The 109,635-nt window shown below is 39.9% G+C and overlaps 2 protein-coding genes across 2 annotated transcripts; one reads left to right on the top strand and one right to left on the bottom strand.

The window, feature by feature from the left end:
• Positions 1–28,076: 28,076 nt before the first annotated feature.
• pdgfc (platelet derived growth factor c) lies at positions 28,077–69,107 on the bottom strand. Its single transcript, XM_076103827.1, has 6 exons — positions 68,996–69,107; positions 43,475–43,667; positions 38,977–39,157; positions 29,295–29,502; positions 28,911–29,131; positions 28,077–28,190 (listed from the first exon to the last, which is right to left on the bottom strand). Exons 1-6 carry the CDS (start codon positions 69,105–69,107, stop codon positions 28,077–28,079), a joined length of 1,029 nt encoding a protein of 342 aa, XP_075959942.1.
• An 11,610-nt stretch (positions 69,108–80,717) lies between these two features.
• On the top strand, positions 80,718–103,806 carry glrbb (glycine receptor, beta b). The gene is made up of 9 exons (XM_076103440.1): positions 80,718–80,839; positions 83,797–83,903; positions 85,258–85,325; positions 91,204–91,430; positions 93,674–93,756; positions 94,182–94,322; positions 97,069–97,221; positions 100,246–100,538; positions 103,510–103,806. Exons 1-9 carry the CDS (start codon positions 80,718–80,720, stop codon positions 103,804–103,806), a joined length of 1,491 nt encoding a protein of 496 aa, XP_075959555.1.
• The last annotated feature ends 5,829 nt before the right edge of the window (positions 103,807–109,635 follow it).

Raw genomic sequence — 109,635 nt, 5'->3', positions numbered from 1 at the left:
CAACAACCCATGAACTTATTTAGCCACAACTATGAGTTAGATATGATGATTATTTTACTCTCAGTGACTAGAGCAAACAATCATTGTTAAAATGATTATTTATTAAATATTTGAATTCATCTTACCTGTTGGAAATAGCTATCAGATTTAGCAATTAAAGATGGCTTATCTCAGAAGACTTTAAATGTCTATTTACGACGTATTTACACCACAATTTTAATTGGAATTTCATAGAAAGGTGTGGCTCAGTTTGAGTTAAATTGTCCGGGTTTAAGTTGGACAAAGTGTATTGTCTGTATTAATGTTTTGGTTATGATTTTATTTGAAAAAAAAGGCCCTGGTCGAGTCCACAGAGTTTACAATTTGCATGCTAATAAATGACCTTTTGTACAAATAAGTACCTATTTCCCTTTAATTAATCAGCCTCCCATCTGACCGTGTGTTTATACTTACACAAAATCACATCTGGCAATCATTCAGTGTGCCCAGTGCAACAACTCTTGCTGGCCAGTGAGCTCTTGAAGTTTGAAAATGATCTGCCAAAAGGAAAAGATGTTTGTGTCCAGAAAACATAAAGTTGATATACCTGATGGGACCTCAGTGCCTTGCTTTGGCCGGGCCGATGATTTTCTTCCAACAGATTACTCATAACTTTAGACTTTTGGTAAAAACTGAATAAAGAGCATACCGGCAATGATACTATTTTTGATACAGCTGTCGATCGATAGCTCAAAGTCAAAGTCTTTTTCAGACCTATACTCTGTGGCACAGAGGAGCACAGATACACACAGATGTAATTTAAATGAAGGTACAAGCTTGCACAGCAACTACAATTCACAAATTTTATTGAACCATTATGAGACTCCTAATGGATGAAGCAAACTGTCTTGAGACTTGCAGAGATCTTCTAACGATCTCCTAATTGTTACATTAAATTAGTAGTAGGCGTGCAGCTGTTACTCTCTTTTTGGTGTAAATACATTTATGTGTCTTTTTGTGCACCTATCTGTGGACACATACTGTACGTGTATATGCCCGTCGCAAATGTGCATGGATACATGATTCATGTGTGTATTTATATTGAGGATATTAAAACACACCATCTAATAAACTGCAGTCTGTGTGATGAATACTTCACGAGTTCTGAAGTAAAATAGGATTTCATTCATTAAACAAGAGTCAAAAGCCCATTTCATTGCTGGGAAGGTGAGCATGAGCTGGCTATTGACTTGCAGTGCATAATTAATTAGTTTAACACTATAAGGAATGTTGAGTCAACTATGTCATTTTACATGTTTCTTATTCTCCTCGTTCTAGCTTAATTTGGGATTCTTTTGGGAGGCGTTTTTGCAAGTTACAAGGCCTTTATTTAAACAAATTTGCCACGGACTGTACGGAATCCGTGGTTGTTAATTACTCAAAATATTTGCTGTTAGACTATAGCTGCAGTATAAAGGGGTGTGAAAATGGCACAAATCCTTTTAAGTATGTAGAAAAATAGGCTCATACTCTTCAAACAGAATAGTGTTTATGTTTTTCTCTGGAAAAGTTGAGCGTATAAAACTGCCTGTAAAGCAAAAATGACAGTTGTTTCTTTGGCAGAGGGAAGCTTAACTGCAGATGGAGATGCGTTGCTATGCAACTGGGATTTCAAAAGTACTTGCCGCACCAGGGTCACATTTCAATGTCTGTCTCTACTAGCCTGGCAGGAACTGATGACTTCTAATAATGCTATTTTTAAAGCTTCTCATTTGCAAACCTCAAAAATTTAAATATTCCATAGCATACACAGTATAATGTGATTGTATATTATTCAGGAAATATGGGGGAACTGCTGCCTTTTTACTCTGGTTCATATCACTTCTAAATCATACTTTATTATTCCAGGGACAAAATGAAGTGGCATGGTACATATTCATATTGCAATTATTAAATGCTATGTTGGCAACCCACACATTTAAGGTTAATCTAATGTTGATCCTGTAAGTAGCAGAGAATAATAGCTCAAATAAAGACCTAAATGAAAATGTAGAATGTGGTGCATAGAAAAGCTAAAGAATCCTACCTTCCTGTTTCTAAACGTCTTACTTTTGACTCATCCTGTTATCTTTACAAATACATCTGTTTCCAAACTACAGTCCATTTTTCCCCCATAAACCCCTTCAACCCAGCTCCCATATTCCCAAATCTAAAGGGTGTATTAAGTTAAATGCACATCACACAATATGTTCATTGTGTCACCTGGAGGATTTTTATTATTGTTCCATCAGTATTTTCACTGGTCAAGGGTTTTGAAATAGCACACATTGGGTTAGGAAAAAAACTGCCTGAACACACGCACTTCAGAAGAAAGTCCCGCTTGTTTGGCCCTCTCAGCTGGAAACATCCTGAAGAGTGCTATTTTAAAGATGTAAATGACAGGTCACGTTACTCACGCGACTCAAAAACTTAAAAAACGACTTGTGAAGATTGGAGTGGAGAGCTGCTTCCCTGGGCTTCCACAGCCCAGCTCACCACATCAAACCACATCCCAGCACTCAGCTCACACACGGCACCTTTGAGACGGGGAGGCCTGCTGGGAGACGGAGAGGTCAGCTGAGCAGGGCGGGTGCCTTCTGAAGTCGTGTACCGAGTCCACCATGGAATGACCTGGAAAACAGGAAACACCTAACACAGTTTCTTTTAATGGGAAGTCAGTCACTGCAACAAAACAACACACAACATCACAGGAACAGCCGTACACACGTTCCAGAGGCTGGGCAAGGGGCAAAATAATGCGGAAAAAGGCTAAAACAGCAGATACAAAGACACCCTGCAGCTCTTTCATTAGCACAACACAAAAGCCAAGTTAGTGGCTTTTGACATGATCGGGATAAATTTATTCAGAACAAAATGGCTGCAGGGATAAGCGACAGTTCAGTATTACAGTAAGCTATTTATCCTCTAGGTGGCAGTGTTCCCTTCTCCATCAGTGATGCTCTCTTCTGGAAGGAATTGGACTAAAAAACACAGATTTCTTCCCTGCCGCTCACACCAGGCTCCACTTGTCACTGGGAGAACTGGTGCAACATCAGGCATCCAAATAACTGCTTGAGTGTAAATCCAGACATCCAGCTCTTTGAGCTCACCCGACCGCTGCTGTCAGGTGGAAAAGGTAAATGTCAGTTTACATCATCAATAATCTCTATTACCCCCATACAGAGCATATACTGTTAGACAAATTTGATAATGGCACATTTAATTAGATGTAAACGATGGCACTTGCGATAATGGACATGAGGCTAGCTCAGTGAGGAAACCTCAGCACAAGACCAGGGCAGGGTTTCTGCTGGAACATGTTCCAAAAAAACATACTTTTTCTTAATATACATGTATTCACCATACTGTCAGAAATTATCTGTTTTAGCACCTGCCCCTTTATTAAGCACCCCCCCCCCCAAAAAAAAATACCCATTGGCTTGTGAGAAAAATATTGCACCTTTGCAAAGGTGAATCTCAAGCGGTGGGTGGAGATTCAATCCACCTGTAATCACACCCAACAGTGATCGGGTCACTGGGTCTCCATGATCTGTGACCAGTTTTGGCCTAATCACAAATAATTGATATTGTAAGTAAGTTAATGAGTACATCTATTTATCACAAAGGGATTCACAATACGTAACCTGTCAACAGACATAACATATAAACTTAAGAAGCTGCTTTTTAAATCTCCACACATGTCCAAAATCTGAAGGGAGACAGTTCCGACGTTTAGGAGCCACAACCTCAAAAGCACAGTCTTCTACAGTTTTAAATCTAGAGCGAGGAACAACCCACAAACCCTGATCAGAGGACCTTAGTGACATACTGTAAGGCTGCAGTAGATCTCTAAGGTAGACAGGAGCCTGACCTTGGAGAGCTCTATAAGTGATCCCAACAGCCTTGAGCTGAAGTCTGAATTTGATGAGGGGCCAGTAGTCTGCTCCCAGTGTCCATTCACTCATTTTCCCAGTGTCTTTACCGTCAACACTATGTCCTTGAATTTATTTTGTTACCAAAGGTGAAGAATGCAATTTCATGCTCAAATATTAGTTTTCGTTTTCATGTTTTGACTCCACCAAGAAAAAAGTGGGTCCTATTTCCATTGTTTAAATTTTTCTTCTTGCTCTTTGTGACACTGAGTAAAGTTAACGTTATGTCTTTATATTTGTTTTAACACTTCGTGTTTCCAAGTTAAAGTCCAGTATATCAGTTATACTTGTGCAATAAAAGTATTGTAATTATAGAGACTGCAAACATTACATGCAATCAATGATTTGATAGCCCTTGCGAGCATAAATTCTGAACATGCCTCCCTCTTGATTTGAGTGAAAATGCCATTTGTAATTACACCGTGCCTTACGGTGAACTTTGCAGAGCTCGCTGTTTCGTAATTCCAAACAAATCAACCCCTGCCGAATTACACTGAATGATTAATTGAACATTTCCTGTGAGTCTGTAGAAATGATTTGGAGATTTGAATACTACAGTCCTGACAGTTTTAAGCCATTTCGGATTTAGAGGGCTAATAGATAAAAAAAAGACGGTTGGACAAAGCCTTACATGGGGCTCATCCACAGGTAGCATGTGATTAAACCAACACAAGTTCACACATGCTGCTCCATGTCTATGTCTCATGTAACAGCTACTTATACTGCATTTTGATGTTACTAAATATATCTTAATTGCACTGCAACACAGTATCATTACAGTCAGTCAAACAGCTGTCTTTAGTATATTATAGTAAACTATACATGCAGGGCAAAATCCAGAACCCACAACTTGAAATAAGCGTTCAAGAAACTCAACTTTCTTGTTTGTGGATTTTTAAATCTCTGTGACAAATTCTGTTTACTGTACTCATCAGAATTGAAATTGATTCATTTGCAGAGTTCAGCCATGCACATCAATCTGTCTTGGTATTCACTGAGCAGTCACATATTCATGTCTTTATTACATGCAGTTTTGGTCTAAATGAACTCACTGACAATTTTCAACTGTTTCATAATTTTGATAAAACAAAAACGCTTTTTTTTCTGTACAGTTGCAGGAGCTCAGGTCAGTGGTTTGGAGCAATTTGTAGACCACTAGGCACTCCGTTTGAAGACGTGAACCTTCCCATTCGACACTCAATCGAACCAGTTCTCAAAACAGGGAGTGATGTTGCACTTGGTATCGATACGTGCATATTTGATGTTTTCCACAGTTATCAGCATGCACAGTGCTCTGGATCATCACTTCATGGAGTTTGTGAAGTAGTTCTTTTGAAGCAAACTCTACAAAAGGAATGTTCCAGTGCATATTTCCTGGCACTTTTTCTCAACTCCAACTCCAATTCAGCTTGGCTGACATTTTGAATGAGCTGATGTTTCAATCTTCAGCCCTTGATAATTCATTATTAATAACAAGAAAGTATGTGTGTGATCGGGGCACAATCCATAAGTGCCTTTCTACAGAGAAATGTTGTTGTTTACTCTCTAGTTGCCAGGCTCAAGGTAATGATCAATGTCTAGCTTCATGGTCAGGTCCAGACATCACAGACTTCAGATGTCCTTCAAAACCAGCTGGAAACCTGCTACCCGATGATATCCTCATACATTTTTCCTTCCATCCTATCTGTCTGTTTACAACAACGATGACTCCTTGCAGCCTGAAACCTTTGTAAGCCCACCTAAGGCCTGAACCCTGTAAGGTTAGAAAAGTCCAACTAAAGTTGAAAACCTAAGTCCAAAAACTGCATTATCCCGACAAGGTGTTAATGGTCAGTGGGAAAGTCAGGCGCTGCAGGTAACCTGTCAGCCCTGCTGTTTCTGTCTTCTTCCAGTGGTCTCCTCCTGTCATGTAAGGTGAAAACATACCCTTAGCCTCCGACTTTAGAAAAGGATGGAAAGCCAGTGTATGTCTACGCAGCTCAAAGTAAAACGAGGCAAATGGAATTTTTTCATGTTTAGTTTTAAATGCCATCTTGATTTAACAGCAAGAAACACGTATAACTTCATATACTGTATGTATATTATCACAATATGGTTAGAAAACTTGTTTTCCTCACAGTCCACGAAGTATCTGAGTTGATACTAGAAAGACTTAAAAAACAAAACAGCCAAAAGTTAAAAAGAACATAAAAACATAAAATAAATCACATAAAAGAGACAAACCAAGCTGAAAAACAAACCACCAAATTGCATCAATCAAAGAATTGTGTATATATATATATATTAAAAAAAACATCACCATAATCAATTTCTAATGGAAGTGTCCGTACCCAAAAAAACACATTGAAAAAAAAAAAAGGGTAAAGGTTTCCAGGGTTATGGTAATAATCCCTTAACAGACCTCTCCACCACTACCACCACATGCGTCACACAAACTCCTGCCTCCTAGCACGCAGATGACAGTCATGCATGCATATTATCATCCTGCATTGTTTAAAGGAAATATGATTACAGGTCACACTCACAATGAAATCGGTCGTGACTCAATCAGTGCGACAGGTACTCCGACCATTTGCCATTTTAATTCTATCTGTGTGTGTGTCTCTCTCGCTCACACATACACAGTTCTGAGATAATCACACACCCACACGGACACACAGCCGAAGCACACGGTCGTTACTTTGCCCGGTGCACAAATTTCCACAGCTAATCCTTTGATCTGAGGCCTTGATTTTAGGGGAGCGGTTGCTTCCTCAGGCTGCATTTGAGCTCTATTATTTATCACCGAGTGTCACGGGGCCCAGAAGGGAAGGGAAGACGAGGGAAAACAAGTCTCATCTTCTATTATTCTTTGATACACCTCCTCCCACTGTGCTCAGTGTCAGTGTGAGTTTTAATTGGTCTGTTTCAGTGAGCAGCATTGCTTTGGCAGTAACGTCTCTCTCTGTCCATTGTTTCAGCAATAATAATTTGCATTATGTTTTAAGAGTCCTTAAGTTTGCTCGCAGCTTATCTACAACCATTTTTTAAATGTATTTAATGGTGCATTGTGTTACCTTGAATTGGCTATAATCACTATTTTGTATCAAACTATAAAGCAAAGTATCTTTGTCTGTATGGGTGTATGTGTATTAAGAACCGTTCATCTAATCTACTTCACATATGGCGGGTGTATTGCTGGGGACCCAAGAGAGTGCCGCGTCAAATTGGTTGCAATTTGGACATGCAACATGTTTAATATTAATAAACTTTGAATAAACAAGCGAGCAGCGCTCTGTGCAGCAGTAGGGGCGGGGCGTCAAGGTTCTGCAGACCTAGTTAAGCATGTGGTCGACAGCGGCCGACCATGAGGCCGCGGCTCATTGACTGCAGTTCACTTCTGCTGCAAGATGCCGGATAAACTATTGTTACAACCAAACTCTTCTTCACCTCCTCGGAGACTATAAGAGCATGGGCGATTCTCGACAATGCTCCAAGCTACACCTCCTTGGGGACAGGCAATTGGCTCGCTCCAAACGGGCCCCTGCTCCTTACGGCCATGCCTCACATGGACACTGGACTACTAATACTGTATCATATGTTAGTGTGAAAATAATGTGACAATGTGAAAGGCCTCCCTCGTAGTAATAAACCCACGCAGAATAATCCCTCAACTCTGCAATCCAAGATATGCATGTGTGACTTAAAATTGCCCATGAGTGTGAATGGTCATGTTAGCCCTGTGACAGACGGTGAACTGTCTACTGCTTTTGCATAGGTTATGGGTAAGTGTAAACTACTACATTCATTATTAAAAGGTAATCAAAATTGACTTTTACTTTTGCAGAAATGGAACAAGAAGTCCAAATGTCTCAGGCTGACCAACCACCACCCTGAGCACCATACCCAGGTCATTTCCTCCTTTGGCCCTTAATGTAAACATACTGTAAACATACTGTAAACATACTGTAAACATACTGTAACATATATTTAAAGAAAAAGTAGCCTACTTCGAGATAACAACACAAACTAAAGTAAATAACAGAGAGGTTGTGCTTGAAATTAAGAGTAATTTAGTTCCACAAATGTCCAGGACCCAGATGCATTCAGACATAATTATTCTCCACAGTCTGCAGTAATAATGACTTGGGTTAAGAGAGTAAACAAGTCCTGTGGTGTGCTGACAAAGACAAATGACATAGTCCTTTTCTTACCCTTAACCCTCATTTTTTCATGAGTATCCAGCTGGGCCTACATCGGAGACGGTTACAGATTTCATGTTCCAGTTTAAGAATTCCTGTTTTGAGCTAGAGAAAGAGGAGAAGCAGAGGAGAAGACATGGACAAAAAGGATGCTCTAATTATCTAATTGGCCACTTGTGGTCTTCCCTCTATGGAAATGGCCTTGTAACGGCTCTATAATGGGCTTTATATCACACAGGTGCTTTCCCAGCGAGTCCAGACACTAACACAGATGGAGGAACTTCATCTTAGTCTTTCTCCCACAGTCGTTTGCCATTTTTTATTTTAATGTCTATAATTTATTATATCATTTATAATACTTTCCCTCACTATTTTGCCAGTCTTGTTACTGCATGGTCACACTTTTCTTTCCTCTTCTCTAATTTAAATGATATATTGAAATACCTTATATATCTAAAGATTTATATTTCTCGATATAGGACCTTTATATACTAACACTAACTGTTCTTCCAGCTTATTATATTCCCGTGGGACAGTTTATTTTTAAAGCTTGGAGGGAAAGTTTTTACTTAAATAGCCATATATTCTTTATGTCAGTATTTGTAAGAAACCATATGTGAGCCTAATTGGACACAATGATCACGTTCAGCCGACCTGTGTTTTAGCTATTTTTCAATTACAATTGCATTAGGATAATGACTATTTCAACATGAGAATGATCATAGTATGGCAAGTTACTTAAATGCTAGTTTGGCTAGTTGAAAAGCAATATTTTACATCTTGGGCTTTGTTCTTACTTTGTTATTTTACTTACCAATTGTATCGCTGTAATCTGGGAACATTGTGACACTGGCAGCCGGGGGCAAGTAACACAAGCTTTACACAACATTTAACCACGATAACCATTACAAATCCATTTTATTTGGAAGTAAAAACAAAGATGATCACTCCCAAAAGGTCGCTAATGTAGTGACCACAGAGGTTCTACAACAATAGGAAATTAAGAATGTTAGAATTGTATAGTTTGATTCACTAATTTAGAAATACATCATCACTTACTATCACTTCATCAAATGCTGTGTAAATGCAGTCTACAACTTTAATTTAGTCATTTGAAATTGAAAATGAATGGGAGTGTGATGGATGGAATGAAGACAGATAAATAACTGATAGAGTAGGAGCAGGACGACGAGACTACAGACTCTTAAACAAAGGATGGAAATACTGTTACGTCACAATCATAAAGAACTCTGTTTGGTTTTCTTCAGCAGCACCACCTTTGTATTGAAACCTTTGAGAGAGAGCATGATTGCAAAGAGAGAAAGAGGAAAAGAAAAGGAAAGTGTGGGTGGAATTCATCTTCTGAACAGACAGCAGATCTTTAACGAGGCCTAAAATATCTCGTCTAGGCATTTTAATGGGCAGATTTTTCAGGTCTTAACAGTCACCCACAGGCACGATATAATGTCAGAGCCAAGTGCAGGAGAGAAAAAAAACCCAACAACAACCTTGTATTGTAAACTATATTTGAAGCATGATGTCATTATCTCTTAGCAATGGCCTCATATCAAACGAAAAAGTACTGCGTCGTCTATCATAGTAAAAACTTTGAAATAGACTGTTGTGGGTGAACAATCGCGGACAAACTGTCATTTAAAGCAGAGAGATATGTGCAGCAGATGTGTTGCTGTTCAGCGGACATGGAACTGGCCTCAACCAATCATTCACAACTAATGTCATGTCTGAAGCAGAAATTATTCAATTACTGAAATTAGCAACTTAGCGGAAACATTCATTGATGTGATTATCTTAAGACCTTTTTAGAGACAATGATGGGTTTTAAAATCGTACGTTGTTAGCGAGTTACTCTTTTTTAGCATTATTAGACGCTCAGAGCAACTGACGTAGTGTAAATTGTGTGATAGTCCACACCGAGTGGGGAGGAGGGGTGTTGGATGGGTCAAACAAACAGTACCTTCACTCAGGAGTCTGCTGTTTATGTCCAATGTGAAACTACAAGTTTACTTTGACATTTTCTCACATCAGTTGTTAGTCAAGTTAATGTCAACCACGCTCTTTTCCTAAACCAACAAAGTGGTTTAGTTTCCTAAAACGAACTTCCTGTGAAGACGGAAGTTTATTTTGAAAAGACTCTTTGCATGGTAAGAGTGTCTATTGACACGTCCACGTGACAACTGACACAAGAGGGGTACCTAGAGCGTCATAGTTTAAAGCTTAGGGCCACCGACCAAGCAGTGAGTGAGAATGTGTTGGGCATGTCTGTGGACCTGCATTGTATCAGAGTATAGGTCAACAACCAACTACTTACAGTAGTAGTAGTATTTAATACCTAGACCGGAGAGTGTTAATCAGTTAAATGTGTTAGCCTCACATATGAGGCAGCAACAGCTTTGGAGTTACAGTAATAGTGTTTATAATGTTATTTTCTGCTTCTGTATAGCTCACAGGAATGTTACTAATACAGAGTCAATTGTCCCTTTGTAGTAGGTTGATAACACACAGGACAGGATGTTGACCTCATTTTCATTCGGCAAAGACAGGGAATTGCTTCTTATGGCATTTTGGGATTCCAGTTGACGTGGGTGATGTAGGCGTGTGATCTCAAATCTCACCAGGAAATCTAATTCAGTTGTTTTCCTCCAGTTTTTGTTTCTACTCTTTTCTTTTCATTGACTATCTACACAGTCACGGTAACATATCTATATATATATGTGTATATATATATGTGTGTGTTGTCATAGATACATTCCTCTGATTCACTACTACTGGTAATATTGACAATGTACACGTTTGCTGTTGAACCTATACGACACTCTACTGCAAGATCATCACATAATCGGCTAAACGTGTGTGTGTCTGTGTGTGTGTGTATCTGTGTGTGTCTCTTCTTAATTACCGTTTCTAAATCCAGGATGACACCATCTAAGTTGTTTAAATTAAATGCCTGACTTGTGTTTGGAAGGCTTACTGATGAAACCCGCCGTGCAGGAAGGTTTAACTCAAGAGACTTCACTTCCAGGAGCTGGCAGTGTGGTTGCCTAGCAACCGGTTGTGTAGTCGCAGTCTCAAACATACAAACTCAGCTCCTCTTAAATTATCAAGAGCGTTTCCTTTCTGCCAAACTGGCATTCAAGTGTCCCTGTTGCTGTGCTTCATTTTGATTTGCTTCCATGATTGTTGGCAACTCTTTATGGCTTTTCTTCTAATGACTTAACCGCTCTTTTAATCCCTTCACTCATTCATACAGTCACCTCACAGACTGTAAATCAGGAGTGGACGCCGTCACCGTGACGTCATCCACTGGTTTGTGGATATGTCATGTTTATTTACGTACATGACTTGTTAGTATCGTCCCGTGAGTCCCGTCACAGGAGTTGTCACTCTGTGGTCTCGCGTGTTGTTAAGCAGTGAACATTTAAATAAGTTGTACCATGCAATGTTTTGCACCCATTTGCACATTTCTACTGTATCCACAAAATCTGTCATTTGTTTGTATTTATGTATGTGTGTGAGTGAGATTAAATGGTTTCCTATTCACTTCTGTCAGCATTTGAACCATTCTAAATCCTTCCATGTATGATGGCTTTATCACCCATTTTCAACCACAGTGCACCCAACAATTTTTTCAGTCTCATATTTGTGTTTGGAGATGTTTGCATACAGGAACTCTGTTTATAAAGGAAGTCTTTCCTGAGTGTTTCAAGCATTGTTGTTGCATTTAAACTGTTTTTCTATTGAAATTATAGGTGTGAGGGCTTGTCAAGTGGATGAAGAAGGGATTAATAATCAAATTTTTCTGAATATAAGTGAGATTAAATCTGCCAGAAGGATGAGATAATTGCCGATGTTTTGTCTGCAGATTCTGTGGTTTGAATATCTGGTTTATATTTTGACAAATGGCAGCATAGATCATCCCTCAAGTATGTAAAAAATGCCAGTTGATATGCATGAGAAACAAATGTTAGTAATGTTCACTGGAAGAAATTACTTTTCCCATCCTGCCAAATACGTCAATGAGCTGCAGTATTTTATCTACTGCAGTCTAGATGGGATGAACTAAAAGGACACACGAGACTCAACATCTTTGTGCTCATTTTCTCACGATTAGGAAGGCTTTGGTTATTTCCCTCTCGAACCAGCACAGATGTGGACACAGAGTGGTCAGAGCACCAGTGGTCAGGGGTGGGGCCGTTAGCATGGAGGAGTTTGTTTTAATATGTCCACTTGGAAAATCCTCAGGGGAAATATCATGGATTCTCCTGCAGATGTTTCACTGTGTTTGCATGCTTGGAATTGGGGTTGGGCCCTTTGATCTAAATGAAAACGCACCGCAGAGGTTTGATGCACGGGCGAGTCGAAGCTCTGCTCAGAGAGCAAATCAGAAACCGTTCCCACCTCCGGATTTTCCCAGGTTCCCCTGCAGAGCATACCTTCTGTGATCAGAGACAGGGATACCACGGTCCGTCGCGTTGATCCATCTCCCTCTTGGCACAGCTTTTATTTGGCATCTCCAGTGGAAACACTCTGAGTTGGTGCCAGCAGTGGCAGTCCACCAATGCCTACATGCTTCCTCCCACAGAGTTCATTTTTTATATCAACTCTGCTCTATCATTAGTCTGTAGTTTCCCTCTTCATAGCAAAATAGTTAAATGATCAACCAAACAACAGTAGATCTACTATAGGTGCAACATCACCCCAATTGTTGTTAGCTAAAACAAAATATAATCTATAACCATTGTGGGCGTCACCGTACAATCAAACTGCAATTATAATTTCAAGGTTTTTAATCAGATTTACACATATGACTCACAGACTCTCACTCAGATTAATTTAGGATTAGATGAATGCTAACACTGTAGTGTTGCCAAATACAAAACAAGTACGAGTAAGCATGTGTATGTGGTTTTGGGTATACACTTTACTTTAAGTCCCCCTAGCATTTATAGAAACATTAAAAAAATGGTTTATGACACTGTATAATGTGTGTGCACAGCTATAAGGACATGTTTAAGTGTTTATTAATGTACAGTTTTATAACTTCTCCTATGAAGACATTTTTTCATATTTTTAAAGCTGTTTATTATATTGTCATTCAATATACGTCAATAAACACATACATCAGCCTCCATCTACCTTATCAATTATTTTTTAAATGTTGCTTATACTTACGAAATAGAGCGACCAAGAGTAAAGTGGTACTGCCGTTTTTTTTGTCTCCACAAAGATCTGCCCGACTGACCTGAGTGATGGATCAAAAAGACTGGTCCCCCAGCAAGTGACTGTGGTCTGTCTCTGCTCCATTTGACTGTTCAAACACAGCGCTGGCGCTTCCATCGGGATGATCACACTCTCTTTTATTAGGTTATCTTAGGAAACCATTACTTGCAACAAACTTCTATTCCCCAGATGGCAAAGAATGGTCTCATAATCAATATCTTGGAGCATCGTGATCTAAGAATTGATGTCACCTTCTTTCTCCCTGTTGGACACTGAAATCAGGCCTTCTTGAAGAGGACAGTGTTGATTGTCTGTCTGCACTAGATATGTATTGGTTTATTTTTTTGTTGGTGGTTGTTGTTTTTCCTCCTGCTTCAGGTTGTAATGGTTGTTTTATTTATCCAGGAAGTCTCATTAAATCTCCACACAGGCAGATGTACAAATTTGATACCAAATAATAACATACAGCTCCAGTCATGAGAAAGTAACTACAAGTGTTAGCATCTAGGTGTATCTATTAGTAATTCACTGTTGTCGTTTACCACACAAGTATACTTGAGTTTTCTCAATGTTGGTGATGACCATCAGATATTTTCAGACTTGACAACTGTGAGTGCAATAGTGATCCTGATACTAATCCAGTTATCTAAGGCAGCAGCATGAGCATTTATGGTATAGGATATCTCTGTAAAAAAATTAATAAAACCAGCTCTGCTCTCTTGCAAGAATACAATTTAAAGTTTCCTATCAATTTGTTTAACATGACCACAAGATCAAGTTATCTATAGAGTGGCAGGAGACCTAATATAGATCCTTGTGGGACACCATTTTCAACATTTCAGTGGCTTTCTTTGAAATCATCCACATTTTGAGTTAAATCAGCTTCAAGTAGTATGGTCAAAACCTATGAAAGCAACTTATCTTACTAAATGGTGGGATTGACAGTTGCAAATTATTGGACCCATATCCAAACAGTGGAGCACAATGACGTATTCAGACAAAATCTGAGGTCTGTTATTGAATAAGGATGTGGTAGTCTTGATTCTTTTCAATTGCTCTGTATGCAGCAGATTTCCCTCCAGCCCCTTCCTGAGAGTTTGCAGTGTCTGATAGTTATTCTACTAAAAATGTATGATTATATTACACCATTTTAAGTGTATTTTTCCTTTACCCACTGATAATATATGATACTGTTTTTAGACTTTAGATAATACTGTACAGATCTAACAGTTAATTCATGATATCTTCATGAAAAAAACATTTGGCTAGAATAAGCGTTCCCTCAGGGTGAACTTTTCTCTAATGAATTTAACAATTCTGTTATTGAGGCTGGATTCGGTTATATTTCAAGACAGACGCTTATATCAGCAGATGTTTGACATTTATGAGAAAACAAGTTATAAAGCATTTCTATCCATATCCTAAAACACAATTGTTAAAGTAATTTAGGAAATATGTGGTTTGGCTGGGATGTGTCCTCAGCTTTTGTGTGCCAGGCATTTACATTTCAGTCCTAACACAGTTACTATAAATGAATTACATTATCGTTGCACCATGTATTACATTACACCAAAATGTATAACAGTAATAGCCTGTGAGCTCCATGTAATATTGAAAATTGTTTAACACTGTTATGTCTTGTTTCCTAAAATTATAATCTACATTAGTATATTAGTAAAAATGTATCATTTATTCTTATTTTGTATTTTATTTTTTTATGTCTTTTCTTCCATCTTGGTAACTTAAAATAAACCTATTAACTTGTATGTGCCATGGTCTCTTGAACACTTCTATAATAGTGATGGTGACCGTTTTAAGGTTAAAACAAGTCAAGATCAGTATACAAGTCATATGTTTTGCGATGCAAACCTCACTTTGTCAAAAGAGCATACTGTAAAATGCAATAAGCACAGGTATTGTGTTGGTCTTACTGTATCTAAGACATTCACAAAGTGTACAGAGACCTCATTAACCTTCACCCAGATAATCACATAGATAAACCAAGGTGTCATGCAGGACAAGGCGAAAATATCTGATGTTCTTTGCCTTTGTGCAACATCACATTTGAAATGTCTACAGGGGGCTTTTCAATAAGTCTTTCTTTACCGTAAGGCGTGGGATGCTGCATGGTAAATGCACCGCTCACATCCTTTACACATAAAGCAACAGCATCTGACTTACCCTGCCCTGACGTTATTTTCTCATTAAATACAGGCTCCTACCACAGATGCATTTAGTTGTAAATGAGGTAGCTGAGCCAGGGTCTCAAGTCCCAACACATTTGCCACAGTAATATTCAGTAGAACTGTTACGAGGGTTCAGTGGTATGAGCTAGTCGCACCTCATGCATCATTAAGTGTTGTAAAAACCCCAAACACATGTGGAGGTGAAGCTTTTATCAATTAGATGGAATGTAAATAATTGTTTCGCGGTTAAAATAATCACAAAGCGACTCGCTCACTCTCGTGAAGTTGAAAGCAAAGTCAGGACCTCACAAGCTATTTAAGACACTGCTGGCTATGCCTGCTCCAAACTCTCCATGAGCCAAGCACCAAGGAGCCAATAAAAACAGCCTCATTTAAGCTGCAGTTACTTGGCACACTGTACTTTCAGATGAAAACAGTCTCTACGCCCCGTCAACTTCATGTAGTGCTGTGCAAGCTGGGAAAAAAAACTATAGTTATATGTAAAGTGAAGTCAGTGCTTGTTCTTTGAACAGTCAATATAAACTACAGAAGGCCAATACTCTGTTTACAGGATTTGCCAATGCCAAAGGACCACTATTAAGAATATTCAACAACTCTGCCACTGGAAAAAAGTAAATACATACTTCTGTTGCTAGAAAATCCACGTTTTTAAAAATATACCATGCCATTATCCAGAGCTTTATGACAATGTTGATCCCTTGTTGAATGTCTCTGTGGATTGGTGGGTCGCTCAGCACACAGAAAAAGTTGTGTTGCTACAGGAACAAAAGCACCAAAGTGTACATGAACAGATTGCTGTTTAGAGTGGCATTCATTAACCTCAAGCTCTTCAAACTTGTTGAATACTTTCACTGCCATTACTGACAAACTCTTTCCGTTTGTAAAAAGTTGACTTGTTCAAGATGTGTGACTTTTGTCAGAAAAATAAAAAGCGGTATATCACTGATGCACAAGTCCCATCATGCTACTTTAACCGATTCAAGCCAATACCTGAGGGAGTCAGAAGGCTTTGATCCCTTTACAGACAAAGAGCGGGTGCAACACTTTTTTTTTTAATACATTCTTTATTTAATAATTCTGTTACAGTTTTATATACGAATGTTTGATCTTATCTGAGTCTGACTTCAAAGACATTTTTATTAGGAAAACCACAGAAGTTGATCGAGTATAAATCCCATGCAGCACACTAAATGCCAGATAGATAGAGAGAAGAGAACTGGAGAACCAAGGCAGAGTTTTGTACTAAGGGCTGCATTTTTTGTCATCTGACATCAAAGGTTACTCTTTGCAACACATATTGAAACCCTGATTGCAAATTTCACAACAGGTTGTGACAAATGTCTATTTTGGAAAATGTAAGATGACCAGCAACAAAAGATATCATCAACCTACTGTAATTATCAACTGGATAATTACCACAGCTGCACCACTTACTGACAAAAAGATGATGCAATTGTTTAAATAATTGCAATATGATTTGCAGTAACTCAGTTTTGGATTTCATTTTATTTCAGCATTTATAAAAGTTTCCGGAGAAACTTGAAGAGGCAAGAGATTCTTACTCTAAATTTCTTCTGAAAGCAGCTTGAAAACGTAGCAAAGGACTGTCATATATTTCCCCTGTTAAACTAAGTTACAGCATCTTTTGATTTTCAGATTGCAATTATCAATTTGACTATCAATTTCAGTTGATGAATTATTTTGTGCAGCCTTAATGTTCAGATGACAGTATATCCAGAGAGCTGGGGAGCAATTTGGAACCTGGTGGGTTTTCAACACCCATTTTGAGGGAGTGGTTTACTTAGAACAATAGCAAACACCGAGAAGCCTCTGTTGCATTTGAAGGAAAAAGTGTTCACTTAGACAATAGCTGTGTCCCAGTTCAGGGACTGGATCTTCCACAGTCCGCATCTAACAGCTTGATAATCGATCATAGCAGCTTCCATTTCAAGGTAGCCTTTTTTGGCCTCCGGAGCATACAGTCGTAACGGCATGGACTCATATTTACTCATTAAAATGGTAATCAGCCACCGCTCAATCTTTCTCCGTAAAAATCTACTGGAGGGCATAAATCAGTAATATACATTCACGTTTAACCTGCTAAATGTGACTAAATGGATGCAGCTGATTGCAGAAACACTGCATTTTGTAATGATTTGTATTGTGTGTTACATCATGGCCAATTAACAGTGTGTCAAATAAGGTCAGTATCTGCAATCTGGCACGGTGTGTCATGATATGGTACACACTTCATGGCACTTTGGTATGACTTTGAAAATTGTTACCATTGACCCACCTTTTGCATGATGGGTCAAAGGATAAACCAGTAAAAAACTAGAAAAGTGCGCTCAGTAGAGAGCAGATCTCTGCCAGGTGTGTCTGCAACGACCACTGCTGTAATGTTTCACTGAATGAATGCAAACAACAATTGTCTAACCCTTTAATGAGCATAAAAATATTAGGCTGATAGGTCCAGCAGTATGTGAGATTAGCAGTGTACAAACAAACAGACAGACACAGAGATGCACAAGCATGCACGCACGCACACACACTACCGAGCACATAATCTCCTCCGGTGATAATAATAACAAACCATCTACACAAATTTAGATATCAGTCAAAGAACAACTAAAACGATTGACTTTGCTTTAAATAGGAACATGAATGAAGAGAGTGAGGTAAATGAGTTCACTCTACAGACTCCTCACAACCTTCAAATGATCACAGCTGAAGATACGTAACAAGTTCGTCTCCCCTGACAACTGCTTAGAGGAACACAGCTGGGCATCAAAGTCAAGAGCACCCCTCGGGACCAGATTGGGCATTTGTGGATGAAAATGCTACTAGAGAACATGATCTGAACAGGGAAAATGTAAGCAAGCAAGAAGAAATAAGTGGTTGTAGTACTGAGTTTAAAAATGTAAAAACCCGAAAGAGGCTGAGTTAGTTTAATAAGAGATTGGCAGGAGAGCAAAACACTTGGCATCTAATGTTGTATTTGGTCTCCCTTCAAAGTACATGTTGCCCACCATTATGTTTCAGAAATGGTGGTATGTTCAAACAGTGTTCTTTCTTCCTTAAAAGGACACTGGCCGGTTATGTGATGGGAGAGTTTATTTTAGCTTCACTCAGGACTTAATTTGAAATACTTGTCCACATTGTTAACAGAGAGAGGAAACACAGAGAAGCAGCAGCCTTTAATTTCTAGATTGTACAGTGTGCTCGACTGATTTAAGCAGAGACAAACATTTGCTTCAGATTAGTGCTGCGCTGACGCTATCAGCACCGATGTTGGGTGTTCACCGCTACCTCGTATAATTGTGTTGAGATTTTCCAGAAGCTGAATGACTGGAAAGTCTGCAGGAAAGAAGATGCCCCATGTCACCAGCAGCCAAATGCTGGTTTCCTAAATTTGTACACCTTCGCTACCGGACGGAGTGTAAACTGACCCCGTCCGTTGTGTTTTTTTTCCTAGTGACCACATCAGTCGGGTAGATTTTTAAGAACTGGCTCAGCAGTGCCTGGCCATGAATGGGACATTTAGAGGACTGCTGACTGGGACCTCTGTTGTGCCTCACATGTGGTCTGTGACCCTCATTTCAAACAGTGTCGAAAAAAGAAAACAGGATGCGTAAACCATTTGACTCGGCCCATTTCTGTGTGTGACTAAAAGTGAGGCAATGGGGCAAGTCCAGGCGTGTAGAAAAGAAAACAATTCAGTTATGGTCTCCAGTGCCTTCCGCGCTTGATCCATGATCTAACGCTCAGCTCCTGAGTGTCCTGAAATGCAAAGCAAACTTTAAACTCAATCCTTCAAATCCTGTTTCTTTTACGACAAAATGTCCACGCCAGTTTCTCAAAGCCCAAGGTTATGTCTTTAAATGTCTTGTTTTGTCAGTCCAACACTCAAAGATATTCAGTTTACTTGGATATAAAATAAAGAAAAGCAGGACATCTCCACATTTGGATGACTGTAAACAGCATTCTCTGCCATTTTTGCATGAAAAATTGCTTTAACTATTGGTCGATATGTCAAGATAGTTGCAGATTAATCGGTCAACTAATCGATTACGCAACTAATTGTTGCTTCACTTTTGCATAATGAATGTATTGCTTACAAATAAAGGAAAACTGTTACAAATAATCGGAAAAGAAAAACCCAACATTTTCAGGGACAAAGGGTTCTTATTACATCTAAAACTAGAAATTGTACTTATATTATGATATGCTGCAATTATAAACAGTTCCTCCTAATTTAACTTTGTATGTCATCTTTTTATGTAATCATTGTTATGCAAAACTTCAGGGCATTTTCTCACTTTCAAGAACTTTGTAGATAACAGTGAAGATTAGTTCTACTAATGCTTTGTTATATCTGTTTAAAAAAATATGTTATTGTGCATATATTTCTTGATTATCTCCTTTCCCCTCATATCTGTTTTCATGATCAAAATGAAGAAGTCCCCCATGCAATGCAGCTAAAGATACTCTTACACATCTCTAAAACAACACGACCTGGAAAAGTCTTGTTTACACATGCTACCATGTCACCCTTTCACCCTCAGAAAGAAACATAACGTGGCATTAAAAACCATCCATCTATGTCTGGCGTGTGACAGAGAGCCCTTGTGTTTAGCTAATACTCAGATGTAAAAGCCAACACGGAGAAGCAGTCAGTGCTCATGTCCTGACTAGCTGAGTAAAGGAAGCAGTCACCGTGGCTATACCTTAAAAAGACGTGACACTGTTGGAGCAGAACCACTATATGAAACTCGTGGTTTTATTTTTGTGAACTAACTCTATAAAGGAAACTTGTTGGATTAAATTACAAGGCATACATTTTTTTTGCTATTGGGACGGAAGAACGGATATCTAAATATGAACAACAACAGACTCAATGTATTATGCTTGTCAACAGGGTACATCTTTGCCAGGTCAAACCTTGGTACGATGGCAGCTGAATCACACAAAGTGAGATTTGTGCATTGAGTTATGACTTTTTAATTTAGGGTGAAAACAGGTTGAAAATGACTGGACATCAAAAAAGAAAATAAATGTATATATACACTACTTGTATAATGGGATAATTCAGTTGTGGTGTGAACTAAAGCAGAGAACATATATACAGAAATATTCCCAATAACATAATAAGTAACTTGTGCTGATTCTATTAATGTGTGCCTAACAGCCATACCAGTAAATGCATGTGCTCAGCACCAGAGCCTGAGTCTAATTTTACACAATAAGAACTGTCTATTACCTTTATCAATATGCAAAGTCTATTGTAATAACTAATCTAAATCTGCATTTCAGTAATCACAAGATTTCAGTGGACGGAAGTCCTCCCCTCCTCATTCCCACTGCCTTTTGTGGTTGTTAGTATGAATATTTTTGCCATTAACTCCAAGATATTATCTGTAAAACAATACAAATAACAACAACAACAACAAACATTACTATTTAAAAATATTGAAAACCACATTTCAGCCGTTTTGGAGAGGTTGTGGATAGCTTTAGCTATAACTAAATAACTTTCAAATTCAAATTTAAGGAGGTTCACTATAAAAATAATAATGTGTGTGTTTAATAAAAAAAAAGGGTATTCAATGTCTTTTACTTCATGGATATTACTAAATTCAGTGGCTGATGTTAGTTAGTGGTACAAGTCTTATTTACCAGTGTCAGGGGAGAATCCACTCTGATATCTGTCAGTGTCACAGGATTGTTGGGATCCAGGTCCCCTGGCATTCACAGGGAGCTCCAAGTGAGTGATTACCCACAGGCCCCTGGAGACCTCCCTCACATCATGTGACCTCTACCACCTCAGGCCATGTGGAGCACACATGTGTGTCCTATGTGTCAACAACATATCAGTCACCTGCCATGTCCAATTCCAAAAGAGTAATCAGTGAAGAACTCTTATCTGATAAGGTAACTTCTCAATTTTTGAATATGAGGGTAGCTGTATGGACTTTTTTTCCACAGAAGAAGGTTTGACTTATCAGACAAATCAAAGGTGTAATCAATACCATTAACAATGCCTGTTTTCCCAGTAAGCCATGTCAATGGTCCAGCATGCACATAACTTGGGCCCAGGCACTGGCAGCCATAATGATGTTATTAATCTGCCATGGCATCTAAAAATGTCTGCTGTGGCTTGTGCATAGTTGATGACAACTTCACCTTAAATACCACGTGTTAAGCTTTCTACTGCAATGTCAGTGATTCATACTTACTTAACCATGCCCAAACCCTTTCCCATTAGGTTGCAAAGCCTACTGAGGACACAACGATTGCTGAATAGGAGAATCTGTGTTTATCCTAATACATTCTGCTTGAATGCTCAGGTTTGGAGATCAAGCATCTTAAGTTTTACTCCAAAAAACAGCCACATTTCTTTCATTCCCTGGAATTTTATTGAATGCTTTTATTTCTGCCCTTCAGAATATTAAAATAGCAAGCCGAAGACTAAAAAAAGAACGAGCTGTATTCCCCTTCGTTTGAATTCATCATCAGAGACCCACAAAGTGTTCCTCCAGGGTCAGCAAAACACACTGCCAATTAACTGGATGAAACAGGAGTCCGTGACTTTTGACCTCGCTTTCTATTAAAGATGCATTTCCCTTATGGCCGTCGGCGGGGTCAGACGTCTGTGACTAATAGAGTCAGCTGTGAGAGGCTTGTCAGAGCTCATCAGTCCTGTTCCCTCGGCAATCTACAACACTGCCACCATGTCGTGTGCGTGGATTGTAGGAGATATGCTATGACGTGAAAGCAGCTCACACACTATCACTGGCCCAGATGTGCTCGGGGATAAAGTCTCAGTCTGATGGCATTTGCTGAGCGATTTAAGTCAGGGGAGGTGACAACTTCAATCAAGTCATTCAGTCAATAGAATTTACACCTGATGACTTTCCTTTTAAAAATTGTTGATTGTTGCAATAGAATTTAAATGTTGAACCTTCTAGTAGTTTCAATACATACATGTATAGTGCTCTACTTCGCCTGTGGTTTCTCTGTTTGGTAAAATTGCTGTGTACTGTACAGTTTCGTATGTGATTTATTGCAGGATGTGTAATGTATAGTGCATTATAGAGTTCAGAGTAAAAACCTTTCATCTTGGTGTGGTAACATGGAGTGGTTAAACGTTAGACGTAATGAGGAGATGAAGGCTGCAATGAGAGACATCTCTCAAATGATTCAACCTACAGTATATTTAACGTGGAGCTCTCCTCTGTTGGGCTGCGTAAATGATTTCCTGACCCAGGATTTATACTACACTAAAGTCAAGGACCTTACATTCCCAGCAACAACAGCCGCTTCCCCGAAAACCGCTCCTGCAGCACCCTATAATTATCAAAACATAACATGCACTCGTCAATTTGGCCTTTCCCTCCATATACTGTGAACCAATTAGGGATGCTGGAGATGTCATCTCCATGGAGCTGTTATATTTTCCTCATCAGCCAGTGCTCCAAGACCCAGCACTGTTATAAATAACCTCAAGTTGCGATCGATTCCCAGACCGCATGTCGAAATTTATAGTCATTTGCCCGTTACAGGAGATGGATGGTTGCAAATGTGAAGGCTCTGTAAAGGCTGTAGTGAATCTTCTAAGATTTCCCTCTTGTAGGTGCAACAATGTAACTTGTAGGAAAATAGGACGGGAGTGTAACAAATCATTTTCTAGATCACTTCTACTTTTTATCAGGCATAGATGCAGCCCAGTTGCCTGGAAAAATGTTGGCTTTGTACATTTATGCAAACCATGGATGTCTTGAATATGGACGTTTTTGCATTCGGTCAGAGCAAGTGACGTAGTAAAGCGAGCGGTGCGTAAAGTTTCGAACTGATTATGTTTTGTTTGAGGAAAGAAAAGTTTCTTTACCCGTGCTTTATTGATCTTAAAATGTCTAGTTGGCAATATTAGCATTCTACATACAGGCACAGCTAACTATGCACTTGCAGCAAGCTGTGACCCATGGTTGTATTGGGGGCATGCTTACAGCACTTCCAAGTCACTTCAGGGAAAACACTTGGAGATTAGATACAAAGACATACAAATGTCACAATATCCCTCGATTGTTAGTGTGTGAATTGAAATGTCAGTTTTCTTTGAAGGTAAATTTAGATTCATATTTTTGGAGGTAGTGCATAACGCATATTTAGCAACAGAGTCTAGGAACAGTTTGCAGTGATGGGAAATGACAGAGATAAGTGGAAACTGCAAGACCATAAAGTTCTGGTGGCTGAGATTTGAGACAGGGCCAGAATGGGTTTTTTAACTCTTGGGAATAGACAAGTATGACAGATGGAGTTTATTCTCGATATTCTGCAAAACAAGCAGAAAGAAAGCAAGTGAGCAAACTTGAATCTAAAGGGGATGGCCCTCTTATGTCCATTTGCAAGTTCCCTATCAGAAATCACTGACTAGTCTTATGACAACAACTGTATGTGATATAATACCGTCACAGCCTCCTTTCCAACTTTCTTTTTAGCAAAATGATTTATTCTTGAAATAATATTCTTATATTCTTGATCTGAGCAACACTTTTCTATATCTATCATTCATTTTGCAATACAGCAAAACCAATAAATGTATATTATTTGATTTCCAAATTGAGATCTGTTGGATCTGTTGTAGCAATATCATCTTCGAGTTTACTGGAACATTCACGGAAAAAATGTTCATGAGTTTATTGATCACCTCCCCCCAGGATTTCTTAATTTTGTCACACTCCCAAATGTAGTGTATACATGTTTTTTGAGCACACACTGGAATACTCTGTTCAGTTTAAATCATATATTGTTCATGTCTGTAAGGAAACTTCAACATCTTTCATTGAAAAATAAATGTCAGGGACAACTCTTACACCTATGAAGCCTTGTGTTGAGTTTGGATTTATTGTATCAACTGATGTGTATAGAGGTGTAGAAGGCTCTGTCTTTCTGGCTAGTTGGATATGCAGAGGAAAGGTGAAACCTGTAATTTATTAGAGGGTAGCCTTGTGATTTGAGTCTTTGTAGGAGGAGATGTTGGAGCTGAGTGTGTTGCGCCTGTTGTAGAGATGATTCATGCGAAGAGGAGGCAGAAAGAGACTGTCATTGTGCATCAGACTTTGATCAGAGCAAGAGTCAAACTCCAAAAGCATTGACAGACTTCAAACCAGTGAGATTCTGTGCTTTTTGTTGTATTGGCAACATCTGCTGTGCTGAACAACCACTGGCGTATTGTCTCGGCTGTGAGATGTACTGCACAGTGACAGTGCAGGTTGCATTTCTTGTTAGAAAAGCTTGACTTTCTATTCACACTGCCTTTTCGTTGTCTATTCAGCCCACAACTTAACCAACACTTCTATGTTGGGTGCAGGTTAAGAGTTTATTTTTCCTCAGAGACTAAATTAATTAAAATCTAGTTTCTTGTGTAAAGTAAAGACATTTAAATTGCACCATGATGCTGTGGTTTAGTCTGACTGAGGCTGCCTTGGTTTCACAGAGGAAGCAATGAGCAGGGGGTGGGGGTGGTGGATTGGAGTTGTGCACGCACACACCTACACACACACACTCACACTCACACATACACAACCAGACAAACTTCCCATGCTGTGTCACATCTTGTGCCAGAGCAGTGAGGTTTCCTCTGAAAAGAAACACTGCACCCACTGAGGAAGTCAGTCTGTTTAATATTACAAAAACCACACTGGGAACTGGGAGCCGGTGGGTTTATGCAGTGGCATCTGGCGTCACCGCACATGCCTGCCAGGGCGCACACTAGATCAGAATAATTGGCCAGGACAGCAGCGTGAGATGGACAAATGAGAACCTCCTCCTGGGTGACCTGATGGCCGATGGGGAGAAGGAACAACGCTGGTCAGTGTCTGATAAGGAGCTTGTGATATACAGAAACATATATATATATATATATGGTTTAATGGGGAAGTGCTGCCTCTTTAGGTTTTTATTACTTTTAATATCAGACAATAATAGCAGGTGGAGTAATTATCTCAGAATATTGTATCTTCACACACAAACTTTAACTTACAGGTTTACCCATTCATGCATAAATAGATAACTTTGCGTGCCAAGTCTCAACTTCTTCACCAACACACTGAAAAAACACTTTGGCAATCTAAAGGTTTCCTGATTTTTTTTAAAACACTTCCTGGTGGTTATTTTTTTAGCTCATTGTGATAGATGAGCTGAAGGCTTACATTAATCTGTGACTGTATGCGATGATGCAAAATCAGAGTCAAGTGGTTGAAGATTGGCACTTGCCCCTTTGATGAGATCATAGTATACAACTGAAGCATTGAAGAGTCATATCACCATCAGAACAAACCTGGATAATTAATTAAGTGGGATACGCTAAATTGGAAACATCATACATTTTTGATATATTTCTATGCAGATGATACCATTTAAAAAAAATGTACCTGGTGGCTGGTGACACACCGCCGATCAATATGCACCAAGTCGTTTTGCATGTTGTGCTGCTGCACTTACATGAACCAAAATAGAAGTTGCGCATGGAGATGTCCACACACTCCGTACACCTACTACCTAACACTTGGCTATTAATATTACAATTTCAAGTTAGGGTGCAAAATTTTAAACCTTGGGGGCAACGCAATCTTATGCATCCTCGTAGAACCGCACCAGTCTTTTCCTCTCCCTCAGGACACGGTGAAGCATGCGCCCGAGGCGATATTCACCTAAAAGCTCAAAATGAGTTTATGACGTGATGCGAGGATGCATACTTACTAGCCGCAAGTTCATGTGATCATAACAGCTTACCTATCATAAAGAAACAAGTTGTGTTCTTTGCGCAGCAACATAACTTAGCTTAAATATTGTGATGTAATTACTGTTTGGGAAATTGTAATCCCTTACACTAGTGTTGAATCTGGTTCCCCCCCAATTAAACACTGTTTGCTCTCTTAGCACTGTTGCCATTGTTTAGCCGTTGGTAGCTGCCAGCTCAGCCATCATCATGTTGCGTGGAGGCAATTCCTCAATCACAGATATGCTCAGATTTCTTAAATTCAGCACCTTCGAGGCATTGTTGTGGATTTTCTATGAAGTACCTGTAAACTACATTAGGCTATAAAGAGCAAATGTGTTACTGTTACGATATTCACTGTTTTTGTGTTTGTAGAAAATCAGATTTATAATTCAAGGCAACATGCATATGATCATGTTATGCTCTCCCACAGAGGAATACGTTCCACCTTAGTTTCACAGAGAACCCCTCAACCTTCTTTATTTACCAATGTTCAGAGTTTATCCCACATAACTTCCACTAATAGCATGCTAGAAACAATAGTATTTCTTTTCCAAATACAAGCATCATTTCTGTCATTGATGTCTTGAAGCACATATCCATCATTGGGTGTTTTTGCTTTAGGACTCTTGAAAAACAACCATTTGGAAAATGTTTGCAATAGTTTTGGATCATCTATATCTTCTCTGCTGAGCTTAAGTACTGTACCTCCAATTAAAAATGGAAGCATTTATTTTTGATGTTCAGTACAATGATACACACAAACAGTTATTGCAAAGGTAGAGATAAATAACTTTGGCATACAGAAAATTGTAAAACATCCATGACACGATGGCAATGTAAAATAGCAAAGAATGAAAACTGGAGGCTAATACTACTGTACAGTGACACATGTAGCAAACAAGACATCTTGGACCTAAGTTTCCCTTTCATTAAACAAATAAATATTGACTATGAACAATCCCAAACGTAGCAAGAATTGCTTGATGAGAGGCATTCCAGAAGGCATTCCTGAAGCAAGCAGATTTGAGATAGAATAAAGAGTTGTAATGAACAAAACCCAACTGATTCTACATGTGCAACTTGTATCTTCTCTTTGAGAATCTTTGGTAGAAAAGACATGATAGTACAGAATGTAGATGACATATTTACACATAATAGGTCTCATTAGCAAGACATTTCAGCATTACCGTGGCTGCAGATTAAATCTGTAATGAAACAAGAGCAAAAAAAACTGCTGATGAAAAAGCACCTTTCTTTGCCTTGATGGTAATAAAAGAGGAGCAGAGGGAGTAAATCAGCTGGAGCCAGCTCTCGACATAAAAAAGTACTTGAACAAAGAGGCTCCTATTTTCCATGACACTATCAGCCCTCACTGGCTTAAAGAAGAGGCAAAAATACCTATATGTTCTGATCTGTGAGCTCAAGAAAATAGTCTTCAGAGCACATAGGTAGTAGTCCAGATCTTCTCCAGTGCATTTTTGTCTTTCTAAAATGCACTCAGAGCACACTATTGCTATTTCACAGCAGTCAGATCCATTTAGAAGATTTATTAGATTCCAGTCTGTTCTGCTTCATCCAATTAGCGTAAGGACAACAGGATAAAGGGACGATCTAGTTTGCTCTGAAGTGGATGAGATACAGAACGCTGCAACAGCGGCAGCCGTTAATTTCAAACATCCTGTGTGATTCCAGTGGCAGGTATTACGCTTGTCTGAGGTCAGTCCAAGTCATCTTTGCACACACAGGCACACTCCTCATGGTGCTCCAAGGGCACATCCGCCATGGACTTCTGCAAGCCTCTAACACCGCTTCGGTGTTTCAACAGCAGAACCTGTCAAAGAGAAGGAGGCTTTAGTTAACAGCTGTGCTTCCCCTCAAACAGTTCATGTAAAGCATGCTCAGTGGGTACTTTATTCAGAAATGATACCAGTTTATTAACCTATACATTTTTGAAAGTTTCTAAAAAGTCATAACTGACCCAATGCACGGAAATCCAATTTTTCTAAAGAGTATAATATCCGTGACCAAGGCTCACTCTCAATTTCTGAGCCGTACAGTTGACTGCCATTACATTTCATCTGAAGACAAGTATGCAACCGCCGAAGACATTAAAGTACTATAGTATATTGTGGTGTAGTGTGAAGATTGCTTTTCTGAGAGCCTTGCTACCACAGTAGATGTGTGGTTAAAAATGTTAGGTCAGCCTGATTGTGGTTCATGAAGTCACCAAATTGAAGTATGAATGTGCTCAGCAAATGTCATGTTTATTACATTATGCTGTATCTTGTGTACAATTGGAAATACTGTAAAGGGTGGAAATACAATCATAGGATCATAGGATATGCACAGCAAATTCAATGTTTGGTCATGAATACTTATCTCCTATATATAGTTGATCATTTGTCTGAGGTTGGTGCACAGGAAATATATTTAACCATATCATTTTTACTGCTGGTTCATTTCATAATAACTTAAATATTAGATTTTTTAATAATCCAAAGACTATACAGGTTACATGTTCTTCGCACTTCATAATCACATCGATATTTACCTCATGGTATTTCTTCGTCACCCTGGTGGGAACACACTGGCAGTCGTAGCAGCGGTGAGAGCAGCAGGCACAGTTTCCACCACAGCGCTTCACCAGTAGGCAGCTTGGCCAGAAAATGGCATCTGTCCTCTTCAGCTCCTCACGCAAGGATACAGAGAAGTTACGTGGAGTGCAGCTGTACAGTCGAACTTCCTCCCTCAACAGATTGAGATCAGCTCCTCCTCAAAAAGACACAGAGAAGTCATGATCAGAAAGACTTCCTATCGAAACAAACTTTTTACAGTTTGAGTTCATATTCAGTGGCTCTGTTTAAATAAAAAAATTCATGATCACTGTAAATTATCATGTTGTTTTCTAAAATGTACAAGTTTAAAAGTGTCCTACCTCTGGCCTTCTTATTGTGGATAAAGGATTTCCCCAGCAGATGCCATGTAGGTTTGTACAACTCCTCCATATCCAGCTGCCATCGCTCCGGCTCCAGGTACTTCATGACCTCCTCCACGGTGCCCAGCCCTGCCACGGCGTCCGACAGCTCCTCAATACCATGCTGGGATTGGGGCAGAACTGCAGGGACTTCGGTTTCTGATACACTCTGCGGGAAAACCAGCAGATGAGATGGAGAGAGACGGAAAGGAAAGGTCATTTACTCAGTAAATACAGTATTTATCTATAAAGTTACAACAGGACAATGTATCACTTTCATATGCTTCATTTTTTGATGGAGCTGTACACTGGGGAAGTCTTCTTGAACTCTGCCAGAGCAATACAATGCTTGTGTCACAGACACATATTCTAACTTCCACACCCAAAACCGCCTCATTGCACAAACTGCCTCAGGATACTTACAGAGCAGACACTTTACGTGACATTTAAGACCTCTCTTGGTTACGAATACTTAAACAGGAAAACAACACAGAAGGAACAAATTTATCAGCAGTGACAAGATGTGCTTTATTTCTACTGTGTGAAAAAAAAAGTTAAGGTATAGAAAGACGGGGAGTTTGACTCTGCTACGGTGCATTGTATGTCATGGTTAAAATTGGGTTTAAATTGGATCCGGGTCTCATTAAATGTTACAGTGGTTTGGACTTTTGTTAAGTTAAACAGAAACCATGACTGTCCAGGCCAGCTGGAATGTAATTCAAGCACTATGTGTTAGAGCTGATAGTGTAAAGAAGAGTTGTGTAAAGCTCGTGACGATTACAGACACACCGATGTATTTTGCAAAGCATTCCCACACCGGCTTTGGACAAACACTTTCCCACCCAGCTGATTCTGTGAACTGATGGGAAAGTAGAAAACTTACACAGAAATGTGTATCTATAAATAAATATGTATTTGATATATATTAATAATGTTCCATCCTTGATATAAGACAAACACAGTAGGAATGTTGGGTGTGTACCTGCCTCAGCTAAAGTCTTGTCCTGCATATAAAGCTGGGAATCCACTTCTAATCTCTGGTTGCGAAACAATGTGCACTCCAACAAGACACAAATGATAATAACTGTATCCAAACTGTTCAATGCACGGTTCAGTTGAGAAGTAAATGTCAATTGATGGCATCATTTTTTATGTTGTCAAATGTGATCACATCTCCGTCAACTCCTCTGCCCACTTTGCATAACAACATTTGTCCTTTTGGCTCCCGCAGGCGGCAGTAGTATTCGTTTCAAGCTCCCAGGCCTCCAGGCTACAGCGTGCAGTCACAGAGAAGATTGATACCTGGGGTGTTGGTCTTCCCAAGAGAGAAGAGGCTAATCTGTGGAACCTTTCAGTCCTGTGACGCTACGTTTGTCCAACATGTCAGCTCGCTGGTCTCTCTAATCTTTTGTGACTGACAGGTAGAAGGCAACATTGTGACACTTACTAAAAAAAAAAAAAAAAGAAGCTTGTGGAGCATTGAAAACATCGGCTGCTGGCAGCTGCGTCTTTAAGCTTCTTTAGAGGCAGAAATATTTGAAAAGAAAAGAAAATGATTCCAGGAATCTGTAGCTTCCTTTGATGACTTATAGGGCTGAATTAGGAAGGAATTCAGTAAGAAATAGGGCCTAGAGGAGGAAAAGTTGGCACCAACATTGCAAGGATTTGTGGTTTTGATTCTTATTTATTACTTATGCTAAAAGCATTTGCATATTTATGGTGCTGTAAAACCACCAAGACAAAAGTTATCCATCCAGAGGCTTATATAATTTTATTCCAACGGGTTTATTCATACCAACCACCAGAGCCAGCAGAGATATATATATATATATATATATATATATATATATATATATGTAGAGAGATATTTATGCAGTCCTTTTTTTCAGATCGACTACACCAGTGGTTCCTTTTCTATCAACTGACGAACCCCTATTTTCAATTGATAACAATAACAGTACAGAACAACTGATGAACTGTACAATTAATCCAAAAAGTTAAAAAGGAATAACTGCAGGAAGATTATTTCAAATGAGTGATTAGGATGAATTTGGAGCAGAATAATACTTGTAAATATCGTATTAGAGATGATTTCTAATACCACTCTCTGCCTGCACTATGTACTTTTATGAATTTTTAACAATCATGCAGAGTGGGACGCCTCTGTGACTATAGCTATTCAGGTCTTCACCGTGACATTATCCTGTGTGATTACATCTTTAATAATAATCAAAAAACAAAAACAGTTTAGTCTAGTTTTCTTCACAGAAATAAATGAAATGCTGAGGTATAAGTCAACTGTACCGTATTTTCCGCACTATAAAGCGCACCGGATTATAAGGCGCACCTTCAATGAATGGCCTATTTTAGAACTGTTTTTATATATTGGGCGCACCGGATTATAAGGCGCATAGAATAGAATAGCGTCGTAAGCGTGTCTCTTGAAAGGTGCCATTTTGGGGTCTTTATACACACAAGTGGTGTTGGACTAGGAGTAAGCACAGTACCGGTGTTTACCGCGGTGCGGCTTTGTAGTTTACCAGTCGTACTGAAACATTTTGACAGAGCGCCGTGTACAACCAGTATGGATCAACCAATTAACCAATTGATCCATATATAAGGCGCTCCGGATTACAAGGCGCACTGTCGTTTTTTGAGAAAATTAAAGGCTTTTAAGTGCGCCTTATAGTGCGGAAAATACGGTATATTATTCGTTTTCCAACCCCTTAAAATCAAAAAGGCCTTGCGAGCCCCCTTGTGAAGCTTTGGTGACCCCTTTGGGGGGCCGTGACCCCCATGTTGGGAACCAGTGGACACAACAGACAAACAATTAATAAGCTAACCAGACCAGCAAGTGTATTCGTAGTTTTACACTGAATAAAATGTGTAAAACAGGAAAAAACCATAAGATTTGTTGAAAGGGTAAATCTGCGCAATGCACTCAAGACTTCAACTCTGTTTGGCGTAGATTTAAAAATAAGATGCCAGTGGTTTGACATGGCTGCACCACAGGCTACAAAAATACAGCTGATGCACAGCTGTGTTCATGCCACGGATTAGACTCATTCTAATGAGGCTGCCTTCATAACCACGGACCACATCTTTGGGTCATTTGGCACCTATGATAAGCAGACACAAATGTGAAAGGAATGCTTGTGGAGAAAGGACCGGTCAAATAAAGAAAGACTAACTCAAACAGGTCTGTCTCTGAGCAGAACTGTATTTCCAGACAATAGAGGGAAGCTGTGATTCTTATGAGTTAAGCCTTGGCAGTGGCTTTCAGCGAGCACTGGAAGCCATTAACAGCTTGTGAATGTAGATGGTGCAACAATCCCCCAATTAGCGGCTCTCTGCAAGCTCAGCTTCAGATAGAGAAGCCAAGCAATCCTTCAGAGACACATCAAGATGGTGTAAATGAAGCTATAAGTAGCAGATGAGAGCTCCTGTTTAAGACAAAGTAATAAAAAGGACCACCAACTACAGTAGCTGGCATGAATTGCATGCACAGTGTCACGTATCAAATATTATGACTCAATGCCAGTATTGGAGGAGTAATGAATTAAGTCAAATTAATTAGTGAATCTAGATCTATGATGGATGATTTTAACACTATACATTTTTTAGCAGAAAAAATGTTTTCAATCAGCATATCTCAAAAGCTCTTCCCTTTTTTGCCAAACTTGTCAACAGTTTAAAAGAATATATAAACAGCAAGGATTGAAACGAGTGAATGGAATGATGTAAGGCAAAGCTGTGGAATAGCCCGCACATAACATGTTGAGATGACAGATGTCACTGAGGCACCATGTCTGTCCAGGTCCTGTTGCAGGTGTTAGACATTCCAAAGGCATCATAAGCATGTGCAAAAATTCCGGTTTACTAAAAGATGAAACTGTCAAGAGAGGTACATAGTGACGCAAGAAGGTCATGAATCCAATAGTCCTTTATATAAATAAAGGCCATGATGACTCGTTAGTATTGTTAGTCCCGTGAGTCACTAGTCAGTCAATTTAACGTCAACCCTAAGTGATATAGTTGCCTCAACTTTTTGTGAAGACAGAGGTTTATTTTGGAAAGACACGATATATAAATATATATAATAAGCGTACATTGACACGCTGTTTCTGACACGTCCGAAATTTATGCTAGAAGGGTTCCTGAGCATCATAGTTTGAAATTTACGGCTATTGACCAAACCTCAGTATGATAGAGATTATAATCCTTACTAAGATTTTGAACTATCTAGGACTAAACTCAAACAATTTCTTGTATATTTCTGAACAAAACAGGCTCAAAATTAGCTACAATTTGCAATTGTTATGTGAGTCACGGTGCAGCGAGCAGCACAGGCAGATAGGACCCAAATGCAGACTCAGATGGGCTGATCCAAAGAAAATACTTCAAAGTAAAACACAGGCGGAAACAGATAAACAAAAGTATATGTAGCAATGAAGACAAAGAAGACGAGCAGAAAAAAAAACATGGTGAGCACAGAGACTACATGCACAAGAAAAAGAGGGAGATAACGAGCGGCAGGTGACACTATGGCTGACGAGCAACAGGTGAAATTCAAAATCAATCCCAAAGGCGGGAAACAAATAAAGGCAGGAAGTAAAACAAGACAAGACACAAGAGAGGACTTTCAAACTAAAACAGGAAACACTATAACACACAATAGTTAGTTTGTTAGCCTTAAAGAAAATCTGTGTCCTGTTAGTTGCAGTTTATGTCAATGTTCTATGAAAAAAGAGAAGAACCAAAAGACCGAGGATGGAAAAAAGTATAAATTACAGACTCAGTGGGTCTAACTAACATGTTCGAACCAATGTGCATTTGTGAATATTACAATATAAGCAAACATATATATATGTCTACTTGTATTGTATAATATATATATGCACAGGCAGCAGATGGCTATTTAACAAGATTACAATGTACAACTCTATTGAAATAATTGTGTGTTTTGAAAAGAGTCAAAGTGTGAAAGCTTGTATTGTTTCTCTTATCACTGACAAACGGTACACCCCTGCCCCTCAAGAAATAACCTCGTTGTGATTACTTCTTTTCCAGCTTTCTTTGTTCGTACACTGCACAACCACATGCTCACATTTCTGGTGACTAAAATGACAGGTTCAGCTAACTATGTTGAGATGAAACTTCTGAAATAGCATCTTGGGAGAGCTTTGGAAAACAACATCTTCTCTTTCACATGTCGTTGCAAACCACTTCCTTGCACAAGAGAGCTTCGAGTAAGCAACGAGGTCTGTTGTGCGTGAAGAAACTGTTTTTTTCTGTCACTATACGCCACACACTGCAATTGAGGTTGGTGTAAAAACAGACCTCACTTTGTCATGCCAACGGTTAGCATGGCTTTTGACGGTCATTGCCATCTGCTTTAACTTGCATTTTATTCCTTACTTCTTCTGTCCTATCGCCCTTCATTCAAGTCTGTGTGTGTAAAACTCTATTCGATGTTAAATAAAACAAAGCGGGTAGGGCGATCTTCAGTAGCAGTGGGGTTTCATTCTGGATTGGGACCTCACAGAGACAATGATGTTTGTTTGCTCCTTTAACCCACCACTCAACACCCCTCATGCTCCCTTCAACAGACTCCTTCTCTTCTATATTTTAACAACCTCTTTGCCTCGGCCTTTTCGCTTTTCCTAAAATCTCTTCCTGTGAATTACAGACCGGGTCTTATTTTTTTCTCCCATGGAAGTGGTGGGGAGGAATTATTGCTTGTTTAAATATAAACTAAAGTGCTGGCCCGTGCGTGGCACGAGGTTCCAAAAGCTGCTAGCTGACCACAGAGGAAACAGAGTGCTGCTGTTCTAGTTCAAAGGGAAGCCGGTCTGAACGTGAGGAGGCCATAGCTTCCTTTTCCCCCCCTCATGGTTTCCACACCTTCTACTGTTGGAATAAGAGACCGGGACTTTCTTTCATATTCCATCATATACTTAGTGACAGACATTTGAGCACCCCAGCAGAATAGTTTAATTCTACTGCAAAATAATCAAGTTTGACGTTTAAATCCTAAAACATCCATAGTTGATGGTGGTGGTGCGTTTTACTTTAAAATTTAAATATTTCGGAAAATGTCTTATTTTTTTAAGCTAATGCAGGAAAACCACCGGTCAACCTTATCTTCACTAAGATGCTGGAAGTACAAAATGTCCAAACTGATACCTGCACACTTAGATCACTGCAGTGCACACTTTATTTGAGCTTTCCGCTCTGTTATCATATTTCTTAAGATAAAACATACACAGGGGTGTCACACAAAATCGTGGGCCTTCTAAATAAGCCGTTTCTGTGGGCGCCCCTCTCTGTCTTTTGGCATGCACGCAATCTCTCAAAGTGCGTTCTTAGACAGTTCTTAACCTGATTAAACAAAATAATTATATTATATGGTTATGAAACAACACACTTTTTTTCAACACTACGTTTTTTTTAAGATCAAATCTTATTTTTGCAAAGAAAATAATTAAATCTGCAGCCTACTTCAGGCCTATTTCTAACATAATTTAACCTAACAAAAAATGTATAGAACAATCGGGCCTATATTTTAAATTAGACTCTCCCTGCCAGTGAAAATTGGAATTCAAAGATCTTGGTTTACTTGGTATTACCATAATCGAGTTTTCAAGATTGCGCAATGACAGTGGACCTTGAGATGGTAATGAATCAGTTGATACCTAACCCGTAATGCTAGCCTACTGGGAATTAGGCTAAATACTGCTCCGAATTTGATCTCTCTTTACTGTGAGGTCCACAACACTTCAATGTAAAATGTTTGCTTCTGCTTCATTACCTACTCCTTGTAACAGTGTTTTATTGGATTAATCCCTCGCTATTTGACAGAGCAAGGCCTTGGCTGCGGCTCTAACGTCACAATCTACTGCAGTCTATTGGTGTTAAATATACTGTAAAATGTGATGCAATTCATTCCCAAGATGAGTGAGTTATCATTACTGGAGATTAACCTGGTTTTCAGTGATTTAAGTGATCTTATTTGACTCAACAAAATGTATTGGCTCTACCACAGGGAGCTAGTACACATAATGACTGACTCTTCCCTCTTAACATCTCCGTTTCTTTTCTGAGAAATACAGCTCTGATACTCTTGACACTCAGTGTGTTTTCAGCATGTCAGTTGTTTTGGGTTTTAAGGGTGAAGAAAGAATGCTGTAATGACGTGTATGAAGCAAAAGAGAACAAAACAAAAACAAACAAGCTTTTGATGCAGACAAAAAAAGTTACAGACAGAACACAAAGTGCCGTCAGTGACCTCAGTTGCCTATTTGTGCTTGTCAGATTTCCCAGTGCTGCAGGCCATTAGGGATTAATGAGGAGTAGAACTGTTTACTTAAAGCAAGTGGACAGAACTAAAACATGACAGGTTAAAACATGGCAGTCGTCTCTTCAGTTTATCTCCGGGCTTTTGTCAGCGAAGGCAGCAGGGATTATTGTGGGTGTGGTCTCAAGACCAGGACAGACAGAAGTGAGACAATGAAAGAGAATGAGGAATGGGGAGAGGATGGATCAAGACAAAGATGGCTCAGAAGTTTTAACATTTTTTCGTGCAATTTTACAGAAGTTTTGCAAGCATTTTTGTGAAGGCAGAGCTGTTCTATCTCACTGATAAAGTTAAAATTTAAATGATGCAGCCAAAAACTGTAGTTTCTTTCTGGTAATGTAATGCCCTGGACCTCTGAATCACTGCCCACACTTTCAGTTTGTTCAGCAATTAAATTTGACGTTGCTCATAGATGTTTACCTTGAAAAACAGATAAGATAATAGAAGAGATTTGTTGACACAAATAAGCATGATGATGTTTTCTTCCCACAGAGCTAGCTACTTAAGTAGCAATGAAACACGTTTTGTAGATTGACCAACATAAATAACTTCTGATATGGCATTTTTCTCTTATCATTTAGATAAACTGGATGTAGCAACTGAAAATATGATCAGCTAGATGGATACATTACTCGTGACAAAACTGAACAAAATAACCCCCTTCCTCCCAAAAAGAAACCAGATAACACAAACACAAAGTTAAGCTAGTTCAGGGACTTTGCGATGTTCTATGCGAGTGCCCGGAACACTAAATACCTTTTTTTTGTGGTATGAAGAGAAGCTGATGAAGATTTTTAAGACACTCTAGGATGTCTTGCTGACCTCCTCAGTTTGTAGGCCTATAAGCATGTCACCACTGCACTGAATCAAAAACCAGGATTTCTCCAAATTGGGAGGGGCCGCTCGTATCCTTTCTCAATATTGGAGGCGTTATATTAGCCCAGTCTGACAGGCAGCTTTCCAATCTGTGCTGACTGCAACTGCGAGGGCCGGGCTGGCCCATGTCACGTCCGAGGACCATTCAGTAACTACTGACATCATAAATAGAAAAATAAAAACTCAGCCCGGAATGAATCGGCCGTTCGGGAGACTTCACATCTTCCCGATGGCCAGTCCGCCCCTGGGCTGAATGCATGAAGTATAACAAACTGGCAATTCACTTTGATTATCGGGCTGATGTCTGACTGAAGTCAATGAGAGGTCATGAGGCGTGAAAAGGAAGAAGCTGATAAGAATGCCCCTCTTTGCCATTCACTTTTTGTTCTCACAGAATACTCTGACAAATATTGCTACTTTTGCTGCAGTTGTTGCTTGAGTCTTGAGCTCTTTACTGGTCTTTAGCAAAGCTTGCGATGTACTGAATGAGTTCAAGCTTATGCTATGCACACACTTGGATGGATAAATATCTGCCAAAGATTAGCAAGGGATGGAACTAGTGATTAAAGTCTATGTTACGCGTGAAGACAAGATAAATAACATTGAAGAACAGAAAGGAGGATAGGTTGTTTTGAGCAAAGAGAACAGACAAGAGAACATGACAATTTTTCACACAAAAAGCACTTCTATCTCTTAATTCCTACTTTCATTTCAGGGCCTTGAATGAATCCCCCCGCGGGTCAGAGGACCTCTTTGTGAATGTGACGCCACTTATTTTCTCCATCTCAATCTCAAGAAACAATGCCATTGAGACACCTCGTCTGTCTGACTGGATCTACAGATACAGATTAGGTTAACAGGGTTCATGGTTTTATATATACGGGTGATACAGAACATAACAGTTTGACGATTTAAAAGTGGAAACAATACTAGCCCCAGCAAATGAGAAAATGACAGAGTTTGAAACCGTTTACAGTTAATTTATTTCGATTTGTTGTGTGCTTTCTAACGTTTTAGAACTTTTCCAGGGTCCATCACAAAAAATTCCCATTTCAATCCTTGAAGGAAAACTTATGGTATTGCTATACTCTCTCTCATTGCAGACATTGTGGACATTTAGTTTTGTTTGTGTATAAGTGTACATCATAACATCATAAAATAAAAGATAGTACATGTGCCAGATGCTCTGACGTGCTTAAACATAATTTTTCCCCTTGGGAACACATAAGCAGAAAAGGATGATTGCAAATTAAGACTGTGTTATGTAACAAGCAAATTATCTTGATTGTGCTTGCATGGAGAGGCATCGGTTACTGCCATGTGAGTGCAAGTTTGGAGACAGAGGCAGAGAAATACTATGACAGCCACAACTTACAATGCACAACTCCTGACTATTGACACTGTACATACCACAGGGAGAATGGAGTAGTGGATGCAGAATCCCGGCTCAGAGGGGAAGTACTCATCAGAGATGAAGCGGATCCTGATCTGACTGCCTTTAGAAGTGTGACTAGCTGGTGCCGACTGTGACCCACACCAGCGACCCAGGATGGTGTTCTCAGTCGGATCCTCTATCTCCACATAGTCGTACCTGGTAGAGTGAATGAGACATAGTGCAGAAACTGTTAATGTTTGTCTCTAAGACATCACCGGTTATGGGCCCACTCTGAGACGGTGATTGATTATTCATGACATTGTTTTTGTCCAAGTTATAACACAGGTTTCAGCTACTATTGGCTTTGTTTGAGGTTTCACATGGTACATTTAGATCTCTTGACATGCATGCTAACTTTAATTGTATTTTTTGATTGTCGTAAGCTCGTCAGCACCTTTAATATTGGCCATGGTGCTTTCTCCTCAGCTCTCCCTTGCCCTTCTGAATGTGAGATTGTTAATATCAATAAAGCTGCCAAGGGAAATAAAGGTTTAACCTCTTTTGAAAAAAAAAAAAAAGGTTACAATAGCCCAGCTGTGAGAGATGAGATTTGTTTTTTATTTACTGCCTGAATTAAAAAAAGAAAAAATGAACAGAGGATTGCCAGTGTATTGAGGACAAATCTCAGGTTGGTTGACAGTGCAGCATTAGCAGCTGTTCGCACTATTTAGCTGTTATTGCTGCTGATGCAGCCTTTTTACAGGCCTATTACACCGATGCTACGTGTTGTCAATGAAATACAGTTTTAATTAAACCTTGCGCTTATTACACGGTACTGTGTGTGGATTGTGGGAGACTGCAGGCCTCTTTACTTGGACTCAGTTGTTTGAAAACTCACTTGTAAATCATGAAATTTACATGATTGCTGGTGTGTGCTGGATAAACTATTTTTGGACATTAATATGAAAAAGGTACAGAATGCAAAGCTCCATGAATATATTTTTCAAAATAATTCTTCAATAATGTGGATCTACTAACCTTTGTCATATTGAGTATTCAGAGTTGTATTTCTATTTTCAGCGTCAGCAACTCTCACATAACCTTGTGTAATATTGTATCTGAGGAAATCACATGCATTTTTAAAAGATATTTAACATGATGGGTTTTATGGGTTTAAATAGTTTCATTTAATTTAGTGTCATTTCACAGAAGAAAATTATGATATAAACTACAATTTAGTAAAATATAAACAAAATCAGCATTTTGCTTGTTGTGGGGATCAAACTTTGTGACCCTGTAGTTACGTGACAGTCTCTCTGCACCGGCCACCCTGCTAACCCATAATACCAGTAAACATGAAGCGCAGAAGCATATGGCCACGCTCCACGCCACGCTCCAGACTCCTTTGGTGTGCCAAGGCTAACATCAACCAACCCCAGCACTTAAGACACGCAGTTCAGGAGTTCAGCCTTTATTATTTATACCTGTGTGTAACCAGTGGCTGCATTGCATTCAATACAGCCTTGTTTCACTGACTCTTCGCAGTCTGGGATTAATCACTTTGCCATTTGCGTCAACAGGCACGCTAACCTCTCATTCAGTGATGCCAATTCGGATATTTGGATTCCGACGACATTGTTTACATTTTGCACAGGCTTGACAGATTCAGTTCAAGCTGGTTTCAATAAAACAACATGGAGGGACATGAGCGAGACTAAAAATGGATTTTCTGTGATGTTAAATAAACTGAAGGGGAGGGGGGGGGTCAATAAATTCACTGACTCTGCTGCCTTTGATTTAGAAAGTTATACAGGAAGTTTGTAATCTGCACAAACAAACGTATTGGGTAAGGTAAAACTGAAAGTGTGCTTTTGCAAAACCATTTATTCAGTTTAAGTGTACCAATGTTAGACAACTGCATGAACTGTTAAACATTCATTTGAATAAGTGCAAACCAGACTGGCATGAAATGTTTTTTGGAGAGGGATAAAATATCAGTTTCGCTTCTCTCTGCCTGCTCGATGGAGGTCGGTGAAGAGAGAAGCCTTCCTCTCTGAAAATCCGCCCTCAGACAGCTCCAGAGCTTTGACAGATGGCTCATCAATAATGCAGGATGCGCTGATCATTACATATCACCATGTGTTCAGAATCACCATGTCAAACAGCGGTTTCCCAGATTTACAAATGCTCTGACATACATACCAAACTGTACGTACAGTCACGGTGAAGAGGATCAGAACGACAAAGGAATCTTATGCACAGTACCAACAGATAGATTTGCCTTCATGCACAACGCAGGGAAACAGTGTTTAATATTCACAAAGCTTTCTCCTACAAAGTGGTTTTCCTTGTACATTATTAATAGATACGCCACGGCCATGACGCAGCTTAGCAACACAAACACTGTTTCTTAGTCCTCTCCTTTTAGACTAAAGGCAGAGAGCAGAGATTCCTCTCTGAGAACAGTCCTGTCTGTGAGCCGTCGAGCACGACTCTGCTGCCATGCCAACCAGCAGCAAGACCAATCCCTCTCCAATATGCCTCTCCTCCAGTGGATTTGGTAAGAATGCTTTTCATCGCACCACAGACAAACAGAATAGCAGATGAGCATCTCGGCTACACAGCTTCCCTCTCATCTTAGCAAAGGCTCCAGGCTCCAGGCTTGCTACCAAAGCCGAACACATCTCCTACCGTTGTTTGTTTTATCCCCTGCCGTTGCTGTGAATCAGTGGACAGGAGATTACCAGTCACGTTTATTTGCATCACATTGTGCGGTGACACAAGGGTAAGAGCAGCGTATCAATAACACTGTGTTGTTTTTTTGCCATAACAGTGGAATGAAGTTCAAAGGGGGCATTTTGTGAATCCATTTTTAAACACACATGAAAGATAAACTAGATATGAAGACTTGGCCAGAGGCTAGTGCATGTGAAAGTGTGCATGTGGGACAGAAAATGTGTGTTTGAGAGAGAGAGAGGGAGAGAGGAAAGACAAGTACATACACTTGTGAATGTATGTCTGTTCCTCTGTTCCTGCTTGTGATTGAATGCTTCATTCATCCCTCTGCCAACCCTGCCAAGAGTGTGTATCTTGGGATCCGATCAACACCTTTTGGGCCTCAGTCTGGGGAAGGAGTGAAAAATGTGAAGGTGGGAGCGGTAGACGTGGCGATGCCTTGCATGACCCTTGAAAAGGATGTTGTGATTGTCTCTCGCCTCTCTCCCTGAGGACGCTGACTAGTGCAGTCTTGTACAGGCAGGACGGCACAAAAGTTGTCAATCCGTGCCCTGCCCCACTCTCGAACCGTCCCTCTCGGGGTTTCAACAGAAACACTAACCTCATTCGTCAACTTGCACAGTAGTGTGCTGAGGGGCTCAGATTACCTGCACTCACATACTGTTTTTTTTTACAAAAGCAGGATACAGGAAGTATATTGTCAAACAGAGTCATGTATCCTGAATGGCAGCACCTTAGACAGTTAAATCCAAATCCATCTTTAACCAGATTCTGGACCAAAATCTGAGTCAAAATCACAAACACCTCATTGATCAGTGAAAGTGGATGCATACTGATTCACATCCTCTTTTAATTATCTGATATGTACGGTTGATTTCTCAAAAGATGCATGTTAATCTGTATCCAACATACAACTTTGCACTGTCATTCACCCTGTCATCCATTAGGGGGCTCTCCAGGAATGACTAGCGAGGTCACCCTCCCCCAGCGATTCTCCACCTTCCAGTGATTGGGCTCATCCAGTTGTGATATATTGACGGCAGGGCACTGCACATAATGCACTGAGGGTAAATTGATCGTCGGGGCTCGGAATCCCTGTTTAAATTGAATGGCAACAGAGGCAAACCCATACAGTAATTGAAAGTGGGCTCCTCAATAAAGCAGAGGATGCATGTATGTATGTGTTGCTAGTCAGAAGGTGTGTTGCCTGTCTTTCGAACAATCACATGAGGAGCTAAAAGTATCGACTACATCAGGTAAAATATGCCAGTCTGAACCATGTCATCATGACCATGTCTTGGGCGAAACAAATCACTCTGCTGCTTAGTTTTCAATGTTCAATAGCTGCTACGGCAGACCAAAAGGCAATTTCACAAATGGACACATTGTAAATCTTTAAAGGTGGTCGACAACACGGGGAGGACACGTTTTAACCACGGCCCCACATTTATATGGCCTGTCAACCTGTGAAGCCTATATCTTCCCTGTCTTCTAAAGGAGATCACTCATCAAGTTAAACAAAGAACATTTTCATTTAGAATGACATCCATAAACCGTTTCAACAATACACTGAGCTTTTTGGAGGTTGGCACATTTGTCAAATCAGTGATAAGGACCCTGGCAGGAAAATGCCCCATGCGTCCCAACGTATTTAGTGCATGTTAACCCTTTAGCACACAATAGGCCCAGAAAACCAGCCAAGGTTCAAGGACAGTAATGAAATGACAGGAACTTCACTGAGACATATGTTGCTAATAATCAGGATGTTAGCATAGAGATAGTAAGACATATTCTTACTTGCATATGCCATCTTCTGGGTCCTCCAGACCAAATCTCTCATCAAAGGTGAGCTGGATCCTCATGTTGTTGGTCGCCACCAGTCTCCAGACCAACACAGTATTCCTGGGATAAGTGTGGGGGAAGTCTGGGCTGTGAACCATTCCCTCTCCAGACACTGTAATGATCTTCTCCTGATGGGAATCTTGCACTCCTAAAACAGAAATCAGATTGTGTTTTGTGCTTTGCATCTACTGTAGCTGTTTCATTGGTTCAGATTGAATACATTATAACCCAGGTGCATCATTTTACTGACGAGGCCTTGGTTTGGCATTTATCTTATGATTTTATTATATTATGAGTATTGATAATCCCCGACGTTACTGGTGTTTGTGTTAGTATTTTTTAAATGTTTTAATGTAATTTAATATCACGCTGCAGCTCACATCTGCTCTGCTCTCTCTGTCGGGCTGAGCTTCTCCAACTGCACACACACACACACATAGACTCAAACACACACAGGAAGTGAGAGCCAAGAGGCCGCTGTGGTGAAGTGAACCAGGTGAAGTGAATACTTGAGTTGACGGAAACTACGCCTATACTGTACGTGCAATAAAATATTTGCCTGTAAAAAGCCAAAACTTTATCAATACATCTGCAACAAGCACGGAAGTAATTACACAGATGTAATTGAAAGGGAAACGTAACTCCATCGGCTCTATCCTCAGTCTCATCCACTGCTGCCATGTTTACAAGAGTAAGAGCTTTTTTTTTAAACAGTGTTTAGTTGGTTGCAGTCTGCTACACACCACTAGATATCACACAATCTTAAACACTGGGCCCTTAATGTGTATATTGCCTTATTTGTATGTACAGCCTATCGCCTGTGTTTAACTGCGTGTTGTTGTCACCACTCTACAAATCTAAAATATTAGCTCAATGCAGAGTACTTCAAAGGGAACACTGCCTGATGGGTTTCACCAAGCTCCTCTCATAAAGCCATTAGGGCCCACTGGGACCAGTGGCTGCAGGATTAAATCACTGCGATCAAGCTCGTCACTGAGCCCCCCTGGGTCACATCAGGATTCTTCACCTTCAGTAGGAAAAACTGCCGGGATGCTTCCACCTGAGCCTCAAAACCACTTCGATGACAACACCGTGAAGCCTTGCTGATTGCAGGACTGTTTTCAATTCATCGGGTCAAAATGATTTAAATACAAGTACGTGAGAAGAAAGATATTAACATTTTTAAGTTTTAAGCAATCAAAATCAATAGAAAGTAGCATCAACGATTTCCATAATAACTAACCTTTTAGTACAATTCTCATGAATTCATTAGTATTTCAACACAGCCGAGACAATTTCAGAACACAAATACTATTTTCAATGCAATGTTTAGCCTAGCTTAGCACAAGCAATGGGTTTAGGTGGACAGCTACTGTTCGACATATGTGAAACATTACGCCTTTTGTCAACTTGTTAGCTAGCACATTGGTAACCAAGTGTCAGTTGGGTTTCGTCCAGAGTTATGAAAGTCTGCGGAATTTTAAATGTAGGATTTAAACGGTTTCCTCATTTTTTTTTAAACTACAATTTGTTTTCTTTGCATGTCAGATGTGCATACAGAGTATTTGAGACAATTTTCTAGTTGGAAGGTGGAATGCACTTTTAGTGAAGCTAGGCTAGCTGTGTTTCTGTTTCTGTGTCAGAGATTACACTGATAAATGTATCCCATCCCCAGGCTATTCCAATTAGTTTAAGCAGTATTTATTTTTGTAGCACTGATGATCATTCAGTATGCATAAACCGATCCAATATGTCTCGCTGTCGAAGGAACCATCGGGCGTTTAATGCACTCAGGAGAAGGAGCATGCTGCTGGAGGTTTGTTGTATAAGTGTATTAAACGGATGAGTAACTATTTCCCCAGTGCAACTTGTTTGACACATTTATATTAGGAACACATTTTGATCTTAATTACTCATTATTTTGTCATAAATTTGATGTAAGGTGATTCATACCCTGAGGCTGATTCATTCTGAGTTTGTTTTTCTGCTTGCAATAGAAACAAAAACACAGGCGGGTTAAGTTTGTGCCATGTTCTCACCCTGTATAATGTCAAATAACGGTTCCACAGCAACTCTGAGTCTCTCAGTACAGGTTCCAAAGACAACAAATCTGTCTTAAGGAGTGGTCACCGAAAATGAGTGAGCAAACCAACTTCAGCAGGGTACTGTCTGTTTCTCAGTGTTATATAATTTAAAGCCAGTACCAATTTGACTAAGGTGGCAGATTCAACACCCACAATTCTTAGTGACTTTTGAAATAATGTATTCTTGATTTCAGACAGGGGTAGACAAAAGCTGGCTCAAATGTCAGCTGTATTTTTTTATTGTAGTGTAGAGCGAGTTATATTTAGATTCATGCATTATTGTTCATATTTTCAAACAGTACATATCTTCACTTTAAATGTTATATGAGAAAAGGCTCATGGACGATGCAATGTGTTCAGCCTGGTCTCACCCGATGAGTTGGGAATGAGAAAAGCGTTAAATTGCCTGCAAAAAGCTTAAAATGCGTAACATGACACACAAAATGTCCTTAAAGGGTCCTTAAAAGAGACGCCTTCCTATGAGATAATATAAATCTAGCTATGCAAAAATGTGTGTGGCATCAGTGAACCTTCTTTTTGGAGTGCCTTTTCATTTTGTGCTCTTTTTTTTTGTTGATAGGCATCCAACCCCTCTTTGATCCAATAAAAAACAGCATTTTAATCAAGATGTAACTTGATGACATCCGCACTTACTCTGCTGGCATCCCCACGGATTCTGTCGATCACATAGTCTAAATAGATGAAACAACAATGACACTTAACGAAACAATTACTTCAGATTACAGATATCACTTTGATGTTTTCATTTTGGTTTGGTGGTGAGCCAGGTGGGAACAGATTGAATGACAGTCATGACTTCTCAATGAACGGGCTTTGAGAAGAGTTTGGCCTCAAGTTTCTCTGCCAAAATCAATCAAAATCACAAAACTATAACACCGTTAGTCTGTTGTTCTATCTATCTATCTAAGTACAAACCAAGTAAGGGCCACCATCTTCGGACAAATCAAACTTATTGAAAAATAATACATGCACTCCTTGAGGATATAAAGTAGACATTATATGTAGCACTGGAGTATAAAACATCCTTAAAAGCTTTATTTTGTGGTTCAGGACTACACCCTCTTAACAGGGTTACTAACGACATGATCATATAAATCTAATTAATCGACCTAATTTTTTGCCCCGGAAGTCAATATTTATTTGATTTCTTTGCAGAAAGTACTGAAATAAATGGCTGATTGCTCTTTTAATCTTTGGTGCAAGTAGAGGCAACACACTAGGTTTGAGTGACTGTTTTTATATCCATTTGCTGGCTCAGGAGGAAACAAGCCGATATCTTTCATGCCATTAAAGCTCGGCCCTCCATCACAATGACATGTTTTTAATTACATCCCCATTACTGTGGGCTCCAACATACAGGCTCATAAAGTGAATAATGTGAAAAAAAGTGATTCTTTAATAGACAAGTCCAGATGTATTGCATTGCACGTGTGATAGCAGGTACATATGGTATTAATAGAAGTGGCCAAGACAAAAAAAAAATCTACTTGCACAATTATAAATAATATGTCTGCTCTTAAGAACTCTCTGTGCATAATTCATTGGGACAATCTGGTAAATGATGACTGGAATGTAAAAGGAAAATCCGAGGTGACTGTTGCAGAGAAAGGGGGGCAGAAATAAATGCCTGGATATGAAAGCAATAGGTCTTGATGAAAAGGTTTTCCACAGATCTGCATGGATCAAATCATGCTTAATCCAGAGTCTGCAAATATCCTGCTTAATCCTCAATGCACTCATCACAAGTAATTGCAGTATTTGAGGGAACAACGGGTTTGCATTCCTCTCTTGTTCAGGTCTTTGTGCATGAAGCTCAAGAATGAACTATCCGTGTGATTCTTCGCTGTGGATCTTTTGTTCACATGCATCAAAGCAGAAACTCCATAAGAGCGTGCTCCTTCAGAGTAGGGCAGCAAACCAATCTTTGATCAAGATCCATAAGGCCACAAACCAGCCTCCTTCCTATTTTTTCTCCTTCAGCTTTTCTTTATCTTCATCATGAACAATAGTCTTTTCATGCCTCTCTCTTTTCAAACTTCCCATTGATATCCTTCCTCTCTGATTTACCACCTGTGTACTGCAAAATGCAAAGACACGCTACCAGTCGGATCCTGGGCGTAACTTTGACTTGAATATGACCTCACTCTCGGGGTTAACCAATGTCATCTAATGATCAGAGTAGCGGTCCCCTAGAGTGAATTACCTCAAACATGACTTTTCCTTGACCTACTTTTTCCCTCTGTGAGGAAAGTAGAGCCGACTATTAAGGGAGGAAGTGACTCTGAATAAATAGGAGCCTATACAGTGCAGCCATTGTGCTTTGTTCACACGTTAGTGGGTGAACCATTCATGCTGTTAAACATTAACCTTTCCCCTGCCAAAACACTGGCGCATACATGAAGAGAACCATGTGCACACTGTTAAATTAGTGCACACAAGCATTGAACAATTATTATTATTTAATAAATAATAATTACAAATACTACTCGTGATGATCACAGCAAAATTATAGAAGGATTAAAAGAGTAATACACATACTAATATACACAGAAGACTGCACATACATTAGCAAATGTACACACAATCAAAACCCCACCCCTCCAAGAAAGCTAAAGCACACACAGACTCACATGCATGCATACCCAGATGCATTAATACATGTTAAATGCCCTCAAGCTAAGATTAACTAATGAGAACCCCTTGTCCAGACTGCTGCATGTTCCTCGTAAAAGAAAAAGAGCGGGAGTCATGAGAACCATTCATTCTGGCTTCTGTTAGGCTCACTAAATTCATCTCTCCTCACAGTATATCATTACAATGTCCCACTACTTAGCTTTGGAGTTAATCTGGTGGTCATACCGCATGATATAGTAGACATAACTATGCCTTTCTTCTGGAAAAGTAGGAACATTTCAGCCTGAGAAAGCAATAAATATCTCTGCCTGCCTCAAATATGAGGTCATATAAGATACTTTTAAAAGGTGAACAGCTATTATTTACAACTTCAACTGGTACAGATTAAAATAAAAAAAACACCAAAAAAAAAAAACGTGTACAACTACTAGGGCCAAATCAAATTGGTATGGATTACACTGCCATTGGGGTTGTATTAGCCCAGTAAATTAGCCAAAATGTTTTTTTTACACAATAAGGGCTAAAGATTGGTCCAGTACTACATCTTGTTCTCCCAGCAGCCTCATGCATCATGGATAACCATTCACGACAGCTATTTCCTGTCCGGTAATCGACAGCCGAGTCACTGTGACACTAAATCCAGATTGTTTTTAATTTTAGCCCTGTTACCTGCTGATCAAAATGAATGTGAGGCCCTGAGTTGAAAAAATTTGGTCAGGTGATGAAACTGTACCCAACAAAGAATTCCAATTTTTTTGCTGCATGCCTCTCAGGCTCGATGCAATCACTCCAACATCTGTTGCTTATTAAGACGGTGCACTGGTAACTACAGGTGCAGTAAATTCCCCACCCTGCTTAGGATATTTATTGCTTTTGGGTTTACAGTCAGTTGGGAAAAAAGGGGCTGAAACACGCCATGGGAATCTTTCATACCATTAAGGAATAGTTTGACTGCTTGGACCCTTCTGCAGTGGTTTTATCTGCCAGGCACATGCTCCTGTGTGTTGTACTGATGAGGAAGCAGGTGTGACAGGTTTGACACCCAAATTCCCTGCAGAGGTTGCTTGAATAAGGGCAGAAACGTAGCAGGAGCTCACGAAAACAGGCACTTGTCTTAATAATCTAGTGATTGTTTAATGCATGTATGTTGGCATGCATTAAGTACATTTCAATACACAATCCAGTCTTCAGGAAAAAAATATTGGTATTGTACGTTTTTACAAATGACTGATACCTATGTTCTTTTTTCTAAAGTACTTTTGCTGCCGAAACCAAACCAATCGTTCCATAACATTTAACCACTTGGTATTTTGTGTTTCTGTCAGCGTGATACAAAGTATTGTAAGTAACGTATTTTTAGTTCAGAAACGTTGATATTCAACGTATCCCGTGGTTTGCAGAAACCTACAATGCCAACATGTTTTCTGGGGTCTGGAATGCAATACACAAAATATCCTCTTCCCCTGTGAAAGATCATTTATTCAGGTATTTAGTGTGATCCAAAGCTAATTGACTTTGCCAATGTCTTTATCATATCAGTTATTCGAAAGTAAATATAAATGACCTCTACTACTCAGTCTATTTTCAATCATTTACAATTAGTATAACTTTATATAAAATGAAACTCTAGTATTTGATATTATGCATATTATTATGTGTCATGAAAGCTCCAGTAACACAGCTATGGTATGTGCAAATGCAGTTTTGCAACCTCTAGGGGTCTCACCTATACTAACTGTCCTATCATCTGCAACTGCTCCACAATGCAAAATGTTTGCCACAGTATAAATAATATCTATTCAATAAAAATATTGTTAAATGACTTAACATTTTGCCAGGATTTACAGCATTCAATGGACAGCAATACAAAACAACCTTTTTAACCTGCGTCGCCTCAAAAGAGAGAAACAGAGGTTTGTATGATGGAGGAGAACACTTTGTGTCTGTGCATGATGAGACCCATGACAGATATATTACATCACCGGTCATGATGGAAGATAAGAGCATGCCAGACAGCTTACCAGACCTGTGAAGATCCATCAAGACAAACAGTAGCAGGGCTCTTAGTCAAGCTGTTTCCTCCCCTTTTTACACCGACAGAAAGTGGATAAAAAAATGCAAACTTCACACTAATAATCTTGCATTTGCTGGCCAGAGTACATCTCCCTCTTATGTCGACTTCACTTTTTAAACCTCTTAAACTTCCAGTCCTGAATTCAACAGGTGGACAAATAGGACCCGTGAAAGCCCTTTAAGTGAGGATGTCAAAGGTCACGAGAAATGTAATCAGTCCCAGCTGTAAAAGGACTGAGCCCCTTGGGTTTGCGGTGTCGTAATGTAATAATGTGATACTTTATTGATCCCTGCTATGCAATGCTCCATTTCCATGCCCCTTTATCTACAGGGATGCCAGACCAGTGACCCTGAAGGGGTCAGGGTGTTAATGACCCGCTCAGGAAGACCAGATCATTTCCAGCAGGGGTGCAGCCCTCAGAGGTTGCCTGACCGAAGGGTGGTCTCTTTTTAACCATGAGGTCAACCTGGCCCAGTAGGCAGGACGGACATCTGTTGGCACCTGCTGCAGAGGCAAAGCAAAACATCTGCAGGTCATATCAGATGTCCTCACCCGATCCCACTAGTTTGTATGTGTGTGTTCCTAACATAGGCAACCTTAAGGGACACATTTCAGACCAAAGACCAGTTATTGGTGATGAAAAGCTGATTTTTGAGTCATTGGTAAAGGTTAGGGTTATTTTAAGGTTAGGGTAAGGAAAAAAATGTAATGTCCCCAAAAGTGATCTAAGTAAACGTGTGTGTGTGTGTGTGTGTGTGTGTGTGTGTGCGGCTGTGTTTTACCTGTCTTGTGTGGACATATAACTGATTACACATTCACATTCTGGGGACTTGCTTTTTGGGACAAAATAGGGACAACTTCACGTCCTCATGATGTAAAGCATTCAATTTTTGAAAGACTTAGTTTAAGGTCAGTGTAAGGTTAGGTTTAGGATTACAACATATTGTAAACTGTATCGTAATATGTGTAAAAGTAAACCATATAGTAAAACACAAGCCAACATCGAGTTTATTCTCTCGTCAAAAATAGCCAGAGTTGAATAACATCAGAAGCCCTCGAGCTCATGAAGGATTTAACTTCCATAACTGCTATGAAATGTACCCATAATGCAATGCACAATGTGTTATCTGACACATGATTACAAATTGTGATAAGATTTTGTAAAGTCACAAAATGATAGTGAATGCTCAGAAGTGTGCAAACACATGTGATGTTGTGTGAAAAGCAGACACACCAGAGCTAAACTGAAGTCTTTCAACTCCTCAGGCTTTGGCCCGTTAAGCACAGCGACTGAAACTCGTCCCCACACAACAGCTTCTCCTCAGGTTACAATGCTTTCTTGCCCCTGAATGATTTCCCGGAGCCTCCAATTAGTGCCAACACTTGTGTTTTGGCATTAAGAGAAAGGAAGATTGAGTGTCAGTCTTTTCACTAGAGCCGTCTATTTGAGTTGACCCTCTGGTATTCTGGTATTAAAAGCAAATGTAGTTTTTCTTATTTGAAGTAAAAAATATCTGAAAATAATCTTTTGTTTTGATGTCTCTCTGTTGCATTATTTATGAGACAGAATTTTAGCTAGCATCAAAAATCTATTTGTTTTAAAATAATAAAATGAGAAAATGGATAGGTGGCAAAAGAGCTATTGCTACCACAGAAAAAGAAAAGCATGGCACCAATTGGACATTTCATCACAATGCTACTGACCATGATAAACAAGTGACCTCTTGGAGATACGGTGCAGAAACACGAAAATAATGAGCAAGAAAACAAGAAGAGTGTAAGGCAGAGAATCAAAGCAGCTGCTAAAGCCTTCAATAAGGAGCAATAATCTTAAATGCACAAATATATTTAATTTGTTTGACTGTAGGTCCACGAAACAAGTTACAACAGTATATCGACTTGTGAGACTCTACAATCAAGGTCTCCACCCACATTACTGCAGGCTGCCCCAAATCAATCTCAATTTCCTTGTCATCCATCAATATCAAAGTTAATTATTAAGCAGATGGAATGATAGTTAAGCACCAAAAAAAGAAAGTAAAACGGCTTTGAGATGTTTCTCACAAACACTGGAGACGGGCCTAACTTAGCTTCCCCTTCTGGCTGGGTACCAGGCGTTGACAGATGAACCACATCTTTTTTAAACTTCTCTCCACAGCTGTGGACGGACGCTCCAGGCTGCTTTGTAGTCACATCTGTGAGCTGGACAGCTGGATGTTTGGAGAAAATTACAGTTTGATCTGCGGCAGGCCAGATTGGAGGACAGCTTTGCCATACCAGATCCAGACACTGTGATTAGGACTGATCAAAGACGCAGGTTTTGCAATGAACGTAGCCGAGAGGATTGATAGCTGATCACGATCCACTTTGTAGCTTCATGGCTCCGAGACAGAATCGAATCTGCAATGAAGTTTGGAAGAGGTCAATAAGGTTTCCAGCTAATGGTTTCTAAAGTGATCTGGGGCTGCACATATCTGAGCTGGAATCTCAATAAAACCTAGGTTGTAACTTGGACAACGGCCAAATTCACACACAGTGAATCTGTTTTCACACATCGTCCTACACTTGTTCTATTACTTTAATCTTATCTTAAATCCTGAAAATCCAAGTAACAGAGAAATCCTAATGCTTGCTGTACTACATTTTTTTCCTCTTAAGAAACAGCAACCCCCCCCCCCCCCCCCATACACAGCAAACAACCTCTGAACTGCCTTTTAAAGACGCTTGGAGCAATACAAGCACATCTTATAAAGCCGTCAAAGGTCTAAGGAGGTTTTCAGCTGTAGCAAATTGAATGATTAATCCAAATAACAGCGACACAAGCGAGACAAGGAAATGAACATTTTAATTATGGCAGTTTAAGAGTAAAATTCTCCGGTATCTGGCTGTGCTTCCAGATACAGATCGATTTCTTTAAGCGGGTTGCCCTGGATCTCTAATTACTGCCACCCCACCAAGCCTTCGTAACCTTTTGGCCCAGCTGTCTAGAGAAGAGTTGCAGTGCAGAACTCAGGGTAATGAAAGTATATTCCTTTCAACCTCTTACCAAAGGAGGGTTTGCTGAGCACCACTGCTCTTTTCCTCGTGCTCTCGCTCACAGACACAGGCCTGTTGCTACCCACTACAGCACAGGTTTCTTGCTCTGGTCAAATGTACTGTGACGACAGCTGTTGAAAGAGGTGAGGAGTGTGTCTAATTCACTGCCCAAACAGTCTCACGGGATTCACACTGACGACCCCCTGGTCAAAAGCTTCCTTTGCTAATAATTCAGTCACCGCCGTGCACCCACCCACTCCACCGCTTTCCAGCATCAATGCCAAAACCAAAAGCATGCCCTCCAAACTCCAGGGAACAATGTCTGTGCATACATCCCAGCATAAAAACTTGCAAAAGGGCTGGCTTTGCTAAACCGAGCAAGTTTGTACCTGGATCTTCAGAGTTGACATAAGTAGCAATTTGAGGATTAGAAAATGAGAAAATTGATGTTTCTGAGGGAAACGTCTGGAGGCGAGGGCAGTGACTTAGTGTCTGCAGGCTAATTCCCATAAAAGAGGGGAATACAATTATTGTATAATTGCAATGTTGCTCACAGAGCAGCTCTCTATTGAGCTATTCATCCAAGGGCTTCCAAATGTTTTGTGTTTTAAACACTATAGCAACTGTTTACAGAAATACATTAGGAGTGTGTACAAGTTTTAGAAAGCAAAGTTACGACCTCTGAAAATTGTAATCTTTCACTATTGCCTCATCTCTCCCTCTGCCTCTTTACTCTCACTGATCTTAGAAGTACTATGGCTTTGACCACTGCAGTCCTTCAGTGTCTTTCACAGAGGACAGGGTTTGTGCTGCGCCCATCGCTGGGTTCAGTGCACATCACGGTCGTGGCAAAGCACAAGCCATTGGAAAAAACATGTTTCAGGGCACAGTCGTGCCGTTGTGTGAAAGGCCCTTTACAGATTTGTTTTCAAATCTGTAATTTTTATATAGGCTTGGTGTTGAGAGCTGTTTTCCCCGAAACAACTGACCAACCAACTAAGGAAACAATTGACCAATCAGAGTTTAGGTGGGATTAAGATGAGGGGCATCATCTTCCGACATAGCTAGTTAGCTTCCTAGCTTCATTCATACCAAATTTTCCGCAGAAAATCATTGCAATTGTTCAGTCACGAACACCTTATAAACCCAGTGGTATGTAATCAGTTGGTCTAGATGCTATTGCAACTAATTAAACCATTAGTATCTTATTAACGGGGGGAATTTAATCAAGTCACCTGAACTGCAAGTAGCCCTTTGTTTTACCTCCGATCACCTTTACATCTTCCACACACACTCGTCCCCATGACTAATATCTGCTAACGACAGATGTGATGTCACCAAACTTAGTGGATTTTATTTGTATGTGTCTGTTTGGGGAATTGTTTTGAGAAATTACAAATGAATGGAGACGCTAAGCATTAACCTCCCAGTTTGCCTTTTTAATAGTCTAAGTAATACGTAGATCATTACGCCGCTGACTGTCCACCGTTTCCCACAAAGCCTCCAAGACCTCATGAAGAAAGCCTTTTAATCATCTGTGTCTATTTGCCTCTAAACATAACCCCGCTGTACGATGCAATTGTCAGTAAAAACATTGACAAGAAATGGGAAAACACAGCAAGCCACTGAAAGCCTTATTTTATCTTTGGAAACAATGAATACTCATGTAGCTGCACTTAAGGAATAATAGTCGTGTAATTACTTCCTGATAAATGGTTACAAAACACATGCCTTTCTGTCCAGTGCTTGTAAAGTGGATTTGTACATCTGGGTAAATATTTTAAGCTGGGGCCAGGAGCAACTAGTAATTAGCATTGATATGAGCAAAAGCTGAGTTTGTTCCTAATACATCACAAATGCATTACTTACTAGTGAATTGTTGGGCGAATGATCAGGAAAAGCTGCTCTATATTAGACCACCAAGGCTGAATATTTATAGACCCATCATACAAAGAAATAAGTATTGTTACTGTACGGTGCTCCACTCAATATTTTGATATTAACAATGGATCAAAGTACTGTGTGTGAAAGTTGTAAGGAATCAGGACTCCACAAACAACAATTGAAACAGATCAATTGTCCTCGAATAGCTACAAAATAGTTATTTCTGTCAATTATAAGCACTTTAAGTCAACTCATTTGTGTTGTGAATACATTAGATATATTTTTTTATCCTCTTAGAAACAACACTGTATGTATTAAAGGGTCATTATAACCACAGCCCTGAAATAATAACAATAGCCCATATTTGGCAATAAATGAGGATAATCGCCTTTTTCATGTACCCCAAAATCTTTCTCCTTCAAATTATATTCATTCATATAATCATATGGTAGTCTACAATGCATCATCATTTGTTTGATTCTCTTAACTATCAAACATTTTTCAGGGCATTTTAAAAGAGTAGTTATTTACATTTATAATGACCACGTTTTGACGATGAAAGACCCATTATTGTGAATTCAAGTTATGGTCTCATTATTACAAATGCTTGGTCACAAAATCCTTGTGTTTTTGAATTTCCTAATATGCTTCAGTGCCCTCTTTGAAAGGTAATGGCATGTAAAACAATGAATGATTTGTAACTACTGAGCTAATGAGGGTTTCTGTTCTCATCTGTATTTGTAAGCAAAAAAGGCTTTGTAAGATCAGAGTGATGAATTGACTTTGTTCAGCAGCATAGAAATACTGGCAGCAACAGAGTGGTGAAAAATGCTTCATGTCCACAGCATACAAACATGTCAATGATCTGCCTGAGAAAATCCATCGCCACGAGCATCCGATGCTGCAAACTGCGCCAAAAACAAACCAACTCTGTGACCCGCTTTAAGTCTTGGCTAAGGCCTGTCAACAGGTGTGAAGGCTGACAAAGTGTTGCACAAACTTTGGCTGTCAAGGCAGAAAATGAAAGATAGATTTTGACAAACTGAGTCGTGCATGACAGATCTGCCTTGTCAATGGCATCTCATTAGTTGGCGTGGTTCCGGGGCCAGTTTAATGCTGTCGTCTGTAAAAGCCCTAATTAGAGGCTGCTGAACAGATGTAAGAAATGGAGGGGAAAGAAAAAAGAGGGGGCAGAGGGGAGTTAACACCTTCTCTACTAACTGGTTGGTAACCTGTCATACTCTTCTGACAGAGTCTGTCTTTCTCTCAGCATTACTCATTCAGAAGGTGTCCTTTCAAGCTGTTATCACACAATCTTCCCTGTGAAGAAGAAAATGGTGTGAAAAAGTCTTGGAAAGATATGAAGAGAGCGAGTGACATGTTTTAAATTCTGCTCAGACCCCTTGCAAAGAGCTTTAAGGTGGTATTCTGTAGAAGAACATGTATATCTCTATATATTATTGATTTAATCTGAGCAGATATTGCATGTTTGTACTGTACTTCTCACGGATTAACTGTTAAACAAATGGTATTATCAGGTCGTTTTCCTTGATGTTTGAGGGTGTGAGCATGGTGCTCAAAAAGGTTTGCTGTGTACACTGATGTGTTACAGCCCTGAATGTTTAGTGTGTGATTTAGGCCCGACAAAAGCGAATAAATCTGAAGACATCTGCTGACAGAACAGAAGACAGCAACCGTGTTTGCACATTAACATTCAGCAAATGTGCCAAGGTTGGAAACACAATGAAAACACTAATGTTTTCCTTTTCCTAATGCACAATGCAGACTTGAGTGGCGACCTGCCCAGGTTATGTCATGTTAATTATCACCTGGACGGAAAGACACACTCGCGCATTCCAGACCAAGAACACTTTCTTTGACATTCAAGATCAAAGGCCTTGAATTTACACAACATGATTTTCTTTAAAAAAACATTTTAAGACTTTTTTTTTTAAGGATTTCAAGACACTCTTGTTTCTACTTAAGTCTCCAGCTGTAAGACTGTTTTGTGTCACCAACAACACCGAATAGACCTTTGTCACAGTGAAACATTCCACCTGTCAATCACACGTCCAACTAAAAACATTAATAAAGGCTGCGCCACATTTAGTTATGCCAGTTCTAGGACCCCTGTGTTGTGCATGCAGACCCATTGGCACGGCTTACTGGCACACCTAAATGGAATGGAGCCATAATTGAGATAATTAGTTACACCTGTGCTTTTCCCTGTTACGACAAGTCAAAATGTCTGCTGTGAGAAATGCCTATAGCTAGCCAAACGCCTTTAAGATTAAGATTCTCCATCTAATAATATAACCCAAAACACACCTAGCTTCCATTACATTACAGCATGCCCAGTACGTCCTAGACTGGCTGATGTGATGATTTGTGGTGGGCTTTCATGGGGAAAAGAAAACTATCAACCAACTGGCATATATCACATTACTTCCAGCTCTAAGCTTATTTGACATCCTCTGACGAAACCATCTAGTGAAATTGTGTAATTCCAGATCCTCTTTATACTTGCCTGTGTTTTCACCACTTGACTGGATTTGTCATGTGTCGTATTCCTCAACTGGTGCTGAGCCACGCACCATCTGGGCACTGAGCCGTTCCATCTCCACACCTCGGCACCAAGTGTAACCACAACCAGAATCAGATACCCTTTTAATCATCAAGTAGGATGCATTTATAAGCGTTTCGCATGGCATCGTGTGCAGGGACAAACCCAGCTGCTCACTGTACGCGCTGGCACACAGTGCAAGGACTTGCAGAAAGAGTGTCACTGCTGTACTTCAGCGGTCAACTAGATATCCCAGTAACAAGAGGACCAAATGTGAAAAATAACTGGGCATCTTCAACTGGCTTACTGAAAGAGTCAACGTGTCTCAGCATAAAGCTGTTGAATGAATCAAGTGCATTCTTCCAGTAAATCAGTCAGGGCTGCCAAGTTATTTTTTACGTCATACAAGGACAGCAGCTCCTCGTGCTGCAACAAAGTTACAGAATGCACATTGTATCACATCTCCACAACAGTTTCCGCAATGAACAATTTGGAGTTGAACAGAAAAGGCAAAGCCACGGGTCAGGATATCATGTATACCCCTGCCCTTAAAAAGTAATTTTGAAAAATCCTTGAATGGTATTAAAGTATGTCCTCTATTACCCTTGGTATCAACTGCCCTTTTTTTACTAAGTGTTATGGTAAAGTTCCAGATCACCAGCAGTAGAAGCTATACCAAGATAGTGGCTCCAAGACAAAACATTTTCCAGCACCACGGAAAATACTGTATTGTTGAGGAGCTGGCTTGAGTAAGAGTAATTTCCTTCTTATTTTAATAAATGGAGATTGTTGCAGATCCTGTTCAATGTGCAGACAGCTACACACAAACACACGCACACACACACACACACACACACACACACACACACACACACACACACACACACACACACACAGTTGGCAAAATCATTCCAGTCAGTCAAAAGACGTAATAGCTAATGTGCATTTTCATTCCATAGAAATGGATACCCCTCCCATGGGGATCCGAGTGTAAGCATGTGTGGCAGAGTGTATCCAGTCTGCACCGAAAAACCTACTTGTGCTTTGGGAAAAGCCATACATTCTCAAAATAGTATGTGTGATTGGGTTACCGTCTCTGTACGCCACGGGCACAGTGTCGTATATCACATCTCACCATGTGCTAGGTGACATAATCCAGCCAGCATGGGAAGGAGCTATGCCGACGATTACTGAGACAGGTGTCCCCCCCCCCCCCCCCATACCCCCCCGTAAATGCATTAGAGCTGGGATACTTCACATCTCCATTTAATAGCTTCTGGTGCTTTTCTCACTCTCCTCCGATGGCACATAAAGAAACAGTGGCTGTTTGATTTCCATTGGCGTGCATGACTTATGAGTTAGTATTGTAAGTATTTTAGCAAAATGGAAAGTGAAAGCAACAAATCGGTCTCTCCACAAACATTATTTGAGTGATGATGCACTGCTGGGATGCACCGCATGCTACATGAGAAATGCATGAAGAAAAGAAGGAAATTCTATTGAGTTTTACATTTACTATGAATACATGAGCTCTAGCAAGCGAACAAGACCAGTGTCCCAGTAGTATCCTGAACCTGAGGTACATGAGGCGGCAGTAAAATACACATATTGATTTGCTTTAGCATTGAGTCTAAAGTTTACTTACAGAAGAGGTTAAAACTATCAAAGTGAGTGTAGATCGAAAGCTTATTAATTATTGAAATGAGCCTTTACCTTTTCAGAGCCGGTGCACAATTTGACTATACACAAAAGTAAATAACAAACCAGTACTGACTTAAAAAAAAGAAGCTAAACCAGCTGTGGAAAGTCAAGACCGCATTGGCTGAGGGTTGATGTACAGGACCTGAAATGTCATCAACTGGAAAGATGAGTGCACTGGTGGGTTTACAAGTTACTATTACGGACATTTCCTAGAAATACATAGTCATGTATCAGTGTCATGTATCAAATCCCATATAAGGTGTTAAATTTTAATAATAAGTATTCTGATTTGTTTTACATAAGTGAGATTATCATATCTTTGTAGCGTTGCTGTCCAGTGAGAAGCACATATCTCTAAAAACTAAACTTTTCATGAGCTCAGAAAAACAACTTTGAGACAATGCATATTCCAACTGATCCAAGACTCTTTTTAAATAGTTTATTTAGCTTAAGATCGTGGCGAATTTTCCCAACCGAAAATAAACACTTAATTCAAAATCAACACATCTGGAGATAAATGGTTTTCACTGGACAGGAAGTAGCTAGGAACTAAAGCTGTCTGATAAATGTAGTGGAGTAAGAAGTACAATATTTCCCTCCAAGATGTAGTGGAGTAGAGTTACAGTGTTGCATAAAACGGATATACTCAAGTAAAGTACACGTTCCTCATATTAGTACTTACAGTCCTTGGTAAATGTACTTGGTTACATTCCACCACTGAGTGAGGTGAGAAATAAGCCAACATTTGACAAGCAAGCCACCATCTGTACTTCCTTGTAAATCCTTTCTGTGTTAAGATCTGATTTGAGCACAAACCTGAGCAGCAGTACAGTGTAAATACATTCAGTAACTGTGTAGAATACATGATGGAGTTTCAAATACGTTTTGGCGTTCATTGTGTTATTAATCAAGCTTATTATCTTAGCTTAACTGAGCACATTCCAAGGAGCATTAAATGTACCATAAGGCATTCTGTAAACACGGCACACGCTTTTTTATTTGCGCAATAATATTTAGAAGTTATTAAAAAGCTGTAACTACAGTCACATTTTCATTTCATTCTCCTCCCAACTAGACATGCATATCATATCTGCACTGAGGAGTGTGTGCTCTAAAACTGTGTCAAGCTTCAGTAACTCTCATTGCTGCTTTCTAAAATTAGCATCATTAATGATGGCGCTTGATAACCGTGAAATGTCTCCGCTGCATCGGATGAATCTAGTAGCTCGGTTACAGACATAAGGAACCCTTTGTGTCATAATGAAGAGGAAGGGAGACTCGAGAAAGAGAGAGCGGTTGAGTTTGTTTATGCCATATTGATGGATTTGCATACTATGGCCTCGGAGACTTCTGTTAGCAAGCAATGTGGCTACATTGTCTACAGTGTTTCTGTGGAATTCCTGGAGAAATGCAACATGAACACCTGATTATGTTAGAAAATATGGTTCTGCAGGGGACAGACTGAAATATGTTTAGGTCGTTACATAATCTGTATTTTGAATTTATGTTTACTTTGCACAGTTTGTTGCCAAAATACAGTTTCAGAATGAATGAATGTCTGGGGAATTATGAGGGATTTTATTTATATAATGACTAAGTTGTTCAATTAATGGAGTCATTCTTGAACAAATGCTGTATTACAGGTTAAAACGTAGCTATTTTTCACAAATAGGAACAGAATGGACCACAAACAGTAGCCAATATGCACATAAGGACTTAATGGTTGGTTGTTGGGCACGTTTCATTTACCACCTTTATATAGAGCTTATCAGGAATGACACATTAGAAAGTGGCCAGTGAGTCATTAGACACTGGTTCATTAACATTGTGTCTAGCAGTCGGTTCTCAATTAACTTTTATAATTCAGCGCTTAATTCAGGAACTGTACCTCATTATAAAGTGGTAGCAAGAAACTCTTATTCCATCATAAAAGACACAGCTGTGGGATTCTTCAGCACTTGATCTGGGTCAAGCTCCCTGTCAGTCAGTTGCGAGCTGATGCCCATGAAGCCCAATGAATTGAAGAGTCCAGCCATTACAGGACACTTTGAAAAACCTCTCTTATAGGAGGTGATGACATCTGCCAAGCTATGCAGACGTGCCCTCCAGAGACGATAACCAAGGTCAGCTCATCTCGCTGCCAAGATTTTTAGTCCAGTGGAATCCCAGTTGCCATAAGACAACCGGTCCTCACAGTACGACGAAGGGTGTGTGTAGAAACAGAGCCGTACTGGCAAAGTGTCAAACCCTCACAGTCTCAAGTTGATCCAATTGCTTTATCAATGGAAGCTTCTGTTTAAGAGGTGTTGTAACAACAAGAATGATAATCGTTGTTGCCAGCATTTAGATCAAACAACCTTTTACGGCTCTCTTTTTTTCACACTATCATAGATTTATTATACTACTTAGCTTCCAGATAAACAGTTTACTTGTCTTGACAAGCCTTGGTTTAATTGCAAAATGCACATAATTCACAATTGTGTTACTCATTGTGTTACGCAAATTCTGATGCACCCTTTAATGCAGATTATTGAACCAAAAATGGAAATGTGATATGTTGTGCTGAATATGTTTTTGAGGGATACATTGGTTGGGTTAGGGTGACTGTATAATTTCTCCAATTTTTAATGGAAATGTTTTGAGTAAAGGTTCTGGACCCTTAAGTCCTTATTAAGAGCTGCTAAGAAAGTAAGCACATCTTCTTTTGTACTAGACGTGTTAGTAGGTCAGGACGACAATCAGCCCAGTAAAACAACAACTCAGGGAGCTTGAGGAAACAATGTTAACTCACAGGGAATGACAGGTATTTGCTCTGACAAGTGAGTAATCTTGACTTTAGGCAGACATACTCCACCCTTCATGTTTAGACTGCACCAGGCAGACACTTCTCTCTGCCCGTATCAATGTTAGCACTGGGACTATTTACAGTGCTGTGTTTATGTGTCTAAATTTATAAACTGTACATTTTCTGCTCTGGGAGCTCTAAGAGGCATGCACTTGACTCGCAATTGCTCATTTTCTTCTTGCTTTGTTTTAGTCAGTCTGCTTCATGTGGGGCTGCTTTGCTCGGTGCCAGCTGGTCAGACTGTAGCTACTTGAAGCATTATGCAGAAACAGCTGATAACATTCACCAAGTCCTTCCGCTAAGGAAGCTAAATTGCTTTTTGATTCAAGTAATTTCATTCCGTAGATAAGGGAAGAAAAAACATGATAGAAATGTTATCTGTATTTATTTTGCTGGAGAGAGAATGTGGTGATATCAAATCTGTACAAAGTGCCAAAGAAATGGTGGCTTTCAGAAGAAGCATTTGCAATGAAACATTGATAAAGCCAAACATTTAAAACGACATTGCAAAGCTGATGGTGTAACCCACAGCTGGCAATCCTTATCTGCAAACTGGTAATATTTCAGTGTGTATTTCTTATTGGAGGGCCGCCTATGGCGGCAGGACAATGAGACCACTACAGAACTGGACCGATAAGAAACGGAAAGAGGAGAAACTCTCAACCACATCAAAGATTTCATTTAAGGACATTATTCATCCAGTCAATGTTTGCTGAGCATAAATGCGTTTCCTCACCAACACCCTACTTTCTATTCAGACTGTTTCAGACACACCTGGGAGCTACAAGTCCACCCACTGATACGGGCCACTCAGTAGCTTGGGGTTAAGGACTTTGCGTAAGGGCACTCCAGTAGAAGCTAATAATGAGATCAGGGTGTGCCTTGTGGCATGAAGTGGATCTACTAAAAAATATGATTATATGATGTCTGTTGGTTTCAAAATATCAATTATCTGTGGCAGTCGCACACTGTCATAGGCCGGATGAAATGATTGGACTACTTGCCCGTCTACCAACCTACCGGTCTACCTGCGTGCACTTTCCCTGTGCACTCATTGCACGTCAAGTCTTCCACATTATGCTAGCTTGACAACTGGGAGTAGCCACCTAACGATAGCCATGTTTGTTGTTTACGTACTGTCAGTGTTGCCAACTTTACGTCTTTCTTGCTAGGTTTAGCAACTTTTGGAGCTGGTTAGCTGCTTTCAGTGGAGAAGAGTTGGCAACACTGGGCTGGGTTTTTCGGTTGGATAATGTTTAAAATCGAACGTACTCATACTGGTTTCTCCTAAGCTTTAATTACCTTGCTGTATTTCCTATTAGGACTTAATGTTGATATTTTACTGGTGGTTGGCGGAGGAAAGGGAATATTGTACCAAAGATTATCAGGTGGTCAGAAACACGACTACAAAAAAATGTAAACGTTGCAGCTGGATGTGTAACCTGTTGGCTAATGCTTTCCCCATATCAATCCAATAAGGTAAGAATAGATCACTTTTGTGTTTTTAGCTCTTGTTGCGTTGCCCTCAAATGGTCAACAAATATGTTATTGCAGATTCACAGCATCACGCTGATCCACTTTTAAAGTATTTCTGCTTTTTTGACTCCAGTAGACCATCAATGGCCAAAGCATCGACTGTAAGTAAAACTTCACTAACATGAATTCAGTCGGGAACAGACAGACTCGGTGTCTGTGGAGTACATTTCTTCTCAAATAGAGCCTAAACCTGTGACCCAGATCCCTTGAAAAGTCCCTTGGCTGCTTGAGGAAGCGGGGGAGACGGCGCTCTTGCCGCCTGAAATGACAAACAGCAGGCAGGCGGTGGCATGCTTTGCTTGCCAAATACAGCACTCCACGTTCAAAAAGTGCTGACAGCGAAAACATAGACACTGTTATCCAGGGTCCCCCTACTCTGCAGTGAGATGTTGAGGGGAAAAACTCCTCCTGGCAGTAGACATAGGCCTGTCTGTATTCAGCGGTCGGGGGTTTCTACTGCCGCTATCGTGGAAAAATCACATAACTGCAGATTTGGGGATTTTCTTTTTCTTATTTACACTTACGACTTTCTGGATGGATGGGCCAAAACCGTTAAAAAATAAAATCATTGGATTCATTGATAAATCATATAAACCATCTTGGCAAACCTCTTTTTTATATATGCAGGTTTCATCTTACAATAGTGACATACTCAATGTAGTTCCCTAGTGTCGTCCCCTTTCTCTGGTGGTTTTACTTCAGCCAAGAATACCGACTCAATAGCAGCCGGTATTCTTGGCTGCATTAAAAACTGCCCACTACAATGATGAACTGCAAAGGGCTGCATTCATTCATTCAAAGTACAGACCCTTCCACCTTTCCCAGGGAAGCAGGCTCAGAAAAACATCTGACCTGTATTAAAGAACGCATGGAGATTCCAAGACCGGCTAGTTTTCTTTCACTGCTTTAAGAGGCGTATCGTAATTTCAAATTAAAAGTTAGAGTTAAGCACTATGGAAACCAGTTCAAATAACAGTGGAAACCGGAATGCCAGCTGGCCACACTTGTAGCTGCCAGCACAAGAGGCATGCACCACAGGGTTTGGTCTCGTCTGGATAGATTTGGTAACTGAGAAGGAGAGAAACATTTGAATTCTTCTCAACTCTTCATGCATATATGATTTGAGGCAACATAATAATGCCTGACCTTGTTAATGTGAGAAAACTTTACAGCTAAAAGTGTCAATCAAGTGAAGTGGGAGGACCCTCTTTATTTTGATCACAGTCTCCCGAGCAATTGAGTTATATAATAGGTTGATGATAGAATCAGAATGTTTAATTATTTCAACTTTTGTGGAAGACGGCTCTAATAGAATACCCATGAGCTTCAGCTGCCATCTCTAAGGGGATACAGAATGTGTCTGTTATTGCAACAGTTACTGACTGCATCTTAAATTGACCCAAAATCCCAAACTGAATTATTTCAAACAGCTGAAAGCATTATCAGGTTTCTACAAAGCAGAGTATGTAGCTTCAGCTCGAAGTTAGTGGCCCACCCAACAGAATGTTACGCTCTGTGATTAGATGGTTCTTCTCTCTGCATCTTAGGAAATTAAGTTGACTTCTTCCCTGCAGTTTTTGTGTAGAGTATGCAGGGTTGTACCTTTTGACATTTGATGAAAAAACCAGCTATTTTCTATTCCAGATGCTAATCTTCAACTGGAGAGACTCAAGCCTTAGAAGTGCTTCAACTGTCAACATCGTCTTTGTAAAAAATGAACGGGACGTTTACTTGCAAAACCCTGAATGACAAAAAATAACTATTCGCACTTCACTACTTTTTAAGTTTGCTGTTAACAAACGTTCTCAGCCATCTATGAATGAATGTCTGATGTAGGCTACACTTCACAGTGCACCTGAAAGGCCACCCAGAGTCTTTCCTGTTTTTAAGCCCCTACTTTAAACTGTTTGTCTGCATCATAATCTAATGAATGCACAATGCACCTCTGTATCTTCAACCCTCCATGCATGTATACGTGGAAAGCTGCACACGTTCCTCATGGGCCTGTGACCCCTATAACCCCAGTTCTCCCCCTAATCTCGTAATCTGTAAAAAAAGAACAGCAGCCTCTGTGATCATTGGCAGGTCTAGTGCGTTGCATACCTTCCTCCAGTGGCGCTCAGGGGGGATATGCGGGAATATCTGCAGGTAATCCGCATCTCCTACTAATATTTGCAGCCGGATTTTTCTAATAAGACCCGGGCCTGTGCTTATGGGTGGGCTAGGTGGGGGTGAAAACATGGCCTTCTACGGGGAAGTGAAGCCAGACCACGTAAATAAGACATATGATATAAAGAGGAGCTCCTTGAGATGACCAGTACGGTTGGGAAGCTGAGATGTGTCTTTAGCTGAATGTGCAGTGTTATATAACTGTCATCTCTGCCAGCGAATCACAGCATAACAGGAAAAATACATTGTGAACACTGTAGCATGAACAAAGGCCATGTCAGTGCAATGAAACAAGCTTATATACTTTAGTTAATACGCCTGCAGACAAGGTGCAGCTACAGCTTTATTGTGATATGCCTGAGTCTATTTGCTTCGACGGGAGAACACAATTTATTGAACGTACTCTAAAGAACGCCGCTCTATTTAATACACAGACTATAAATCCTGTAACAAATTACAACTATCTCCTACAAAATATATTTATATACTAAATTGCTTTGATGAATGACTTTTGGAGGAAACACAATGCCGTCTGTGGTTCATGTCCTGCGTCACATGTTCGGCAACTTAAGACACTTGGGTTAAATATTGAACAAGTCAAAGCATTTGGGTCATAATTGACCTTTTCAATATTTAACCCAAACTAAAACGTAACAGAGGCAGCATTATGTTTCTTACAAAACATATTTGCTGAATATTTTTAATGAATGTCATTTTTAGGGAACAGTGCTGTAACTGAAGGCTGCATTGGACTTTTACCAGTCATCATAATGAGTTTCATGTCCTAAAATACAACTAATATCCTCTGTAAAATAATTATCAGAGAAAAAAAGAGAAACAACTTGTAGTCACAACCAGAGACTGCGGTGGTGCATTTGCTTTCAACTCATTTCTGAAACCATACAATGCATTTTTGCAGTGAAACTAGATGCCATCTCTACCAATGGGTTTTCTTAATAACTGTGAAACCTTATAGCCATGTGGCAAACACATGAAAATGACATGTGCGATACCTGTTATTGTAACATAATAGCCCTCAGCGGTGGAGGAAGGAAGTGTTCACATTATTTATGACCGCAACACACACAATGTACATTTCAGAGTTCGTGCCCATCCCGTTAGCCTTTTAGAGACTTTTGTCCGAATCATTTATTGTGACAGATGGTTACTTCACACAGCACTGGCCCTCACTGGGAGACAGCCCCCTCTGATATCTTATGGAATAATCAGCAGCCGCTTGCCAAGTTTAATACGACCGGGGACCATAACTCTCTCTGCAACTATTACTAAACGTGCCAGACAGGTCTGGCTCCCCCCCCCCCCCCCCCTCAGATCGATATCAAATGGTCTCGCAGACCATCCGCAATCAAGCGCGCCAGAACGGTGAGCGCTCAGTCAAAGTTCACAGACGGCTGGCTAACTTCGCCCTCAGCCAATGTGTGACCGCTCTTTCAAAGAGTTCTTTGACAAGTTCAACATCTCCCCACCCCGCACCGCCCCCTCCACCTTCAACCCTCTCCCTCCCCTCTGTCCTCACTGTTGTTTTCCTTTCTCGGCCGTCCTGATTAAACTTGGAGATCCCGGTGGGAGGCTCTGATTTCCCAGCCCTGACTGTTACTGTAGTGAAGTCAGCGCTGCATGTCCTCACTCAAGGCCAGTCAAACCCACTGGCTATGGAAGGCTGAGTAATGAATGAAGTTTGAGCAGTGCAATGTCTGCAGGGTGCAGGCGTGTTGTTACTTTGAACCTGAGCCTGTAAGGTCCTGTTGTCTTTTCATGTTGTTGTATAAATCTCTGTCAATATGTCAGTCCAATACAAATGTTTGACTATTTACTGCCCTTTTCTGGCAGTTAATAAATAATATACTAATGCTTTATAGATGACCTATAAGACATTTATAAGAACAGCCTTTTTGCTTCCAAGATTAGGATAATCTTGCACAGCTCATGCTTCGTCTTTTTAGCTATAGCTCTTTACTCAACCAGGAAGACCACTCTGATGGATTGAGCTTCTACAAAAAAGTTGTGGGACATCTGGACCAAAATCCATTTATTAATAACAACTTAATCACATGAACTTGTACAGTGGTTGAACAGTCCACTGGGTCCTTCTGATGAATTAAAGAGTGTATAAGACAAAACAAGTGTCTGGAGAAGGATAGAAAGTTATTATTACCTGATCTAGAAAGCATACATATTGTTATATGTATTATTAGTCTTATTGTTTTATTAATAATTAAGTAAAACAATGTATCTAACTAAGTGAGTGTGTTGCGGGTAGAAAGAAATAACAAAGACAATTCCATCGGGATGAGAAATCAACATGAGTCAGTGCATCAAGTGCATCATTGGAAAATCTATTGCTTTTTTCAAGTTTGAAAGATGACCCAATACCTCCCCACTACACATGCTCGCGCCCATACACTCTAACAACAAAGAACGTGATTGCCAAATTGCAAATGATGGCAAGACATCATCGGAGGATATATAATTATTCACTTAATGCAACTCAACTTCAGCCTAAGGTGGACATCACATTAAGAACACTGACAGAACTGGATTTCTGCATTTGATAGTGCAGCTCTGTGCAGCTATGAGGGAAGCAAATTGCATCGCCCGGAGCTACTGCTGCATGAATGGAGCCTTTTTTTGTGATCACAGGGAAAACTTCCCCCGGGGGACGTGGAATTTCAGAGGGTTTTCCCCCTTAAACATACACGGGTACACTTTAAAAGGTAAAAGGTAATTTTGCACTTCCTATCCTGGATAATGCAGTTTAAACTGAATGAAACGCTCCCATTCATTGCAGTTTGAACTCAAGCAAGATGTGCATTTAAAACGAATGTTTTCAAGCATTTTGTTACGTGTGTGAGAGAGTTTATGTTCATGCCTTTTTCTAAATGTCGTAAAACAAACAATGACAACTCACCGTTTTGCTCCTTTACACTTGGGGGCTGAAATTTGCTGACATGACTTGATTCAGCTTCCGAGCCATATTGTTGGAGAAGCGATGCAAGAAGGAATATGAATGGAAGGATCATTTGGAATAGTGGTGGTTGGCGATCACAAAGCGCTGTTGACGGGATGGTTTGTATCACCACACACGTGCGTCGTTGACGGGACACCAGTGCTGTTTCGGACACATTTGGAGAGGGTAAAGGCAGAGTAGAATCCACATAATCTTTATCATCAGTCCTTCTGGAAAAAAGTGAAAGTTATATCTCCCTAAATCAAGACAAATCCTCATCCAAAGCTCGCAGACCTCGCCGCTTCCGCGTAACGAAAGTGCGCACCTGTTGGTTCTGAGATAGGTTGGTTACTGAGTTGGACAAAGCTTTGTTCTGTGTAATTATAATCCTGGAATTAGTTGCAAAATCGCCCGTATGTAGACATATCATCTATGGTACGAGATCCGTAGAAAAGCACAGATGCATTTTGGCTAAAGCGCGCGTCCACGGTGCGTTCTTGACTCCGTCTGAATAAATCCCCGTTGATCTTTACGCATTACAGCGAAAGCTCACACAGAGACAGCGAGAGAGTGCAGCAACCTGATACAGTCTGTACCCAGAAACCACTCGCAACACCGAGACGGGTTCTGTTGTCCTGCGAGGTCTTGAGTCATAACTTGGTGGAGACTGAGATAAAGTATCGCTGCTCGGTTGGGTTTGTGGAGACTGCCAACAGTCGGCACAACAGGTGCTGTACATAAAGTACAACTTCCCAGCCGAGGAAACTCCCCGGCGTGTTAACTATTCCGTTGCTGCTGCCTTGTCCAATGAGGTGTTTCACCCACTTTCAGTTACGACTTGTCAAATGCAGTTCCACGTGTTGCAAAGAGTTTTACATGTTTCCAGTCCAGGAAAAGTGTCTCCAGATAACTGAGCCGCTCAGCAGCGTCTGTTATTAAGAAGGAAGTTGATACAATGGAATCATTAATATAACTTTACAGACCGTTTCTTCCACACTGGAAAAGTAACTGTTACACTCAAATACCAGATAGGAGTGGGCATTTTTGGAGCTCAATACAAAACAAATAAATAAAATAAAGAGTCTAATACTGTTAAGAGTTTTTTTGTCTAGTTCTGTTTTTTTGTCAGAACAAATTCCCCATGAATTCTGAAATCATTAAAAATGATGAGTGAATGTTACAAATTTTCTAAGAATACATTTTTTTTTAAAGACTAAAGTAGAGAAGATATATTTGTAGTCCATGCACTTTTTACTATGTGTGTCTCTTTTGTTCCCTCTGTGTTAGTGCTCCTAAATATCTTTTTTGTACTCTTTCTATTGGGCGTCTTACATTTTTTACCCAGTGCATCATGGCCCGTCAAATTCATAACATATACATGGTTAAACAATGAAGTCTGCAGTGCAGAATCACATCAGGAAGCTTTGCCATTCAAAAGGAAACTTTCCATAAGAAAATATGCATAAGTAAGCTTGTTGTAACCATGGAGTGATTGTTTAAAGCCTTGATTCATTTTCCCCGTATAGAGAGATGAAATATGTGTGCTCACACTCCAGACTCTTCAACACGCTGTTGTGCATTCTGCCTAAATGTTTCTGTGGAAGGAAATGTTTAAGAGCTTCTCAATTTGTCATATCAAAGCAGAGACACCGCTTGGAACAATACGCCCTCCTGTTCCCAATTTTCTTTCTCCCCGGCACACTGTTGTACCTCATCAACTGCGTTTCATGTGGTTCCTCCCGTTCTATTGTATGACAAACTCCGCAGTATTCCCCCCCAGTGTATGGTATGTCTGGTGCAGCACAGACACAACAATCAAAGGGGAGCTGGAGACATATTGAACCCATTGAGCCAGACACATGATGCAATGCTGCAGCAATTTACCCCCCCCCCCCCCCCCCCCAGTCTCACATAGCTCAGAAACTACCACCTCAAAGAGAGTTGAAGAGCAGCCATCTCCCCAGCATCAAGGTATGAAGGAAGGTTGTGGTTTTAATCAGAGTTAATGTCTGGGAAAAGAAGGCACGGGGCATCGATACAGTCATTTCATATGTGTTTTGCCCCCGTGGAGAGGGGCATATAGAGGTCTTCTTGTGCCTGCTGCAAGGGCCAAGGCCCTTTGTGTAAAGGAGGGTATCACATTCCAGCCCTGCAAGGGCCTGCAGCAGATGTCAGCACTTCACAATGTGGAATCCCTCTCTCTTTCGCACACTCATAACACACTCATTCACCCCTTGATGTTTTGTCTGTAAAAGCTGGGTATTTTGTCTCGTTGTCCACATTTGATTGCTGCTTCCATGGTGGTCTTGGGAAGGCTTTGATACAAAGAAATATAATAAACAGAGGAAATTAGAAACAAGGCAGACCTTTTGGGTCACGGCTAACACACAGAGACATGCCAGCCAGGAGGGCTCTGCGTCCACCGGGCAGGCTGGAGATGGAAATGTATACAATGGAGAACTCACAGTTGTCGGCTCCCAGCTAAATCCCATTAGACTTGCTTGCCTTTTCGGGACACATAACTGTCAAACAAACAAATGCGCTCTCCCAATCAGTCTGTGTTACACAACGCACCTGTCAACTTTGTCTGCAAAACACCCGTTTTGTTCCAAGTGATATGAAGTAAAAATCAAGGGAGCGGACACGTTTGCCACATCCAGATCGCAGCTCATTATTACATCTTGAAGAAAAAAAAAGGGGCTTTGAGATGACTTCCTTTATATGGTCAAAACCTCCTGCAGCAGCAGCAGGAGCTTTTGCTGTGTGGTCCTGCGTTGGAGGAGTTAAGGGAAATGTGCCAACAGAGGAATTTAGAAAGAAATGAGTCACATTTTCTCGGAATTTGTAACAAATTGAAGTCTTTTACATTCATTGTTATGCCTGATGAGTTCTTATCATTGAATCACCGATACAAGGTTGTGCTAATGCACTAAGGGTGCTGTGTCCTTCTGCATGTGGCCACACTTCTATATCAGTGAGCCATTCTATGAATATTAAAGTCTTCTGCTTAAGTTTGAGATCATGGTGATTGCCCCTGGCTGCACTTGGCTTTGAAACCAGAGCCCCCTGGTGGTGCCCCTCAGAGCTACAGTCAGTCAGGCAGTTGCCCCTTGAACACTTGTTGAAGCCACTGTGGGAAATGTCTCAGTTCTGGACAAGACAACATTTGACTTTACTCTAGTCTCGTTTTAAGGAAAGCACATTATCATGTGATTCAAATAAATTCTATGGTAAAGTGTTATCATCCGGATGTGGACATAAAACAGTCTTTAATACTATTTGATGTCACTTTATGCTCTACTAAATATTTTTTACCCCACCACATTCATTTGACAGCTACTGATAATCTGCACATCTCGATGTATTCTGCTGTTGCCTTTGTTGCACTCAACTGTAAATTGGTTACATTGTTCGTTCGTGGTCGTCTGTTATTGATATTCAACTGGTCTCAGTTACATAACCACCTATACGATCTCAGATATTTAATTGTTAAGTAGCAGTAGCCAGTGGCTACTGGTGGGGCAAGTGAAGGTTTTCTAGCAGCAGCCTATATTGCACAAAATCTTGTTTTCTCCTTTTAATGACACCTATTAGTACACTGCATCTACTTTTCTCCACCAGAAGGGCACCCTAGGGGGCACTTCATCATGTTTTATCTACCATAGGGACATCCAAGACGGCACAGTTGCTGTATTTCCTTCGAACATGGCGCCACTAAGAGGGCGGTAAAATCACTCCAAATACAACAACACACAAGAGGTGTTCTCAGCTAAATATACTAAATTATATTTAAATTAAAATGACCCAATATGCACATTATCACCTTTAACAGTGTCACTAATGTCACTATTTTTCATGTTATTGGTTTGTTAGTGCTGATGCATTTACATGAAATCATCGATTTAATGTTTTAGCTGGTTAAGTTGGAGCCAATTGTAAGTATGTTTAATACCACTGGGGTGTTTATTCAGACACTGCATCATATCCTATCACCTGATCTTTTTTTTTTTTTTGCATGTCAAATGTGAAAAGTAGCTGTTAAATGAATGTGATGGGGTAAAAAATATTTCATAAAGCATAAAGTGACATAAAATAGTATTAAAGCATGTTTTGTATCCACATCCTGGACAGGTAATGGAAATTAAATTAAAGTTAAATTAAAATTCAAACAGCCCCCTTAAGTTTTTAATTGTATATTAGATTCCAGTTTATTAGTTAATTATTCTCCTAAATCAAATCATTTATATACAAGATATGTAATGTGACAGAGTATGTTATGAAAAGCACAGAACTTACTGTAGAGTAGTACTTGTACGTGTGGCCCCAGTGGACCAGTACTCACTGAATTCAGCGTGTCAGTGTTGTGCTCTACCCATTAATTACACCAAAACACGGATATTCTTGTCTGATGCATTTATCCTTTACATTTCTCTGCAGCCAGTGTTTCACAGCAGAACCTGAACTGCACTTGTTAATTTTAGGATGCTGTCTGACTCTATTTGTTATTGCTCCTGGATGCCCTGAAAATGAAACAGGAGTCTGCAGTATGAGAGTACATGCTGGGAAGAAAACAACACATTTATGTGTTTTCTTATGATGTTGGAATAATATAAACATCGAAGAAAGGAAAATCAATCACAAGATGTATTGTATTATAATATGTGTTTCCCTGATAACAACAGAGGAGCTATTATGTTGCAAGCAAATCACTGTTTGTTTCATATTCATTTCATTTTTCATACTTTGGAAAGATCCTCTCACTCCTTGAGGATTCTCCTCCTTCACCAGCCAAAAGTCCTCCCACTGAACATCTTTCTGGCTCCATGCCGCCATCATAATCTTGGTTAGCGTTGCACTTTAGAATGCACACTGAGTCTGTGCAGTTTGGATAGAATGCACTGATTTTTTGGTTGCTAATGATCTGCCTTATGTTAAAGTGCTTCAGTTGTAGCACGTATAATATGGCTTTGTGTAACAGGAGTGAAAACTAAGCTAAACAGTAAACCTACTATAGTAAACCTTGTTTTATATAAAAAGTTGAAGAACATCAAAAATGTAATTTTGGGCATTGGGTGCTTGTAGGAAAAAAAAAAACCGAATCTATAATTCATATGAAGAACATGCTGGCAAGGAAAAGCAGTTCATTGTTGAACTCCCCTTGAGGATCAAATCCCATGATCAACATTTTTACAATACTATTTACAAATAACAAGCATACATCTCCACGTACTACTATTTCTTATTCATTCCTTTACCCGAAACAATGTATAATGGTAAAATTCATCAAATCCACTTTGCACACAAACCCCATCACTCCTGCGGCTTTTTGTTCTATCTTTATCCCTCGTGATTTCCATTAAAGTCTCTTTCCCTTTGGCAGCACGGATGACATCTGCTTCTTCCTCTTCCAAGGGATTTATCTTGTCACTGATCTGCAATTGTGTCCATGAACATTCTCTGGAAAAGAACTACCCATCACGTAGCAGCACATAGTGAAAAAGATATTCAGCGGCAACGCTTGTGCGAGTCTCCCTCCGTAAAAAGCTTCTTTTTTTTCATTTGAATAAGAATCTGACAACACATATAACTCCCCTGAGCTACAGTAGTGAAGTAGAAATGTGCTCTGCATGCCAGGTATAATACCACAACAGATTGGTTCAATCCAGCCCGACATATTTCTGGAACGGCACATGGTTGTCCATCAGACACATGGCTCGTAGCCAGCGAGTGAACATTTTTGTCGACAACACAAAAGGATCCTTGTGCTCCATCGCAAGCGTCTTGATTGTAACACCAGAACCATGCCCTGTGACATAAATCATTAATCTCCATGCATGTGGTGCTGATTAATTTGTGCGTGCAAATGAAATGCCTTGTCAGGCAAAATTATACCACGGGGATCAATGTGGAAAGGCCGCCCAAGTTGTTTGACATTAAGTGATGGATGGACGAGATACTGATCGAAAAATTGTGGGGAAAATTGCCTCAGTTGTGTTCTGCAATGAATTTCATTTTCACTGAGAGAACAAAAGATCTGGCTTCCTGTTTTAAATCAACTCACAAAATTAATGAAAAATGACACAAACTGTTCCGGCTTTTGGAAAAAGTAGAAACCACAAGCAAACCCAGGCGCATGCTGTGGTTTATATTAACAAATGCCAAATATTTTGAGTGAATTCTGTTTGTAACAGAGAAAATATGATTGCAATTTCTAGCACCACCATGATAATCAACTCTATTTGGTACCAATTTAGGATTTTTATATGAGCCATATGGGCATCCGGCGCTAAAACTGGAAAGCTAAGATTCAATAATACATAGTAAGCGGCTGATTGCTGTTATATACTAATAACCATCTGTTCTTGTCCATTTCAGGTGAGGTAGCAGGAAGGGTAATCCACCTCAACGAGTTTTTCAAGATTAAATCGACAGCGTGTGGCTGCTCAAGGAGAGGAAACTCCATCATATTAGCAGTTGTCAACATTATTAAGCTGATCTAAGCCTTACACACACACACACACACACACACACACACACCATTTTGACAAGAATGAGCAGTATTTTACTGTTTTTTTGGTTAGTCGAGCCTTGAGATTTTACCCACCACCAGCAGAAAGCTCAGCTCCCTACAGAATACTTTGCACTTCAGAGGAACATCAATCATGTGTCGCATACAAAAAGTCTTTAACATGCTTCATAAACTCCAAGGCTTTATATAAAATCGATGATGAGACCATAAGTAATAATATTTGGGGAGCTTGTAACTGTTCGGTCCTTTGCCAAATATTTTTCTGATAAAGCCATTCATTCAATTATCCCTCACTCACTGTTGGTTATCTGTTCTTTTGTTCATTCCCAAGCACAAGCCAGACTTTCATAAAGGGATCTCACACCACCAAGATCAAAAACACATCAACCTGTTATAACTCCAGAAAAACATAGCTGACAGCTAACATTGACTAATTGTCCTTGGACACAGCAGTTCAGTCTCTGCACCACTGACAAGCTCCATTTAGTAGCTGTCCTGGGGTTCAATCATATCGCGTTATCTTCATCAGCAGATGTAGTTTGTCACTTGAAGGACTTTGTTCTCCATCTGCTGATGAAGATCATGTGATGTGATTGAAATCTTTTGGAACAGCTATGGGACCTTGTGGTGAGATAGTTTTTTTCATAAAACATTGTTCAACAAAATAGCATTGATGTTTTTTTTAAACATCAATGTTTTTTTCCATGGGACCTTGGAATCCTGCAGAAAATAAGCTATGTGGCAAATACAAGTTTATGATACTTTCATGATTTGTTCAGCAAGATAAACTTCACAAATGAAAACCACTTTTTGTGATTTTTGAAGCATGAATGCAATCGGCAGAAGAGGAAATGTTAGGCGTCACTGACATATTTTATATTGTACATAAACATAAATCTTAGAATTCACCACAGTCACAAGCATCTAACAACTAACTTCCGGCTAATAGGTAACATCAGATTTCAAAATTTAAAAGAGTCTATGTTAAGTCAGGTCTTTGAATACAACGGAAGGTTTAAGATAAAAAATTTTTTTTTTAAATTCAATTATCCCCAGATCACAAGTTAACTATGCAGAAAACAAGCTTTGTTGAGATAACCAGATAATTGATTTGTTATCACAACAACAACAAAAAAAGTTGCCTTTAAAAATCAGCAGACGGTAAATGTTTTGATATGTATTTCGTAAATAACATTGTTAACATCTTATTTTGAAAACCGGATGTAATCGCACGTGTATCCCTCCGCTAACTTCACCAAGTCAATCACTGTCAGCTCGATCAGTAAATCTTCTTATATACAGTTGATGGGTTGAAAACATTTACCGTTGGGTGATGTGACCCAAACATTTTAAGAAATAATAGCAAACAACCTTTTCGTGCTCTCGTGATAACCAATTAGTTATCTCGTGATCTCGAGAAAACAAGGCTCGTTTCCTCGAGATAATGGCATAAAAAAATGTGTGCGTCATGTCTGTTTATCGCTTCCTTATAATTGCCACATAATAATTCATGACGATACTGGGCCTGAGCTTTATTGCGTCCTTAATTTGTCGTCAGTTTCTGCTTGATGCTCAGCCCCCTCTGTTCAAGTCCATCTGCCGCTAAATACCACACGGCCATAAATACTGAGGCGTTTGCACCCATCACGTAAACGAGAGCATTTATTTTTTTCCCTTGCCGTCACGTCACGTTTCAGCGTTTAGCAGCGGCTGTGGATGATGAAGAGGAGGAGAGCTGCTGTCCGTGGTGCTGATGAGGGGGGGGGGGGGGGGGGGGGAACTGATGCTTTCGTGCTCCGTGCAGCCGCTACTGCGCATGTTGCATGACAGGTACCACGCAAAAACCTCCATCTTGGGCTTCCCGAGCTGAGGCGAAAGGGCAGCAGCCATACACACACAGATTCCAAAACAACAACAAACCGGGCGCGGTGATAAATAAAGAAAAATTGGCAATGTGCCGAGATTTAACTTTTTTTTTTACAACAAATTAATTCCAAAAATTGCTTCAGCGGAGACAGCGGAGAACAAAATGGGTGATAAAGACAACGTCTGGTCTGGGAAGCTCTGTTAACGGCTGTTTGCACTGTCAGCTTCACTGGGTGTAGTTTCCGAATTGACAGGTGGCACGTCTAAACGGTAAGTGGCGGCATGATTTATGATGACCGACTTTCGTGTGATTTATGGTCGTAACGCGCGCTCATGTGATGCGTAATTGCATGCTCGCGTTCATATTTATTGCCATCTTCTTCCTGCCTCCCCCCCGTAATGGTGGTCGCTGTGTCCCTCTGCTCTTCTGGTGCTCAGGCTGCGATCTAATGTCACTGTCACCTACTTTTCTCATGTTTTAAAACAGACCCAATGCGACGATCAGCCACAGGTTGTTAGCGCCCCGGTAGTCCGCGCGTATACTGGGGGCTTCGCATTGTTTTGCGTATGCATATTGATAAAGCATAACACAGGCCTTTCCTCGTGGGTGAAATATATTTGCAGTTAAAAGACACCAGGTAGCCTATTGTATCATATTCTTTAAATAAATGGTAAATCATAAATATGATTTACACCAAATCACGTAGCTTTTGTTGTATTATTGTTGATATTAATAGCAAATAAATAATTCATTCTCATTTGCCTATGTATTATCATCTTCTGACATTCATTATTTCCTATAGAATGACATAATTATGATATTCTAAAAAACTGTACAGCCTGTGTGAAAGATGTGGTCAGAGTGGAATTGCTTATTGACCTTGGACCCATGGGGCAGACCGTGTAAGCCTGCCTGAGTCACTGTCAGCCACTTTATGACAAAGCCTCAGCAGTTTTAACATTGCCAGGAGTAAAACACAGCAAGGGTCATGTTCTTAAGTGGTGGCACAGTTGACTCAGGCAGTGCCAAGGTCAATTTATCGACTCGGCCTCGGTTGAACCCACATTTCTCTGCACAGATATCCATTTTGCATGGGTGTGCACGATGGCCTGGCTATCTCTTGAAATGTATTCAATTGTACACACAGCAAAGTGCACAAGATCAACAATATAAAACTCATATCTGCTCCAATACCATAGATTTGTGTAAAAAAGAGAGTGTGATTACTGCTGTAACGCGCATGCGCAAGTGCTTTGGCTCACACCGCTTCGACTACTTCGAAGGTAGCGCCGCCGAGAGACTCTTTCCGGGTGAACAAGCTGACGAAATAAACGTGAGGCATCACGCGACCTACATACGTTGTAAGTACTTGGACTACTGTATTTCAATAGAGCAAACTGAAATTAGCACCATTAGTTTAAATTCAAGCGGCTCACAATGCATCATGGACCAACAGTAGGCTAAACATGCAGCCAGACTATTTACACTGCATGTTTGTGTGTGCATGCGTGTGTGTAATGTTGGCTTGCTAATGCGACTGGCTTCATGGGCTGTCTTGTAGGCTATAAAATTGAATTTTTCACTTGCACAAAGCGAGTGGAGCTATATATAGTTAAGATTGAATACTGTGGTGTACAAACAAGAAGAGGGTCAAAACACCATTTGAGTATGATACTGTGTAAAATAGAGAGGCTACCCTATATGTTTGTCTTTAGTTGTGTATGTCAAATTGCAATCACAGAAACTCCAGTTATGCTTAATACTTGTTCTATTCACAGGTGTCCACTCTATGGCAGATCATCTGAAGAAGGCTTATGGATGACTTTGACAAAAACATTTAAATAAGAAAAGGGAGTTTTTAAAATAGTTTGCACTGTAAACAATAATGTATTTTTCTTTTTTGTCTAATGTATTTAAAGAGCATTGTTCCTGTGATATTTAAATTGTTGCTTAATAAATACAAATACAAATACATGTTTAGCCTGTGTTACATTATGGTTTTCTTTGTCCTTTAAGTGGAAACTGTCGATTGGTTAGTATGACTATGTACTGTATATTAATTACTATTACTTTAACAGTGAGCATGTTTAAGTTTAAAAGGTGTTTAACAAACATTTAAAAATGAAGAAAAGAATGCTACAGTCTTTGGTAATCTGCTCACATATTAAAGACACGTTACCTGCGACCAAGGATTGCAATGGAACATTGCTTTGCTATTAACAGCTATTGCCAGGTACAAGGCAAACAAAAAGTTGGGAAACAGTGCCACAATGTGAGGTTTGTTCATGCCAGTGGTCATATTTTGATGGGAGTTATCATGAGAAGAATTGCTATCAGAAATATGGGGCATAGAAATTGTAGGTCACATAAGAAGTGGTTTCTAAGAAATGTGCTTGGTTGCCAAGTTAAACATTCCCCGTCACTCCAGCTGCTGCCATCGGATATGTGTGGGTTTCCACTTTCTCTTCCACAGTGGGACAACCCCACATTCTGCAGAACTCTTCCAAATGGATAAAACTATGTAGAGTTAGAAGATGATCAATGTGCAGACGAGGAGCAGTCAGGGAGTTACTGGGTCAAGGCGGTGGGAAAGTGAGGCAGAGCGTCTCTGTCTAGACAATAAACTGCTTCAGTTAATACACAGTCTTGCTGGCAGGATGGGGGATGAGACTGTTGGCTTAGCTTGAGGTCTCAGTGTCCATATGAAAGGGCTACAGTTTCCTAGACGGGGAATGAATCACTCTGGTACTACGGCTGCTAGCTGATCAATGGCCCCTTATCAAGAAACGTAAAATGGTACTGCCTGTGCCATATAGGAGTGTCCATATATCGTTCTGTTTCGTCTTTTTCTAACAAAGAGATTTATGGCAAACACAGCATCATATTATCTCCTACATTTTACTATTTGTTGTGTGAGAATGGATTGAACTATAACACCACAGCTATCATAGATCAAACCAAATGATATAGTTCATAAATATCGTGATAAACAACTGTGGCGACAGAAAAGAGAATCTACAGCTGCACGAAGAAACAGCATTTTTAAGGTTTTATTATCCTGCAGGTTGTAAACTGAAGCAGAGGATATTTCGGGGTCACATTTCAGCTTTAGCAGCCACTGTCTTCTGTCACATGTTGAAATGAACGCTTAGATTTGATTGCATGTGACGAGAATACAATTACGTGCGGCTTATTAAATTGCACACCATGTCTGAGTCATTTAAATGCTGTGCCCCCTTATCTTTGTTTTGTTTTTTTGTCCTCCTAAAGGCTCATCTCACACCAGAATGGGCATGAAGAAGCTCGCCATCTTTCTCCTGGTCCTTTCTCTTTGTCTAGAGGGAGGTTCGGCCAAAGAAAAAGGAACAAAGAAGGGAAATAAAAAAGAGAATCAGGTTTACTGTCCATCGTAAGTATGTGATAAAGTATATAAAGTATATAAAGTATGTCATACTGTACAGTGGAATTGACAACATGATATGCTTCAGGTAGCCATAATAGACGTACAACTATTGTCATTGGCTTGGTCGTACCCCAGCGACTAATGAACTGACCTTTATGTGTGACCATTTGAGGTGCCCATAGTGGTTGTTAAACTACAATGAGACCCGGTGGATCGTCTGCGATCCTGGCCGACATAACTGTCTTTAGTATATTCTATGACACCATATGAAACTAGGCAACCATAGTACAACCATGGTACCAACCATGTCATGCAAGCTTGACGAGAATGAAGCTAATTAGCGATGCAAAGTTTGGCTGGATTTTGGGGACGGAAAATATGGCATGGCCGTTTTCAAAGGGGTCCCTTGACTGCTTACCTCAAGATATGTTAATAAAAAAAGGTTCTCTGGGTACAAGTCTCCCCTTTACAGATATGCCTTTTTATAACAATCACATGCAGTTGGGGGAAAAACCAAGCAGTTCTTTTGGCATGCAGTACAAATGTGTTATTTTCACTTATTTTATAAATGTATACTGGAGTCCCTAAACAGACTTGGAATTGCATGAATTGGGTTTGACTGAAAAGCTGAGACTCTGGTGGATCCAATTACCCCAATTGTATTCGTCCCCATAGTAGCCATTCCACAGTCTCATGGATCTTTTCAATCCCAAACTTGAGACCTAGCATATTCAGAGGATACATGGCTTTCCTATGTATATTAACAATGAGGGGGGTTCTGAGGATTTTACTTGACAGAACTGCTCACCATCCTGTTGTGTTGTGTTTTTTGCAAATCCAATTGCAATTCTTGCAAAAGTCACATCATGGATTTTTTAATGGTGTTCCTTAAGGTGTTGGTGTCTTAATGTGGGATTTTGGAGGCATTTTTATCACTTTTTGACGAGTCAATTTGTTTTTACAAAAAAGACTAAAATGGCTATATTAAAGCATAACTTTGTGTATTTTACACCTGAAGTGTCATACTTTCCAGTCTTTATCCACCATTCCATTTTTGACCAGATCTCATCAGCTGCTTCACTGCAGAGCTATTCAAGTATGATATGAACCTGTAACCCAGCCAACAAGGAACAATGAGTGTCCCAAAAATCAACACCAAATCCAACAAAAGCATGTGGTGTTAAAAATACTGAATACTTGCAAGGCAAAGGTCACACCTTTTTGTCCAACACTGATTCGGCCACTGCTTGAGCATTTCCGTATTTAGTATTTGCTGACCGTCTGCAACTGTCTGGCATTATGCCACTGTTTAAGACAGTATCAAATAAATAGGGAAGTTGTCAGATACATTCTCAATATGTCCTAACATGCCTTTTGACTGTGGTGAGCTGCACCCGCTTCTTCCTTAAATGGTAACAAATGGCTCAACAATGAAAAGTTCTTGAAATGAGGGCCAAACCGTTTGATGTAGTCCCAGTATTGGCAAGTGTAAGCTGTATGACATATTTCGAGTTTAGTGCTGCGGATGCCTTTGTGGATCAAGGGAACCACTTGGTTCCAGTTTAGCTGTTGTGCTTGAGGTTGTCAGAGAGGTCTGTTAAAAAAGAGGGAAAAAAGAGGTTTAGTGGATGGGAATTATGTGTTTCACTTTGATCAGAGGAACCGCAGAACATACACACGCTGCGCAGCATTCCTGTGGAGCACTTTAACTCATCCTCAGTGCATGATAAGGTTTACATAATGATATGTAAAGTGCTTTGAGAAAGGGGAATTCTTTGGCAGGAAAATCATTGCCACCCACAAGGAGGCTTTCTTTTTCTCCTGTCTCTCCTGCCAGATCCTGTTCTCCCCTTTCCTTCACTCTGTCCTATTGTTTTTCCATCAGCCAACCTCAGACAGCAAATGATGTTTGGTTGAACGTCTCTGAAAGCCACCACTTTATGTTGTGGCAGTAATTTACAGCTTCTTTTTTTTGTGTTGCTAATTGATGGTTCGACGGGAAACTTTCACTTTGGTTTCAATAAAAAGTAGAAATATACAGAAAAAAAAGACTGTTTGTCTTGACAAGTCATGTTTACTCTTTGCCACCCACATTGGTGATTCATTGACTCAATTATTTAAAGGATTTTTACAAGGCAACTAAAGTTAAGTTGGGAAAAATGGAGTTAAATGCTTCTTCACTTGTTTACTTTGCAAATGAAGTTGTTCCAAGAAAATTGCCGTTTTATTTTCTTTGGCCTTTTTCACCCTTATTAAATAGATGACAGTGAAATGGGGACACAGAGATAAAGGTATAACATGCAACAAAGGTCCCAAGATCGGAATTGAACTTGCTGCTTTATGGCATGCACTGTACCACTCTGTCATTTCTCGATAATGTTGTAACATATTAAGCATTTGACCCCCGTACAGTGTCTTCAAATTTCCTCAGACAAACCAAAAATAATTTCCTTACACAACCGAACCTCAACTCTACTGTGTATGAAGCTAATTAGCAAATGTTAGCATGGTAAACATACCTACTAAATACAAGCATGTGTAAGCACTGTAAATGTTAGCATGTTAGCATGCTGACGTTAGCATTTAGCTGAAAGCACAGCTCAACCTAAGTACAGCCTTCACAGAGCTGGCGTACACGCATAGCTTTGCTATAAATATAATGCTAAATGACTTCATACATGTTCATACATTGTTCTCAAAAGGTGTTACATAATTGTCCTAGGAGGCTGAAAAAATGTCCCCTATCTGCCTTAAGGATCATGCCAACTTCTTCAGTCAACATTGGCAGCGTGGACTGAATATTAAAAGCTAAATTAATCCCATTAACTGGTAGCTCTCTAAGGTTATATAGTTTAATCAAAGAGTGTACAGAGTAGAAGTGTGTGTGTGTGTGCATCTGCCAGGAATTTGACCTGCTAATGTAATCGTGCCTGCAGTTCCCTCTCTGTCTTATTTGTTTGCAGACAGCTGTCAGCTGAGGATCTGGCCCGAGTCCCCGAGAATACAACCAGTACCATCTTGAACAAGTTACTGATCACCTATGATCCCAGAATAAGGCCCAACTTCAAAGGCAAGTCTCATTTCCTCCTCATCTGTCTCTGTCTATTCTGAATTTACATGTTTGCTGCAGTGCTGTCATGCTAATTGAAGATACAAGTATACTGTAAATATGTACCTCCATAAACCTGGTGCAGGGACAGCTATCTGCGTAAATGGTGCGTGAGGCATTAGTGAAAATGTTTTTCCTTTCCTACATACACTTGCATATTCAACGTGTACTTCAACAGTGTAACTATAAGCCGATGTTCTCGGGTTGGCTGTGTTGTGGATTGACACACACAAGCTGTTATGGGAAGTAAATCTGTGACTTAAGACAGTCAAATCTTGAAAAAAGAACATAGAGTGTGAATTTTGTACAATATATTTAACTACTGTTATCTCAAATATCAAGCCTGAATCCGCCACTGTTCTTTTCATTATTTACTCCATTCTTCACAAGTATCCATCTTTACAGTGTTTACAGTGTAAATGTCACACTTTAGCGGCCTTCAGTGTCACAGAGACAGCCATAAAAATAACGTGAGCGGTGATTGACGACCTCTGCGTCCGACTGATGGTCTTCGCCAGTCTTCAGGTAGTTTCCATCCTCTGGCACTTGGCAGCAGAAGCTGTATCTGGGACTCACTGTTTGATGTATTGTGAGCAGAATCAGCTCCCTTTCTGACTGCCTGCGACCGCTCCAGCAGCCAAACATCTGCTCTTGATTTCAGGTTGGGCTGAAAGCTCCCCGTCCATTAACATCCATGTCATAATCTTCCAAACTACATCCTAAACTGTGCCTTGTGCATTGCTTTGCCCAGGCCTATAAAAATGGAGAGCTGCTTTTATAGGCCCTATAGAGAATTTTAAGCTCACAGCAGAGGTGTTTGTGGAATATTTTATTAGTTTGCTTGGTTGCATTAATGCATGGAAGTTGTGAGCTATAAGCCACCTTCATATTATGCACATTCATTTTGTGAATTGCATGATCAAATTTAGGCTGTGAAACTCCTGAGGCTCCAGTAAACACCTCAAAGGACATAATGTATTCAAAGGAGTGTGAGCAGTCTGCATTCATCAAGGATTTTATTAGTTTATGCTAAAGACTGAGTGGAGAGAGATGCCAGTATATATGTTTACAGCATTAACTTAGCTGAGGGGATTTTATATTGCTTTGCAATGTTGACATAGTCTTTTATAATGCCTGATAGTAACACAATCAATTGAATTGCCAGGTACAATATGTAGAAATATAGATTTACAGGGTTTCAAAGCACGCTGACACTGTAAGCTACATCCACAGCGGAGCCCCACTCTCATTGCAAAGCAGCTGTAAAACACAGGACTCGATACTACAAACTCTTCTTTCCTCTCTCGAAATCCAGGAATTCCTGTGGAAGACAGAGTGAACATTTTCATCAACAGTTTTGGCTCCATTCAAGAAACGACCATGGTAAGAATTTACTTCAATTCCACCTCAGCCTGACAGTATTGATAATCAATACGTCTGCCAATCAGATTCAGTGGGTCAGAGCTGAAAACTGCTCCGTCCTACAAGTTTTAAGTGAGATGCATGAGCATGTTTGCTAGACGATATCAGACCATTTAGCAGTAAATCATTATGAAGACCTGGGGTTTCCATGCTTCATTTATCTGATGGCTTAATTGCTGATAAAGAAGTGCAGTTTGAATTCAAATGAACAGATTAAACGTCAAGGACGGCGCTGGGGTCGACTCTCGATCGCTTAGGAAACAATAAAGGGAAGATTATTGTAGGTTTCTAATGAGCCCGGCTTTCCGGCGTATTTTAATTTAAAGCTGCTGGGAGGAGCCAATAAACATTAAGTGTTTCTTTCTCAGTAAATATGTTCAATAATGTGACAAGGTAATTTAAATGAATGCAGTGCAGTGTGATAGAATTCACAATTTGGCTTGATCCTGTCTCACCTGACAGTGTCCTCTATCTATGCAACGCAGATTTACAGTTTGCAATCCAGGAGTTTTATTCCAGTAGAAGACCCACATTTCACAGAATAATTGATAGCAAAATATAAAATCTTCCCTTTAACATGTCTCATGCAGGCACTTTTTGGGCTCATGAGTGACAAGGTGAATCATCGTGCCAAATCTGACAAAACATCAGAATACAAGTAAAATGCTTAACATACCAAATAATAAACCTCAAGTAAGTTTTTTTCAACAAAAAAAGACCTGAACTAACAACTTAAATTATAACATAATTTGAATTGTTTGCAAATGCTGTGAAAGAACCAGCAATGTTTGGTCAATGGCATTCATGCTTGATGGAGATGACTACAATATGTGATGGAGAGCAGACACAATTAGTATGCTCCTCAAACAAATGAGCTAAAGATGAAATCATAGAAAAGCATACAAGTCTTAAAGACTGGCAAGAGATGCAACATTACTTTCATGACAAGTTTAGCAGACCCGTGTATTGTGTAGCAGCTCAGTTACAATTCTGTACCTTTTTTTGCTCAGAAACCTGCTATTGATTTGTATAAACGATCCAATTTTAGTTCTGGAATATACGGCCAGTCTGTCTTCACTGGAAAGATATAGTGCTAGATTTTAGACCTTTGCTCCCAGAGTCCTGTTGCAGGTCTGGAAAGTGTCTCAGTCCAAAGCAGTGATCAGTGTTTTCCTACCTCATTTCATGACACTCTGAACAAAGCCTTAGATCTTACTGGAATTGGAGCTGGATGAAAATGTTCTCTGGAGATGTCTTCTGGCTGCAGATCAGTAGTGTGTCCGCTTGTTAAATCTTCCAGTGGAGAGCTTTACACCAGGACCAATTACAGACCAGAGCTGAAAATGCGAAACCCTAAAACCCGAAGTAATAAGAACCGGAGTGTGCGGATGATGGATGAAAAGAAAAACAATAGGAGGAAACAAAAAAGGGGTTTAAGAAAATAGGAAATCAAGGAGAATGATCAGAAGAAGAACGAAAGATCAGGAAGCACGCGACATGAAGGCTTAAGGTGGAAAAGAGCTGAGGAAGAAAATCGATATGGGGCAGTTAGCAGAAAGTGAAGGAATGGCAAGGGGAAGCAAAAGGGGGAAGACGAAAGGAAAGGGAAGGGGGGACAGAGAAAGAAGACAATACCAGACAATAAGAGACCAAAGATGAAAAAGAAGGAAATTGAGCAGGGGAAGATTGAGAGAAATGATACAGAGTGGAAAGGATAACATAAGGGAAAAACAGAGAAAAGGAAAATTAGAATTAAAAGAAATGAAGGAAAAAGATGTGATCGAGAAGGAACAAGTAAGAGCATAAGACTGAGACAGAAAAAAAGACAAGGGACTCACAGATGGCAAATCTGTATTCCCTCTTCCCCTGGACGCCCAACAAAAGACAGAGAGAAAATGAAATTGAGGACGGTTCAAAATGGATCCAGGACCAGAAAGAAGGGACAGCTGGTCAACTCTTCCACTTAATTCATCACTCTGTGGGGTATCTGATCTCAGGAAAGCCTCTCTCATCATTTACAGCTCCCTAGGCCAAACACCACCTTGTGTCCACTGTAGTTAAAATATATATTTTCACTTTGTGCTTGTAATCATCAGTAGAGGATGACTAATTTGATGTTGTGAGGTGAAATGAATTGTGGTTGTGTGTATTTTGTACTGCCTCACAGCTTGAGTTTTCCTCACTGAGCGGTTGTGTTAAATCTCTCCGGAATCGAATGCGGAACAGGCAGCTTGAAAGTGAGCCAGAGGGAAGATATATCTCCTTGTCTGGTTTTCAGGAAAGCGAAGGTGTGGGAATTGGCATGTATCTCTGTCAGACAGAGAAGAGCCAGCAGTAGCTTTTTGTGCTGTCGCTCGAGGACGAGTTGGAGTCTAAAATTAGGTTGTATAGAAATGACGGCTGGCTTTCCAAAATGAGATATCAACAGTTTGACCACTGCTCCTTCTCCCAAAAATGTTTACTGGCAGGGAAATAAAGCACATTCTGGGTTATGGCTTCATTTATAAACCTCTGTGTATAAACTGGTGTTAGCTGACATTTTGAAATCCTGTCTAATTTTGAATGCATATACAACAGAGAAGAATGAAACCTTTCATTTGGTTTCTTGTCTCAAAGACATTGTGACATCAGCATGTAACACTCCGTGTAATTTGTCACATGGATCAATCAAACATTGTATCTTTTCTGCATTTTTTCCAGGAAAATTTTACCGTGTATGCACCGTGTATCCTCCTAAAACTTACATTCCCGTTCAACTAAACTGGATCCTCAATTAGTTTTTAGGGAAATGTAACATGTAACATTAAAATAAACCAACAACGACTTTTCGTTAGACAAAGGACACAAACAGTAGTATCCTGGGTAAAAGTGCTGTTTGTTTAACCTATTGTTTAACCCATCCATACACAATGACCTAATCCCTACAGACTTCAACTGACTTTGATCATAAACGTATTTTTGACATTCAAGTGTTAAAGTATGGCATTTAGTTCTAGATGAGAATTATATACTCAACACTTGCACAATGCTGGGTCTTACTTATTGGAGAATACATTGGTTCAGACATAAACTTTAATGAAGGGTGAAAATACCTCTAAGAGTTAAAAGAACGCTCCTACATTTATAATTTGTATCGGTGTACCACAAACATCTGTAGAAAAATAAGTTGTATTGCTGTATGCTGTTTTGGTGTTCATGTTCCATGTGAAACCAAATGTTGTCCATTTTGAAGTTACTTTTCAGACATTTATTGCGTGTGATCCGTACTTATGTGATGTCATTTATGTATTTATTTTACTTAGTTTACATTCCTTCAAGCCCATGATGTTTTTTCTAAAACTAAGGGGTTTTGCTGCCTAAATCTATAACTCCGGTCGTTACCGTTGTTTTGTTGCCTCAACATAACCGCAACCGTTTCAAGTTAACAACGTAGGGATGCTTAAAAAGGCTTAAAATGTATCATGAAGTGAGAAATGTCCATAAAAATGCTATCATGCTGTTCATACTCCTTCCCATAAGATCATATTGGTAAATACACAATTAGTTCAGTTCAGTGTACAGCAGGATACTAAAAGTTTTCATAGTGCTGAAAAAAATCGTATAACCAATGTGCTTTCATGAAGAACAGATGCACTATAAAACCACATTCATGTCAGCTAGCTGTCTCTCACTGTCAAACCTGGCTCCAACTAAAGTAGTTAAATATACACACACACACACACACACACATATATAAAACTAATATTTGTCAGCATTGCACACTTTTCATCAGAAATGTGCAATTGCAAATGGAGAATCACTGTAGTAACTGCGAGCCATGTGTTGTGAATGGAGGCAGGTGGTATCCCAGAGGTTGTGTTGTGACTCCTCCAAACAAAAGCAAAGATGGAAGAACACCTGAAAAACCAAAAATGATGTTTTGCAGAACTGAAGCCAAGATAAATTTAACTCAGGGAGAGGTTCAACATGTTGCCAGGGATTAGAGCCAATGGATGAAGTAAGTGAGTCAGAGGATCACTGAGTTTAAAGCAAGCCCGGAGAGAGGGGTTTGATAATTTGTGTCATGGTGGCCAAAGTTGGAATTGCAGGACATGTGACCAAAACACATCCACGACAGAGGAAACAACAGCATCAGACTTTCTAAAACTCCTGACAAACTACTAACAATTTGAACTGTTAAGTCCATTTTTTTAAGGACCACCAACACCTATATTAATATATTATTTTTGTGTCATCCACCAGAAGTTGGTCAGACTGAACCAGAGAAAGACAATAGCATGCTTGTGAAATGTGGACAGTCTGGTCCTTGTTTCCAGACAAAGACACTTCACGTATGTTTTGAGAGAAACATATTTCTTCCCGGATTACGTTTGTTCTTGACGTACCAGAAATAAGTTTCTTATCAAAGTCCACGGAAGTCCGCGAAGGGAGGAAGTTGGGGTGTATGGATGGGTCAAACACACGAATTTCACGTTCTTATTTTTCACGAACCTATTTTTTTGACGTTACATATGTAACTTCACTTAAGTAACAAACCATGCTACCAAGTAGTTTTGTTACCACGTTTTTCTTTTCTTTTCTTTTAATTCACAACGTTAAAAGCAAGTGACCGTAATCCAGTTGGAGACACGTTTCTGTCGAAACATAACTGAAAATGCAGTTCAGTTTTATGGGAAACCATGTTTATGAGACAGGGTTGCATTGCAATGAATGCACAACCATGTTAGACCAACTCATCCAATGTTTAGTACGTGTGATTAAAAGGGATGTATTTCCTTGCACTGACTTAAATTTGACTCTAGAAGGATTTGCCAAAGGAACACCGACACCTACATAGTCTATTGCAGAAGTTTAACATAAGTCCCCATTTTTATCATTTCAACCAGGTGGAGAAATTTGGGATTGTAAAAAATTCCCCTGTAAATGTTATCACGGTCTGTTATGGGTCCTGCTGCTGATTTTATGAACACCTACACTGTGTTCCCATGAGAACAATTGCACCATTTTAAATTCAAACACCTGCGCGCCGATCATAAAGCAATGATAAATGTTGCCATTTAGCCGACTCTGGATTCGCTACTGCATCAAACAAATAAAAAAAAGGCAACCAATATTATAAAACCTGGGAACAATGAAGGGATGGAAGGTGGAAGCTAACCTCTCACGCAGGAACACACACACACACACACACACACTCATACAGCTAGTATTTTGGCAGCTTTATTTGACATGTCATCCGTCTTCACACTCAGCGTTAATAGTCCTTCCCAACACCTGGTCCCAGAGCAGCTTGAGGCACGCCATCAAAGCATGCACAAAAACAAACGTCCAAAAGCCTCGCTGAGTGATACTTTCCCACCAACAAGAATGTGGACATTTCACTAATAACCTCTGTAATGAGGCATTTGCTGGATCACATGTTGCTGTATTGATAACTTTTGACCCTTGGGTGGTGTTTCCTCTATGTTTACTGCGTTACAAGTAGATGTCACACAAGCTTTCACTGCAGCTGTAAAATATCACTCGGCACATTCAAGTGGTCTGTTGAAGGTCTTGTTGAGATATTTGCTGTGAGAAAATGTAACTTGTCAATAAGTTAGAACTTCTGTATCCTAAACAAAGTTACCACTGTCTTAAAAGTCATGTAGGAAAGGTGCTAATAATGTCACATTTCTTTTCTTGTTTTTAACACAAATTATTTGTGTCAGAGAAAAGTATCTAAAATGCTTCTTGAGACACATCTTGCAGTGTTATGGAGAGGGATCTCCCCAAAGATCATGAAATCCGTTAGTACTAACATGATACAGACATTAACCATGTCTGCTTGTCTGCTGTACAGGATTACAGAGTCAACATCTTCCTGCGGCAGCGATGGAACGACCCGAGGCTAAAGCTACCGCAGGACTTCAAGTCTGATTCTCTCACCGTCGATCCAAAGATGTTCAAATGTCTCTGGAAACCTGACCTGTTCTTCGCTAACGAGAAGAGTGCCAATTTTCACGACGTTACCCAGGAGAACATTCTCCTCTTCATTTTCCGTAACGGAGACGTCCTCATCAGTATGAGGTAATGATCTTAGATATTTTTCATACATTCAAGATAACAGTAGTTATTTTTTCCTGCTCTAACAGAATGTTTGGAACGTTTAAATTAAAAGCCTGATTCAATATTTTTCTTTTGTTGTAAGTTTTGTAATTGTTACATGAGGATGTCCCATCCCCTTTAGAGTGTCTAATATTTAAAAATCATAATCACAGTGCAAGGTGGGCACCTTTGATTAATAAGTAAATAAATCTGATTGGCAGTTTCCACATTCATTTTTCCCCACTGCACCACTGTAACCTGATTTTACTGGGAATCCCCCACTGGAAGCGAAAAAATACAGTCTTCCATGAACGAAGAAATCAAAGTAGCATGTTCATTGATTTTATTTACCCGTCCACCGTAACGAGTGAGGGGAATCTGCCTCTAGTGAAGCAGGAAAGTACACAACAGACACACAATCAGTGTCTTGATATGCCACACCTGTCAGGTTTGATGGATTATCTTGGGAAAGGATATGTGCTCACTAACATGTATTTCAACAAATTTATTGACCAAAATTGTAGAGAAATTAGCCTTTTGTGTGCACAAGAAAAAGTCTTAGATCTTCTATTTAAACGAGGGAACAATTGGGGTAAAAAGTGTTGTTTGTATTTTTATTCTTTGCAGATATGGTAGTAAGTTCAGAACACATATACAGCAGGATATTTGTGCGAATTAAACAGCTTTGTCACTAAACATAACAAAAAAAAGACTCGAAGTGTAAAAAAAAAATGTGGGGGTTGTGCGTGAAAGTAATGATGGTTCTAAGTGGGGTAAGGAGAGAGTAGTGACCCCCTCTGCCCCACTTATTGTGGTGATAAATTATAAAAAATAGAAACATATCTATTCCGCAAGATGCGTGAATGACGGTAATCAAAAACGCTTCCCACGCTTGCCGAGTTCCTCATAAAACCCCCCCTCTTCATTTGGCCTTGTAATAAGAAAAGTTAGCTATGATCTTCTTGAAACTTTGTAAAACAATGTCTGCCTTTCACCACATATCTCACAGTGAACATTTACTAAAATTATATCAGCCTAATGTTTGGTGCAGGGAGGTCACCACCGACAGGAAATGATGAATAAAGTCGTAAAAGTGGTTTTAAGTCTACTTACAAACAACACCTAAAGCCAAAATTATACTTTCCGCATCCGTGAGGGTCCACGAGGGTCCACGTGACGTAAATGTCTCAATCAGAGGGTGTACGCGTAGGCTCTGTACGGACACATACGACCTATTTGTTGAAACAAGACTTGTCCAGACTTGTCCATGCGGCCACTATGCTACAAGTGGTAGTGTAGCAATCTACTGCACGTGTGGAATGCGTCCTCCAAGTGGACAGTATAAACAGAACCACTTGGTGTCCCGGCTGTCCATGTACGCTTCCTTTTGAGAGTGTAACCGAGGCTTGAATCAACATATTTTTTCGATCAATGTTAAAAAAAGAAATTAAGTTAACTCCTCCTGAAAGCCACTACCGTAGATTACATGTCAACTGAAAAATAAATTGTGGAATGGAATGGACACTCGCAAAGGATGAACGTCGGATGTCGGATGGGATAAATGAAGTGTAACAAAATGGCAATTCAATGGCATCACTAGGCTCAGTGCAAAGCTCGCCTAATGTAGCTTTAAATACGTGTGTACGCAAGACTAAACAAACATATGATTTAAGGCCTAGTTGGACTATTACCTGGAGACCCTAATATGGTTATACAATAATTGGTCATTTGTGTTCTTAATGCCCTGCAAATCTGCAATGATTATTTTATTCCTGCCTGCATATCAATCAGTTAATGAAGAATTGTTTCCCTTATTTGCTAGGATTCCCTGGGGTTCCGTCATTTACTTTTCTTTCTGTGTCATTGAGGCTGCAGGCTGTGAGAGCAAAATTCGGAAAAGATAATGAGACTGTTGACATGCAAAGCATTGGGTAAAAAAAAAAACATTTTTATCGTTCAAGGGGCTCACTGTAAACTAGTTGGGGCTACAGCTACACTCCGCTGTGTTTGGTTTCAGTCGTCTCCAGAGACAATATAATCCTTGTGAATGTGTTTGTAATTTTGAGAGTAACATTTTGTTTATCCCATGCAAATACGTGTAAACCTTAAAATCCTTTGAAATCTCAAGGTAGTACGAGTGTCTAAAAAACAAGGCTTCTCTGTGAGTGGTGGGTAGAAGAGGGTTACAAAAGCACATCAACTGAATTTTCTCTATCTCCCTCCAGGTTGTCCGTCACCCTTTCCTGTCCTCTGGACCTCGCATTGTTCCCTATGGACACACAGAGGTGTAAGATGCAACTTGAAAGCTGTGAGTTCTCCTGAAACAATATCACCATAAACCACCAGTTACAAACCACATCATTGCTTTGTAAATGTGATTTCAGTTAGTCTGCTTTTTTGTATTTGGGAGATACAGTATTATTTTCGGGTAAATGGAAGCTTTTTGCTTGTGTTTAGAAGCCAATTTCATTGGCGAACACTTAGAGAAGTGGAATAAATCATCATATTTTAAGGTTGTTGTGAAAGTCTCACAGCTAATTGAGCTTGACTGTGGTTATTGCATCTTGTTTACAAAGCAGTATAGACTTGAATTAGCAAAACAACTTCAAGCCATTACCCTCTAATGGCTTACCCGACTGGATATTTAAATATGTATTTGTGTAACCACTACCGTGGTTTCAACAATGTATATGTGTTTTTGTGTATTCCCATTGTGTACTCCTTTTCATCCAGTTGGCTACACCACAGACGACCTGCAGTTTATGTGGCAGACAGGAGACCCAGTGCAAATGGAGGCCATCACTCTGCCACTGTTTGATATCAGACAAGAAGATATTGATTATGGGAACTGCACCAAATTCTATTTAGGAACAGGTATTGTCCTTGTCCATTTTTCTCACATATTTTTACACAGGAAGTTACAAAAGTAGATATTTAATCATTCAAAAAAATACTCCAGTGCTAGCCATACGTTGAGGTATTCCTGTTGGAGCAAAACTGAAAATGTACGGCAAAGTAAAATATTCGAGTAAACATACCTTTTCCAGCATTTCCATCAACCACAATGTCTTGAAGCAAACAGGGTTTTGACTCGAGTGCCGTTCCTTTCATCCATTCATGGATTTTTCTCTCAGAATTGAAGTTGTCTTATTCTGGGTTCCTAGTCTAAGAAATCCAGTGAGGGTAATGGGTCCTTTTGTTGAGGTAAGATTAGTTGCTTGCTGTTGATTGAAAGATGAAATCTTAGCAGATCGGATCCTGAGCTGCAGCGAGCCAGCTTCAATTGAATGTTCTTATCTGACTTAAGGGGATGCCGTGTGACTTCTTTATTTTTTCTGGTAAAGGCCAAAAGATTATTATACCTCAGTCAACCTGCTTCCGTTTCAAAATTTCAAAATTTCAAAAATTTCAATTTTCAAAAATTTAATTTAACTTCTGTATAAAAAATGATGTTTTTAAGATAAGTGTTTTATTGTTTGTTCATGTCAACTAAAATCACAGAGTGGAAGATATTGTGACCAGTAATAAAAAAATTATATATATATATATATTCATAGTCTGAAAGTATAGATCCTCTTCATGGCAGACATTTTGACTTGGCAAAGCAGGAAAACCACAGGTGTCACTGATCATTGATTATGTCTCTATTCCATTCAGGTGTATCAGTGAGCCAGCATGCACAGCTCTGGCTCTGTTGCACAACTGAATGGAAAGAAGTATTTCATAAGGTCATTGGTTACCCCTCTGTGACAAGTTCAAGTGTTTGCTTTGAGGAATCTCCAGAGTTAGATCAATTTAGAAAAATCCTATGTTTTTATCTGACAATATAATCTGCTTAGGAGCTGTTTAGCGTATTGAAAACACCTTTTTCACGACAGTCACTTGCTCCCCTGATTGCCGCAGACAAAGGGAGGCATGCACTGACCAGTTATATTCATCAAAGAAAGGTGATTCATTATAAAAAGACGAACTCATTCAATTGCAATGAATCACTTTATTAAAATTGAGGATTTTGTTCAAAGATTTTTTTAATGTTTTCAGGGCGACAGACTTCAAAGCTTCATGCAAAAATATTCAATAGAAGCTTCAAATGTGAAGGAAATGTCCTTCAGTAGCCACAGTCTTCATGAAAATACAAAGAGTCTCAGAGACTCTAACAAAGACATGAGTGCATTTCTCTTTTCATAAAACTGTTTTCAGGTTTTTTAAAATCATGCATTGCATAGAGTCTTTTTCTTCCCTGCCTCTGTTGGCACATTACTACATTTTCTTGGGCACCAACGTCAATCAGAAGAATAGTTGAAGTCAAATGTATTCACCTGTCCATCCCAACCCTTCGGTTACTCCTTTAGTGTCTGTAGGCACAAGTTGTGTCTCTACATACGTAGATATTTCCAAGATGTCGGGTCAGAGAAAAGCTATAATCAACTCTAACATACTCAGATGTACAACATGGCATTCTCCAAAAAAAAAAATACTGAGTATTCAAACTACAAAAAGAAGGTCCTGGCAGTGTGCCCTACGTGTATTTGGACTAGCGTGAGTACACAGCGACATTCACAATGAAATGGAAAATCTCTATCAGCCAAAAGAGCGGGTATGACCTCGGCGCTCTCGCACACTGCTGGCAATGAGTCATCCTTTTTAACGGGTTGCCATGACAACCTGGCCAGCCACAAAGATCACCTCTGTGTACGACTGGTTCGAGCCTGCTCCGCGACACAGGCGGCCCTTATTATGCTGTATAAAGCTCACCCCAGAGATCCCCGGGCTAGTTAAATATTACTTCGGCCCGATCCACTCTACCGTCTCGTTGGACCCAGTAACCAGCCTTGAGGAACACAACGCTGCTGCAGGAGGTCTGAAGCCTGTTGATGCATATTCCATACTGCCGAGAGCCCGAACAATGAAGGCCACGTTTCTAGTAGAGATGGATCGGTTTGAATTGATCATTTGTGGATGGAAATTTATGCTGCACTGTTAAGAATGATAACCTTCAGAAAACAGGAACTAGTTCCTACCCACTAAGAATAAGAACCGGCAGAGAACAGATCTAGTTCTTCTTCATAATAGGTTATGAATTGGAAGCAGTGCTTTTCGGAATGCTGCCCTGAGTGCTCAAACGGGTCCAAGCTTTAAGAAAGTTAGATGACATGATGTTGAATTCCTTATGCCCATTGACCTTTTTTAATTTCCCTCCTCTTGTGTTTTCTGTAATACTAATGGTGCAGCTGTGCTTTGCTTTGTGTTGGAGCTAAAACAGCCAGATCACACAGACTTAACCTGGCAGCTATCTCTCCTCTAAATGCCTAATGGGGATTTAACAAAGTCAGTACCTCAGCCACTTTGTGATTCCAAAGAGATATTGGGAATGTCTAACAGTGACAATATATTCAACTTGCTGAAAAGAACCACAAAATCCAATGCCAACACTAACACAATGAATTATTTCGTATTTTAAAGTAGCTATATGCTGTTTGTATCTAACTCCGTTACCTTGTGTATGATGCCAGCAACCTATGGACTCTTTCTGCTTCTCATATTTGAATTTCAAGGCAAGCTGTGTTTGTTACTGAAGTTATTTAAGTCATATTTGACCATAATCTCCTTCCTCGTGCAGGGTACTACACTTGTGTGGAGGTTATCTTCACCCTAAGGCGCCAGGTTGGCTTCTACATGATGGGCGTTTACGCCCCCACGCTGCTCATCGTAGTCCTCTCCTGGCTTTCTTTCTGGATCAACCCTGATGCGAGTGCCGCCAGGGTGCCTTTGGGTACGGATTATTTGACCAATCCCACCACCTTCCTCTGGCATTTACCAATACACATGATGTGTAAATATTCCTTGTGCTGTTCAACCAGGGTCGAGTGCATGGTTAGATGTTAGAGCAAAAAGAGGGGTGAGTGAGAGTGCGGGTGGCATTGAGGTAATTAGGTGTGAAAAATCCATGGGGAACATATTGTAGTTGATCAAATAAAACTCTCTGTATTTATATATTTTTAGGGATCACTGACATTGCCGCCCCAATCACCTCAATCATGACAACATCAATCACTTTGACACCACAAAGGACTATATTGATCAACCATGGTGCCATGTCCAGTGTTGTTCTATATGTGATAAATCACTGATTATAGCTGTAATTGACAGAAGGGACCCACCACAGCGGTGCTTTAGGTACATTCGTGCTTTTAAGTAGCATTTATTGAGTTTACGTCTCAATGAATGGGGATTTGAGCCCCTGTTTATGTGTACTTACTGCACTTTTTTACTGTAAAAGTCCCTAGTTTTTAGTCATTGGAAAGAACCGAAGGCTAATAGGTTTGATTTCCACATCTGTCATTGATCTGCCAACGCACTCAGTCTCAACAAATTACCTAAATGACTAAAATCTCAAATATAACCCCACCAGTTACTTTCCCTGCTGATTTGATCCCTTTTGCCACAAACAATTTAACTACATTTAGTAAATTTTGGCTACTGGCTAAGTTCAAAGTATGCAGGTACAAAGTTTAGCTGATGGCAGGAAACAATTACAGACTCTTGTGTTTCTGTTAAATCTTTATGTTAATCATTGTGGGCAGCAAGAGTTTTTCAGGAGACAGAGAGAACCAGGACACTCAGCTGGCCAACGAGGTACACCTGATCTCTATTAACCCAAATTAATGAAGGGCTGTGCTGAGGCGCATGAGGAGCAGTGCTTTGTTTGGTGCAAATGGACGACTGATGAAAGTGATGACCTCACCTTATTACTTATTACTCTTCACCATTTCTTTTTTTCTTTTTGCAGCCCTGCATATTTTTATTTGTAATAAGTTACCAAACAAAGTATATTCTTTTATATTATGTGTTACTATATTAGTCTGTGCTACATATTAATGTACTTCACATACATCCAGGCTAACACTGCACATGGTAGAACTGAACAACACGTTCCCATCCCAACTCATCATATACTAACGCTTTGTCAGACCCCTTAGTGTCGGACCCCTTTTGCTTGACACCTCCACCCCCTCCCTTGTGTGTCAGAATCAGACGTGGAGGGGCGTGACAGAACGGCGGTATTTGACGCCCAGGAAATGAGAACGGGCTGTATTGACGCACGATATTAAGAATTCAGACAAAGCTTCTGTTTGCTTAACAATGGGCATTCCACTTCTTCACCTCTTACTTTTTACCCCTCCATAATTTCACCTGCGTGTGATACGTCATTGTCACCCACAAACAGTATCCCAGGGGCACCTCTGTGTGTGCAGGGCTGCATGGATGAGATAATCATTTTGTTATCTCACTCCAGTCGTCCACGTCCTCCTTTTCTCCATCCTCCCCCCAGTTGTTTATCACCACTTTCATCCCATCATCACTCCAACTCCTCCTGGATGCCTCCTCTGACTTCTCTCTAAATGGGATCAGTCCAGGTCAGTCAACATTTAGGTGTGGGACTACGCTCATTTATTGCTCTTCTGTGTGTGTGTGTGTTGTGTTAGCCTTTAAGTGTGTGTCCATGTCTTTGTGTTGATGGGTTTCATTTAACCGTGCGTTTTTGTGTATTTTCATCGATACACGGTGTGTTGTCTTTTCCCATAGGGGGGTGTGAGTTAATGTTACAATTAAATGGGTTTACCTTTGCATTTCAGAAATATGTTTTTTTAGATTTTCTGTCTGATGCATAGTCCAGGTTTACTTTGGACGGCTGAGCTGGCAGCCGAGTGTGTCATTGGGGAACAAGTCAAACAAAGCTATTTTCGAATCGCCACCACTTGTTTCTCTCTCTTCGTGGATAATAGTTTGGCTTCCATGATGACAAATGCTCCGTTTAACAGCTCATTGCAGTGATGACGGAGCAGTTTGATTAGAAATCCTGAACCCTATACGAACTCTCCCTTGACGAGTGACCATAATGAGGCCTGGAGGCAAAATCCACCGGTCATTCCATTGTATTTATTACCTCTCTAAAGAATCATCACAGGAAGGGAAATTGGAGTATATTGGTGGTTATAATACCATCCTTTAAAGAGTGGTTGTAATTATTTCTGCTGTGCACTGGGAATCTCTAACCTGTAATCTCGTTAGCTATCAGCGATAAAAACTATTTAAAATTACTGCAATTAGAGGATGTCTGAGCTCTTGGAGACGTCCTAATGAAAGAGGTAAAGGAACATGTTCTAAGAAACCCTGTGTGGATGTGAGGTTTTTATTACAGTGTATGTGCATATTGGGAGATTCATTTGTTCAGTATTATGTGCTTTGAAGAGGAAATGAATCAGTTTTGTTTCTCTCAGCAGTAGGTTGATAAAATGCTTTTCCACAGTGGAAACAAGCATTTAGGCGGCACAAGCTGGACTGTCTTATGTAACCGGTGTTTCATTACTACATGGTTAAACTCTCAACATATGATTAACCGGAGCTGGGTATTGATCCTCAATACTTTCTTGGCCAAAATATAAAAGAATTGTACCAGAAGTTGACATTAGCTGTGTTTCCGTTCAAATATTTTGATGTATCGCATGAGAAAAGCCGTATGGAAACGGAAAAAAAATCAATAAAACTTCCTCAATTGGGCAAAAAAGTTGCAACCCTCACTTGCAGTAGGTGTTTTTTTCCTAAAAGAGTTGATGTGCTAAATGTATTATGGAAGCACCAATTAAGTTCTGACGCTCTTAACTCACATTACTGATCAGCTGATCGTTACTGATTAGTCATTGTCGGTGAAAAAGTTACAATTTTCTTTTTCTTTCATCCAACTTCTTCTCACTTTGCTGACTGACAAGGTTAATCGTCTTCCCTCTTTGTCTAGGCATCCTCTCGGTGCTCTCTCTGTCCTCCGAGTGCACCTCCCTGGCTTCGGAGCTGCCCAAAGTGTCCTACGTCAAGGCCATCGACATCTGGCTCATCGCTTGCCTGCTGTTTGGTTTCGCCTCGCTGGTGGAGTACGCCGTGGTCCAAGTGATGCTCAACAGCCCGAAGCGCATCGAGGCCGAGAAGGCCAAGATAGCCGCCAAGGAGAAAGCTGCGGGAAAGAGCCCCGCAGCCAAGAACAACACGGTCAACGGGACAAGAGGGACGCCGCTTCATGTCAGCACCTTGCAAGTCAGTGGATCTCGTTTGATAACTTTGTTGTGTTTGTGTGTGTGCGTGTGTGTTTGTCACCATTCATGGATTTCAAGAGTTGCTATGTATACTTTGTCACACCAGAATTAAACTTATTAAACTTACCTATATTAAACTCATACTGCTAAAATCAGCTAAACCTACTCTTTCCAATAATAATGATGTATCCGGTATTATTTGAGATGTTGCCTTTCTTTGTATTTCCTGATAGCCCATTGATCAAGATGCATACCATATGATTGCAACATCTGACCAAGGACCATTCATCATAGCCCTTTCTAGCTTTCCTTGTTTATTGTCTGTATCCACACTGTCAAAAGAAAAAGTGAACTGCTTAAAAAATAACACTTGAGACTTTTTCTTCTTAATCAGAAGTCATCTTGCCTGTTGTTTGCATCCTTACATGCTAACATCTACATCCTTACGGCTAACGCAGCATGTCTTGATGCAACAAGCAAACAATACAGGGCTCAGGTGTAGCCAACAGCTAACCCCCTGACTCCATGGCAAACTAATACTTTATGTGTGCAGAATTCAAGGCATGATGATGGTAACACGTGTTGCCAACATTTTAAAACATAATCAACCCAAATGGAAATAGAAGAAAGGAAAAAAGTGTTTTTGTTGCTCACTATCAATGTTTTTTTTGTTGACATTACTAACTCATAGAATGTACACAAAGGGTTCTTGCAACACTTACATTCTCCTTTATCTGTTTATATACAGTTTTTTACTTTGTGTTGAAAACCATTTATGTAAAAACCAAACTATTTAAAATTGCATCAACTTAGAACCAAGCAAAAACTGTTTTGGGATCAGAGGCTAGTTGTTTTTCACTGACCTTGTTGATGTGAAATCATGCAATCATTCCTACTGACTTGACTTTGACTGCATCTTTCCTGGTCCTATATATGTATCGGATTTAAATATGTGTATTGCATTCATATCCATAAGTATAAAGAACGTCCCCTTGGGTATTGAAGCTGCAGTTAATCACCAAAACATATCAGTGATGGTGCTTTTTAGTTGCTTTGTATGTGTGTGTTTGCACACTACGTCTGTGTTTATGTGTATGATTCCAAGTAACCTCCCACCTACAGCAACAACACACAGTACAATGAAAAAAATGCATATTCCACATCAAACATCCTCAGGCAGGCCTGTACCATTGGGGCATAGAGAAACCCAATCATTGAAAATTGGCATTGTCTCTAACACGCTCGTACTCACAGCTTAGTCAGGACTCAAGTCTGACACTCGCATGCACATCAGACATGCAGCATGTTGTATGGGTCTCTCAATTGTACGCCAAATTGAAATTAATTTACCTCTGAGTCTACGTTTGTCCAGACCACATTTGGTTTCAAGAGGATTACACTATTCCATTGAGGTCTAATGGGTTTTCTTGTCAAAATAATGAAGCTCTAATGAGCTTAATGACTTCAGTGAGTAAGCATCCATAGTCTGATTAGGTCCTGTTCACGCCGCAGGCCTTCAGGGAAGTTGATGAAAGGATTTTTTTGGACGACATCATAATGAAACTACGTCCTGCTGATAGTTCTCATGCTGTTTGTCCGCTGTGATAACACATGGCGAGTGTAGGGGAGTTACAAGACTCGAGATGAGATGGCAACCATATTAGGCAGCATTGTAGAGCACATGGTCAATCTAATCTTGGCTCCAAAACTCTTTCATTTTCATCCTAAAACAACAGTAGTTTTGATTTAGCAGCATGAGTTCTGTCCAAGCTTCAGGATCAAACAGGCTCCTTTATTGGGTTTTCAAAGTATAGTTTGTTTTCTCTGAAATGACTTCTCAGAGACATCGTTGCCACTTTATGATTACAACACTGTTTTTGTTTTTCTGTTGTCAACACAGAGAGATAGGGAGGGGACAAAAGTAAATGGATGTGGTGTGAATTACAGAAACCAATGCCAACATTTCTGTTTTATTCTGCGATGCAGAATGGTGTCGTTATACCAGTAAACAGAGCTTCAAAGAGCTTTAAAAAATGTCTGTCACGTATATTTTAAAGACAGAACAATTAAGAATACGTGGATTGCATACGGACATAATGCCCTGTTGATCTAATTGACATGTTTTATAAAGTGTATATGGCATTACAGTTGCATTAGACTCAAAAGCAGAAGTCAGACATAGATCAGGTGAAATAAAAAAATAAAAAAAATGTTTAGGCTTCAGGTTTTGGAGCAAAGGTTTGTAACAGAAAAACAAACAAGCAGTAGGCAGGTGTCATAAACAGGAAGCAGGAAGGCAGGTAACAGGACAAGGGCTAGAGTGCTATAGGTCACTTTTTTCTCAAAAAATCGAATCCCATACAGTGGAACTGCATTGCCAATTATGTGTCGGGATCACAAACGCATATCACAAACACATTTCTAAATCATTGTCTGCGGTGGGTGGAGGTGGAAATGGATAGGTGGGATGGTCAGTGTCCCCTTATTTCAATTTATAATCGTAACTTACGTTACGTCACAAACATGATTATAGTAGGCCAAACCTAACCAAGTCGGTTTTTGAGCCGAAACATTTGTTTTCAAAACTGCAACCATCATCCAGGAGAAAATAAGTTTTCCTTGGAACGTAATTGAGAATGCAGTTGTTTGGGATCCTTAATTTGTAGGCGGCATATTTGCTGCTAGTGTACGGTAGAGAGGAGTTGCACTGGATAATAGTTGCAATAAATTTAAGAACCACTGTATTTAATCACTATTTTTAGGAATATTCATTCTGCAGGATGGAATAATCTTTGTTGGCACCAAGAATCATCCCAGTCTCCTGCTCAGACGCTCTTTGGACTGATTAAACAGCCTCAGGGGCTGCCAGCAGCACATTCAGATTATTAATAAAATCTTATCTTTGTTAGAAGAAAAGGTTCAAAATGTAATAATCAATTCTGTTTTCCCTCATGTCGTTCTCGTACACCCAGGTGGCGGAGACTCGCTGTAAGAAGGTGTGCACCTCTAAATCAGACCTGCGGACCAACGACTTCAGCATCGTGGGCTCGCTCCCGCGGGACTTTGAGCTGTCAAACTTTGACTGCTACGGGAAACCCATCAATAACGCCGGTGCTCACGGCAAATCCCAGGCCAAGAACAAAAAGAGACCTCCTCCCCCGAAACCGGTCATCCCCTCTGCTGCCAAAAGAGTCGACCTGTACGCCCGAGCCCTCTTCCCTTTCTCCTTCCTCTTCTTCAATGTGGTTTATTGGTCCGTATACTTGTGATTATTTTGAAAATGTCTTATATTGTAAAACCCCCACTTCACTCCCCACAAGTTCTTTGTTGATCTGACTATCTTCGAAAAATTCCAAAGTGTATGCGTTTACATGCTACTGTCCTGGTTTTCAGTCTTATCCTGTGTTTGATCGTATTCAGGATATGGCATTTATATGGAAAATGAAAACCCTTTCTATTCATATCCCCGTATACACGATCATTACAGAATCCAGGTATCTGATCGTCGGCCTGCAGGTATTCCCACCATCTCAGCCTCTATGTTCTGTACTAACAAATAATACTCAGAAACTTGGAAATGGAAATCGGAAATCTGAATACTCCAGCCAGCGTATCCAGGTTTCTGAAACCAGAATATGATGTTTACATGACTAACGGATAACAGGGATACTCCAAAAACCACAAGATACCCAGGATGCACATGAGTGCACAAATACTTTTTAATGAATCTTAACCATACAAGGTAATTGCTGAAAATAAAATAAAACAATGTATTATTAAATTTATATTTACATGAAAATAGACAACTATCGTGAATGATTCTAATTTAATATTTATTTAACTAAAATGTATATACAGCATTGAAATACTTAATTTATTGATAATGGTACTTGAGCGGTTAATACAGGATGGATTGTTGTGAAGTCCACAAAGACCGATTGCGTAAGAACCAATCAGAAAATGCACAGATCTATAAAAGAGCATTTGTAAATAGCAAATTAATTTCACCTTTGCAAAATGGGAGTTTGCCCGAAAGTTTAATACGTTTACATATTTGTTTAACATTCTAATTAGATTGCATGTTAAAAAAAAAAGAAATTGCATGTATATGAAGATAGAATCTAAATATCTATTCTTAAAGTATTTGTTAAATTTTATTATTCTTATGATTTGCTCTTGAGAAGATAATCAGATATCTGAAACACTTTGTTCCTGTTCAGATGCTTATGTGACACTGCCACCTTTCCAAAAAGTTTAATGTTTGATATCACCCACTTGTAGCGTGTGTAAATGGGTCACTACTGAGCCGTGACCATGTGTTCGTGAAATTTACAAGCAAAGACAATTAAATGACCAAAACACTTTTTACCATTTGATGTGATTAAAATGAGCACACTGACTTGAATTCTCAAACACTGTGTGCTGCTTCTTCTGGTGACAGTAATTCCTGTTATTTTATTGTATTTTTAATCCTGGATGGATTTAGGAAGAAACAAGTCTATATGCATCTCCCCTTTTGTTGTGCCGACATGTATCACACAACAACACAGCTGTTTTTCCACCGAGGTTTGACCTATCTTAATCAACCATCACCGGCCATCTATTATTCATGCAAACCTGCCTGGAAAATATGACCCCTGAGTATCATTTGCAAGATTTTTCATATGAAATCAGTCTCCAGCTTAATGAAGCAAAATAGATGCTGACCTTATGTCATGACAACAGAGTTAATGGAGTTTGAGGACCAGAACTGCTCACGTAAAGGAAGCCCGTTGCAGGGATCTTTTTTTTAAATTAGAAAACACGCTTCTTTTTCTCTCTCTCTCTTCATGGCTGCCATGGTTACAGACATGGAAAAGGGTTTTTGTCTGTCACTACAAATAATCCTGCCTGAGACACAGTATGGGAGTCAGACTGTAACTACACGCACGCTCAAGTGGAAGAAGCCTCTAAAATCACAGATGGATCTTGAATCACCAAGAGACGCATTATGTTTTCACAGACTAATGAAGAACTTTAGTTGTGCTTAGTTTTGAATCATCTGAGGACTCATTTAGGCTCTGAATGAATCTAAAATTAGAAGGATTCTGCATTGCAGTGCCCTCCAATGGTCAAATTTATATTTGTTTAATGTAATGAGATGAAATGCTCTCCTGGGAGAAAAAACACATGTTGTGCTTAGAGTGTGATAAAAACGGAGGTTGCTTTCCACTTCATGCTAAAATACAGGCGAAAGGTTTTCAGTTTGGTACATAAACCCTAATATAAGAGATAAAATATAAGATATGTTCAGCGGTGAGACTACACTAAATTATTCATGTAAAAAACCTTTAGAAGAGCTGAAGTGAGGTTTTGCATGTTAGCAGTTGCTTTTCTTAAAACATGTTTAACATTTTATAATCCTGGTCATTAGCTCAGGCTGTTACCTGCAGCAAACACAACTATTATTACAATATGCAAATAGAGCAGATGACAGATCACCAATGGTGCAAGGACACTATATTAAGGGGTTTAAAGATGAAATCCTCGACACCAGGACGGTAGATGTATCAAGTAGTCCTTGTGACTCATGTGCCTCTTTGTGTGTGTCTGTGCACCCCCCCCCCCCCCCAGCACCCTGCTAAGCATCACAGTGCAGTAACCTATATCACACAAGGTGCTTTCTAATCCAACACGACCTCTCACCAGGCTGCCACCCAGGCCACCAAGAAAACCGCCATGACAGTTAGGCAATGATTAGTGAAGGGACAGTGGGGGAGGAGAGGCCACAGGGCTTATTGGAAGCTCATTTACTGTGAACAAGGCTCTCTCACATCAGTGTTGTGCTTTTACAAAACTACCCTAGCCCCACAAATATATAAATACAGAGTAAGCCTTGTATTTTTATTCAAAAGAAGTAGGTTTTGTACCAGCGATGTAATGATACCTTCAGTGTTGTAAATCGTTTTCTACCAAAATATCATATCCTAGAATCAAGGGTGTATTTTAATATACTTTAACTGACCACCATTACAATAGTCTAGTGACATCTGTCACTTCTGTTAGTTTATTTCTTTGTTTACTTATTGTCACAGTGTATAGGGAATAGCCATGGTTTTCTATGAAACCTGAGACATAATAGGCTATTTTCCAAATGCCACAGTGGATTTCAGGTCAGCCACAATTTCCCATTCCCTCACAGGCACGGTGGCTGTTTGGCAGCAGCCTTTTGGCAGCGCTCAAAATGTGGAGGTCTAGAAAGTGTGGAGGATTCCATTTGCTGTCAGAGGTCAACGTAGCGAGGAGCTCAGTTCCAGCGAGATTCGACCAATCTCTAAAACAGCCATGACTGTGGGTCCCTACATTAGTTAGTTCTGCCCAAAGCAGAGAAAGGATAGGGGGAAGTCTGAAAAGCCTGATAGTAGAGGGAACAGAGGATGGCTAGACAATGTGCCACTCTCAAATTAGAATGCTGTGTCTTTAATTTGAATTACACTTTCAAATATTGAAAACAATTCACCGTTTTAAAACAGATATTTTGAATGGGTGTTCATGACCATAGGGTCATAAAACAACGACTGCTCAGCTGGAAACCATCAAGCAGCAAGAGGTTCAGGAGGATGTATCATTAGTAAAAGGCAAAGGGAAATTTTAAAAATGGATGAAATGGATGCAAGAGATGAAATACGCAATGCAGACAGCTGGAAACTATTAGTCGTGTTGATGAGCCAATGAATGCTGATTATCAGCACCGCACCGCTTCACATTTGCACGTCTTCATATCTAGGAGCCCAGTTTGAGCTCAAAGTGATTAAGTCTGTGCCTTTTTGTGAGTGACAATATGGAATAAAACACAATTTTGGGAATAAAAGTTATGCATTATTCTTAAAACAACTTATGAACATGACTATTTCCCGTAATAACACCCTTTAAAGTTAGAACTTTGATATAATTTATATAAGGATTAAATGGGTCTAAGCTTTGAACCTCTCATCTGATCCGCGGCTGAGGCAGTGTTTTAGAGGTCAAATTATAAGAGTGCTCAGCGCAACATTGGTACGGATTGAATGGTATTGACGTAAGCTGATGCAGTCAAAGTGTCCAGTCTCAGCACTCTTTCTGACCTTGGAACCGATCCCTGCAGGTTTAACTCCCCAGAACTGTTCTAATGGCAGTAAATGCTTGGCTTAGCAACTTCGGTGGGTCCAAAGGCCCTGTTATGTATTCACATCACCTCTTTACTTTACTCTGGCACTGTCACATCAGCAGCGACTGTACTATAAGTCACAGAGGCACTGCCTGTTTTAAATTCTTTGTTCAACTCATTTTTGAAGGTGAGGCCAAACATAATTATAAAATGTGAAAAAAAAAACACATCAAAGAGAAGAAAGTAATTTAGAAAACAGCAGTCCTCTTAGGCTCCTAAAGGACTTCCAGAGAATATTTGCACAAACACTTATCCATTGTTTCTGTGTACTGCAGCTAATGATGGCAAGGGATTCATTAAAATCATTAAACACTGTTACCAAAAGGTCATGTGTCAGATCCCCACAGTAACAGCCAGCGTTTGTCCATCACAAGCTAAGAGTCTCGTTGCAGAGCCCTTGAGTGAGACACTAAAATGCTACCCATTGTGAGCCTCTCTAGATAAGAGCAACAGCTAAATGCCAGAAATGTAAATGCTTTCCAGGAGACAGTCGCTGCACAGGATTTCTGGGACACAGAAGACGGTGGTTAAACATTTCTCAAAAGGTCACTGACTTGGTTTGAACAGCTATAAAGTGCTGGATTCTCCAGGAGGTCCAAATGTTTTCATTAGCACGTGCAAAATTCCCATCTCACTCTTAATTAAGGTTTATTTGTGTAAATTGACTCGATGGTAAACATTCTCACACAGTCAGCGGGCTCATGATTTGATTATGAGTTGCTCTCATTTCATTCCTAAAAACTCATTAGAACGCGCCTCAGCGGTGCAACAGTTAAATCATCTCGCAGGCTGCAAATTTAGTGAATTGCGGAATGTGCTGTAAGATAATCAAACTGAAATTGCATATCAGTCCAGCAGCAGCAGAGTGAATCCATGCATGACAGAACCTCCAGACAAGGTCAAACAGATGAGCATATGTGGGTATGTGAAACACAAGCAGCTGAGCATGCAATGTAGTCTGCCATAAATAGGATATACAGAAAGAATGACACCAGAAAGCAAATGTTTGGATGTCCAGTTCAGTGCAACAGGTTTGGCACTTACGGGGGGATTTATTGTGCCATTCAACTTGAGTCTTATTTTCATAGTTTTGCCCATCGTCTCTATTGCTAATATACATATTGTGCCTCCCAAGTTATTTGCTGACATCCATAGACTGTATTTTAAGAAGTGGACTGAATACGAGAGAGTAGAGCTATGTGCAATTTTTAGTTTATCAAAATGTACGAATTCACTTTCACAAACTGAAAACACACTGTTAAAAGGTTGAAGTTGTGAGACAACAACACAGACAACTCAGACTCTCTTTCCTTTTCAGTTTTATTTCCAAATAAAATGGTTTAGATAATCTGACTAAACAGTTGACTTGTTTGCAACCTCCATTATCCTCCGATTACTTGTTTTTCTTGTGTTGTATCCAAAAGAAATGATGGCCAAAACCAAGAAAGTCACAAACCTAACATGTCCTTCAACATTCCCAGCCCTACATTTACTCATAGCTAAATGAAGACGTGAAGACAGTGTTATATGTGATGTGCTGTCCATGGTGCTGAAATATGACACACACTGTTGCTTCTAACTGCCAACACCCTGAGCTCCTACCTCATTAGTTTGCTCCCTACTACCGTCCAATGATTAATATACATCTGTCTGTGCGGGCTGAGATATGCATATCATAAAACAAGGGGACAGGAATGCCATTTATTTCCTGTTAGCTGTGAAGCAGCTCTCCTCCATTTAACCCTGTTCTAAATGGCAGTTACAACCAGCCACCGATTTACATTGCATTGATTTGTATGCAGATGGTGGAAATAAGCGCTAGATCAAAGTTAAAGAGGAGATTCATTCCTGGAGGGCATGAGTGATGGCCTCCAGCTGATGCGCTTGATGAGTTTTCTCAGTATGAAATGTT

Source organism: Anarhichas minor, unplaced genomic scaffold (genome assembly GCF_050575085.1).
Source record: "Anarhichas minor isolate MPS153535 unplaced genomic scaffold, ASM5057508v1 ptg000028l, whole genome shotgun sequence".
Classification (NCBI taxonomy): Eukaryota; Metazoa; Chordata; class Actinopteri; order Perciformes; family Anarhichadidae; genus Anarhichas; species Anarhichas minor.
Note: the sequence above shows the minus strand (reverse complement) of the source record. Positions and strands in the feature narration are given on the sequence as shown.

What these genes read in the sequence shown, in the direction of transcription:
- pdgfc (XM_076103827.1), bottom strand. Translation starts at nt 69,107, where the DNA reads ATGATCCTTCCATTCATATTCCTTCTTGCATCGCTTCTCCAACAATAT. An exon ending in CCAGAAGATGGCATATGCAA is followed by an intron (nt 39,158 to 43,474) that starts GTAAGAATATGT and finishes TCACTCTACCAG; the next exon opens with GTACGACTATGTGGAGATAG. An exon ending in TGACGAAGAAATACCATGAG is followed by an intron (nt 28,191 to 28,910) that starts GTAAATATCGAT and finishes TCTCTTTGACAG; the next exon opens with GTTCTGCTGTTGAAACACCG.
- glrbb (XM_076103440.1), top strand. Translation starts at nt 80,718, where the DNA reads ATGGGCATGAAGAAGCTCGCCATCTTTCTCCTGGTCCTTTCTCTTTGT. An exon ending in AATCAGGTTTACTGTCCATC is followed by an intron (nt 80,840 to 83,796) that starts GTAAGTATGTGA and finishes ATTTGTTTGCAG; the next exon opens with ACAGCTGTCAGCTGAGGATC. An exon ending in TTCATGTCAGCACCTTGCAA is followed by an intron (nt 100,539 to 103,509) that starts GTCAGTGGATCT and finishes TCGTACACCCAG; the next exon opens with GTGGCGGAGACTCGCTGTAA.